At 37.8% G+C, this 144,179-nt stretch overlaps 9 protein-coding genes across 9 annotated transcripts in view; 2 read left to right on the forward strand and 7 right to left on the reverse strand.

The window, feature by feature from the left end:
- Positions 1-12,585: 12,585 nt before the first annotated feature.
- LOC131939434 (protein dachsous-like) lies at positions 12,586-35,587 on the reverse strand. Its single transcript, XM_059297723.1, has 17 exons — positions 35,466-35,587; positions 35,010-35,288; positions 33,889-34,066; positions 32,907-33,077; positions 32,283-32,423; positions 31,890-32,015; positions 31,114-31,281; positions 28,698-28,825; positions 27,066-27,134; positions 24,196-24,387; positions 22,975-23,101; positions 22,739-22,811; positions 22,002-22,167; positions 20,867-20,965; positions 17,791-17,942; positions 17,606-17,666; positions 12,586-12,591 (listed from the first exon to the last, which is right to left on the reverse strand). The coding sequence occupies exons 2-17, from the start codon at positions 35,070-35,072 to the stop codon at positions 12,586-12,588; spliced, it is 1,920 nt and encodes a 639-aa protein (XP_059153706.1). The 5' UTR covers positions 35,073-35,288; positions 35,466-35,587.
- A 1,838-nt stretch (positions 35,588-37,425) lies between these two features.
- On the reverse strand, positions 37,426-55,255 carry LOC131939431 (cadherin-23-like). The gene is made up of 18 exons (XM_059297720.1): positions 55,182-55,255; positions 54,664-54,811; positions 52,903-53,080; positions 51,780-51,971; positions 50,552-50,689; positions 49,644-49,769; positions 48,690-48,857; positions 48,014-48,141; positions 46,785-46,853; positions 45,994-46,185; positions 44,017-44,143; positions 43,553-43,625; positions 42,398-42,563; positions 41,898-41,999; positions 41,493-41,632; positions 40,754-40,810; positions 39,813-39,865; positions 37,426-38,475 (listed from the first exon to the last, which is right to left on the reverse strand). Exons 2-18 carry the CDS (start codon positions 54,724-54,726, stop codon positions 38,318-38,320), a joined length of 2,130 nt encoding a protein of 709 aa, XP_059153703.1. The 5' UTR covers positions 54,727-54,811; positions 55,182-55,255; the 3' UTR covers positions 37,426-38,317.
- Positions 55,256-58,937: 3,682 nt separating this feature from the next.
- On the reverse strand, positions 58,938-60,902 carry LOC131939438 (dermatopontin-like). The gene is made up of 2 exons (XM_059297728.1): positions 60,666-60,902; positions 58,938-59,381 (listed from the first exon to the last, which is right to left on the reverse strand). The coding sequence occupies exons 1-2, from the start codon at positions 60,868-60,870 to the stop codon at positions 59,089-59,091; spliced, it is 498 nt and encodes a 165-aa protein (XP_059153711.1). The 5' UTR covers positions 60,871-60,902; the 3' UTR covers positions 58,938-59,088.
- Positions 60,903-62,284: 1,382 nt separating this feature from the next.
- On the reverse strand, positions 62,285-64,521 carry LOC131939433 (dermatopontin-like). The gene is made up of 2 exons (XM_059297722.1): positions 64,180-64,521; positions 62,285-63,273 (listed from the first exon to the last, which is right to left on the reverse strand). Exons 1-2 carry the CDS (start codon positions 64,415-64,417, stop codon positions 62,969-62,971), a joined length of 543 nt encoding a protein of 180 aa, XP_059153705.1. The 5' UTR covers positions 64,418-64,521; the 3' UTR covers positions 62,285-62,968.
- A 1,553-nt stretch (positions 64,522-66,074) lies between these two features.
- LOC131939430 (dermatopontin-like) lies at positions 66,075-69,312 on the reverse strand. Its single transcript, XM_059297718.1, has 2 exons — positions 69,032-69,312; positions 66,075-66,580 (listed from the first exon to the last, which is right to left on the reverse strand). Exons 1-2 carry the CDS (start codon positions 69,246-69,248, stop codon positions 66,261-66,263), a joined length of 537 nt encoding a protein of 178 aa, XP_059153701.1. The 5' UTR covers positions 69,249-69,312; the 3' UTR covers positions 66,075-66,260.
- A 5,080-nt stretch (positions 69,313-74,392) lies between these two features.
- Positions 74,393-76,108, reverse strand: LOC131939432 (dermatopontin-like). Its single transcript, XM_059297721.1, has 2 exons — positions 75,837-76,108; positions 74,393-74,842 (listed from the first exon to the last, which is right to left on the reverse strand). Exons 1-2 carry the CDS (start codon positions 76,066-76,068, stop codon positions 74,523-74,525), a joined length of 552 nt encoding a protein of 183 aa, XP_059153704.1. The 5' UTR covers positions 76,069-76,108; the 3' UTR covers positions 74,393-74,522.
- Positions 76,109-79,816: 3,708 nt separating this feature from the next.
- On the forward strand, positions 79,817-99,098 carry LOC131939437 (uncharacterized). Its single transcript, XM_059297726.1, has 10 exons — positions 79,817-79,987; positions 83,620-83,646; positions 87,091-87,145; positions 89,134-89,252; positions 92,482-92,493; positions 93,748-93,780; positions 96,035-96,094; positions 96,734-96,766; positions 97,151-97,213; positions 98,708-99,098. Exons 1-10 carry the CDS (start codon positions 79,936-79,938, stop codon positions 98,761-98,763), a joined length of 510 nt encoding a protein of 169 aa, XP_059153709.1. The 5' UTR covers positions 79,817-79,935; the 3' UTR covers positions 98,764-99,098.
- A 16,540-nt stretch (positions 99,099-115,638) lies between these two features.
- LOC131939435 (uncharacterized) lies at positions 115,639-117,232 on the reverse strand. The gene is made up of 3 exons (XM_059297724.1): positions 117,028-117,232; positions 116,625-116,765; positions 115,639-115,772 (listed from the first exon to the last, which is right to left on the reverse strand). The coding sequence occupies exons 1-3, from the start codon at positions 117,230-117,232 to the stop codon at positions 115,639-115,641; spliced, it is 480 nt and encodes a 159-aa protein (XP_059153707.1).
- A 17,188-nt stretch (positions 117,233-134,420) lies between these two features.
- The window catches only part of LOC131939436 (cadherin EGF LAG seven-pass G-type receptor 2-like), a 20,954-nt gene continuing 11,195 nt past the window's right edge, over positions 134,421-144,179 (forward strand). Inside the window, exons 1-9 of the mRNA XM_059297725.1 lie at positions 134,421-134,442; positions 134,654-134,824; positions 136,185-136,325; positions 136,887-137,012; positions 139,419-139,589; positions 140,484-140,611; positions 141,248-141,316; positions 142,128-142,322; positions 143,100-143,349. Of these exons, the coding sequence (XP_059153708.1) occupies positions 134,421-134,442; positions 134,654-134,824; positions 136,185-136,325; positions 136,887-137,012; positions 139,419-139,589; positions 140,484-140,611; positions 141,248-141,316; positions 142,128-142,322; positions 143,100-143,349 (1,273 nt within the window). The remainder of the gene's footprint in view (positions 134,443-134,653; positions 134,825-136,184; positions 136,326-136,886; positions 137,013-139,418; positions 139,590-140,483; positions 140,612-141,247; positions 141,317-142,127; positions 142,323-143,099; positions 143,350-144,179) is intronic.

The following is a 144,179-nucleotide window of genomic DNA, read 5'->3' on the forward strand; positions in this document are numbered from 1 at the left end:
AACACTCCCATATTTTCTCTCACCCATTTACACTCTTTGCCTATCCGCCACACACCCATATAATTCCTTTGAAATCCCTTATTTCCTTTCCCTATTTTATGTACCTCTCTCTTTTTTTCATTCCCTCCACCGTCCCACTTTTATGTGCCAGATCCACTACTTTCTCCTAATGTACTAGCCTTCTCAGTTGCCGTCGATACACTTTGATTTATTCCCATCTCGATCCGTTCAAGTGTTATACACCGTTTAATAACATAGCCTCCCCCTCTCCATGTCCCGCCGCACGCCCCCCCCTACCCCGTGTGTCCCGCCTCAACCCCCACCCCGTGTCCCCGTCGCATCCCCACCCCCCCGCCCCCCCCCCTACCCCGTGTGTCCCGCCTCAACCCCCACCCCGTGTCCCCGTCGCAGCCCCCCCCCCCCCCGCCCCCCCCCCCCCGTGTCTCGCCACCCCCCATCTAGCCGTCTACGGTCTCGACGTTTTCGATTCAAGAACCCGGCATCGCTAACATGCCACGACAAGTTCTAGAATAGTGGAGACCATTTTTTTTTCAAGGGTTCAATAGGTCACGTCAAGAATTTTCCTGCAGCCTTGACCAAGTCAAGATTTTTCTTCGACCTTCACCTTAGAAAGTAACAAATTTTGGATTAATATTTATCCTTCCCCTTGAGCATAACTATTTTTTTTTTAAATGTACATTTTTACATCACCACAAATTGTTACAAATGTAGCAGAATAAACATTTACCCTTGACCTGTTATCGTAATGGTCAAATCGTTTACACGTGTTATCTAACCGAGACGTAACAGTGTTGTTATGGAGTTGTAGCCTCTAGTCCCGTCTAACTCTACTGTACAGTAAAGATTTAAACTCCAGGTTTGTCTTGTTTGAAGGAACTTTTTACAGATATTAAGGGTACAAGTAAATTAAATTTTCCTTTTCGAACCTGACGGTCCATGGGGCAAGTGAAGTAGAGTTCACCTGAGACCTCGGCATATGAATGGATAACGTGGTCAGCTTTATAACCCTTTTTTTTGCTTTCTCTAACCTGAGTTAATTACCCATCAGAGATGGGGTAGCTCATGGACGTTCTATTGATCTTAACCTAGAATCGAACTCGAGACCTTCGGGTTAGTAGTCTAAGGGTTCTACCGCTAGACCAGCCGTCTAACATAATGATGATAAACCTTTGGATTTTTCTCGCTCTGATTTCTGATACGAGAATAGAATTTTGTCTAGACAACCATCCTTGTACAAAGATAACTGATAACTTTGTTGACATGGTCAAACTGTAATTTAGACTCGGGCTTAGACTGGGACTTTGAGAACCACTGTCTAGGTAATTTAGACACGGGCTTAGACTGGGACTTTGAGAACCGCTGTCTAGGGCGAGTAATTGGACACACAAAGTTATTTTAAAATGGCGTGATTTGTCCGCGTTAAGGGAAAAATAACTCTAAATCGGGAAAACTCAAAGACGATAATCGGTGAAATGCCTAGACAGGGGCAGATAGTCAGTGATTTGTTAGGTCTCGACATGGGCAGATAATTCTGGCGTTGTAGAATCTGGACAGGGGCGAGAATAATTAGTACTGTGTATTATTTTGCCACGGGCAGATAACCGCGGCTGTTAAATTTGATCATGCACACGCAAGGGGGGAATAACTAGTGCTGGAAAATAACACAGCGAGTTAAATAATGATGTGCTTCGAGAAGGGCAGGCTACTGGTATTGTTTTAAACCACTGGCATGGGGAGTTAACTAGTGTTGTGTTACAGCGCAGGGAGGTAATTACCGTTGCTGTTAGATACTGGCAGATAACTCAGGAGACAACTTAAAAACTAAGCAACCAACACCGAGGAGGTTGGGGCAAAGGGGCGATAATTCATACTCCACCAATCGATGGAAACCGGAAGCGGTATTTCATTTGGTTGGTATGGAAAAAAACAAAACAAATGCTGTTTAAATTAAAAAGAGTCATTAAAAAATAATGGTTGACTTTTTATAGGGGAAAAGGTTAAGATATGTGTGGCTTCAACTTGAATGTTTTTGAACTTGTAAATAATTGATACTATCGATTGTGTTATTTAATTAAGTTTTTTTTTCTTCTTTCTTTTCTTTCACAGCCGATTGACAATAGAGAAAAGAGAATTTAAAAGCACTTTGCAGCATTTTAAAAGTTGCCTATGGGTAAAATCTGGAATTGTGAAATAACCAAGTGAATAATTAAATTACACTGGACTGGCCTTGGTGAAGGTTAATTTAAAGATGGAGACGTCTGATTCCGCTGTGGTGAACACAACACCTGCAGGTGTACTCAACACCACTTCCGGTTTGACGTTGTTGACGAACGAATCCTTGGCGGAGATGATGCAGACGATATACACATACGACAGAGCGACGGTGTGGTTCACGCTTTTTGCAGGCGTCCCCGGCAACATCCTCATCTTCATCACCATCCTGACCCTACACAGCTCCGTCTCCACCTTCCACTACTGCCTCCTGGCTTTCTTCGACTTTATGGCACTGTGTCTACAGCTGCTGTTCCGGCCGTTGGAGTGGTACCACATCGTCGACGTCAAAGCTTCCTTCGTGCCCATCTACGTCTTGGCTATTTACAACATCGTCTACTACACCAGCATCTACGCCAACTGGGTCTTGGTTTACGTCGCTGTCGAGAGGCTCATCGCTGTGCGGTATCCGTCGCAAGCGTCGATCTATCTCAACCAACCACGCGCTAAAGCCAACGCAGTGCTCACCATTGTTTTAATATACTGTTTTTCAGCCATTGTGACTATAAAAATGAACCTAGTTGGTGTGGCGTGGACTGTTGTATTTACTACATTTTACACTGCATTCCCGTTGATTATTATCATCGTTATCATCTTTATGTTGTTGAATACGTTCAGGGAAAACCACAAAAAGATGAAAGGGTTATTGAAACTTCAGAACCAACACGGGCATGGAGACGGGCATAAAGGTGGCATTCTGCCCAAATCAACAAGCGGGCTTTCAAGGCATAGCGCGCCTTGCGGACATACAAAATACGATCAGGTTTACTACTTAGGAGAAAGTCCTAAAGGGGGACAAACCATGTCTAAATCTATGGGCGAGTTATCCAAACACGGCAGCCCAAGAAAACAGGACCCTATGACGACTTCCGTACACAGTGCCACATACTCCCCGAGTTTTTTCAGCTCGGCTCGAAAAATCAACGGCAGTACTCAAATTCCGCCGGTGGAGGAAGAACCGCCAGAAGTCGTGGCGCAGAAAGCGAAAGAGAAAGCCGACCGCGAGAGGTGCTACACCAGCATGCTGCTAGCCTCGGCTACCGTATTCGTGCTGTTAACAGTCCCCTTCACGCTGATCAAGTTCGTGTACTTCACGTCAGAGCGTGATAAAGCCCAGAGAGAGCCAAGAACGGAGGAGAACGTCACGCTAGAGCTCTTAGAGAAGGTCACGGAGAGCATCATCTATTTCATCCACAGCCTCAAGTTCTACATCTACTTCGCCTCATCCTCCTACTTCCGGGCGCACGTGCTCAAACTGCTCACGCGACGGACTTTGAAACCCGTGGATCCTCCCAAGGTCACCATAGAATCCGACGACCCATCCAAATCATTTCTGTAATCGCTGTGGAAGTTTACACCCTTCATACGCGTCACGTACAAACCAAATTATGAAGTATACCATGAGTTATTTCCTTGTATGGCTTCACCGTGATTTGCTTTATATAATTTGATAACATCTTTGTCAAGCCGCAATATTTACAGATCACGTCAGATGTCCTTCTATCAGGCATATAATGTCTATGATCACGTCTATGATCACGCCATGACTGATGTTCACGTGTAATTTCTATCGCCTCTGGACTATGATGATGGGACTACTGATCAAAATCCTTGTGTATTTTCGGCTCTCTGCGATCACCGTATTATGGCTATCATTTCATAGATTATGGCTAGTGATCACGTTTCATTTGAGCCTATGATCACGTTATAGCTACTGATCACGGGGTTATAATCACGCTATGTCTTGTGATCACGTTCCATCGGGACCTATGATCACGTTATGGCTACTGATCACTTTTCATTCAGGTTAAAGCTAGTGATCATGTTTCATTGGACCTGTGCTTGAGATGAGACCAGCCATAGATTATAAAGTCTAAGACAACAACCCGAATCTGCCTAATGTCTTACCTGTTGTCAATAATTTTTGTGTGTGTACAACGTGTACATCAAAATATCGCTGAGTGTGTACAGCTTATCATACTTAAGCTCGCCGTGTTAAGTGTTAATCTATAGCTTTATATATATATATATATATATATATATATATATATATATATATATATATATATATTATATATATATATATATATATATATATATATATATATATATATATATAATATAATATATATATATATAAATATATATATATAAATATATATATATATATATATATATATATATATATATATATATATATATATATATATATATATATATATATATATATATATATATATATATATATATATATATATATATATATATATATATATATATATATATATATATATATATATATATATATATATATATATATATATATATATACATATACATGTGTGGTGGTTGTATTGTTATTGCTAGGTGTTACATGTTTTTTTACTCGGTGACGTCACAACAAGTGACAAATTCTCAACTGACGTGACACGTCACAAAATTGTGACATATCCTGTTACGTGAAATCTCTACCTTCTTGTCACGTTTGCTTTAGATCTAAAGCTGTAGCTACACACTTGACATAGGCACAACTCATCTAATCAAGCTGAGCTTATTGGAAATTTACAACTGCTGTTGGTGATAGGGAATAGGATGGAAAGGAATGTTGAGGATAATTAATGATAATAAATAGGATGTTATATGCGGTAAAGATGATAGTAACGACGAAGATGATGATGAATTTATTTCATCATAATGAAGGTGTAGCTACTGATCATACATAGAATTGTTGTAATTGTGATAACGGGAATTATGGTGATGTTGATGTGGATTGTGATGATGATCAAAGTGCTAATATTTATAATTCAAAAAGGATTAGATAATAATACAACATAGCTTCAGAATTCGGGATTCTAATTCAATGTTTGTATTATAAATCCATCTATATAATATGAGCCTTGTATTAAAAAATTCACCTATATAATACAAAGCTTGTATATGCTTCCAGTGCATATTGTCGCTGTCTTCTCAAAAAATATTTTACCTTTACTGAAATACCTGGCGCAGTAAACATTCAACACAATGTGGACACCTGGCCAGAGGCGTAGCTAGGGGAGGGCGGGGAGGGCGGCCGCCCCGGGCGCCGACCTCAGGGGGGCGCCAAAAGGGGTAGAACATTTTTTTACAAGCTCATTTTAAGCTGCAGTTTAGAATTATAAACAGTCAAAGTAAAGAAATTTAACCGCTGAGAGCGTTTGCATACTGATTTAACTGTTTTCTACCTTGATTGTGTAACTGTAAAAGGTATATCCTTAAGAAACAGTGACCGGAAAAACTGCTTTCCAGCTTTCCTAGATGGGGGGGGGGCGCTTTTTCGAAGACTAAAATCGGAAAAATTAAGGAATAAATAGCCCATATCACTCAGAAAAGAACCAATGGAACTAAAACGTATTTTACGATTGTGTAACATAAAAACAAAAATTATTGACGTTTAACATCCACTACCATTTTTGTCCAAGATGGTGGGAAGAGGGGGGGGGGGGCGCTTTTTCACCAACAAAAATCGCAGGATTTGTATTAGATCGGTTACTAGATAACTCTTTTAACATTTAGAAAATAAATGTGTTTCCTCTAGCTTGTTTCATTATACAATCAACCAGTCAACGAAATACACATATCGTATTCCAATGTGAACAATAATTTGCTATTGTATGTCAATTGTATGACCTTAATCTAACAAACTTATAATCCATATATATACTATATCATAACAGAGACTGTTCCAAAGATAAAACGTAAAAAGTATGTCCTAAACGATTTAGCACCGCTACAATTTTTTTTCTGACATTACTAATCATCATCTTTAAAGGATAATGCATCTCAGGGGGAATTTAATTGGTGTCGAGTAAAGTTTTAGGGAACGAAAATCAGCGTAATTGTTAATTTTTTTCAAGACTGTCGCACACGCATATATATATATATATATATATATATATATATATATATATATATATATATATATATATATATATATATATATGGGGGGGGGCGCCAAACTGAATGTTCGCCCCGGGCGCCGGGAGGGGTCGCTACGCCTCTGCACCTGGCCTTGTGTATGCATCACCCCGATGAATGCAACACACAAACACATGAATTCAAGTACTCGCTGCGACATTACGGTTTCTACAAAAAGTGCTCCCATATATGCTTTTTCAGAGTAGGCCTATATGTGTGTATGAAATTCGCCAAAGTATTACCAAAAAATTAATGTCGTAATACGCGGACACGCAAGAAAACCTACAGATTTGAGTCTCTCTAAAACATTTTGTTTAACATTTGAATTGTATTAGTTTGTGATTTACTTTACAAAGTCTATACAAGCTGTACATTATCCACTTGGCAGGTCTGGATTATGACAAACATTATGTCAGAGTGTCGAACATTATTTACTTTTTTTCATAATGTTAGCTTGGCTATGTTTAAGACAAAATTAAATTGTTAGTTCTTTTATAAAATATTTAGTTTGTCTAACGAATGGGGAAACTAAAATCTTTATTTGGTGAGATGTATAGACTTGCACACATTTTATAAAGTTCACCAGGTACTTGATATTTTAAAATATAAAATGTTGCCTTTGTAAGTTCAATCTTTACTAGCTCATATAAAAATGTTGAATTTTTTCACTCTTTACGACTAGTTTAAGGAAAAAATAACTCAATTCCCGAAGTTCACTTATTCACGAGTTAAAAAACTTCACGCCCTTGTCCCCTTGAATGGCGCACTTAGTCGAGTTGTCTCCCCTAGCAAGTCAGGCAACTCGATTATTCTGTGTGCCTGGGCTATGGACTAGAAAATCAATTCACCCTTCGAGAGCTGTTGCACGCTCCTGCAGCCCACCCTACAAGATCAGAACTCTCTTACCCCCGGGCAGAAGGAAAACTGGGGGCTAATTAAAAGACAGTTTTCATTCTCACGAAAAAAAAAATTGACAAGCTTTCAGGAAAAGACAATTATCGGCGAAATTCAAGGAAAGATAATTCAAAACAAATATGAAAAATAAAAAATATTTTAAAATATCAACATCAAATTTTCAATATTTTAAAGCAATAGAGATTATCTTGGTAGAGCTCATAGAAAGCAATAAAAAAAAGTATACTTTAAAATAAAACTATATTGTTTCGTTTTATTTATTACGTATACTTTATTCAAGCCTTAAATATGTTCCTATCTGCCTACTTACTTGTGTACATTAATCGGTGCACAAAGTGTATATATATGTACATGAATTGCTGCACACATTGAAGTGTATATGTATGGGTTTATGAGTTGGTGCACACACTGAATCAATATATGTGTACATGAATTTGTGCACATACTGAATAGTATATATGTGTACACGATAATGATAACAATAAATTTACTTCCGTATAACAGATTCAAGAAATTCGAGATTTTGTCTGATTACTTGTGTTCCGTGATAATTTATTTAAAGAGACTACAGTCCTGCTGTTTTATTTGTGTACATTTAATTTGTGAGGAATGATTTGTTACTGTTTTTAACATTTCCGGTTTTAAACTGCATCCTGACAGTTTATTTTCATAATATTTTTGTCAGTAAGAATCTTATAATTTATTTTTAGATATGTTTGTTTGATGCGGTATGTCCTGATTGTTTATTTTTTCACTATTTGTTTTTAAGGTTGCCGAAAATATTGTTTTAAAACATTTGTTTTGTGAGTTCTGCTTAATAATTATTTTTAGAGATTTGTTTTCTGAGATTTATCTAATGCTTTATTTAACAGGTCAGACTATTTAAAACATAGGCAATTGTACAATTGGAACATTTTCTTTCTTTAGAAGTAAACAGAAAAAAAAAGATTATTTAACCATTTTATATGTGCGTTTATGAGAATTTCCAGTTTGTCAGACCTATACATTCATACAATGTGTTAGTACTAAGACTTCTATTTAATTCACATAATTGTTGCCTGGATTATGATTATGGTTTATAGTTAGGCTTAGGGAAACTCCAGAACTAACACTAGAAAGAAGGATTAAATCGAGGGTTAGTTTCTAAATGTGGGTTAAAAATTATCGCTACTCATTAAATCGAGGGTTAGTTTCTAAATATGGGTTAACAATTATCGCTACTTATTAAATCGAGTGTTATTTTCTAAATATGGTTTAAACATTATCGCTACTTATTAAATCGAGGGCTAGTTTCTAAATGTGGGTTAAAAAATTATCGCTACTTATGCTAATATATGGGAACTGTGAATCGAAAATTAGTTTGTATTGATTGTATGTATGTATTTCTCCCTTACTACTATGTGTAAAGGCAATATTGATTGTATGTATGTAGTTCTATGTGTAAAGGCAATATTGATTGTATGTATGTATGTATGTAGTGTACATCGGTTCTATGTGTAAAGGCTTACTAATCCGCTGCAGGCAGTGTTTAAAAAATAAAATCAATGTTAAACTTCATCACGTTTAAAAATGTATATCACCATGGAAACGCTGAGACGCTAGTTTAGTTTATTAAACTGTGGCTTCTGCATATTTGAGACCAAGTTTTTAGTTTTATTTCAGCCGGGCCGTTTGTATGATTATGTTTGATACATAAAAATTAACATAAACATATGTCCGGGCCGTTTGTATGAGTATGTTTAATACATAAATAGGAACATAAACATATAAATAGTGTGTTAGTGTGGGCACATATTAATTTAACTCAACCAGGATGCATATGTATTATTTTAAAATTAAGTTTTTAATTAAGTTGGTGAATTTGAAATTGTGTAATAATTGAAGCTGGTGCATTATAAATAAGCACATGAATAATTCAATGTGAGTGAATAGGTTTTTTTTTTTTATTATGCTTTCGGTTAAGTGCAGTTGGAGAAATTAAAATTTAAAAATGTGGAACTAATATATATGTATGAACTCATTATTTATTGAACAGTTGTTTTTTTATTATACTAATTATCTAGTCACAGTTGGTAAATTTGTTAGTTATTATATTTTTTAAAAATTATATATGTTCCAATCATTGTGACTGTTTATTGAAAGACCAGATTTGAAATGCTTGCAAATTATGTACTGTAGACTCATGTTAAGCAGAGTTTCTTCCAGGCATCTCTTCGGGGATGGAGGGGGGGGGGTGTTCGGCCCACCCCCTCCCTCCCCCGGAGAAAGTCTACCGCCCCCGAACGAAATGTAATTTTTATAGAAAATACTTTTAACAGTGTCCGCCCCCCCCCCTCCCGGAAATTTTAGATTGCCCCGCCCCCGAAAATGTCAAATGCCCCCCCCCCCCCCCGCCCCGGAGAACCGAAGAAGAAAGTCTGGAAGAAACACTGATGTTAAGGTAGTCAGCAAAACTTCGATGGTATTGGGGTTATGATTTGTAGTGTAATCTACTTTCACTTACGAAAACTGAAAGAACAAAGGAAATATACAATTTACAGAATGATCGATGTACGTATTGGTTTTTTTTTTAAATGATTTGGTTTTAAAAAAGTGAAGTATTGTGTATTTAGTATTTGAACGTAAGGCAATACTACTTATTGGAATCTAATATACTGCTCAATATTTTGCTTGATTTTTATGAATAATTTTGTATTTGATGTACACTCTCACTCTCCCATAAGATAACTTGATATTTAAACCATGCTTGGAACTCAATGTCCTTGTATATCTTGTTACACGTAGCTTTAAGTGTACTCAATGTTATATAATTGTGTAATTAAAAATAAATAATTTTTGCTGAATTTATTTTGAATGATACTGGGTATTACCTATTAGCCTTATCTGTTTCATCGTATATGGACTGTAGATGTTAAATTTGTAATAATATTGCTGGAGTTTGTACTATGATATAAATTGTGCTGAAGTCATTTGATGGGTTAAATATGTATTTTGAGTAAAAAAAAAAAAAAAGATCATTGATTTGTATTACCTTTTGGTTTGAAGTATAGTTTAGGTTAAAAAAAATCATACACTTGTATGCATTTTTAAAAAAAGAATATTGTATCACATTTGTTTTAATGAATACTAAATATACACTGCCTAATAACTTTGACTTAAAACGTTTACATTTATTAGATTGTAGTTTTGACTAGGGTAGAGATTTATTCATGATAATTTTATGTTTAGAAGATAATTAATAATGAGATAATGAATAATTTGCTGACATATTATACTGAAAGTTTTTATAGCAAATAAGTTTTTTTAAAAACACGAGAATCGGGCTATGATTCTAAAGATGTGAGGTATGTTTACTGAATGTGAAGAAATAAACAAAAAAAAAATATTTTCAAAATTATTTCAATAAAATGTAATATAATGTATACTTAAATATATACCTGTGAATAATGATATACATATTTATGTGTTTGAGTGTTTATCCATATAAACAAATATATATGTATATGTTGCTTTATATGATGTATAGCTGTATACCTCAGCCTCCAAATCTATATTTGTATACTGTGTATATTATTTATTTTTTCCCGACAAGGACGATAACTCTGCTTAGAGAATTGGTCCAACATGTTTTCAGCAGAGTTTTATATTTTCTATGCTGCATTACAGCCTACACCTTTCTATTTGGAACAGGGGTCACTGTTTATTTATAGATGACCTTACACAGACGAATTTCTCATTTTTTTAACGCCATTTTACATCATTAAGAAGAACCTACTTTTTTATTGGTAGAAAAATAAAAAAATAAAACAATAATTATAACCGCAGTTAAATCATAAAAAAACGTCTCATTTAATACGGCTTTGTATGTCAAACTCAGTAGCGTAGGCACGGGGGGGGGGGGGGGGGGGGGTTGGGGGGGGGGCTGTAACCCCACCCCCCCATAGACCCCTCGGTATAGATATATAAAGTATTAGGGGGGTGTAAATCGAAAGTTTGTCCTCGGGTAAAATTTGGAACCCCCCCCCCCCTTGAGACGATCCTGGCTACGCCACTGGTCAAACTTAATAGGTGAGTTTAATATAAAACCTTTAACAACAGGCTCTTTTCAATAGGAAATACAGATACACTCAGAACATTCTTGTGAAAGAAAGTCATATTTATTAAGATTAAAAATAATGTAGTTTAGTTGATAGATAGAGCAAATAATCCATGCAAAAAGATGGGGGCTTTCTTGACCAAGGCTATTTTGAAGAGGGCAAGACTATTCCCTTTTTTAAAAAAAAATTTAAACAACAACCGTATTTCCTCAAAAATTTCAAGTAAACACATTTTGTGCGTCATGCAATTACATTTTGATGACCACTGGATAAAGTGTACAGTCTTGATCCTAACTAAGATTGCAGTTAAACAATTTCAGAGGCGTAGCGACCCTTTTAATTTGCACCCCCCTCAAACTTTCAATTTCTTTTTCCAACCCATTTTGGACATATGTCCCCCCCGCCCCCCCCCCCCCCCTCTCGCTACGCCTTTGAACAATTTATACTTTCTAAAGCACTAATAATCTGAAGTAACCCAGTACCTAAACTTAAGTCCAAATAATATATCACATGGTGTGTATTATTACCAGTATTGACTGAACTGTTTAACCTTTATATTAAAAGCCTAGGTTTACATAGAAAAACCCTAATTAAATCATTAGCTTCCTTGTTGCTTAGCCCTCCATGACCACTGTTGAAATGATTACTGACTGACACGTTAATAAGCAGCCAATTAACATGATTAAGATGATTAAGAGAACGTTAATTACCCCAGATATTACGCAGATTACTAACGTTATGACAACATCGCACGACTATGTGACATTTATTCGACACTTTGTTCGCAATACGTTAGTGTTAATTAAGTCGTTATACAGTTTGTGGTAATCAATATTTATGGGTAATTAATTATTTACATTTCTAATAAGATTGACTTTCTTACGGGCAAAACGTTTATTTTCTAAACATAAAACAATGTAGAAAGGGTTTTGACCTATCCTCTAATGTTTGAATGGTTTATGTAGAATTAGAAGCTAAAGGTTTGGATAAGGGTTTAATGAAGCTATAACGTTTGAAGGAAACAGACATATAGCCCCGAGTGGCAATATTTTAATTTCCTACTGACACCAGTAGGTTCAAGTTAGTAGACCGTCCCTGAGTCCACCCAGCTCTGATGGGTACCTAACTTACGTTAGGAAAAGTAAAGGCGGCTGGGCATAGCGCTAACAACACTATCTCTTCATATGCCGAGGACACAGAAACAACTCTAGTTCACTTGCCCAGTAGACCGTCAGGTTTGAAAGGGAACTTTACTTACTTACGGAGACCCGGAACTTATTAATTTTTAAGGTATTTCAGAAAAAGCATTTTTTTTTTTCATTAACTTCTACTCCTAAAAGCAGATATTATATTAATTAGTATTTCAATTTAATTAGATGGTCTTAGGTATTTGCATTAAAACTTCCGCGTGTGGCAATGAGCTATATTTTAAATTTAAAAAGAAAATATTCTAAAAAAGTTGTTATTCTTTTGTTTTGAAAACGTGTCTCCTGAACAAACTTTAAGAAAATACGTTCTGCCTTGAAGGGTTTCTGGTTTATAGAATTTGTACGTTAGTAACAGACAAATAGCATTCAATGTACCAGGCACTTCTAGTAGATTTGACAGGAAACCGTGGGTCTGGCTTTTATTTTAAAGTGTCTTGTATTGGGCTGAGGGGGGGGGGAGGAAATTGAATTTCTAGAACGTCTGACCGAAGATGATTTTTTTTTTACAATAAATTATTTTTTAGCTGATTTTTCGTTGAGAAGCTTTTATGTTCATGAAATAAGAGTGAACTTTTTTTGTAGCACGCTTGAAGATTTAGCTGGGTGATGTAATAAAAACAATTCGACTTGGGACATTAGTGTGAATTTTTTTTATGTCAGCGGTTAAATTGGAAAGTTGGGTGGCATTGCGTATAGTATCATTAGTTAAGTTAGGTTTTGGGGTACTGCAAAAGATTGTTTATTATTTAAGGTATAAATTTGGACGCTGATTAAAGGGTATAGTTGTAAACAATGTATGGAGCGGTAGGGTTCAGTGAAAGAACGTTAAGGGTTCGATGCTCAAGAACTAAACCATAGTATGTCCACGAGCCGACTGTTCCTTACGTCTATATCAGCTTTAGCGGTGTATGGGGTATGTAAGTATAGCAGGAGGGAAACCCAGGGGATACAGACCATGGAGACCCGGGTGGGTCGAACCCTAGGGGTCAGTAGCGCTTGGAATTATGGGTGGTGTTGATACCTCTGGGTCATAGCTCATCGTTGAAAAGGGTAATGGTAAGACTTAAGTCTACATCCTACCTTAATTTGCTAGGCTTAAGATCGCGGTAGAGTGCAGCAGTACAAGAGAATACGAGTTAGTGTAACGACATACGATTGTGAGGTTAATTTAATTTATAATACCGTCTTTAATTAAACCTATAATGTACTAGTTTTTATCTTGCGGAATAATTCGGCAAAACTAGAAGCCTGTACACTAGATAAAATAATTATAATAAAGCACATAATAGGCTAATCAAGATTTTTTTATACTTTAATAGATTGCGTGATTATGGTCAAATTAAATAATTCAATGGTCAAGAAAAAACAAAGGGACGCATGCCTTCATAAACAGGGAAGTGAGAAATAAAAATGATTTTTGTTTGTCAGTAGTTTTAACATAAAAATAGTTTTGGAATTTTGATTTAAAGCAGTATTATTCACAAAGCATTATCAGACATAATTTTTGTTTACAATTGTGATAAGGTGAGGAAGATTGGATGTTAAGAGATCACAGACAGAAGTTTAATCAGTGTAATTATCGTTCCAATTTTATGATTACATTAATTTGAAATCAAGTGATTCAAAAATTAGGAACACTAAGTAAAACACACCATCAATATCTTCTATTTCAGACATTATTCTTCATCTCTCTATCTTTCTCTGTGCCTGTCTCTCTATCTCTCTGCCTGTATCTCTAGCACTCTCTTCTATCAATACGCGATAGGCCCTACATGTATATAGTTATTAAATTAATCGATATGCTTATTAATAATTTAATTATGTGCGCTTGACATGTTCATTTTCAGGTTCAATATGAACCTGCTTCAATTTGATGTATAACTTTCTAACCGGTCAACATTCAACCGGTCTCAATGTGATGTATACCTGCCTAACCGGTTAAATTTGAACCGGTTCTCAATATCATGTCTAACTGTCTAACCGGTCAACATTCAACCGGTCTCAATGTGATGTATACCCGCCTAACCGGTTAAATTTGAACCGGTCTCAGTTTGCTGTGTGTCTGTTGGATTTGAACTCTCGCTCGACCTTTGTTTGCTCTGCCGTACCGACCACCACATTACGGGTTAGTGCGTTGTGTCCCCCAGCCAACTCCTGCCATTTTGAAATGTGATGTTTTTTTTTTGTTTTTTGTTTTTTTTTTTCTAGCCATCTTACGTTGGCTTCGTTATGAAATTATTTTTTTTTGAAATTATTATTTTGCTTGGATAATTGACATTTGTTTTTATTTTGGAGAAATAAAACATTTCTAAAAAAAAAATTGTCGTCCTTTAATTTTTTTTAATGTGCAGCTTGTCTTTTAAATATTTAATATTTTTAAAATCTGTGCTGAAATGGGAGGAGTGTGAATTAAGCTGACAAGTGACACCACCACCCTCCCCTTCCATTTCAATGACAACATAGAGCGTATTAAGTTTACTGTCAGTTTCAGAAGATGCGAATAAAACCCAGGGCTATGTATGATTCCCTCCCACCAACCAGTGTTTCTTCCAGACTCTTTTTTTTCCGGGAGGGCACTTGAAATTTTCGGGGGGGGGGGGGGGGGGGGCGAGGGCGGACACTGTTAAAAATATATTTTTCTTATATACATGTCATTTCGTTCGGAAGGGGGAGGGGTAGATTTTCTTCAAGCGGGGGGGGGGGGGGGGGGGGTTGGTTCCCAACCCTCTCTCCCTAAGAGATGGCTGGAAGAAACTCTGCCACCAACGTTAAATATATCACCCATCAACCAAACAGTAAAAATATAACGAAAAAACAAACAAACAAACAACGACACACTCCATACACACGCCTCTATTGTACATACACCAGATGTTCCATTTACCCACATAACCCTCATACACACCAACATACATTCACATAGCTAAATTAACACACACCCTCCCTATCCCCATATTATCCCATCATCAATGTTAGCATAAAATAAAAAAATAAATTTTTTTAGCGTAGCGAGATCGAATATTCAAAATCGATATTCTTGAAAGTGTGATTTTTTATGCACTTGAGAGATGGTTCGTGTTCTTTTCTGATTTTCTCACATTAGGACTGACTGTATATTTGCACCAGAAATTTATGTGCAACTAAACATTAAATATTTGCACAAGAAAGTAATGTGCAACTAAACATTAAATATTTGCACAAGAAAGTACTGTGCCACTAAAAATATTTGCACCAAAAAGGTGTGTCCTACTAAACCTAAAATATTTGCACCATAAACTGGTGTGCAACTAAACCTAAAATATTAGCACCAGAAACTGGTGTGCAACTAAACCTAAAACAAGGTGTAGGCCTATACTACTGCACATAAAATATTTGCACCAGAAGAAATGAAATTAAAATGTATATAAAAACGATTGATAATATTTCATATGTTTAATTCTGAAATACTAGTTTTCTCTTTAAAATGATTAGTGTAACTCTTTAATTTCGAAATTTAATCAGCAGTTGTTTCCCTTGACTGTTTAGTTATGTCCCTCTAATTTCTCTTCACTCCAGATTACGGCCAAGCAAATGAATGCTATTTTTAGAAACACGGCTAAGCGTCAGTCTGTGTCATTTCAAAGCATGACAACCGTTGTCGTCTGCAAGCACAGGTTTCATTAGGCGGGGATCGATACTAAATCAGATCGATCCGCTGGGTTTAGTTAACATGACCGCCCCCATTAAACCAAGCGTTAGATAAAATGGAGAGAGAAAGAAAATGGGGATAAGGCGGTTGGTGGTAGGGGGTGTAGTGAGGGTATGGATGGGGTGTGAGTGGTGTGTGTAGGGGAGTGGATTGTGTGGTTGGTGGGGTGTGTGGAGGTGGGTAAGTAGTGTGTTGTGTGTTGTGTGTGGCTGTGGTGTGGTGTGGTGTGTGGTGGGGGAGATACACGACTGATGAGTGTGTGAATGTTTATGTGGTGTGAGGGTGTGTTGAAGTGGGGTGTATGGGTGGCGGGGTGTTTATAAGTGGTATGAAGTGTAGGGGTGGTTGGGTGTATATAAGTGGAGTGTAAGGGGTGGTGAGTGTATATAAGTGGTGTGGAGTGTAGTGGTTATGGGGTGTCTGTCTATTGTGCAGGGCTCTCTGATATAATACTTTTAAACCAGAAATCAAAATACAACAATAACACAAGTAACAAACCAAAACCAAACCAATGACAAGGTAATTACAAATTGACTTAAGAAGCATTTTTTAGTTCCTAATAATCATGAATTGTGATGCTAATGGACACCAGCGAGTTGACGAGATTCCTTCCGTAATGTTGTTGACATGGAATAAAAATGTGCTTTTTTAGATTTAGGACCATAAAACTAATAAAAGATAAAATTTTATTAAAAACTTAAGCCTAAAATTAATTCAGAAATGTAATATTTTTAGAATCAATGCTATACAAGTTGCAGATCCAGAGAACTTGAAAATAATTTGTTGAGTTTAAGGCTACATTTCTATTTATTTTCATCAAGCCTAAGTTGTAACCCGATGTTTCACTTTCGTAAGACAAGCATTGATTGGCTGTAAAGGAACTCCGTGATCGATTTCTGACAGCCCCACTTTATAGTTATTTTGTTTACAAAACTTTGCAGATCAAGTTTTTAAATAACTATGCAAATTTAAACACCATGACCTATTTTTTCTATTTTTAGCTTACAATGTGTACAATAAAATGTATAGCGGCCATTGTTTATGTCGCCATTACACGTGAAAACCAAATTGTTTTTGCTTTTTTTTTTAATTTTTAGTTAGTTATCGAAAATATTAAAAACATCAAATACATCCAATCTTTAGTAAAGTCCGAAAAAAACCAGACAGACAGGATTTTATAACCATATTAATTGTAACTACGCCGTGCAAGATTTTTAAATGATTTTATACACCTCTCAAATACCTTTGAGACTTTTCTCGCTGGTGTCCATTACTGATATTTCAAATAATTAACGGTTTCGTACCCTTAAAGGAGTTGGCAAAATACACACATGTATCGATATTGTAAATGGATATGTAATGTAAACAAATACCGCATACATGACTTAGCATACAACACAAAGTTTATAAAGATGTTGTAATCTGTCATACGGGATCAATATTTAACTTACCTTGTCAGTTGAATTTTCAAACAACGCCTGCGCCATCAAATATACATACAAATACTTATTACTAAGCAAACACAAACATACAAATACACATACAAACACATACACACATGCATCAACATTACAAATATAATTTTCGTTACGAAATACCACCGACGAACATTGAAGGTCAAGGTCAACGTACTCACCTTTTGGGTCGAGTCTTGCAGCACTTCCGGCCACAGGTAGCGTTCCTACAGCTGCGAAGACACAGGTGTCCATAGCGCCACAGCATATATCCCAGCACGCCCATAAGGAACGTCCCCAGCAGGGCCGCTATGATGATCCAGGGGAGGTTATCCTAAAACAAGGGAGAAAACACACGATGAAAATAAATAGAACTCGCAAATGTCAATGGCCAACTTAAACATAAAAAAATTTATGGCCAAAAAATAAAAATAAAAATTTAATTAATTATTTAAAAAAAAATTAAAATCATCGCATAGGTCAGCAGAGCTGCGTTTTTATTTAACATGCTATTTTGTACAATATATCTGCCAAGACAAGTTTCGTTGGTCTTTCTTTACTTAAATAGATTTTATTCTTGTTCTTGTAATAATGACAAAGATTTAAAGGAATATTCTGGCGGACATTTCAAGGTAGCGTGACCTCATTGCCAAGGGTCAATTTTATGTCATGGAAAGTTTTGGAATGATAGATCAGACGTGATTACAGAGACCCTTCTCCTACAGTCGTTTCTATTTCTGTCCATGGGTGGATACAGTGTGAACTTTTGACTCCGCAGCACACTAAACTAAGCAGTGAAGAGATATCTAGTTTGCACACATTATTTTAATCTAGTTCTTATGCCATTTTATTTTTTCCCTTTGATTATTATATATGCAATTGATGTTCATTGTTCATGTCTTTGATGCTATGTAAAATCTATCAAATATATTATTATTACTGATTTAAATGTTTAAAACAATTGAATTAATAAAAATAAAAATAAAAAAAAAATCTACCCCCTCCTCTCTCCCCCTCTATCCACTTTACCCTCAGACATGATAACCCCACAATCCCTTTAACTGTTCCAACGACCCCACCACCCACCGCAACATCAATATCCAGAACTTATTTAAAGTTCTAAACCTTGTCTCTTTCCCCTCATCTTTCACACTGCAACCTTTTGAAAACTCAATGCGACCACTACAACACCCTTTCAACTAGTCAACTTAAGTTGTTTCCCTACATAGAAAATGCTTCACTGTCCCATTGACCCTCTCTGAAAAATTTCCTTTCCTCTCCCCACCCAGACTTCTGACACTTTCATTTGACCTTCACCCATTTTACTGTCATCCTTTACAATTTTTTATAATCGAATACATGACATCATGTAAATATTCATTATGTACATTTGCGAAACCTTTCGTTTTCATTTGGTGTTCAAAATTTATGTTAAAAAATTTGATGTTGATGTACTTGTTTTAATTGCAAATAAAAGTATTAAAAAAAATCTATACAAAACTGTTTAAACATTTAAAACTATCATGGTTAACTACGATTACTGTATTTCTTTATTTCTAATTACTTTCATTTGAATTGTTAATCGACAAATCATTTTTAGTAATGTTCACCATTTTGCTCATGCATTGTCATTTTTTTTGTAAATCCTTGAACTATGTTAAAGACTAACGCACACACACATTTGTATATGCTGATGTAATTATTTCTATTTGAAAATAAAAATATTAAAAAAAAAAAAAAAAAATCACAACAGCAAATGACTAGTTATTTTAAATTAAAATACCAATTAGATATTTAGTCATTTTAAATTAAAATATCAATTAGATATTTAGTCATTTTAAATTAAAATATCAATTAGATATTTCTAGCATTGAAATGTAGATAACCTCAATCTGCCCTTCTTCATAGTTGGCCAGAAAAAATTCAACTTCAGTTTCAGTTTGATGATATCAAACCTTAAAGTTCCTCCATTAAGTTATTCTTTCATTGTCATTGATGTACTATTATGATCCTGAACCTTAATGAATAACCTAATATATTATTTTTTGTTGTTCAATACATATGCTAAACCACAAATGTAAAAAAAAATAATTCCTCAACCAACACAACATCGTTAATATACAAGCAGTAAAAGACTAAAATAGCCTAGCGATTCAGCGCTCGACTTTTAACCAGAAAGTCTCGAGTTCGAATCCGGGTTCAAATCAGTGGAACAAAAGCGGATGGGTATAACGCTGACCACGCTATCCCTTCATACGCCAATGTCTATGAAGCAGATGAACTCTACTTTATCTGCCCCATTTGTCTTGGGCACGAACAGGAAATGATGATAAAACTAAAAACAAGTTAATAAAAGGTCTAGTGACAATTTAAGCGCAATGTCCTTATGTTATCTAAAAATAGATAGTGATCACAAAGACGTATAATGCTGGGGTGCGTTCAAGCTAGGAGAACGATCGGTTTGTAGGTGTTTATGTAATTTAAAAAAAAAAAATTTGTGACCGAACGAAAGGATATTTTTGAAAACTTTCTTCGGCAATATTGTTCTAAATTATGGCAGAAATCGATTGGTAAATGTTTCAAGTCGCTAAGTGGTCTGGTTGCCGAGATATGGGACAAAAACTGCATTTTTAAAGGTGTTTTGGCTTTTCCGGGAAATCCAGGAAGGAATTCCGGGAATTTTTTTGGCCCAACATCATCCTCGGAACTTGCTTAACATATTTGCTTTTGGAACTAGTCCTCGATACTGCTTCGTTGAGGAGGAGATACGACTTAAAGCTGCGGACACACATCGGACACACATCCATCCTTGACGAGTTAATAATCGCCATTGCCCGTATGGAAATTGCGCTAAAAATATATATGCTTAAGTTACGTTTTGAAAGAAATCATAAATATTCTAACGACAGTACTCGGGATGACAGAGTAAACTTCAATTAAAAGTGTAGTCATAGTTCTAAGACAATGAATAGCGTGTACATAATTGGAAGAAGAAAAGAAAAAACTAACGTAAAAAAATCATTTCAAAGCCTAACTTTAACCCTAGTCCTAACCCAGGCTATAAGTCAACTCTAAAACCGAAGCAAGGTAATGACAATACAAGTTTGAAGTCAAGCAAGTAGTTACATTTCCGTTATCCAGCTGGCAAACTATAGGGCTGGTAAGTAGGTCACCAACCAGTTCTACGGCTCAATAAAACCTGCATGAGCCATATAACTGGTTGGTGACCTACTTACCAGCCCTATAGCGTTTACTTACATCTCCCTTTTTGGAATATTTCTTGGTTGTTGTAGTTGGCGTGGTTGTGGTTGGTGGAGGCTTTGTTGTTGATCTAGGTGGTGGAGTTGTCGGACATGGCTGATTCAAAAAAAAATTCCAAAATAATTTTAAAAAAGAATTGGTATCCTATTATTTTATATGTATTACTATTATTAATTATTATAAAACAAGAAGACAATAAAAACTATTTAAAAAAGACACTAAGGTATATTAATTTAGAAATTTAAAAACAGAAACAAAATCATAAATAGTTTATAATCAGACCTGCCACTTGAATCAAAGTGTCTGGTCTAAGTAAAAAGATTTTAATTACACAGGTGACAAAGGTTAACGAGATAGTTATCTCATCAAAGATAGAACAGGCAGCTGACAGACATATACTATCGTGGTGTTATGGAAATAGTTCTGTGAGCGTGTAGACTTAAGGAGCTTTGGATGACAAAATCTGAGTCACGTGGAGTGATTTTATGAGGAACTAATCCTATGGGAATTCAACATATTAAGCTGAACCTACACAATAGAAGTCTGTGTAGCTCATACTATATTATGTGACTAAACTCTGTTGGGCTAGAGTTATGTGATGAACTAATGTCAATGGAACTAGACATTATGTGACTAAAGTCTATGGGACTAGACATATGTCACTAAAGTCTATGGGACTAGACATATGTGACTAGTCTATTTGACTAGACTTATGTGACTTAAGTTTATGGGACTAGTCTATTTGACTAGACTTATGTGACTAAAGTTTATGGGACTAGACATATGTGACTAAAGTCTATGGTACTTGACGTAAGTTACTAACTAATGTCAATGGGACTAAACATAATGTGACATTAGTCTAGGTAACTAAACTAATGTGATTAAGTTATGTGATTAAAGTGTATGAGAATAGTCATTTGGGACTAAATTAAAATGATTGTTTGCTTTTAATAATGATTGTTGGTTCTCATTATCATTATTATTTCCTCAAATAAACGTTAATCGGGGTTTATTATCCAGGGGATTTTTGGCGCGGAGGAGGGGGGGGGGGGTTCAGGGAGGGGTTTATGAAATGACACCAACATAGTAAGACCGATCCTGGTTCTGTAAATGCCGTATGTAAAATACTCACCGTGAACCGGACGGAAATGACAGCCGGGTTTTTACTCCTAAGCGGCCCGGGCGTCTGACCCCTGTCGTAGGCGTAAGCATTAAACGTGACAACCGTCCCAGCTTTCAAGGCCTGTGTGATGACGACCTCCCCTCCACTGCCGACACTGACACCCCCGCCCGATCCTCTGGGGGAGACATAGATGTCATTAATGTCATGTATGTCATACATATAATACATGCTATGCATGTGTCATGGCGTCATGTGTGCAAGTAATTATGTAAATGTCATATCAAATTCTTCATAAATGTCACACATGTCACACATACAATCGTACATAATATCCATTTCAATCCCCCCCCCCCCCCCGCATTTATTTATAAAGAAAATATTTACTTTTAACACTGTCCGCCTCTCTCCCCTTTCAGAAATTTAAGTCCGACCCCCCAAAAATTTCAAGTGCCCCCCCCCCCCACCTACTCGGAGAAAAATAGTCTGGAAGCAACACTGTTAACAATTATGGTAAATGCAGTGACATAGATGTCACTAGGCTTATAAAATCTCAAACAACATAATGCAATACAGGTTTCATAACTTGTGTTGCAAGTCAATCCTCATACAGTGCACAATGCATGTCATAAATGTCAAACATACACACACTAGTATAAAAATCACACAGTTCTAAATGTCATACATAGGAAAGTTGTCATGTACATCAACCAAAGTGCTACAGGTAAACAAACCACAATTTGACTTACTGGTAGTAGATGACGTTGTTCTGTTCACGTGAAGAATCTTTATCTGTGGCAGAGATTGTCCCAATTTTGGTGCCTGCAGATGGTGGATAGAACATGACAAAACTACTCTGAGCTATTGCATGCTGTGTTTTCACACAACTAACACCTCACTAAGACAATTTGTATGCTGTGTGTTCACCACCTAACTACTCACTTCGTCTAGTGCATGCTGTGTGTTCACACAACTTACTACTCACCTGCAGAGGTGCACTCCGTGGCAGCGAAGGTGTAATCAGGTATGTCAAAAATTGGTGCGTTGTCATTGCAGTCGACGAACGTCACCTCTACGGTAGCAGATGACGTCAAACCCCCCTTGTCTTCGACCTGCGAGACATAAGCAACATAGTTTCAGACTAAATAACTGACTGCATTGGTTGATACTGATTATGGAAGACACTATGGCGAAAACTTAAAACTTTACAAAACAAAAATGCATTATCATGTTTGACAAATTGATAAGAACTAAATACAACCATATGTAGAACGGTAGGAAGAGGATATTGAGGGTGACACTAAAACAAAACAAAGTCAAATTCAAAACTGTTTTTATAAAAAAAATAAAAATAAAAAAGAATGGTACACTGAAGAAAAGCTAGAGTTGATACTCTAAATAACAATCTGACGGTGAATAAATGTACTTCTCTATTGTACGACTCAAATGTATTATGACTTTAATTAGTTTATTGAAAAAAAATTTAATGCAAGATTATCAATCCCCTTTTCCTTCTGTAACACCAACTAGATGAAAATATTAATCAGTGGGTGCTTTGAAAAAAAAAAACGTCATTAAAATTATTTTAAAACCGTCTTGTTGCTATTGAGGTATCGCACGGTAAGCCTTCAAGACATAACATTTTATCTTTATTAAAAAAGTATTAAACAAACTATACTTAATCCAAAGTTATATAACAGCAACCCTAACCGCAACTCTAAAACGCTTTATAGAGAACCATAATCTGATTTCCCAGACTCGTGACGTATTCTATTATTTACTGAACATTTTTTTATAATCGAATACCTAAGTCGCCTAGGCTACTGTTAAAATCGATTACCTGCACGCACCATGACTTCTTGTAATCGATTACTATCAGGTAGCATTTCTTATAATCGATTACCTGCACGTACCATGACTTCTCGTAATCGATTACTATCAGTTAACATTTCTTACAATCGATTACCTGCACGTACCATGACTTCTTGTAATCGATTACTTTCAGTTTAAATTTCTTACAATCGATTACCTGCACGTATCATGACTTCTTGTAATCGATTAATATCATGTAACATTTCTTACAATCGATTACCTGCACGTATCATGACTTTTTGTAATCGATTACTATCAGTTAACATTTCTTACAATCGATTACCTGCACGTACCATGACTTCTTGTAGTCGATTACTATCTTACAATCGATTACCTGCACGTAAAATGTCTTCCTCCTTGGCGTGGTCACGACATCTACGTCATAGTCCATCAGAGTCTTCAGGAATCCTGTGGTGGGGTCGATGCCAAACTGACCCTCGGGGTTAGAGGTCATGGGCAGTAGGGTCCACCTCTGGGTGTCCGGTTGGTCTTCGTCTAAAACGTGAAGGTGTGAGTCGAACTCTCGCTGTGGGGAAAGTCATGAAGGAATGGACATGTAATGGGATGTATGGAAGGCTGGATATGTAATGGGATGTAAGGAACGTGAAGGTGTGAGTCGAACTCTCTCTGTGGGGGAAGTCATGAATGGACATGTAATGGACATGTAATGGGATGTAAGGAACGTGAAGGTGTGAGTCGAACTCTCGCTGTGGGCAAAGTAATGGAGGAATGGACATTAGACATGTAATGGAATGTAAGAAGGATTGGACATGTAATAGGATGTATGGAGGATATGACATGTAGTAGGATGTAAGGAGGATTGAAGATGTAATGGGATTAACGAAACATGGACATGTAATCGGGTGTATGGAAGATATTGGACATGTAATGGGATGTATGGAAAAATCGACATATAATGGGATGTATGGAAAAATGGACACGTAATGGAATGTATTGAAGATATTGGATATGTAAACGGGTGTATGGACGACTGAACATGTAATGGGGTGTAATGAAGAATGAATATATAATGGGATGTATGGATGAATTGACATGTAATGGGATATATAGGAAAATGGAAATGTAATGGGATGTTTGGATAAATGGACATGTAATGGGGTATAATGAAGACTGGACATGTAATGGGATGTAGGGAAGATATTGGACATGTAATGGGTTGTATGAAAGACTGAACATGTAATGGGGTGTAATGAAGACTGCATATGTAATGGGATGTATGGAACACTGACCATTAAGCGAAACGTACGAGAGGTAAGATGGAAGACTATATGACTGCTAAGATTTAAGTTCAAATCCTAGGCTCGAGTCCCTAGGACGTTGTGGAGCTTACCCAGCTCTTAGGGGTACCTGACTCAGGGAAAGGGAAGGCGATTGGATACTGACCACGCTACCCTTTATTTTCCTAAGTCACTGAAACACGTAAACTAACTTGACATACCCCATAGCTTACTGTAACCTTTTATTTTACAAATATTGGTATTCAGGAATGTTGAATCATTGTTAGAACTGTTTTGCACATGGATATTTTATTTTGTGTAAACAACTTACCACGTATTTTTAAACTAAGGGAAACAACTTACAATTATATTTTCAAAGTCATTAAAATTACGTAAATATTAAGAATCATTGAAAATTAAAATAAATCAAAGACTACTTTTTAAGAATACATTACAGAACTTTCATTTATCATCAATCTGATTTCAAAGTACATAAAGCCAATGAAGATTACTATATATTTTGTTATATTTAAAATTATAAAAATGTTTTCGATATCAAATGCATAAACAATATAAATAATAATTGAAATTGGATCAGGATTATTATTCTTGCAATTTTTAGGCTTTTTTACTTTCTCGTATATTTGAAGTCTTCAACCTTCCCCATCTGAACTAGGACTGACAAATATATTAAAATGACCTCAAATCATTTGCGCTTTATAGCAAGAACTGTTCTTGTAAAAAATAATGACATAGAACCAGCATACAGACTTTTGGATAACATTCTGAGAAAGGAACATTTTTTCTCTGATGTCAAAAGAAAAGAAAGATTTGAGAAACCATTTCTTAAAAGAAGTCGCCTGACCTATGAAAGATGTCGGAGAATTTATGATTCTGAAATGCGCAGAAAGATTGAATTTGTCATGAGAAAGAATCGACCAGATCCATTTTTGAGATAATATGTGAAATTTTCTATGCCATTAAATTTGTATGACTACCTGAAAAAAAAAAAAAAAAAAAAAAAAAAAAAAAAAGTATTTTTGAAGTATAGAACCACGCACGCCGAGAAAAAAAAAACCACTTGAATCATCATTTAATTATACATTTGCACTTTCAGTTTCAGGTTGGTTTTTAATTTTTATTTTTTCTTTATATTTAGACGTTTTGTATTAGATCTATGTATACGTAAACCATCTTAAATGAATGAAAGCAGGCTACAAGTAAGAAAGAAATATTACTATTGTAAATCTGTATCAGTCCTCACAAGCCGATGATGAAAACGAATACTAAAGCGAACACACAACTGACGATTTCTTTCGATTTCCACCCCCCGTAAAACTTTCGATTTGCACCCCCCCCCTTATACTTTATATATATATATATATATATATATATATATATATATATATATATATATATATATATATATATATATATATATATATACCTGGGGGTCTATGGGGGGCCCCCCTAACAACCCCCCTGCCTACGCCACTGCCCGAAGTCATTACCTCCTTGTCAATTACGCCCCCCCCCCCCCGCTCCGTCCCCACACACACACTTTGAAGAACCCTGACCCTAACCATAATCCCAAACCCCAACAACAAAGCTATATTTAAACCCTAGCCCCAACATCAATCCTAGCATCAATAGGGCTGGTAAGTAGGTCACCAACCGGTTATACGGCTCAATAAAACCTGCATGAGCCATAGAACTGATTGGTGACCTACTTACCAGCCCTATTGGTAGCTGGGGCGTTGTTTCCATTTACAGTTGTGGCTTCGGACCCCGTCTTACCTATACACTTCTGACATAACATTTATCTGGCAATCTGTACATTTCTCGTTAAAAAGCATTGAAATAAAACTACGTCTACTTGAACGATAGTTGCCACCCTGGACACCTATGTTAGCAAGTGAGGTGTGTATAGGTGTCTGTTGTGTTTTAACATAACCGGAAGCCTTACCTGCCCCTCGCAGACTTCAAATTCCGTCCTATCAGGGGTTATCTTGGGCGGCTCGTTGACGTCTGTCACCTGAAGAAGTGGGGATCGATTATATTTTTGTATTTTATTTTTGTATTTTATTTTATTTTTGTATTTTATTTTTGTATTTTATATTATTTTTTATTTTATTTTATTTATTTTATTTTTAAATTTTTAATTCTTTTTAAAAAAAAAATTAATTTTTAAAAATTTTTAAATTTAATTTTTTTTTTATTAATAAAATAATATTATCAAGCCATTGTCGGAAATTGTGTTTAATTGTATTAATTTCTAAAAAAAATGTAACCGCTGTGTTACGGTAGTGACATTTGATATAGAATCGTCCCACTGCAAAGTATCTTTCATGCATCTCTTCTAAGTCGAAAAAAGTCTCTAGCACCCCACCCACTCCACACGAACGAAATGAAAAAATATATCGGAAATATATTCTTTGACCAGTATCCGCCCACTGGAAATTTAAGTCACCAAAAGTTACAAGTGCCCCCCCCCCCCCGGATAAATAGTCTGAAAGAAAAAGAGCTAGTATGAGGGATGTGATTTGACTATTTTGACAAAGGGCAATGGATCAAAACATGAGATATCACACTCTGGCATTAAATGAGCAATTTTTTTTCTTTGTGTGAATGTTAACATTTCTTTTATAATTTGAATATACACAATTTTGATACAATTTTAGATAAACCTTCATACTGATGAACGAGCTCATTTTATTTTTCATAGAAAAATACGTTTCAAAAAATGAAAATGGCAATTTGAATGTGGCATAATGTGACGTTATTTTTAAAAGCGGTCTAACAATTTTGTGACGTATGACTATTTGGATGGGGTGCGAGATTAAAAAAAAAAATTCATAAAAAACGTTTTAATAACAAGCTTTTATGTAATGATGCACTAAAAAGTAGAAAATAAATTATAGACTACTATTTAAATAACTATAAAGAAAAGCGTGGGTCACTTTAGTATCTATTGGATACCTTTACTAATGTTAAGGAAGACACCCACGCTTTTCTTTATAGTTATTTAAATAGTAGTCTATAATTTATTTTCTACTTTTTAGTGCATCATTACATAAAAGCTTGTTATTAAAACGTTTTTTATGAATTTTTTTTTTCAGTACTTTACATGTTTTATCTACAATAGAGTTACATGACTAAAAACCATTGCGCGCCTACTGAATATCACGTTCAGTAGGCGCGCAATGGTTTTTGAACGCAGCCATTACGTGGTCGTGATGGCGCAGCTATTGATGACGGGTGTGGTGTGGTTGGCTAGACATGCCTACTAATTCGGTCCAAATTTTAATTAATTAATAAAAAATTAATTAGGCATCCGATTAAGTCAAATTTAGTTTCAGATTGCATTGTCTTCATGTCTTGACCCACGTGCCAACTGTGAATCGTATCTGTCAAGTAGAACTGTCCGAATTTTCACTCCTGCGTTTCCGTCTAGACTGACGACAGACAGAGGAAGTGAGTTAAATAAAAGCTTGTAAAAAATAGACAGTTCTAGATATATGTACGACTTCCTAATTGAAATAACATTAGTTTCGCTTCATTAAACCCCCAAAGATTTGAATGCAGATAGGTGACTTACCTTTAGACGTAGGTGGTAGGGGGATGAGGTGCAGAAGCCGTCAGTGGCCTGTATGGTAAGGTCTGTCTGTCTGGACGCCAGGTCTTCGTAGTTCAAAGCTCCGGCAATGTCGACGTTAGGGTTTTTGCCTGTAATGCAATCATATGGTATATTGATAAGTCTGTTGTAGGATCATTTTTAGTATTTTATACCTGCAATACATTCGCATTTTATGGGATCAGATTGTATGACTGTAATACAATTACATGTTACAGGACTATACCTTTTGCCTGTAATACAATCACATGTTATTGGATCATATCTTTTGCGTTTAATACAATCACATGTTATATGATCACATTTTGTACATGTAACATAATCATGTTATATTGATAAGGCTGTGATAGGATCATTTTTTCGTATTTTGTGCCCATAATACAATCACATTTTATATTCAGAAAAGCTGGAAAATGAAGAGGTATAATGACTAACATAACATTATTGAAATGTAGAGAATAATCGGCATATTGAAAGCGTAAAACTTGTTTTTATGTTAAAATATCTCAAATATGTCATTTAGGACATGTTGAGTACAATTATTTTGATTTAATTATTTATTTCAATTAAGGAGATTTTTTATATTATTGTGTACATGTATCCTTGGCTCAATGATATTCATAAATTAAGGCCTTATTGAAAACCTGTATTAATATTAGTGGCCACAACCAAGGTGTTTATTTACTGCTGCAAGTTTCCACAGAATGTGTTATGGTTGTGTTGGGGTGAGAAAAATGTTCATGTGGGGGAGTCAACTAATCATACACGCTGGTGACATCCGCAGTGGGGGCGGGGAGGTAAATTGGTTCTAGCCCAGTGGGACAGGGCGTGTCAAGAATACTGCTCTGGCCGTCAAGTGGGACACTGAGGAGTGAATATTTCACTGGCCGTCCATTGAGACAGGAGTGAATATTTCACTGGCCGTCCTATGACACACAGTGAATATTTCACTGGCCGTCCTATGACACACAGTGAATATTTCACTGGCCGTCCACTGTGACAGCGAGGAGTGAATATTTTACTGACCGTCCATTAAGACACCGAAAAGTGAATATTTCACTGAACGTCCAGTGAAACACCGAGTGAATATTTCACTGGCCGTCCACTGAGACAGAGAAGTGAATATTTCACTGGCCGTCATTGAGACACAGAGAAGTAAATATTTCGCCGACCGTCCACTGAGACACCTAGGAGTGAATATTTCACTGGCCGTCCAGTGAGACACCGAGGAGTGTATATTTCACTGGCCGTCAACTGAGACACTGAGGAGTGAATATTTCACTGGCCGTCAAGTGAGACACCTAGGAATGAATATTTCACTGGCCGTCCACTAAGACATCGAGGAGTGAGTATTTTACTGACCGTCCATTAAGACACCGAGTGAATATTTCACTGGCCGTCCAGTGAAACATTGAGTGAATATTTCACTGGCCGTCCAGTGAAGCAATTAAGCGACAGAATACCACTTGCCGTCCATTTTCACAATGCATGTATTGTGACAATATGCCCAAAATATTTCATTTGCCTTCTTTCGTAGCAATGTGTAAAGAATTTCAAACTAATTCACGGATTTTTAACCTTTTTGGAATTACCGAACCCCACTAGATCTAGTTTCAAATGCGCATTCACCGAACCCTTCTATTGTCCATGCTTACAAAATCCGAAAGTGAATTATATGAATTGGGTGTGTGTCTTGACCTCCGCTAAAACCCTGAGACTTACTTACCGAACCCCTAGGGTTCAATCGAACCCAGGTTAAAAACACTGAATTAACTGTGGGGACTAAGTTCTACTAAATTTAGACTGGTCGTCCATAGTTATACATTGCGAAGCATATCACAATTATCGTTCATTTATGCAAAGTGATACATTGTTAAATCACAATGGACCTTTCTTAAGGAAGAAGCAGTAAAAGTATAACATGACAACATGACGTAAACCATCTAAGGATATAGAAAACTATACTACATCCAGCTGTATTTATAACCGACTGTAGATGAGCATCGTTAGTATTATCTGTGCACAGTTTAAAGCTATCATCGGGTGGAGGGGATATTAAACCAACTAAACGTTGCAAAATTGGCCTGAAGAAAATGTATTTTTTTTAGAATTGTAATAACTGACGGGTGAATAAAAATATGTATATATATATATATATATATATATATATATATATATATATATATATATATATATATATATATATATATATATATATATATATATATATATATATATTTTTTTTTTTTTTTTTCGCGGGGAGGGGGTGTGACACCATTAATTCCGCAACGGGTTACACCCACCGTAGCGACGCCATTACTAAGAGCATCACATGCCCGGACCTTAAAAACTGAGAGCGTCAAGAATTATTGTCACTGACCGTCCAAGGTAAACTGCGCCACCCCAGGGGCGTTGTTAGAGGTCACCGTGTAGGTCACGGGGTCACCGTTGCCGTCAGAGAACAGCATCTTGTAGGCGGTGCCGGTAGCGTCTTCTGGAACTTGGACGGTGGTGTCCAGATTGGCGGCCACAGGAGGAACATTGGCGTCTGAATATATATATATATAACGAGCTTAGACATACATACATATGTGTGCACGTATATGTGCGTACGTGTGTGTGTGTGTTTCTGTATGGATAACGGTTACATGTATTAATTTTTGAATACGTGATGAAGCATTACCAAATGTATAGGTAAAATAAGTTACATAATTTTGAAACCGCTACGTCGTATAAATAGGCATTTCAAAAAAAAATTCAGCCGCCGTGCTACATGAATGGACATCTAAATAATAAATGGTACATATTACACAGGTATATGACGGCTTGGCCTAGTTGTATAGCGCTAGACTGCTAATCTAAAAGTTTAGTATTTGAATCCAGGTACAAAGCTGTGGACCTTATCTCAGTCCACTTAGCTCTGATGGGTACCCAACTGACATTATGGACAGTAAAGGCGGCCGGACATAGTGCTGAACAAATTATCACTTTATATGCCGAGGTCAAGAAACATGAACTCTGCTTCATCTTCACAATGGATCGCTAATTCTAAAGGAGAATGTTTACTTTTTTTTACTTTGATTACTCAGTTGGGAGGTCAACCTAAACAACTCACCAGGTGGGAGGTTAACCTAAACATGTGTGTAACCAACTCACCAGGTATGGAGCCGTCTATAACCAGAGGTCCCACGGTGTTGGTGCCGTCGCTGATGCCGACTTTGAAGGTGACGTCATTGCGACATTCTCTCTTTAAGTCAACCGTCGTCTTGATCTCTCCGGTAACTGTTACATGTATTAGTGGGGGTCATTAAGGTCATTATTTTCATTAGATAATGTGGTTTATTAAAACAAACAATCAAACACTCACACATTTACACACGATCGTATCAATCCAGACTATTTAAAAATCAACTTTAAAAAATATTTTAAAAATAAATAAAAAAATAAATTAAAATTTTCAAATTTTTAGCAATACTTAAAGAGAATATATCATAAAAATTAAAATTAACCAATACATTAAAATATTGAATCAGCGAATACATCGAGTACCTGGATCGATGACGTAGTTTCCGGCAGATGACGCTGGCAGTACCTGCAAGGAATATTTGATGTCGTCATGTTCTTCATCGTCTGCTTGAGCGTGGTACACAACCGTGCCAGAGGTCATTCCAGCACTCATGGTCGCGCTATCTGTGATTGGGATATATATATATATATATATATATATATATATATATATATATATATATATATATATATATATATATATATATATATGTATATATATATATATATATATATATATATATATATATATATATATATATATATATATATATATATATATATATATATGTCGGAGGCGTAGCAAGGGGGGTGTGGACCGCATCGGGTTACGGTTACACCATTTAGGAGGTGACTCCAAGGCAAATATAGCAAAATAGATAAAGAAAGAAATGATCATTCCAGTTAAATATATGATTAATTAGAGTCTAAAAGACCTTTAAGGGCAAAGTTAACAAGTCCCAAATAGAGCATATATTTAAGGAATTAGTTCATTTTTAAAATTTGATTTTTGTTTTCTCATTTTTAAAGTATTTTTTATAAAAAATTACGTCAACTGATGTTTTTTGTGTTGCGGGCACGTCATAACAGACAGTTGAAAGAACTTACCAAACAACTTATCTGGGTCAAAGTGGGGCGGGGTGTTGGGTAAGACCGTGACCTCTATGACCTCTGTGGTGGACTCGTGGTTCATGTCGCTACAGGTCAGGGTGAGAAGGTAGGATGGCGCCGAGCTGTGGTCTAGGGTTCCAACCCCGGCACGGTACTGGAGACTTTCATCTGACACGTAAAAGTTAAGTAAATGTTGACTATTCGTTAGAGCAAGTTATTTTTAAATAATAATATTTACGCGATGTAATTAATTAAATGATGATTTCATTAGTAAAATTAAGAGAAAAAAAATCATAATTTAGAGCACCTCACAACACAGACTACAATCTAACCCTCACCCTCCCCCTACCATATGTGATCTCACCTGCGCCAGTATAGAGCACCTCATACCACAAGATACAACCTCACCCCCGATCTCCCTCCCTACTATATGCTATCCCACTTGCGCGACTACAACCTAACCCCCACCCATCTCACCCACCCTTATTTCCTAACCCCACCCCTACCATTTTTATGTTATCTCACCTGCGCGATTATAGATCACCTCAAAACACAGACTTCAACCCATCCCCCATCTTCCCCACCCCCAACACCTCCATATTTGTCACCTCACCTGCGCCGGTATTGAGCACCTCAAAACACAGACTACAATCTACCCCCCCACCCCCCCCCCACCCCCCCATCTCCCCACCCCCCACCCACCAAACATCACCTCACCTGCACCATTATTGAGCACCTCAAAACACAGACCACAACCTACCCCCCATCTCCCCCATCTTCCCCCACCCCCACCAAAAACACCTCACCTGCGCCATTATTGAGCACCTTAAAACACAGATTACAACCTACACCCCATCTCCCCCTACCCCCAACACCCCCACTAAACATCACCTCACCTGCACCGTTATTTAGCACCTCAACACACAGACCTACCACCCCACATCTCCCCCCCCCATCCCCCCACTAAACATCACCTCACCTGCGCCATTATTAAGCACCTCAAAACACAGACTACACGGGTTGTTGGGCACCATCGACGTGATGCTGGTTGTTGTCTTGTCACCATCGGGATCATGACACGTGATCTTTGACAATTCTTCGTTCACGCTGGTTCCTTCTTTGATCTTCACGACTTTGGTGAACCCTGTAATCTCAGGCTGGTTGGAATAGTAATATATCATCAGTGGCGTAGCGAGGTCGGGTGTCACCCGGTGCGGCACTTAATGGTATCACCCCCCCCCCCCTCCCAGAGGCATAGAGACCCTTCCTAGGGTCAAACTTTCAAATTTTCGATTTGCACCCCCCCCTCAAGTTTTCGATTTGCACCCCCCCTCGAGTTTTTCTCTATATATTTAGCTATTTTTTGCCTTGGTGTCACCCCCCTAAATAGTGTCACCCGGTGCGGTCCGCACCCCCAACCCCCCCTTGCTACGCCCCTGTATATCATGTTAAGTAATAACTATTTCTAGTTGTACACCAATATGGATGTACGTAATTTAAAAACAGCTTAGTACTGGACTACAAGATGTAAATCTATACGTTTCATAGCAGCATTCGAAACTGAATGCAAATGTAATGGTAACAGCCTCCAATCCAGAGGCGTAGCGACGAGGGGGGGGGGGTTAAATGTGTCTTCGGGCGCCGACCCCAGGGGCGGCAAAATGGGTTAGAAAAAAAATAATAAAAAACTCAGTTTAGCTACAGTTTTGAATTATAAGTATAACAAATACAAAGGGGGGGGCAAATTGAAAGTTTGTTCTCGGCGGCCGGGAGGGGTCGCTACGCCTTTACTACAATCTACCCTCTTCCCAACACTAGGCACTTTATAATTATAATCTAAAGTTTACTCATTTAAATATAGCAACTCTTCACTCTTCTAACACACACACACGCACACACACACACATACACACACGCACATGCGCGCATATTATATATATATATATATATATATATATATATATATATATATATATATATATATATACATGTGTGTGTGTGTGTGTGTGAAATTTTCTTTAGGATCAACGTAAAACAAGGCCAGTCTCTACAATGTTAAATTGAATCAAACTCATAGCTCTCAATAAAGTAAAATTTTACCTTAGCAGCCACTAGCGTACACAACAGAATCAAATCAAATCCGAACAAGGCCCACAACTCCATCAATCCTCTGTCGGCAATAACACAACCAATAAATCAAATTGTACAAACAAAACCGAAAAGTCCCAAATGGGTTCTAACCACAGTTTCAAATATTTTCCAGAGAACTTTTCAGTAAGTTTTAAAGTACACGATTATATAAGTTTATAACATGTTCCTTAATTTCCTCCCTTTGCGTCTGAATTGGTCACTCATTGAACACACGATTGTCTGGTGTCTCTAACAAAATACATGTTGTTATATTTTATACTTTAAAAATACTTTGTTTTCAAATTAAAGTAGACTTAAGTGATTTTATAACAGTTTAACTAGTTTTTGTGTTTATTTATTTTAAATTGAATTACAATTTAAAATGTAATTATTATTTCTTTTAACGGTAAAAAAAATATAAATTACTATTCAAGAGAAATAAAAACACATAGTCCATATTTCGTGTTGTATTTTAAACCTTGAATCAAACTCTGCTTAAATTAAAGATCACTGACTACTACCAGTAGAAACCTATATTAGTACTGATATACAAGATATATAATGTAACAAAACTTAGCCAATATTTCAATGCGTCAATAGAGAATCTATACATGCATTAAAATAACTTGCTGGATTGTGTCTATTAACTTAGACATTGTTTACTCAAACACATCAATCACAGATATCGATTAGTAGCTGATAGCTAGTTCGATCTGTGTCATGATCAGTGCCATCATTACGTCAACATTAATCTCCAAGACATACAGATATCTTTAGGCTCTATAAATAGACCAACCCTCCCCAATTTTTTTCTCGCTTTTTATACTCGTGTGTTTACAGTAGAGATAAGAACATGGATACTTAAGTTAAAAATAGAACGAATCAGACTAAACAGTAGGGGTCGGCGTGGTCGAGTCGGTAAAGCTCATAGTTGCTAAACCGAAAAGTCAGATAAGGCTCGTTAGCTGGGGACAGCCACTCTTCTAGGAGAGACAACTCCAAAATCAAACAACTGCTGCCTTGTAGTTTGTTCTTGGTTGGACTAAGGCTATGGAAGCAAATCCAAAAAGAAAAAGCAGGCTGAAATCGGAGTCAATGGCCTCAATGGCGCATAACCAATGACACGTAACGCTTAATTGTGTTGGAGGCGTGGTCGAGTCGGCAAAAAGCTCATGGTTGATAAATTCGAACAAAGTCTCGAGTTCAAACCCACTGGCAGATAAATCTCGATCCCTTTCAACACTAATAATTAAGAACGAAGAAGAAGAAAAAGAAGACTGAATAGTGGGTTTTTATTCGCTGTGCAACCATTGACAAATGACTTGTACAAATAGTGGAAATGAGTTGCCCTAAACAAAAACAGAACTCTGAAACAGACATAGGGCGCGCTTACTTACAGATAAATGTTACTTAACCAGACTTATATGCCCCATCTAAAGGCTTCACTATTAATTGTAACACATGCGTCATGAGAAAATAATTTAGGTCTTTATGGATTTATCAAGTTCAATTTGTGATAAAATACAAATATAGTTTTGGCTACGTTTGATTTAATTAGTACTGCGTTTACTTCTAATTAGCGATTTGGTTTACACCTAATACAGTTATAATTAGTCACTTACGAAAGCACACCACTAACTATAACCAAAACACCATATTTGTTGTCAGTCAGCACTAACCACTGACTATGTGGAGCTCTATACTTACTTTAATAATACTTTCACAGATGTGCTACTTTGTAAATTAAAATATTAGCGTATTAGTTACTGAGACCACATTACAATTGCATAAGTCTCTGCAGAAATATAAGAGTACTTATTTTAACAAAGCTGAAGTAGTTGAACTTAATATTAACCACAAAGAGATTTTATAATTCACTTATTCTAAAATTCCATGTCACTGCCATACACAGACAATTTTTATGAAATAAAAATAATATGATTTACAACCGATTTACCACATAAAGGGGAATAATTAACCTTTGAAATTAATAAGGTAATATTTCATTTTTACCTCCCTTTAAAATGTAAAAGTATTATGGATTTATCAATGTGTAAAAGGGGTATAAATTTAACGCGTGGTAAAGTCTTTTTTTTTTTGAGTATATTATACTCTTATGCTTATGAATCACATTTTAGTTGTAGACTCAAACACACTAATTCGAAAATTGAAGGACCGTTAGAAAAGAACACATAAAATAGACATTGACGTGGAATATTTCTCTGAGCTGTCAGAGTCCTTTGAAGATAAGCAATATGTTACAACCACAAACAATTCTAAACATTTTAAATATTTGAACATAGGATACATTTTGTATTAATTGATACCAGTTTTATTTTCTCAATTAAAAAACAAACAAAAAAAAAACGTTTTTCTGTGTCTGTCTATTTTCACCAATAGGCGTACTATTATGTGCTATTTACAAAATAAGCTTGTTAAACCCAACTATAACATACAACGCATAAATAAATAAATAACGACATCATATAAAATTGCTTAGTTCTGTTATTTTTTCTTTACAAGGGAACTTACTCAGATTGATTTTACATTAAATACAACCAAAATCTTTGATCAATGTGTATTTAATTAGAACCGACAGAGCCAAACAGGCATCTATGTCCCATTTTAGCTAGGGTTTTTTTCCAGGCAATTGTATTTATTCCAAACATCATTGGGCATTTTTAATAGCTACGTTCTATAAAATTAACAAATTATTGTGCAAGTGTGATTTAATAGTTTGTTAATTACAACTAAACTATGCATCGAATGGCCTCAAGGAGCAGTTTCGTAGAAAACATAATAGATGCTGAGACAGAAATATAATTATGTTGTTCGTGTTTTTTTTTTGTAGTGGTTTGAGCTAAAATATTTACAGGCCTTTAAACTGATTTAAAAGTTTTCAAATATTATAGTTCATTACGATTTTTTTTTTACTATTTTTTAAAAAGTTACAAATTTCACATGCCTTTAGACAGATGCTTAATCTTTATAACAAGTTGTACATAACGTAAGATTTTTTTACAGATTTGTATTAAAATGTACATGACTTAAGGTTTTTGTACAGATTTTTATTAAAAATGTACATGACTTAATATTGTTTTATAGATTTGTATTAAAAATGTACATGACTTAATGTTGTTTTACAGATTTGTATTAAAAATGTACATGACTTGAAACAGTTTTACCATGCTTAGCATAAAATGTACATTATTTTAGACGCATTTAAAATCTACATTAGCTGAACAAATGGACGGAGTATTTGATCACATGACCTACATCTACAGAATAACACATTTCTTCTGGTTCATATCCTTGAGGTCATCCTGGATTGGGTCATCCACTGGATCCACCGTGTGTGGATAGTGGGGTTCCATATCAGCAGGGGTGGGTAGATTTCTGCGGTCGGGTGGGGTCTGGAAGTCATCGTTGGGGTACCCTGGGGCAAATAGAAGGGGGGAGGGGGGGAGAAAACATAAAATGACTGAAATACTTGGAATTTCACATTGAATGAAATAGGAAATACGATTTTGACTGAATATCGGTATAAAAGATATAGGTAGGAAAAGATGCAAGCATGATTGGGATTTAAATAGAACATTTTATTTCGTTCGGAAGGTCGGTAGATATTTTTTCAGAGGGGGGGGGGGGGGGTGGGGCTCCCCCCAAAAGAGTTGCCTGGAAGAAGCTCTGGCGCTATGTATTCTTAAAAATCATTGTTTGCAATAACATTTTTTTAATAGACGAAAACGAAAAAAAAAATAATCTGCTTTATGAGAAAATTATTGTAGTTGTTTTAAAAATTAATTACCTAATAATTGATTTTCTGTACAAAGACAAGATTCTGTGATGTATAATTTACAACAATTAACAACAATTAACAATATTCCTATATTGTGCTTATCCTATACTTACTTTTTAGAAAATCTAAATAACTTGGAAGTAAGAAATTTAATGTTAGAAAATTAGAAATAAAATTGTTTTCCAGGTAAACATGAATGATGTTATGAATGAAATAATTTAAAGCATTCGCACACATCCACAGAGACATATATGCACAGATACACCCGTTCACAACTGAGCATTTACATACGTACTCATACACGAGTACACATATACACTCATACACACACACTTATATACTCATTTGTACACATACATTTATATACACCTTCATCCGTATACACACATACCTACACACAAACATGCATACTCATACACACGTAAATATATACACACATGCACACCCACACACATTTACAAGTACACATACAATAGTGTACACGCGTACATATATAACCACAAACACATGCACACAGATGCACTCATACATACATTTACCTAAGTATACATATACATATATACACATATACATACATATACATATATACACATATACACAGATGCACTCATATACATATATGTATATATATGTATATGTGTATATGTATACTTAGGTAAATGTGTGTATACATATACACACACATATATATATATATATATATATATATATATATATATATATATATATATATATATATATATATGTATATATATATATATATATATATATATATATATATATATATATATATATATATATATATGTATATATATGTATATATATGTATATGTGTATATGTATACTTAGGTATATGTGTGTATGAGTGCATCTGTGTACATGTGTATATATGTATATATATATGTATGTGTGTATATATGTAGGCTATATGTATATATTTATATATATATATATGTACACATGTACACACTTACTTTCCTTCCAGAACCCAAACAGAAACCCTGGACCAGGTGGTTCAGGCTCCTCCCTGCAACAACAAACATTAGAACAACAAATAGTTAACAATTTTGTTACGGTCATAACATTCAATCTATAACCACTTCCTCCTTTATCACCAACGTTTCCCGTTCGTGGCTTAAATGAAGTAGGTGAAGTAGAGCTAATCGATTTCTATAAAGTCTGGGATAATGTGGTGAGTAATATTTCCACCAGACTGTTACCCACACGTGAGTTAGTTACCAATGGGTGGACTTAAAGAGGTCTGAAGTTCTTGAGTCCGAGATCCGAACTCGGGCTTTTCGTGTTAGCAGTCGTAAGCTCTACTGTCAGACCACGCTGTCTCTTCTTGTTTGGTTTCTATCTATCTTCAGAAAAGTGAATATTATGCGTACTCTCATTGTTTTTTACAAAGAAAACATTTCTAACGAGTACCTAATTTTGCTGTTTAAGCTAGATTTTAGAAGAATGTGTGAACGAAACAGTTGAGATACTAACAATCCTTATATCCCTCTATATAAAAATGTTATAGTAAGGGTTAAGTATATGTGATTACATTTTTTTCGTAACTTCGTTTAATTCTCATATTTTGTCTTATAGTGGACATCGGCTATTCAGAAGTGGATTATGCTTAAGCAAAGAAGTTTTATTGAGCTCTAATTAAAACTTGATTTTTACCAATATAGTCTACTGTTTTTTTAAATCGAAATATTTCGGTATTTTTTTTAAGTTTTAACCATTTATAATTTTAAAAAACCCATTCGGGGTAAATAGTTGTACTTAAAAACAGCAAAAAAAAAAAAAACCATAACAGGCCATCAAACACGTACATGAAACAGCTACCCTGACCACAAAAGCATGCGATATAAACACTGACAGCTATACAGGCACCTGACAACACTGTACCCAAGATACTTACAGAGGCTCATTGTAAATGTTTTCTTCTTTTGCTGGTGCCACACGTCTAACTCTGCGTCTGGAAATAATTGGACAGGCAAGATATCAACAGATGTGTATAGTACTAGATATAATCTCTGTCTATAGATATTTGTGTTTAAAAAGTAGTGATTTCTTTCAAAAGATATGTGTCATGAAACATAGCATCTGCGTCTAAAGATATTTTACTTATAAAATAAGTAATTTGTTTCAAAAGATGTGTCATAAAGGATATAATCTGTGTGTAAAGATATAATGTTATATAGTTGGAAAATGGTTTCTAAAAATATTGATTTTATCTGCCCGATCTAAGGATATTTGTGAGGAGGGCGTGGCCGAGCGCGCATGAAATGTTCATGCAATGTGTTTTTGTGTGTCATGTATTGAAAAGGAGAAAATCATGTATATATATATATATATATATATATATATATATATATATATATATATATATATATATATATAAAATTATATATATATAAAGTTTTTATGTATTTGTATACATTTATTATATTCTTTAGCAATTATGCAAAAAGTTTTAAAGTTATGTATGACACATGTAGCTTAGCAATTTGTAAAAATATATATACATCATGTATCCATGTGTCTATTATAACCCCTGAAGCGTGTCTCTGACACCTACTTGTGTTTACTACACTCACAGTTGAACTTCTGACAGGCCCTAACACACCTGGGTCCATATCGCCAAGCCATACACGTACCTGGGTTTACTACACTCACAGTTGAACTTCTGACAGGCCCTAACACACCTGGGTCCATATCGCCAGGCCATGAAGCCCTGTAGACCTAACATAGCAGTACCCAGAAGCGCTGCTATAAGTATCCAGGCTAGGTTGTCGTCCTTTACATTACATTATGGAATGTTATATATTAGATATGTATTATATGTATTTTTTTTCTAATTAGGTATACTATCTATTTTAAGGATATATAATTATAAAATTTGATGTATATTATAATGGGATGTAATTTTTTGAAAAAAAAGATAAAACATTATAATTGGATATATTATGGAATGTGCGTCTCGTATATTAAAAGGAACTCGAAATAAAATACCTATGTTGTTGATAAAAAATAATATTTAATTTTTAAAAAAATTCACATACTTTCTTTTGAGTGAGTACCGTGGTAGTTTCTGTTGTGATCACTAGAGCTGTTGTTTGTGGAACTGGGACGATAGGTGGTGGTGTTCTTGTCGGAGGGCATCTCTACATATACGTTAATATATATATATATATATATATATATATATATATATATATATATATATATATATATATATATATATATATATATATATATATATATCGGCATCACTTAAGACTTTCACCGTAACATATAGGCTACAATTTTTAGGCATCTATGTATTTAAATCAATATTTAACAATACCAATAATACTTAACCAAAGCTGCAATATTGTATTCAAGCAATTGGTAAATTACCTGTTACCCTTTGATTATTCTAGGTCCAAACGACACACATTGATTATATACCCCATTTTCCCTAATCCCCCAAAAAGCGGGCAAATTACACACAACAAAAATCTAGTCCCCTGCCCACCTTACCAACCCCACCCCTAACCTACACTATACTTTCCCCACTTACCGTAAACCTTACACTAACCACGGTCGGGTTAACACTCATCAAAGGTCCCGGCGTTTGGCCCATATCCCAGGCGTACACAAGGAAGGTCACAACTGATCCAGCTGGCATTGCGTGGAGTACGATGATCTCACCACTTGAGCCCGCGACAACAGCACCCCCAGAACCTCTAGGAGTAAAAATAGTTTTAAAGAAAGGTAACTCGAGTCAGCCAAATAACAACATATTGATTAGCTTCCCTTTGAAAATAAAGTACTGTATTGTTTGGGTTGTGTTCATGGTTACTATTTACGATCGCCCAAGTGATACTTATCTGTAGACTTAATTCACTTTTTAGCATTATAAAAATATGAGTCTCTACAAAAGATAGGCAACCCAGATAGACAACTCTGATCTTTCGTTACCGACTCACAATGCAGTAAATCCTTCTACCAACTAATATTGTTTTGAATTGAACCCCGCTAACCACTAAACTTAGATAACTTAGAACCTTTCTACCCACTTATAATATTCATCGTTAAACCGCCTCTACCCACTAAAATTAAATAACCTAGAGCACTTGTACCAACTTAAAATATACAGAAATAAACCCTTCTACACGCTAACCGCTAACATTATATAATTTGGAACTCTTATACACATTTAAAATATATTTCTTAGAACCCACTACCCACTAAAATTAGATAACTTAGAACACCTCTACCTACCACCCACTAAAAAATACATCAATGAACCCCACTGCCCACTAAAAAATACATCAATGAACCCCACCACCCACTAAAAATACATCAATGAACCCCACTGCCCACTAAAAAATACATCAATGAACCCCACTGCCCACTAAAAATACATCAATGAACCCCACTACCCACTAAAATAGACATTAATGAACCCCACTACCCACTAAAATGGACATCAATGAACCCCACCACCCACTAAAAATAGACATCAATGAACCCCACCACCCACTAAAAATAGACATCAATGAACCCCACTACCCACTAAAAATAGATAACTCAGAACCCTTGTACCAACTTAAAATAGATAACTCAGAGCCCTTGTACCAACTTAAAATAGAAACTCAGAAACCTTGTACCAACTTAAAATAAACATCAAACAACCCCACCAGTCTATGTTTACACCCGCCCCTTCACTTGCCTGTAATGGATGACATTATTCTGCTGTCGACTGGAATCCTTATCTGTAGCAGACAGCTGGAGAACTTTGGTACCTGAAATAGTCATAGGTTAGAAATACAGGTGAGAGACACACGATACCAGTTTTACTGTCTACTGAACCTGTCTTCAGTGTATTAAGACACACGGCGAGTTTCACCATAGTACCTACCCGAAGACCTGCACTCACTACCCACCTGAAGACCTGCACTCAGTACCTACCCTGCATACAAAGTAGTACAGTCAGTACCTGCTCTTCCTGTCTACCTGAAGACATGCACTCAGTACCTGCACTACTTGCCCACCTGTGAAATACACAACACCTACACTACCTACCTGAAGAGCTGCACTACGTACCTGCTGACGTACACTCAGTACCTGCACTACTTGCCTGCCTGTGAAGTACACAACGCCTACACTACCTACCTGGAGACCTGCACTACGTACCTGCTGACGTGCACTCAGTAGCAGACGTTGTGTAGTTCGCGAACTGAAACACAGGGGCGTTGTCGTTACAGTCGAGAAAACTCACAGTGACCGTAGCTGTGGCTGTCAATCCACCTTTATCCTCCACCTATGGAATAAAAAGTGCATACAGATTACCCTTCTTCTTTATTGGATAATCAAAAGTATTGTCTTTGTTTCCATTTAGCTGTGCTTAATTTAGAGGCGTAGCTAGGGGATGGCGGGGGGTGCGGACCGCACCGGGTGACACCATTTAGTGGGGGGGTGACACCAAGGCAAAAAGTAGCGAAATATATAGGGAAAAACTTGATGGGTGGGGGGTGCAAATCGAAAGTTTGAGGGGGGGGGGTGCAAATAAAAAATGTGAAAGATTGTCCCCGGGAAGGGTCGCTACGCCTCTGGGGGGTGACACCATTGAGTGCCGCACCGGGTGGCACCCGACCTCGCTACGCCACTGGCTTGATTTGAAAATTGTGGCTATATGGGGTAAACAAATGGGAACCACTGGCCTACATGTATTGAACTGTATTAGGAAACAAAAACAACAAACGCAAATCACTTCTAAATACTGTATCATAATTTGCAACGTAATTTTTTTTTTAATAAGTGTACAATGACTTCCTATTTTATTAAGGCTGGAAATACTCAAACAAATAATTATTAAGAACAAAATAATAGTAATAGCAAAGACTTTTATTTTTAACGAGCCGACCCGCGGCGTATCATACGCCGCTATTTAGTTGTATTATTTTCTACTTTTCAGTAATTCGAAAGCAGCCTCCTCTTAGTTACCTCCCCTAAGTTTAAAATCGTTTCAAACTAAATTATCTGCCCCTAATAGCGGTCACTAAACCCGGCTCTACGATTATAAACATTTAGCGTGAACCACAGCCCACCAGACCATGTTGGGGTGGGGGTGGTTGCGATATGCCTGGAGAGGAAGAGAGGGGACTTCAAGGCGCGCTTACAGCTTGTTTTCCAACGTCTCCAAGAAGAGAAATATATATATACGAGCCGGCCCGCGGCATAACATACGCCGCTATTTAGTTGTTTCTAATTTTCAATAATTCATAATTTGTGAATTCGACAGTACCAACGCTGACACTGAAAATATTTCTTTAAAACACTATAAGTAGCTCGTTAAGGACCATAACCCCCCCCCCTTTCCTTCCCTCCCCCCCCCTCCTCTCCCCCCCCCCCCCCCTACGTTTAAAATCGTTGGCTCTGCTTGTAAACATTTAGAGTGAACACAGCTCACTAAAACCATGTAGGGGTGGGGAGGTAGGGAGCGCGTTTGCAGCTTGTTTTCTAACGGCTCGAAGAAGAGAATTATATATATAGATAGATATATAGATTTGGATTAGTAAGCAAGGGTGTTGTGGTGATAGGGGATATTATATTATTTAATATAAATACAATACCATGCTATACACCATAGAATACTATTGTGTATTTTTATCATGGAAAAAATAGTTCTAACTTTCCTTTTTTAACTCTCTCTAGCCATTCCGGTTGACTTCAAGGAGAGGTTGAGGGCAGTTTTAAAAATATTTGATTAGATAGAATAATTCTAAGCTGCTTTTCAATGGCTTATATTCAATTCAAAACTATGAAAATGAGTGTAAACTGTAAACGATGGTTCCCAAACAACTTTAAGTTTCTAAATTACAACAACTTTAACACTTGTCATTATTCTTTATTATTTGCAATATAAATCATTAGATAGTGCTAGGAAAGGCTAATAAGCATTGATATAATGTCGTGAACATTTTTAATAATAAAAATTGTTGTATATTTTTATTGTGCCTTAGGTATAATTATTTGTAATTTAAATAAAAATTTCTATTAATATTTGCTATTGTTTAAAAATGTTCCAAACAAAATTATAATTCCTACAACCAACATAAATAATGGTTGCAGAAGTTAAAAGATTTGTCAAGAGCCGATTTGCGTTTGTACCTGAACAATTACAGTTCTTTGAGTTACCGCCCCTGTCTTGTCGATGTCATAGTCCGCCAGTGTGCGGATAAATCCAGTAGACGGGTCAATGGCGAACAGGCCATCCCTGTTGTACGTTGTATTGTTGATCCGCCAGGTGTGAAGGTCAAGTATATCCTGGTCAGTGACCTTCAACTTCGGGTTGAACTCGATCTGTTCTATGTATAGTTATATTAGCCACAGTTCTAATGCATTTAAATCGTATCAAACCAACATACGCAATTTACTTTGTATGAACCGTACATTTAGAAAAGCCATGTTAAGCTAATACTAATTCGAGCATTATATGCTATGAAACCAGTGGCGTAGGCAGGGGGGGAGGGTTAGGGGGGTTATAACCCCTCCCCTAAATATATATATATATATATATATATATATATATATATATATATATATATATATATATATACATATATATGTAGGATTGTATATGTATGGACAAATGTTTGAACCCCTAACATGACCAATTCCTGGCTACGCCACTGTATGAAACCGTACATTTAGACAGGCCATCTTAAGCTAGATCTAGAAGCAATTTTTTTACGTTTTATGTGATAAGAGATGAAGCCTAAACATGTCCTGAGTATGAGTAATACAATTTGCAAACAATTTAAACAATGTAGTTAAATAGAAATGTGTTCACATAGTAATGTGTTCACATAGAAATGTGTTCACATACAAATGTGTTCACATACAAATGTATTCACATATATGTGGGATTTATTATGCGAGGAAATCTGAAGTAGACTGACCTTTCCTTCACATACGTCTAGTCTAGTGTTAGTTGGTGAGATAGATGGAGGTTCGTTTACATCGGTTATCTGCTCATGGACATTGTTAAAGAGATGATATAAAAATACAGCGTACATTTTAAGATATACAAAATATAAAGTAACAATTGAAATTTTAAGACAGGCCTACAAGGTATAAACTAAAGCGTAAATATTATTGAAAGATATACAATATATAAATAACAATGTAAATTTTAAATTTTTAAGACATGCCTACAAAATATGAACTATAACGTAAATATTATTGAAAGATATACAATGTATAAATAACAATGTAGATTTTAACTTTTTAAGACAGTCCTATAAGATATAAACTACAACGTAAATTGTAAGAGATATAAAATATAAACTAAAATATTCCTATAGCTAATTATTTTATTCACAGCTTATCTAAAAAATGGTTGTTTATTTCATATCATTAAGTTCTGTTTTTGAATCTAGGGTTTTATTGTTTACTTACCTAATTAGCAGCCGATGATTGACATGGTATTTATTTGAAAGATTAGGGCTTTACCATGATACTATGTACCTTATGTGCATGTCTATCAGCGTGCTATCAATTATTCGAATAGTATGTACTCGTTGTTTAAAAATAGGGCCTTACTCTTAGGTTTTCGGGGAGAGTCCTAACCAGATACAAAAACAGGCAATTTCCTTATGTATCCACCAAATTAAGTTAAGACTTTACCTATAAATGTATGTGATGTACAGGTAAAAACATACCAGTGTAAGTATGTATTGTTCGTGTAGAGATATTACCTTCGTATGCAGTGTTTATGAAATGTACCTGTATACACAGTAAGTAGTCATTTTAAGAAATTATTGTATACGGAAGTAGTGTCATAACAGACTTTACCTGTGTACGAGGGTGGTGATGTCATAATAAGACCTTACCTGTATACGGAGATAATGTCAAAATAGACTTTACTTATATACGGGAGGAGTGTCATAATAGACCTTACAATATACGGGGGGTGGGGGATGTCATAACAAAACTTTACATGTATAATGGGGCATAAGTGATAATTAGACATTACCTGTATATAGGGGAGAGGGTTGGTGTCATAAAAATACTCAACATGTATACGGGGAGGGGGTAGAGTCATACATAGACCTTACATGTATAGTGTCATAAAAATACTTTACATGTATACGGGGGGGGGGGGGGTAGAGTTAAATAAAGCCCTTACCACTAATCGCAGATGATACAAGGGAGACAAGCAGAAGCCATCAGACAGTTGTATCCTGAGGTCTATCATTCTGTGGTCGAGGTTCTCGTAGTCCAGACTTCCGGTCACATCAATGTTTGGATTCTTTCCTGTGGAGCATAGGAATTTCAAGCTTTAATCAATGTTCGGATTATTTCTTGGGGAGCATCGGAATTTTAAGTGTTAATGTTCAGATTCTTTCATAGGGAGCATCGGAATTTCAAGTGTTTATCAATGTTCGGATTCTTTCCTGGGGAGCATCGGAATTTCAAGTGTTAATGTTCAGATTCTTTTCTGGGGAGCATCGGAATTTCAAGTTTTAAAACTCATCGTAAAAACACACGGAATAGATCTAGTTTTATCATATTAGCTAAGTTAGGGTAGAATTACAAGTATTAAACAAAACATTGATATTGCCCAGCCGAAAAAAACAACCTGCAGAACTCTGAACCAATGTAGTATATTTTCTACTGAATGCTACTGCAATACTTGAATACTACTATCTACATGAAAGTACATATAATACGTGACTTTATAAGGGAGCGAGTTCACACATGTGTTCTGGTTACTGAAGCGAAAAGACGGGACTGATGATTTGTTCACAATATAGTTCCGGTCAGGGAGTTTTACCTGTAGTCTGACAATGACAGTCACTTACCGTCAACACGTAACTGAGCTAGGCCTATGGGTGTTGTTGTGGCAACGGTGTAGGTGATGACGTCAAGATCCGGGTCTTTAAAGATCATTTCGTAGATGGTGTTCGTGGAACCTTCTGGAACGTACACTGTGGTTTCGAGGTTGGAGGCAGAAGGTGGAAAGTTGGCACCTGTTAATTTGAGTATTTAATTTTTTAAATCTCAGCTAAACCCACAATTGGTATTAAATGCGTCATTTAAAAGACAATAGGATCGTTATTTTAAAACGGGTGTGTTAATCTTATGGCTCTACTTAATTTTTTAGCATCTTATGTTAACTAGGGTTATAATTTAAATTGGGTATGTAAAGGCTTGTGAGACAGCGTTGCCTAGTCGTAGAGCGCTAGACAGCTAATCCGAACGTGTATAGTTCGAATCCGTTTTTATGTCAGAACAACGTCCTTGAGTGTACCCAGCTCTGATTGGTAACTAACTTAAGTTAGGGAATGGAATAGGTGATCAGAGGCGTAGCGAGGGAGGGGGGCGGGGGGACGTATGTCCCTGGGCGCCGACCTTACGGGGGGGGGGGGGGCGCCAAATTGAAAGTTTGAGGGGGTGGTGCAAATCGAAAGTTTGTCCCCGGGCGCCGGGAAGGGTCGCTACGCCTCTGTAGGTGATTAACTCTACTTCACTTGCTCCATGAACTTCAGGTCCGAAAAGGAATCTTTACATTATTTTAAGTATTTTTTTTTTAATGTATAGCAAATATTAGTATCATTGATACAAAGCAACAATATGTACATGTTTGTAGAGCCCAGAGCGTGCTACGTAACGAGGTAGCAATCTACATTTGACTCTAATTTCTGTTTGGGTTTCGATGTTGGGAGCCTTGAAAGCATAACTGCTTTAACTAATACACACGTTTTAGTTAATTAAATCATTAATGAACATATGTCTAACAGCTTATAATAACATACCAATGATTTTCACATCAATGACCAGTGGTCCAACAGAATTCTTGCCGTCTGTCATGAAGACCAAAAGTGTATCCGTCATCCGGCATCCAGTACGAAGATTCTTAACGACTCTGATTTCTCCTGTAGCTAACAAGATACATGTAACAAGTTTGTTTTTAATAAATATTTCAGCGTTGGGGTCAAAGGTTAGCACCCACCAGTGGCGTAGCGAGGTCGGGTGTCACCCGGTGCGGCACTTAATGGTATCCCCCCGCCCAGAGGCGTAACGACCCTTCCCGGGGACAAACTTTCAAGTTTTCGATTTGCACCCCCTCTCAAGTTTTCGATTTGCAACCCACCCCCTCAAGTTTTCGATTTGCATCCCCCCCCCTCAAGTTTTCGATTTGCACCCCCCTCAAGTTTTCGATTTGCACCCCCCCCTCAAGTTTTTCTCTTTATATTTTGCTATTTTTTGCCTTGGTGTCACCCCCCTAAATGGTGTCACCCGATACGGTCCGCACCCCCCGCCCCCCCCCCCCCCTCCCTCGCTACGCCCCTGGCACCCACCAAAGACTCTCAACACCAACATCAGTAATGTTTATTCTAGCTTTTACAGATATATATGGAAGTTTGTGGTCGGACGGAAGAGCAACCTAGCTCAGTTTCAAGTCAAAACTTGGGATTTAATCGCTGAATTCCCCAAAATTAAACGAATATTTTACTTTAATGATATGCTTACTGACAATTATATCACCAAGATGTGTGTATATATATATATATATATATATATATATTTATATAGCTGAAAGCTTATATTGGTGTAATTTATTTCATTAATGTAAAATTTATAATGAAATGCCTATGCATCTACTTCCAACATAAAAAACGAAACACGTAATCTAAATTAAAAAAGCGTGTAATACACTCACACGAATTTATCTGGTAATACATTAAAGACGACGTAGGCCTTGTCTGCAGAGAGTAGGTGATGTCGTCGTTTTCATCGTCATCACCATCGACGTTATAGATGACGTCATTGACGAAGTCAGCAAGGACAGAGATGGAAACTGTAAGCAAAGATGGCGGCCTTAATACTCAAGGAATTTCTCATAACAAGTTAGATGCCATGTTTGAAACTTAGTATGGACACGTCAAACTTGTCAATATTTACACCATGAGGAAAGCTACATAGTACTGTGTAAAAATGTGTAACGAATCCAAGTTATCGTCTATTGAGCTTGAACCTGTGCCGCCCCCTAGCCTACAAACCCCTCCGCCTATTACAACACACTGAATATTCATTTTTTTAAAATAAAGTAGCAACCGTTACGGATATTGCAATCCGTATACAAGGTGAAGTTGTCCCCCTGTTTTAGTGACCTCGGCGTAGGGAGGGTAGTGTGGTCAGTAGCGTAGCGAGGGGGGGGGGGGGGGGCGGGGGGGGGGACATATGTCCCCGGGCGCCGAGCTTAGGGGGCGCCAAAATGGGTTGGAAAAATAAATTGAAAGGTTGAGGGGGGTGCAAATTGAAAGTTTGAGGGGGGTTGCAAATCGAAAGTTTGAGGGGAGGTGTGCAAATCAAAAAGTTTATCCCCGGGCGCCGGGAAGGGTCGCTACGCCTCTGAGTGTGGTCAGTACTACGCCCTGCCGTCTCTACTTTCCCCTACGTGAGTCAGGTACAAATTTGACCTAGTTAGATAGTCATTTGATGCTTTCTTATTTTAAAAAAAAAAGGTCTATCAAGGCAAAGACGATTATAAATAAAAGAAATAGAGAAAAAATAAAAGTAACAGTATTACAAAATAAATGTAGGTAAATAAAAGTATGTTTTAAAGTTTTAAAAAAGAAATAGAAGTAAATTTAAGTAAAAGTGGGGTTTAAAGGAATGATAATCTAGATTTAACCCCCCCCCCCCCCCTTTCACCACTCGCCCATGGTAAAGTTCTCTATGGGACCTGACGGTCGACGTGGCAGGTTAAGTAGAGGTAGTCTGTTTATGAGACCTCGGCCTTTTGTCTTGTCGGCCTTTTGTCCATGTCGGCCTTTTGTCTGAGACCCCATTTGACGGAATAGTGCGGTCACCATTATGCCGACTCCCCCGCCCCCACCCCACCCCCACCACCACTCTAGAAAATAAACAAGTAAATCATAACTTACGGTTCAAAACATCCGGGTCAAAATATGGCGGCGAGTTGGCCTGTATGATGACCTGTATGACCTCCCGTGCCGGCTGTTTACCAATCTCGTCGGTGCAGACGATCTCCAGCAGGTAGGACGGTGCCAGGGTGTGGCTCAGTGTCCCCACCCCGTGCCTGTACTGCAGGCAGTGCTGCTGTGTGGGTGGGCTCGCTGGTAGGTTAGGGGCGGGGAGGGGGTGGGGCATTAGTAGATTTCTTTTGGTTTTATGGTATTGTAATACAATAATTCGATACAATGATAAGATTAACAAAATATTTGTGTGTGTAATTAGATTTGGGATAAGGTTATGATAAGTGTCAGACTGTGGCGTGGGGGTGGGTTGGGGGGGGGGGGGGTGGCAGGAGATGGAGGGACGGGGTTGTGGGTGCTGTAAGCAAAGTCGGGTGACACCTTTTTTAGTGGTTGCTACCACATCGCAAAATCTTAAAAGGTGCGGTCAAAACTAAATAGCAGGGGAGGGGGTGTGAAAATGCAACATTGTTGTAGGGGTGGAGTGATATCCTCTTTTACGCCAGAGGGCGCCACCCGTCCTGGTGACGTCACGGGTGTCAGGGACGTTTCAGCAGAAGATTGAAGGTTAAGGGTAGGCATAGTGCTAATGTTAACGTTTTGTTAACGTTTTGTTAACGTTTTGTTAACGTTTTGTTAACGTTTTGTTAAGATTACAGACAGCGTTATATTTAAGATTTAAGGTATGGTTAGATTAAGAGAATCTAAGGGACATATTTAGTGCTGGTTAATGTCGTCTGTTAGGTTACTGTTACTTTAAACATTCGGCATCGAAACTATTCTAGTTATGGTGCTATTAGTACTTACACTGTACCCGGAACCACTACCTGGTCTAATAAGGTATCACTTTCTAATCCAAAAGTGATACTTTCAAGGAAATACAAAATGTCAATCGACTACCTCTTTAAACTATTACCTAACACTGACTAAAATGTATTTATTATGGTCGAGATTATGGCTTTGACCATTCGTCCATTTTGTCCGGTTGTACATTTATCTATACAATTACTAAACTGTTTTTAAGTTATAAAAACAAACAGCTTTAAAAACACACAAGTAGCCAGAGACTTACGCGACGAACAGTCAAAGACAGCGAAACAGCCGCTGCAGGGAAAGGACGGCGTCATCGATTTGACGAAACAGCTGGTCGGGTCACCGTCGGGGTCAGTACAGCTGATGTAAGAGAGAAGCTCATTGGTTGACGTAGACTCACGGAGAATCACGACTTTAGTGAAATCGGTAATCTCAGGCTGAAGCATGGAGAGAACATTTGAAAGCTTTATCAATGAACTTATTTGGCTGTGTTACACTCAAGGCAGGGGCGGAACTACAGTGCCGCGAGACCCTGCAACGCGGGGGGGGGGGGGGCACGCCATTTAGGGGCCATAGCCAACCATAATAATTGTTTCATAGTTTAAAAAATATTTTTTTTTGCATTTTTTACTTGACGGTATAAGCTTCTGTAAATAACAAACAGATCTACTACAGTAATGATGTTATACAGTAGCTAACACAAGCTGTTGTGTAAAAAAAAATATATGCCTGAGCTGTAGTGTGAAAGATAGGCAAACGTTCAAAACACTTCCATGACTTATATCCCTTTTTTAAATAGTTAAATAGGGGCGCTCTTAAGCTCCTTTTAATATATTTGTACTAAACAAATTAAAAAGCAATAACTTCTCTAAATTATTAGTTTAAAAAAAAATGCATACTAAAGAATGACTTAGCATAAAAAGGAAATATATTTGAAACAAATAATATAAATACAAAAAAACATAAAAATAAACATAACACGAGAAACCATTACACATAAAAAGCTTTCACGTTTTAGATTCTTTTGACCGGCTCTACACTAGCGGGTAGGCAGTATCACAGCAAACATATTGAATAGCCTAACTCTAAATCTTTTCACCTGTTCAACCTGTTCAAAATTATGTTAAAAGATTTTATGTTGATGTACTTGTTTTAATTGCAAATAAAAGTATTAAAAAAAAAAAAAATAAAAAAAAAAAAACAAAAAAAAAAAAAAAAAGGATAAAAAAAAAAAAACTAATTCTAAATCTTAGGGCAGGTTTATTATTCATTGAAATCTATTTTATTTGTCAATTCTGTTTGCGTATTCAAATTAAAATATTCATACTCTAAAAAAAAAAAAAAAAAAAAAAATTCTAAATCTTAACAATCTGAAGAAAAAAAAAATTAAAAAATTCTAAATCTTAAAAAAAATAAATCAATACAGACTAATGCACCCACACACATGTTGTCATTTGTTTATATTGAAAAAAAATATTTCAAAACCCGATCAGGCTAGAAATGAGTATCCTATGTTTGTATTATGTGTTTATATATATATATATATATATATATATATATATATATATATATATATATATATATATATATATATATATATATATATATATATATATATTTATTTATTTATTTATTTATTTATTTATTTATTTATTTATTTATTTATTTATTTATTTATTTATTTATTTATTTATTTATTTATTTATTTATTTATTTATTTATTTATTTATTTTTTTTTTTTTCTAGTTCCGCCACTAACTCAAGGTAATATAGAAGGTAACTCAATTTACATGTAGTAACAGAAACGATATTCGTTAAGTAGAATTATAACAATAATTTTAACGTATAACAAGAACGATAACTAACAATGCAATTAAAAAAAAAAATGTTACATAACAGAGCATTTTAAAGTCAGAATGATAACTCTCAGAGAAAATAAAAATAATGACAACAATTCACAGAGCAATTTAAAATAAGAACGATAACTCACACACGATTTAAACCAAGGAAGATAACTCACCACGCCAGCTACTGCTCTTCCAATACACACGGTGAGCAACACATAGAATACTGTCCACGTCATTATTCTGTTCACTCTAGCTCACTCCAGAAAGTTTTGTTCTGTTCCCACTGATGTGTTTACGATTTAGCTACAGCTACTTCTCATTCTAGTGTACAATGTGTTTAGGATCTTTGTTAACTTGTAGCTACTTAAAACACCAATTAGGAGTTTGGTGTCTTTTATAGCTAGATCAACTTAGACGTCCCTAAACCCACGTTAAATGTGTGGGGAACACATGACTCGACTCGGAAAAAGTTAAGTCGAATGGGCATAGTCGACAAACTCACTTATTATGCCCGTTGTCGTAAACACAGTTACTTATTTGTCTGCCGTATATAGCCTACTCTTATAAACACAATCTAGTATTGAATTAATCTATATCATTTATTTTTAATTTAGATAAAAGCACAGCTTTATGAGCATGTAGTATACTAAGCAAAAGAAAGTTAAAAGTATAAAAATTAACTGAAACGAACAAAATCCAAGTGATTTCGACCGGATTTAGATTCCAAATAGCAGCGCGCTATCTTATGCGTTTTTTTAGGCTACCTGCTTGTTTGCGTTGGTAAAAAATCAGCCAGGAACATTTTATGACTTTACTTACCGCAAACATATGGGTATGACGTTGGCTATATGTCATAAATTTTTAAATAGAGCTGACACAAAGGCGGGGAGATAACCCGAGGCACTCAGCGTTGATTTGTCTGATTTATCTCGCTTTGATAGATACCGATCGTGTAAAAGACAGTTACAAAACTGAACACATACATTTGAATCTACGCCTGCTTTAACGATACAGTAACAAGTAAGTAAAGCTCCACTTGCAGGTTTTATTAAGATCCTTAGGACAGGTGAAGTAGAGTTAATATATTTTTGACATTTGGCGTGTGACTGGAAATTGTGGTCAGCAGTGGCGTGGATAGGTCGAGTGTCACCCGGTGCGGCACTTCGTGGTGACACCCCCTGCCCCGCCCTCACTATGCCTCTGGTGGTCAGCCCTATGCACAGCCACATTTACTTTCAACACAATTAGCCAGGAACCCATTAGAGCTGGGTGGACTCTGTGACGTCATACAATCCGGACCGAGATCTGAACTCGAGATCTACGGACATAGCGTCCGAACGCCATCCCTCAACTACGCATCAGCTGGTCAGTAAGCATAAGGTATCTAAATTAAACAAATATGAACACATCTTTGAACTTGGTTAAACCATCTCGTGCGGACCAGTGCTTCTTTAAGACCTTTTTCTCCGGGGGGGGGGGGGGGAAACTTGATATTGGGGGGGGGGGGGGCGGACACTGGTAAAAGTATATTTTTCTATTTAAATTCCATTTCGTTCGGGGGTGGGGGGGGGGGGGGGGGCGGAGCGAAGAGGTGCCTGGAATAAAAACTGGTGTGGACTGTCTTGTCCAGATACCAAAAAAAAAATCCCGTTGGGTCCCAAGAAAAAAATAAACCCAGTGGGTCCAACCCACGTGAAAACGTCTCAGTGGCTCTCCCATAAACGGTGCAGTAATGGTCCGTTGAGTGTTTTGATTGTTAAAAATCAATGGGTTGTTATTTCTGCAGTTTCTCGTATCACTTTTTTTCTTACCAAAGCGTATAATTCAGGACTTGTTTGAAAAAAAAAATACACCAGAAAAATAAATGTTAATCTGGGGCTGGGGTTTATGTCGCATGTTTTTTTTGTCCAGGAGGTTTTTGTCGGGGGGGGGGAGGGAAGGATTGTCCAGGGGGTTTATGACGGGGGGTTACGTCCAGGAGTTATCTCGCAGGGATTATGTTCATCTCGAGGGGTTTATGGTGGGGGGGGGGGTGTTAAGTTGGGGGTTATGTCGCGGGGTTTATGTCCTGTGAGCTTATGTCCTGGGGGGGGGGGGAGGTTCACCGGGAGCCCCACATTACACCTAGAAACCTGTTTTTTTTTTTAAACACCACAACATATACGTATTTGGCCGTTGACATGTTTAATGTATTATTTCAGCTATCATTGTTAACAGAACATGTTTTGACTATCTATACCCTTACGTCATTATAACATATTCTAAAACAACTTCCGGTTCTAGCCTCCCACATTCTGAGAACCCTTGCTTTATGATATTCCTCAATAGCATTAAGACAAAAACCTGAGATAAGATATTCTGTTGACAAATGTAGATCTACACCGTCATAAAAACGTCACTCTATCCATACGTTTATTTTCTTGTAATTGTGCACTGTATTTGCCCGTTTTTATGAATGTAACAAATATAAACCAACATAAATATGTTTAAGTTAGATATGTATTTTTTGTATGATATGTAAGGATTGTATTATTGACACTTGTATATGTCGCAGTATGATATATAGTTTTTGGTGTATTGATATATTGAAGTCCGTGAAGTACAACTGGTCGAATCAGAAGCTAGAATGTATAGGTGCAAACATATAGATTGAAGGCACCAACACGCACCATAAAGAAACACAATGTGAGACGTGTTTTAAATTGACGCATAGTGTGGCTATCGTGAAGGTCCTTGTACATAACCGGGTTAATTTTTTAGTGTACTGTTGTCGAATAGCGAGTTAGTGGTCAGTGGCGAAAGGGTCAAAGAGTGGCTTGAATATTGTGAAGGTGGGAGTGAGAAGAGAAGACCACCCAGTTGTGAGGGTTAGGGTGAAGAAGATGAAACCCGGCTTAGTATAGTTTTGTGAAATCACCACACACAAGTCCAATTTAAGATATGATATTCTTTATTTACACAAATCAAATTCTACTTCTATCTAACTAGTCTATACTATATACTGTCTATTAATACTATTAACTACGCACTCCCATGACCAATCTACCTCTAACTCCACCTAACTCTACATTTCTCTGGCCGTTCTCTATCGCTACCTATCACCGTCTGCTTTCACTTGCTCCAGTGGTCAGCTGACCGTCCCACGTGACAGATCAGCTCCTGTATTTCCATTGGTCTGTTTAACTAACTAAGCCATAGTCTGTTTCTACCTTCTACTTGACTTCTACCTTTAACTAGCGTCATCACAGTTATCAATAATTGGTTTAGTGAAGGGGTCAAACATTGAGCTAGTGGCCATTGGTTTAGTGATCGAAGAGTGGCCTAGTGATCATTAAATGATTTGTTTGAGTGGTCAGTGGCTTAAGGGCAAAATAGTGCCTTAGTGATCATTAAATGGTTTAGTGGAGTGGTCAAACATTGAGTTAGTAGTCAGTGGCTTAGTTATCATTAGTGTGTTAATGTTCGAAAAAAACGGGTTTGTGGTCAAACATTGGTTTAGTGGTCAGTGGCGTAGGGGTCATTTGCTCAGATGCTAAAGAATTATTTAGTTGCCAAATACTGGCCAAACACAATCGCCTAGTCGTCAAAATGGCCCAGTTCACCATCAGGTGAAGTAAAGTTCCATTTTCGAACCTGGCGGTCCATACTGGAAATGAAGTAGAGTTCACCTGTTTATGTGACCTCAGAGTGTGAAGGGATAGAGTGGTCAGCACTATGTCCAACTGCTGTGCTTGAAAGAGGGTCCAAGTTATTCCCTGTACTGAAGGCTATCAGATGGTTAACGCTAGTACTAGGTACAGAATCGAGTAACTGCATTTAATGGCTACATTTTCTTCCATGTGGACAGTATTGTGTTAAACTCTAACATGTTATGTTGATAAAAGTATACTGACTTAAACTTACAAAAGCCGAATTTTGTGGTTAGAGAAACAAAACAAAACAAAACTATATTGTGACTTTAGACAAGGTAACAATAGTTTGGGGGACGGAGTGGCTTAGAGGTAGAGCGCTTGACTATTCAAACAAAGTTGTAGAATTGGGGGGGGGGGGGTGTCGGCGTGGTCGAGTTGGCAAAAGCTCATGGTTGATAAATTCGAAAAAGTCTCGAGTTCAAACAGATAAGACTCGATCCCTTCCAACACTAAAAATTAAGAACGAAGAAGAAGAAGTAGAGTTGAAATTTGAGTTCAAGTCAGTAGAACGTCCCTGAATACACCCAGCTCTGATAGGTACCTGACCCAATTTAGGGAAAGTAAAGACGATTGGGCATAGTGCTGACCATTCTATCCATTTATATGACAAGGTCATTGAAAAAGATAAACTTAACTTCATCTGCCCTATGGGAATAGAACGAGATAATGTACCATAGTGTGTCTTATTGTGTTTTATTGATGTACATACTATAAGAACAAGGTAAGTAGAATAAAAAATATAATAAACCCATAAATGTTGATAAATGAATAATTTAATTTAATTGCAAGTTTATAGAAAGTTAAGGCGAAATTGTACAAAGTTATTTTTTTCTTTAATTTGATAAATTTTAAAATATTGTAAATAGCAGTCATGTTTGAAATGTTATGTTGTCTATAAAATCTCCTTCAGGCAAGATAACATATCTCTATCCTCCAACTTCGACCCCCACCCCTCCCCACGTACTGGCTATTAAGTTCACTAACGGCCCACCCGGGTGGTACCTGCAGCCTGATGTCGTCACTGGCACCGTACCAGCCGGACTTCCTGCAAGTAGACGTCCTTGACCTCCTGACCTTGCAGCACCGGAAGCTGAACTGGCGATCCCTGGCTAGCCGGTCGAACCGGCTGCTCACTCCGGCTAGAACTGTGTCAGCCGGACACCGGAAGTCGAAAGATTCTTTGAGTTTGGTGACGTAACCTAAATGAGAAATACAACCCGTTTAATCTCAGCGAAATTTTTTTGTATACACATGCACACACACACAGACACACGCACACTATCTTCTGCACCATTTTCCGGTGTGGTCTATATCTAATTATCTTTCCACTAGACTTCTAATTCTACCTCCATGACACATAAATAGACGGTCGATGGTATTGTGAAATACGCGATAGGTCTTGTTAGCCGGGTTAGCAAGCGAGAGTATACTTCTTGTCTATACATTTCGGAATGTACTTACTACTATTGTTTTATATCAAATGTATACAAAAGGCAGTTAACCATTTCTCGAATTTGTTATACATATTTGAATTTGATTAAAACTATTTTCTTGAAACTTAAATCGTAGGCCTATGTTGTAAAAAACAAATCGAGAACTTGATAACGTATCAATTTATTCTAAATAAATACTTTTAAGAATAAGTGTATGCCATAGGCTATTAACTTCATTCTTGATGTGAATTATATTAGAAATCTTTTTGTTTCTATTTAATCTTGCTTTAAACTAAAAACAAATAAACCGGGAGTGATCTCCCCTAAACTTTCTCGAATATTCTTATATAAAACAACAGGGGATGGGAACTCGGGATATAGTTATGATTTTAAATCCATTTTAAATACTTAACCTTTTTAAAATAGAATATCATCTCATAGAAAAAAGAAATGCGCACCAAGCGAACGTCAAATAAAGATGTTCATAATAGTGCGCAATATTATTAGTACTTTATAAATTTACATGCGTTTTTTGAGAAATCGGAAATAGCGTAAATTAGTACTTTCGGTCAACGGAAATTACTCAAAATTTGACAGAAGGTTGATAATTAGATCTTTTACTTACATGTGAAATTTCATTTATCTATCTGAAGTAATACTCAAGTTAAAGGCTTTTGAAAAATTCAAAGTAGAAAAAGTACCACTTCCGGTTATCAGTAATCGCTCAAAAGTTGAACAGTATCTACGATTTTGATAAAATACTTATATATGAAATTTCTTCAACCTAGCTGTAACGGTACTCAAGTTATCGTGTTTACACAGACACAGACACACACACACACACAAATACCCACAGACATACGGAAAATATTGCAAAATTATGTTTTTCCGTATCAGTGAGGTGTAAAACGTCGAGATTTGCAAAAGTCTCGATTTTTTTTTTTTTTTTGCGCGATTACAAGACTTTCTCTTTACTTCGTATATACGAGAAAGTAAAAATTGAGAACTAGATAACGTATCAATTAAACTAAATAAGAGCCTTAGCCTTACCGCTGTTTTCACATTGGAAGGTCAACAGCCCCTTACGGCAAACAAATCTCATGGCACGGTCATATCTGATCCCACTTCGTTCGCTCACGATCCCATTGATGATCCCATCCTTGGGACACCTGTGATGGTAGTCCCTGCGTGCAGACAACGTCTTGAGAGGCAGCACCACAGCAAGACACGCAGACACTACAACTCCAGCTAACATCTTTCTGTGCTTGTTTACCTTAGCTTAGCCAGTGTTGATACTTAAAACTGAGGGGAAACTTGTGATGTAGCTTTGTTTATAATTAGTCATTGATTGGGTGATGTATTAGATGTACACGGTTTTGGATGCTGAGGCCTTTAGGAAGCTAATTACAACGTTTATGGTTTCATGTGTATTAAGTCGTACACCCACCCTACCACCCCCCTTTCCGCCCCCCCCCCCCCTTTCCGCGTGGACGTCATAAATGGATGACCCCTTACCTGATGGTGCGTGGGAGTGCGTATTTCAATTTGAACAACAAGTACCATCTATTTCTACATAGTTGTATCCCTTGGTTTTGTGTTGTGTTTTGGGAGGGCAGAAGTTCACATACAATTTGATAGTTTATGAGTGGCAGAGCTTGTGTTGGTGTGTAGCAGTTGATGTGTAGCAGTTGGTGTGTAGCAGTTGGTATGTAGCTGTTGGTGTGTAGCAGTTGGCGTGTAGCAGTTAGTGTGTAGCACCTGAACTGGGAATGCATGAACTGAGAATACAGTCTGTAGCGTAATGTAAGGGACCTAAAGTGCTGAGCATAACGAGTGTCGTAACACTGTCAAAGATAAAAATTATCGTGACGTGTGACAACTCCACTCCTGGCCAAGCGGAGACTGGACACATGAGTGAACGGATATATCCCTTTACATGGTTACACCCGTTACGTTCCCTTCCACACACTCCTGTTGAAGACTTCTCTAATTGCACACACATTCTAGAAAGTACCAGACTTAAGAGGGTTTCTTCTGGCTACCCGATCATTTGAAACCTTGACTTCAATATCGTGTCAATTCTACTTCATCTACAATACGACTTTTATTCTTCGGAAGATCTTTGTCATTTTAAATGTCGATATAACCCCTGCGACAAAACTGAAGGAAAATAAAACCAGACGGAATTAAAAGACAACACTATGGACCAAAACAAATACAATTATTTTTTTTTCAATTAAAATTTGTAATTTTTTCTGAAATGCTTCTTGAGAGAAATGAAGTACACGACAGCTTAATTCAGTTTATGTTACCCGTACACACATAGATATTAGGAAAAAATACAACAATCAGATATACACATAAATAAACCGGGAGTGATCTCCCCTAAACTTTCTCGAATATTCTTATATAAAATAACAGGGGATGGGAACTCGGGCTATAGACATGATTTTTAATCCATTTTAAATACTTAAAGTTTTAAAAATAGAATAAAATCTCGTAGACAAATTAATTGCACACCAAGTGAACGCGAATAAAAAAGCGCATAATAGTGCGCAATATTATTAGTACTTTTAAAATTTACATTCGTTTTTTGAGAAATCGGAAGTAGCGTAAATAAGTACTTCCGGTCAACGAAAAATTCTCAAAATTTGACAGAAGGTAGAGAATTAGATCTTTTACTTACATATCAAATTTTATTTATCTATCTGAAATAGTACTCAAGTTATAGGCTTTTGAAAAATTCAAAGTAGAAAAAGTACCACTTCCGGTTATCCGAAATCGCTCAAAAGTTGATACGGATCTACGATTTTGATAAAATACTTATATATGAAATTTCATCAACCTAGCTGTAACGGTACTCAAGTTATCGTGTTTACACACGGACACACACACACACAGACACACAGACATACGGACAGAATTGCAAAGCCCAGTTTTTCAGACTGGAATACGCATAAAACCTTTTAATTTTGATAAATCTGGATTGATAATTTTTGCCCGATTAAAATAAGTCCTCTATACTTCGGATGTGATGAAGGACTGAGGTGTAATACGGTAAAAATAGTTAAAATTTCAAGTGATTTTTGTGCACGATTACAATACTTTCTCTATACTTCGTATATACGAGAAAGTAAAAAGACTCATTACAATAGTTTCTTTTTAATGACCCGCTAAATTTAAAATACTAGCAATTCCGTAGGGTAAAAATAAATTATATTCAAATTTTGAACAAACCACATCGAACTAACTAAAGAAAATGTATTTATTTTTGTAGGATTCCTATATTTCTGAGATTAGTCTCCAGTAGTTCACAATACTACAGTGACTTGCCCACAAGAACTTCTCAGTTGTTATCGTGAGGGCTTTAGTGTCTCGCAGATCTCAAACCGCCACTTGCGGCCCTCGGCCCGCCTCTTGTAGAAACTGTGAACCTCCGTGACGGCCCAACCGCGGGGGACGCGGAGACGGACGTCCTCGCTCAGGTCGTACATCTCTGACCTCCGGCAGTTGGTCGGCCTTGACCTCCTGACCTTGCAGCACTGGAAGCTGAACCTGTGGTCGTTGGCGTGGGGGTTGTACAGGCTTTTAATGCCGGTCAGGACTTTGTCAGAAGGACATTTGTAGTGGAAGGAGTCGGTCAGCTTGTTGACGTAACCTGGGATAGAACATTGAATTGTTATCTTAAATTGGGGTACAAAACGCCAATTGACAATGAGATATGCGTTTGCTGTTGTATGGTGGTAGTTGTGTGTGTGTGTGTGTCTGTGTGACAAAGACAGAGAGATAGAGAGAGAGAGAAAGAGAGAGAGAGAGAGAGAAAAATAGTAAAGGCTAAAAGAGGGGGGGGGGTTGATTAAATGAAACAGAAAAAAGAAATATACTTTATATGAAGCACTGAGTCTTTTAAAACGCCTAAAGCTTTTACTAAAGAAATAGCAGTTCTTTTATTTTCTTGTTTTCATAGCATATACATTCCCTTTCATATAACACTTGTCAGCTAGGGATACAAACTTTATCCTGGATATACATATCTGCAGTTAAACAATCACTGCCTTGCAAATCATTTTGAGTAGACACAGGCTATGTAAGCAAATCTAGAAAGAAAAGCAAGCTAGAAAGTAAGCCGGCTTTAAGACGTAAAATGTGTTGACACAAATTGCTCAATTGTAATGGAGTGAATTAGCTTAAATATTACAACTAAGAACGGATAAGAAACATGATGATTTATGTTCAGCAGATGCAATGTAGCCCAGGAGAACTGAGTAAAGTGAGTAAAGTTTCCTTAAACACCTTATGTTCTACGGGGCAAGTGAAGTAGAGTTCACCTGTTTCTGCGACCTCAGTAAGCGAAGGGATAATTTGGTGAGCACTATGCCAAGCCGCTTTTATCTCCCTTAACGTGAGTTAGGTACAAGTCAGAGCTGGAAGGACGCAAGCACGTTCTACAGATTTGAACATGGATTCGATCTCGAGACTTTTGTGTTAGCATTCTAGCGCGCTACCGCTAGGCCACGTCGTCCCACAGAACAACTAAGTTTAAAATGTTATCTTCATCACTCACCGCTGTTTTCACACCTGTAGACATCCATCGCTTCTGAACAGGTAAATCTCAGGGGTCGGTCAGATCCGATCTCACCACGATCCAAGTAGATCTCTTTGATGACCCCGTCCCCGGGGCACTCATGCTCCCATGTCTTGAGACGGTCCCCGACCTCTCGTCTCTCGCGGAACGGCGCCGTCTTTGGTCTTTGAGCTGCGACAAGACTCAGCCAAAACAGAACCCCAGCAACGTACAGCATGGTGTAGAACTACTGTTATTGTCTACTGTAATTGGTGTAGAACTACTGTTATTGTCTACTGTAATTGGTTACAATGATATTCAACACTGTTTTACCCTACGCCGTATCTGTGCACTATTAAACCGAACAAGCGGTCGTTAAATAGTTTAAAAAATTGCGCAGTAAGCAGGTGTTAATTAAAATAGATTTTTCTCGAACAGTTGTTTACCTTATGTTAATGGTAGGGGTGAGGGGGACTGCATGATTGGGGGGGGGGGTTGTTGGGCTAAAGACTGTAGTTTGGTGTTTGCGAATTAGGGAAATTTGGCTGCTAGGCTAAGGGTCTCGAGTTCGGATCTCGGTTCGGACTTGTGACTGTAGGATGTCTCCAATTATTCACAGCTTTGATAGGTACCTGACTTACGTTAAGGAAACATGGTCGGCCCTGTATACGGCTGACCAATATATACGCTTATATGTCGAAGTCATAGAAACAGATGAACTCTACTTCATCTGCCCCATGTGTCTTGGGCCCGAACAGGGAAAAGAGGATTGTGATATGGTGTGAACAGAGTTCAAATGGTGTGGCCATATATGCTTTGGACTAACAAGCTATACACACCATTAGATTAGTTACCATTATCATATCTGATGGTAAAATTAGATCAGTTACCATCATCATACGTGATGGTGAAATGTACCAAGACCCAACAACATTTTTCAATCATACTTCTACAGTATATATACAAAAACCGCTCCTGAGATTGAATGAATCTGCTGTGTTAGAACAAATCTAACTTAACTCTAACCTAAAACTTAACCAAATATTGTGAAAAACACATACCTACTTATCTATACGCTTACGTTTCGTTAACGAATTCTAAATTACACAGCGTGTTTGACCTTTGACATATATGTGTACTAAATATGCTGGAATATGTGAAACATAAGTAAAATAATATGCCTACTGTTTATCGACTCTTTCTAAATGTATCTCCCTCATATAATTAGTGTATGGTTTTTATGAAGGTTTTGCTTTGACAATGTACACACTATATTTAGACTATTTAAAAAAAAAACTTACGATTTTTAAAAAAATGATTTTTCACTCATTTAACTAAATATCTTAAACCTTGTCAATTAGTTTAACTCTTCTTCAGTTAATTTGATCCAATTAAAGCCTTGGTATTTTGCCTTCGTCATACACATAGGTTTAGAGACCATCATATTTTCCCGTTTGTACCCAAGACAAATGAGGCAGAAGAAGTAGAGTTCATTCTGTTAAAATCAGTGACCCCGGCATATGAAGGGATAATGTGGTCAGCATTATGCCCAGCTGCCTTAACTTTGGCTAACGTGGGTTAGGTACTTATATGTGCTGAGTGTACTCAGGGTCGTTTTATTGACTTGAACCTGGATTCGAACTCGCAACGTTCGGGTTATAAGTCTAGCTCTCTACCGCTAGGCCAAGCCGTCTAATAGGTTTACAGATGGTAACGTATTTTAATGGTAGTACAGTTGACTGATTCTGTGTGTCTTTTAGTGTGTCTGTTTATAGTGTTTGACTTTATGTTAGGGTGTCTAAAAATAAATTGCTTAAACAACACATTTAGTTTTTTCTCAATTTACAAAACGTAGACAAATAATAAATAAATATGAGATATACACATAAAAAGACTAATTTCTAATATTTCATTTTAATACTCATCTACATTTAAAATACCAGTAATTCCAGATATTTAAATTTTGAACAAAACACATCGACCTATACAAGCAAATGTATTTATTTTCGAAACATTTTTATATTTCAGCGATAAGTCTCCAGTATTTCAAACGACCATTGTGAGTGTCCCAGAAGAACTTCTCAGTTGTCGTCGTGATGACGGTGGTGTCTATCCAGCTCGCAGATCTCAAACCGCCACTTGCGGCCCTCGGCCCGCCTCTTGTAGAAACTGTGAACCTCCGTGACGGCCCAACCGCGGGGGACGCGGAGACGGACGTCCTCGCTCAGGTCGTACATCTCTGACCTCCGGCAGTTGGTTGGCCTTGACCTCCTGACCTTGCAGCACTGGAAGCTGAACCTGTGGTCGTTGGCGTGGGGGTTGTACAGGCTTTTAATGCCGGTCAGGACTTTGTCAGAAGGACATTTGTAGTGGAAGGAATCTTCGAATTTGTTGACATAACCTGGGATAAAAAAAGTAAAACGATCAGCTTCTCGTTATAGGAAAATTAAAAACATATTTTACACCCAAGTTTAAATTTTGCTCGAGAAAGGTCTAGTTGGATGTCATCCGTATGAAGCCTTGTAGACTCCAATTTAACAATAGCTTATGTGATTATTATGGTTCCCAGAAAAAGGCGCAATTGGAAAACTGCGCAATGGAAAACTGCGCAAATAGATAAATAAACAAATACAATCTAATTATTTTAATAAACTTCAAATTTGTCTTATTTTGAGGGAATATGCTCTATTATGAAACAATATACATGTGGTCATTTTTCTAATGTCTATAAATGCCCGAATGAAGAAAACAAATAATGTCCCCTCGCATTTTTTATGTGCGCAGTTTTCCGTGGATCAGTTTTCCGTTGCGGGTCTTTCCGGTCACCGAATATTCTATCAGCCAGTTAATGTTTATATTAAGGATCTGAAAATAAGTCAGCATTATGCATCGGAGCATTCCTTAGACTTCAAGAAGAGAAATTATGTCGGCCCAAAAAAGATTTAATCAGCTGTTTCTTTGAAAAAAAAAAACAGAATCATAACAGTTTTTGACCAACTACAAACAGCACTGTCAAACCATACACTAAGTTTTACGACTAAACGTTTATTTAAGATTGTTTTTTAACACGTTTTTCTTAACTCAGCTTCGCGTTTGTTTGTTTGTTTGGATGTTTGTTGTTAAAATTGACATCGAAAATTAGCCCACTTCTGATTGCTCTATAGACCTGAAATTTGGCATGCATGCTACTTTCGCCTAACAATTTCAGATGCAATCATAAAAACTAGCAATTAGTGACCGTAATTAGCTTAATTTAATTACGCCCCAAGGACCATAAAATTGAGGACATGATTTCTAAAGATACCGACAAGACTGGAGGCCTATTGACCCAGTTACTTCGGCCCCACTCGATGTGAGCGCGCTGGCCGTGATCGTATAGTGGTTAGTACTTCGCGTTGTGGCCGCGACAACCCAGGTTCGAATCCTGGTCGCTCAAGTTTTTAGTCCGTGTATTTATAAACACTTTTTTAAAAACCACGTTTTTCATGTGTAGCAACGGACTAAAAAGTAGAAAATAAAATTTTCTTTTGTGCTTCCTCGAGCTGTGCAGGTTCTTGTGATGACTGACAAAAAACGTGGGTCGGGCAGATGGGTCGGGAAATTTGATGGTGAACGTACCCACGTTTTTTGTCAGTCATCTCAAGAACCTGCACAGCTCGAGGAAGCACAAAAGAAAATTTTATTTTCTACTTTTTAGTCCACAAGAAAAACGTGGTTTTTTTAAAAGTTTTTTTTAAGTATTTTATTGTGAGTTGTGTTTCATTGGGGCTTTAAAGCTAAGTGCTCATGCGCCCAAACAAACAATGCCAGTTTCCGTCAATCGAAGTAAACAATATCCATTGATTGCGAATTCTATAAATTGCCATACTGAGCGACCAAGTGGTTGGGTGGTATAACTCATGGCCGCTAACCCGAACATCTTATGTTCGAATCCCGAGCTCTAGTCTATTTGACGTCCTGGAGTCCACCCAGCTCTTTTGTGTACCTGGCTTTCTTTAGTCAAACAAAGGCGGCTGGTAATAGTGCTGACTACACGGTCTCTCATACGCCGAGGTCAATGAAACCAGATTAACTCTACTTCATCTGCCTCACTTGTTTCGAGCATGAGTGGGAAAAGATGATAATGATGAAAGAGGAGTATTTTATTTTGATATCAGGTGCTCACAAACTACGTTTCGTGTCTAGGACATTTTCCATACCAGGAAACTGAAGGATGACTTTCATCCAGGGGATTGTACAATAGTTTATAGTTAATACAACAAAACATTGAGTGTTCTATACTAACGTGTCTGTATATACTATGTCAGGAACCTATTGAGTACGATTCAAAAGATAGATGGTTTCATGGTGGTATAGGGTCGCAATTTACGCTTTTAATATAGGTGAATGTTACCTAATTAACAAGAACAAACTACAAGGCAGCAGTTGTTTGATTTTAGAGTTATCTCTGCTAGAAGAGTTGCTGTCGCCAGCTATACAGTTTCATATGCCCTGTGGTTCGAACTCGGGACTTTCAGTTTAGAAATAATGAGCTTTACCGACTCGACCACGACTCTTATTTAGCATAAAAAATCCACTATATCACATAAAAAAGTACTGCTTTATATCTACCACTGTTTTCACATAAAAAAGTAGTGCTATATATCTACTACTGTTTTCACATAAAAAAGTAGTGCTATGTACCTACCACTTTTCAAATAATCTAAACGTAATGCTATATACTTACCACTGTGTTTGCATGAATAAAAACCTACTCCTCTATACCTACCGCCGTTTTTACATGAATAAAAACCTACTCCTATATACCTACCACCGTTTTTACATGAATAAAAACCTACTCCGAGATACCTACCACTTTTGTCACATTTCCACGTATTTTTGGCATTAGAGCAGGTAATCTTGAGAGGTCTCCTGGAATTACTCCTGTCCCTGTCACTATAAATCCCCGTGACGATCTCGTCGTTCGGGCACTCGCGCTCCCTCTCTAGCCTGTCGCTGTCGTCATGGCGACCGTCCCTGTCAGCCAGACCCCCAGCCAAACACAGAACAAGCACTACCGCAGCCAGCATCTTTAGGGTGTTGTTGTAGTGTATGTGGACACGATGTTGTCTGGTCTATGTGGACAAGTTACGTTGCTGTTATAAGATGGTGGATTGTCGATAATCCCGTCGTAAGCAAATTTTTAATTAGAATAGATTTTCTTCGTTCAACGGGTGATTTATACGACACACGACAGAGGGAGAGAGAGGGAGGGAGAGAAGGGGAGAGAGAGGGAGGGAGAGATAGTCAGAGTGTGAGAGTGTTTACTTGAGTATGTTAATGTTTTATTGGAGAGTGTATCAGAATGTGAGAGTGTTTACTTGAGTATGTTAATGTTTTATTGGAGAGTGTATCAGAGTGTGGGAGTGTTTACTTGAGTATGTTAATGTTTTATTGGAGAGTGTATCAGAATGTGAGAGTGTTTACTTGAGTATGTTAATGTTTTATTGGAGAGTGTATCACGGGAGAATAATTTTTTAAATACTAAAAGTTCCACAATCGTGTAATGTATACAATGTACTATTTATTATATTAAGAGAAGTAGTCGCCCCTCTTTAAATTAAAGTTTGTTTTAGAATTGCAATTCATAACACAATTATACGAAGGGTTAACTTTTTTTTTACCGATGTTCGTATACAAATATAATACCAGAAAGCATTTAAACACGCGTTTCCTTTGTTGCACCCCACCCCCCTCCGCCAAAAAAAAATTATATCTCCAATAATCAATTGATTTCTTGATAAGACAAACATAAAAACCACACAACTATCATAATGACAATTGCAATACCTCCCACTTCTCGCAATGACAAATACAAAACCATCCACCTCCTATATTGGCAAATTCAACACCACCCACCTTTTATATTGACAAATACACCACCATTTACCTCCTCTATTGGCAAATTCAACAACATCCACTTTTTATATTGAAAAATACAACACCACCCACCTCTTATATTGACAAATACACCATCCACCTCTTATATTGACAAATACAACACCACCCACCTCTTATATTGAAAAATACAACACCACCCACCTCTTATATTGACAAATACACCATCCACCTCTTATTTTGACAAATACAACACCACCCACCTCTTATATTGACAGATACAACACCACCCACCTCTTATATTGACAAATACAACACCACCCACCTCTCATTATGACAAACATATCCCATCTCTTATGATAACAAACGTTAACCCCCCCCCCCCCTAGCCCCCACCCCCAGGTCTTACAAAAACACACATACGTTTCTTTGAAGTCGATACTAGATAACTCCCCAGCTAAATCCGGAGAGCCATTCAATCGATCTGACACAACCAAACTCCCATAATGACAAAAATAACACCGATGATCAAATGCTACCCCCACCCCCAACCCCCGAGTTACAAAAAACACACCAACGTATCTAGGAGGTAGATACTAGATAACTCCGTAGCTAAATCCGGAGAGCCATTCAATCGATCTGACACAACCAAACTCCCATAATGACAAAAATAACACCGATGATCAAATGCTACCCCCACCCCCAACCCCCGAGTTACAAAAAACACACCAACGTATCTAGGAGGTAGATACTAGATAACTCCCCAGCTAAAACCGGAGAGCCATTCAATCGATCTGACACAACCAACCCCTGTCAGCATGTGTGGGGGTCGAAGCCCAACCCTCTCCCATGATGCACCCCAATCACCTACAACAACGTAGGCCAAACACACACACACACACACGCACGCACATACACACACATACACATACACACAATCACCTACAACAACCGAGGCCAAACACACACACATACGCACGCACACACATACACACACATACAATACACATACACACAATCACCTACAACAACCTAGGCCAATCCTAACGTTTCCTTTAAAGTTAAGCGTTCTTTTGAAACAACAACACTCAGTTTCAGAAACAAAGTGTTAATTTGCAACCTATGCATGAAGCCAACAAACGTGTGGAGGTTGTACAGAGATAATTTTCTGTTGTTAAACCATTCGCTTCGCACACACAAACACAAACACACACATGCACGCACACATAAAAGTACACAGACACACACACGCACGGACGCTCATACACATACACACACATACACATACACACACGCACACACTCACACACACACTCACACACACGCGTACACGAACACGTGCGCACGCACGCGCACGCACATACACATGTATATATAGGCCTACACACACACGCGCACACACAGACTCATATACACACGCACGCACACACACACACACACACACACACATACACACACTCTAGGTTACATTGTCTCCTGACATCAACGAAACATGATATTAAACTGCGTTCATGCACCCTAACCTCAACGACGTGTGTTGGTGTGTAACCTACCTACGTGTGTCGTTACAAAGTCCCCCCCCCCACCACCAAACAATCATACTCTGTAACAATACACATTTAAACACTTAATTAAATATTGTGTTTTAGCCTGCAGCTGTATTTAGTATTATTGGTACTCGGTTCATACTCTCTAGCGATTTGAATCAGAGGCGCCGCGAGGCGTGGGGCGGGGGTGCCGACGCAGCGGATGACGCCATTTAGGGGGTGACACCATGGCGAAAACGTGCAAAATATATAAAAGAAATATGCTATATATATGGTATACATATTGTCAGTTCAATTAGGGTTAATTAAAGTTAATCCATCTGGATTAATAACGGAATATAGATAAACATCTTTACTACTAACTGTGCACCCTTTAAAATTTAAAACTATCACCCGGTGTGTATTTTGTTTTCGGGGAGGGGGGGGGTGACACCATGAGTTGCCGCACCAGGTGACACCCGACCTAGCGACGCCACTGATTTGAATACAAACACTGATAGTATCTCTCTCTCTCTCTCTCTCTCTCTCTCTCTCTCTCTCAGTCTCTGTATCTCTCTCTTGCTATCCTACTACTCTTTAAACATTGACGACGCTTTATGTTAATTTATTTGTATTTAATTTTTATTACTTATTAGCAGTTTAGCAATTCCGAAAAATAGTGTAATGGACAGAATTTGTATTTTTTTTTAATTATTTTAGCATTTCTAACAAATTATGTAATGGGCAGTATATCCGCATCGCACATGCATCTAATTTATACCGCTTGACCATCATCACTCTAATCCGTGAACTCCCTTTTTACGATCATGTGTCTCAAAAACAAGATGACCATCCACCCGAAATGTATCTTCAAGATGGTGCATTGCCGATAACGTCAATACAAAATGGGACGGTGTGGTTAACCAATGGCGCACACCGTTGCTTACTAGAAATTCTCGGGTTCGGATCCAGGATTTAGCCAGTAGGTCGTCCCCTGAGCCTTCTCAGCTCTGATGGGTACCTGACTCACGTTTGGCAGAGTCATGGTGTTAAAGTAAAGTATCTCAAGTAAGGACGTGAGAATGCCAACACAAATAGTGACTGCGGCATTATTTTTAGATATTAAATTAATTTGAATGTAATTTTGACTTGTGTACTTTTCTACACATAAGCCAAATCAACCTGTTTTTTTTTTATCGATGCACTCATGCTTAATTAAAATGGCAGTTTCTTTCTGGCATTTCTTTGGGATGCGTTCCCTCCTCCCAAGCTCGTCTTATCCCCCCCCCCCCCCCCAACGAAACAGAAATTTTATTATACACAATTTATATAGGCCTACTTCAACCACAGTCTACAACCCCCACTCCCCGGGAAAGTTTCGAGATCCCCCCCACCCTTACTGAGTTAAATGACAAAAAGTGAACACTCAAATCCTGTACAACTATTGAGGTCTACATTTTTTTCTGCGTTAAAAAATAAACCGGGAGTGATCTCCCCTAAACTTTCTCGAATATTCTTATATAAAATAACAGGGGATGGGAACTCGGGCTATAGACATGATTTTTAATCCATTTTAAATACTTAAAGTTTTAAAAATAGAATAAAATCTCGTAGACAAATTAATTGAACACCAAGTGAACGCCAAATAAAAAAGCGCATAATAGTGCGCAATATTATTATTACTTTTAAAATTTACATTAGTTTTATAAGAAATCGGAAGTAGCGTAAAGTACTACTTCCAGTCAACGAAAATGACTCAAAATTTTATAGAAGGTAGAGAATTAGATCTTTTACTTACGTATGAAATTTCATTTATCTATCTGAAATAGTACTCAAGTTATAGGCTTTTGAAAAATTCAAAGTAGGAAAAGTACCACTTCCGGTTATCGGAAATCGCTCAAAAGTTGATACGGATCTACGATTTTGATTAAATACTTATATATGAAATTTCATCAACCTAGCTGTAACGGTACTCAAGTTATCGTGTTTACACACGGACAGACAGACAGACACACAGACAGACACACAGACATAAAGAAAAGATTGCAAAATTATGTTTTTCCGTATCAGTGAGGTGTGAAACGTCGAGATTTGTAAAAATCTCGATTTTTTTTTTTTTTTTTGCACGATTACAAGACTTTCTCTATACTTCGTATATACGAGAAAGTAAAAAGTGTATATTTATTAAGGGAAGCTACTCCGTTAAACTTTTTTGTTCTCTCTAGTCCAATAGGTATGTGGTTACGTCCCATTAATAACACAACCGACTTTATATTTCCAAAACCATTGCATGAATTCTGGAGGTGTGTGTGTAGGGGGGGGGGGGGGGGGGGCGTGATCATACTGCATCCGTGTGGTATTCATCATATGTTGCAGTGTGCATTATGGCGGGGTGGTCAAGAGGTCAAGCGAGATGTCCAAGCCAGTGGCGTAGCGAGGTCGGGTGTCACCCGGTGCGGCACTTAATGATGTCACCCCCCAGAGGCGTAGCGACCTTTCTGGGGTCAAACTTTCGATTTTCACCCCCCCCCAAGTTTTCGATTTGCACCCCCCTCAAGTTTTCGATTTGCACCCCCACCTCAGACTTTCGATTTCCACCCCCCCCCCCCCCTCAAGTTTTTCTCTATATATTTTGCTATGTTTTGCCTTGGTGTCATCCCCCCTAAATGGTGTCACCCGGTGCGGTTCGCACCCCCAGCCCCCCCCCCCCCCCTCTCTACGAATCTGGTCCAACCCAAATCTTGTGAGATCGATTCACGTCGAGATTTGTTAAAATGTTAAAAAACAACAATGATATTAAGCAAAACAAATTAATAATTAAATCTTTAATCTTTATTTTTGCTTTAACAGTCAATTTTGTAAGTTTTTATTCGAGATTATTAAGTTTTTTTCTCTCTCAATCCTACTAAGAAAATTGCACACCAATGCGCACCGCACTGTTTAGGAATCATCCCTCATACATTTGCTGTCCAAATCACAAGCCTCGAAGCGCCACCTCCTGTCCTCCTCCTTGTTCTTGTGGAAGCTGTAGACGCCCCTGATACCCCACCCGTCTGGTACCATGTACCTCAGTTTCTCGCCGAAGTTGTTCTGCCAGTCGGAAAGTTTGCAGTCGCTGGGGTTTGATCTCCTGACCTTGCAGCATTGGAAGCTGTAGCGCCTGTCTTTACTTCTGGAATCGTAGTCGCTCTTAATGCCGGTCAAGACTTTGCCAGATGGACATTTGTACAGGAGGGGTTCATCGAAGTCGTTGGCGTACTCTGTGGAACAAGAATATAGATGTACTGAATAGGTCACTGAATTAATACTAATACCGTGTCGTCATAGTAATGACATCCTGTCAACATCATACTGACATCACGTCGTTATCATAATGACATAACACTGTCATCATATTGACATAACACTGTCATTATACTGACATAACACTCATTATACTGATAACTTAATCGCTTTACAACTATTAATACAATCAAACCGCCTCATCAACTGAAGATGGTACAACAATGACTTAGTGCCACCAATAAATAAAAGTACTTCATAATAACCAATTCATCAACCAATGATGCAACTACAATCATCCAACAGTTATGGTATAACACTCTAACCACCTATTCATCAAAGGTCGTACTACAATCAATATACGTTTTCATACAATGATATTACTACATTTAATCCATTTCATCAATAAATGATGCTACTACACAGAGGCGAAGCGAGGGGGGGGGGGGGTGCGCAGCGGGAGTCACCATTTAGGGGGGTGACAAGAAAGGCAAAAAATAAAAAAAATTGCAAAATATATAGAGAAAAACTTGACGGGGGGGGGTGCGAATCGAAAGTTTGAGGGGGTGGTGCAAATCGAAAATTTGAAAGTTTGCCCCCGGGGAAGGGTAGCTATGCCTCTGGGGGGTCACACCATTAAGTGCCGCACCGGGGGACACCCGACCTCGCTACGCCACTGCTACTACACTCTATCCGATTCATCAACCGATGTTGGTACTACAATCACTCCGCGGTATCGTACAAGGATAATACTACAAACATTCTGCGTTATCATGGTAATGATGGTAGTACAATCAATACATTTCATCAATAAATGAAAGTACTACATTCTATCCGATTCATACACCAATGATGGTACTACAATCATTCGGTCGCACCAAACAATATACAACCACACTCAGTGACCAGACAATAATATAAGCCGATGACGTCATCACACAACCCCCGTGACGTAATCACCCCCTCTCTTACCGCTCATCTCACAGTTCCTGGTGCCACTAGACACGCTCTTGCACAAGATCCTCCAGCGTCGGTCATTCTTCTCACTGCTGTGGACACTGACCAGTCGGTTGATGATCTGGTCGGACGGGCACCTGAAGTTGAAATCCTCTCTCCATTCGTGGACAAAACCTCGATCCGGATCCGAGTCATCCCGCTCGGCTAGGGCACCCACCAGGCACAAGGCAAACACAACAGCGTACATCGTCAAAGTCTGACCACTCGACTAACCACGTCAAGCAAACCGGCCGGGTTTCATCAGCTTAAATTGAACTTTTTAATTAAATATTGATTGGTGTTTTGCCCAACGCAGCTGAAAACTTAACGAGACGCAATTAGTTTTAAGTTGTGACTAATTAGGTGCTGTAAGCTTGCTATTTGTTTCATAATACAATTAAATTGTTTATAAAATTAACCGGAAAACAAACCACATAACAGGTTTAAAGAACTAAACATTCTCACCAATGGTCTTTAGTGTAAGTAATCCCTTTACGATCAGCCTTCTTTCCACCGTTTATTATTGCTACTATAGTACTTAGTTAAATTTAAATTTAAAAAAAAAAAACCTTATCAATTTGCAAAAAAAGCTCTTACAAAGTTCTAATGTTAGTATATTTACAGTATCTGAATACCCTCCTGTGCAAATCTTTAATGTTAGCATATTTACAGTATCTGAACACTCCCCGTTACAAAATTCAACCTTTAGTATGTTTACAGTATCTGAATACCCTCCTGTACAAATCTTTAATGTTAGTATCTTTAAAGATTCTGAACATCCCTTTACAAAGTTCTAATGTTAGTATCTTTACAGTATCTGAGCACCCCTTTACAAAGTTCTAATGTTAGTATATTTACAGTATCTGAATACTCCCTGTACAAATCTTTAATGTTAGTATCTTTAAAGATTCTGAACATCCCTTTACAAAGTTCTAATGTTAGTATTTTTACAGTATCTGAGCACCCCTTTACAAAGTTCTAATGTTAGTATATTTACAGTATCTGAATACTCCCTGTACAAATCTTTAATGTTAGTATCTTTAAAGATTCTGAACATCCCTTTACAAAGTTCTAATGTTAGTATTTTTACAGTATCTGAGCACCCCTTTACAAAGTTCTAATGTTAGTATATTTACAGTATCTGAATACTCCCTGTACAAATCTTTAATGTTAGTATCTTTACAGTATCTGAGCACCCCTTTACAAAGTTCTGTTAGCATCTTTACAGTATCTGAACATTCATCAGTTACAACATTAACACTTTAGTATGTTTACAGTATCTGAAAACTCCCAATTTACAAAGTTCTAATGTTAGTATCATTACAGCATCTGAACACTCCCCCTTTACAAAATTCAAACTTTAGTATGTTTACAGTGTCTGATAACTTCCAATTTCATCATCATCAGCTTTTCTAGTTCATGCCCTAGACACATATGGCAGATGAAGTAGGGTTCGTCTGTGTCAGGTACTTTTCGACATATGAAAAAAAAAATGTGTGTTGATGGGAAAGTGTGGTCAGCATTATGCCCAACTACTTTTGTTTCAGATTCGAACTCAAGACTTTCGGGCTTGTAGTCTAGCTCTCCACCGCTAGACCACGTACAAAGTACAAAACTTTAGTATCTCTACAATCGCTGAACAGTCTCCTTTTACAAGGTTTGTTGTTTAGTAGCTTTACAGTTTCTTTACAACCTCCCGCCCTATTACAACATTTAAACGTTAGTATATTTACAGTACCTAAACACTCCCCCTCTACGAAGTTCAAACGTCAGCATCATAACAATATCTGAATACTCCCAAAATACACAGTTCAGACTTTAGTATCTATACTGTCTGTGTATACTCCTCCCCTTTTATAAATTTTAATTTTAGTATATTTACAGTATCTGAACACTACTCGCTTACAAAGTTCAAACTTTGGTATCTTTACCGTAAATGAAATCTCTCCTTTTGAAAGGTTCAAACTTTAGTATCTTTACAGTTTCTGTAGGCCTATACTCCCCTTTAAGAAATTTTAATTTTTAGTATATATTTACAGTCTCAGAACTCTCCTCGCTTACAAAGTTCAAACGTTAGTATCTTTACAGTTTCTGTATACTCCCCTTTAGGAGATTTTATTTTTAGTATATTTACTGTATCTGAACACTCCTCCTTTACACTGTTCAAAATTAGAATCTTAAATTTAAGTCTTTGAACACTTCTATTTTACAAGGTTCAAACGTAAGCATGTTTACAATGATTTACACAGTTTAGCATCTTTACAGTATCTGAACATTCCCCCTTTAAACTGTTCAATCTTTAGCGTCTTTACAATCCGTGTGTACAGTTCAAACTTTAGCATATTTACAATCCTTGTACACAGTTCAAAACTTAGCATCTTTACAATCCTTGTACACATTTCAAACTTTAGAATCATTACAATCCCCTTACACTCCTCTGGGTCGTGTCAAAGGTTACCCTGACATAACATACAGCGCGAGCTATGTTCAGTTGACGGGTTAATTAAGTACTCACCTCGTAAATCGCGTACCTGTAGCTAGATCGAGGCAACGTTGTTACCAAATACACCTTTCATTACATCAATACATCAATACATGAGCACTGTAAGTAACGGATTCGTAAACATGTTCATGTATAAAATAATGTTTACATTATATATGTGTGATACCAGTGATTGATAATGCCACAGTAACAAAATCTTTTTAAAAGTGGTGTCGGATTATAGAAAATTAACTGAACACAAATAGGAAACGCAAATATCAACGCTTAACCTTTACCTAACTCAACACATAAACCAAATACTACCTCTGCCCTACCACTAATCTCTATCCATTAATCTAAACCAAGGAATACCACGCCACTAATAACCTAATACCTCTATTTTGAAAAGATTATATCGTCGGAAATTGTAAAACAACATCCATTTTGTTCCGTTTGAAGTAGATTTAGAGTCGTTTTGACCAACGTTAGAACTGAAGCATAAAAGCTGCCGTAAAATTATATTTAAAAAAAAATAACAATAAGTTTTCAAGGCAAAGGAAGAAGGGCCAGACTTAGAATTATCTAGAATCTTTCCCGCAAGACGACAAAACGGAAGGTGGATTAGCAGTGGATTAGCAGTGGATTAGCAGTGGATTAGCAGTGGATTAGCAGTGGATTGACTATCCCTGGACCATTATCCTAGTAGGCTCTGGACAACGACCTTTATCCAGAATGACGGCCGTCTAACTATACTCGGTTACATTAGGTAGGCCTAAGTTGAATTAATTTAAACGATTACACATTTCCCTTAAAACAACACTAAACTGCTCTATTGGATTACATACGGTAGGCCTACATGTTGCAGCAAAATTGCAATCTCTCATTTCTATCTAGTTAGCAATGTGATGCAATACTTATATAGATACGTTCAAGCATTATAAAAAGACGACATAGCAAACGCCGTCTTCTTCTTCTTCGTTCTTAATAGTAATTTCATCCCACACAATTAAGGATTAAATTTCAACTAGATATGCAACATGCAAGCCGTTGAATTAAATTTCAGCATGCTTTACTTTCTGGATTCGCTAAATTGCTCTAACTCAATAATACACAAGTTTTTATATGGTGGGAAAAACATAGAAGGTAACAGCAACATAATTATTTTTATAGACACTGAAATATCGTTTGACAAGTCCTTTAGCGGAAATCACGCATCACAAGAGACATTTCCTTTTATGATTTTCATTCCAAAAACATTTACACAATAACATAAATTTAACCATAACTAAACAAAACAATGACTTTAAAAAATATGTTTAGAAAATATATTTCTGAAAATATTTTCCAACAGTGTAATCGTGTACTAAAGGGTCGCACGCAGAAGTAGAAATCTAGAGTATTTTTAGCTATGAAAATGCGCACTGGATTAAAAAGCTGCACCATTTAGCGCCATCTTTCTGAACGAAACGTCTTTTCAAACTGCGCAGCCCTAACAACGCATGCGTATTTGGAAAAATAAACATCGACGTGTTTCGTCCATTTTATCTAACATCTGCGATTGATGAGTTAAAAACATCTGCCAAGCCTACAAAAATGGTTGTTTACTCGTATTTCATCGCTTTGATCCTAATCGTCATGGTCACAGGTATTGTCCAAAATATAACTCATGTTTAAACTTTGTCTAAGAGTATTCTAGCGTCTAGATCTAGAATCTAGGTCTAGATCTAGAATTTCTACGTTATAAAACTAGAGTTTAGTCTATAAACTAATCTTTTGTCGTTGAAGACGTTTCTGCGCATCGATTAGTTAGCCGTACCCACTTAAAATTCTAGATTTAATATACAAGGAGAAAAGCGAATATTTTCGATAAATATGCTTGGTTTGTTTTGAGCTTAGGATCAAGGTTAAGTTTGTAATTTGTTGTATTAGGTTTATGTATAGTAGAAAGAATAACAGCTGGTGTATGAGCAAGACTAGGATAGTGAAAATGACCAATCGACAAGCAAGAAGAGGTAAGATTCCTTTCAGAACCGGCAGACCATAAAGCAAAGGACGTTCGCATTTTTATGGAGTTGGATTCGATTAATGTACCCATAAGAGCTGAGCCTGCTCAGGGTATTGCTAAGCTATTGTCTCGTAGCCCAGAAGTTAACTCCATACTTTTATTGTTGTACGAACACAAACCTCGACGTTGTATGCTGATAAATGCCAAATATGTGATGATGTATTTTGATTGTGGGACGGCGTGGCCTAGCGGTAGAGCGCTAGACTTCTAACCTGCAAGTCTCGAGTTCGAATCCGGGTTCAAGTAAATAAGGCGGCTGGGCATAGTTACGACAGCACTACACCTTCATGTGCCAAAGTCGTGAAACATATAAACTCTACTCCATCTGCCCAATGGATTGCTAAAGATGAATCTTCATTTTTTTTTATTTTTATTTTGATGCTTTTGCAACACTAACCATGTCCAAATCATAGCCCTAAAACATCAAACGAAACACACTGATTCTACTGTAAAAAAGGTAATACTGCATTGCTTGTTAGGAATTGGTAAATAACCGCATATAGATTCATCACATCAACCTATCCAGGTTATAAATCGAATACGTGGGTACGGCTAATCAATAAGACGCGAGCGAAGTGAACTTACTGACCTACGAGGGAGTGGTATCATCTGTGTGATCTGCTGTTATGTAGACTCACCTTAATGATATACGTTGGTATGGTTTCACCTTTATGATATACGTTGGTATGGTTTCACCTTAATGATATACGTTGATATGGTTTCACCTTAATGATATACGTTGGTATGGTTTCACGTTAATGATATACGTAGTTATGGTTTCACCTTAATGATATACGTTGGTATGGCGTCACCTTAATGATATACGTTGGTATAGTTTCACCTTAATAATATACGTTGGTATGGTTTCACCTTTATGATATACGTTGGTATGGTTTCACCTTAATGATATACGTTGGTATAGCGTCACATTAATGATATACGTTGGAATGGTGTCACCTTAATGATATACGTTGGTATGGCGTCACCTTAATGATATACGTTGGTATAGTTTCACCTTAATAATATACGTTGGTATGGTTTCACCTTTATGATATACGTTGGTATGGTTTCACCTTAATGATATACGTTGGTATAGCGTCACATTAATGATATACGTTGGAATGGTGTCACCTTAATGGTATACGTTGGTATGGTGTCACCTTAATGATATACGTTGGTATGGTGTCACCTTAATGATATACGTTGTTATGGTTTCACCTTAATGATATACGTTGGTATGGTGTCACCTCAATGATATACGTTGTTATGGTTTCACCTAAATGATATACTTTGGTATGGTGTCACCTCAATGATATAGGATTGTATGGTGTCACATTAATGATATACGTTGGTATGGTATCATATTAATGATATACTTTGGTGTGGCGTCACATTAATGATATAGGTTGGTATGGTGTTACCTTAATGATAAACATTGGTATGGTTTCACCTTAATAACATACATTGATGTGGCGTCACATTAATGATAAACTTGGTGTGGCGTCACATTAATGATAAACTTGGTGTGTTGTCACCTAAATGCGATACTTAGTGGGTCGTCACTATAAAGGCTTGCTTTGGTATGGTGGTAACCAAGCTGTTTGTTCTTGTTGTAATGTTTACCATAATCAGCTGTCATAGATGACATTTAGTCGGTGGTGTCACCATACTGACAACCTTTATGTGGTGTCACCATACTGACCTCCCCTTGTGTGGTGTCACCATACTGACCTCCCATTGTGTGGTGTCACCATGCCATCTCCCCGTGTGTGGTGTCACCATATAGACCCTAGATTGTGTGGTGTTACTATATTTACCAGCTCTCATGTCACCATACTCAGCTGACAGTTGACGTTGTTACAACAGGTCACTGACTATTTATGATGTGGTGTCATATTACGATATAGAATGGTGTGGAATCATTTTAGTGGTCTACTATTGTATGGTGTCCCCATCATGAACTCTGTATGGTTTAACCAAGCTGACCACACCTTATGTGGTGTCACCATATTGACCTTAGTTTGTGTGGTTTAACCAAACTAACCTCACCTTATGTGGAGTCACCATAATGACCTTATTTTGTATGGTGTAACCAAACTGACCTCACCTTATGTGGAGTCACCATAATGACCTTACTTTGTATAGTGTAACCTAGCTGACCTCACCTTATGTGGTGTCACCATAATGACCTTTGTATGGTGTAACCTAGCTGACCTCACCTTATGTTGAGTCACCATAATGACCTTAGTTTGTATAGTGTAAACTAGCTGACCTCACCTTATGTGGTGTTACCATAATGACCTTCGTATGGTGTAACCTAGCTGACCTCACCTTATGTGGTGTCACCATAATGACCTTTGTATGGTGTAACCATGCTGACCTCACCTTATGTGGTGTCACCATAATGACCTTAGTGTGTATGGTTTAACCATGCTGACCTCACCTTATGTGGTGTCACCATATTGACCATTGTATGGTGTAACCATGCTGACCTCACCTTATGTGGTGTCACCATAATGACCTTAGTTTGTATGGTGTAACCATGCTGACCTCACCTTATGTGGTGTCACCATACTATTTGGGCAGGATTAGATATAAACCACAATAAACCAATATACAGTGGTACCTCGACATACGAGTTAAACTGGATCCGTGACATTTCTCATATGTCAAATTGCTCGTATCTCAAAGCACTTTTCACTATATAATGTATTTATGTTATTAATCCGTTCCAATCCTAAAATATCACACAATTTTTTTATTAGAGATTTTTATCCTAATAAGAAAAGTAGATTTATACTTGACACATATTAGTCAGTAACATACTGAAGGATAATGCTAAGAATACATTGATGTTATTAAGTGTAGTTACTTTGAACATCATACGACTTGAGATTAACATGAAACATGACGGAGGAGGGTTCCTTTACGTTTAGTGATCAATTGTAAGGTTAAGAGCATGAAGCTTAATTTACTTAAAGGGGTCAAAAGAGCATACTCCATAAGGATTAACCCGTTAGCCCGTTAATCCGGCTATCACATTTTTGATCGAGTAAATTATAACTCGCTCGACAGTACCTATCTAAAGAATCGTGTAGGTAGGGCACTCGTATGTCGAGGTACCAATATATATATATATATATATATATATATATATATATATATATACAATGTACAATGTATTTTTTCCATATCCGATTTCACTTTTAAAGACCCTGGACTGGTTGATGCCCAAGATGGTGGGTATTGTTTTATTTTTTAATTTTTTTTTTACATAAAGTACTTTTTACTTTACTATAAAAAAGATAATTCTGATTTTCAAATCATTCTAACTTGCGAATGTTTCATCATTACGTTGTTGTACTCACTGTAGCACTGTTTCAGTTGTACATACTGTAGCATAGCCTCAGTTGTCAGTTGTACACACTGTAGCATATCCTCATTTGTACACACTGTAGCATAGCCTCAGTTGTACACACTGTAGCATAGTCTCAGTTGTCAGTTGTACACACTGTAGCATATCCTAAGTTGTCAGTTGTACACACTGTAGCATAGCCTCAGTTGTACACACTGTAGCATAGCCTCAGTTGTACACACTGTAACATAGCCTCAGTTGTACACACTGTAGCATATCCTCAGTTGTCAGTTGTACACACTGTAGCATAGCCTCAGTTGTACACACTGTAGCATAGCCTCAGTTGTACATACTGTAGCATAGCCTCAGTTGTACACACTGTAGCATAGCCTCAGTTGTCAGTTGTACACACTGTAGCATATCCTCATTTGTACACACTGTAGCATAGCCTCAGTTGTACACACTGTAGCATAGCCTCAGTTGTCAGTTGTACACACTGTAGCATATCCTCAGTTGTCAGTTGTACACACTGTAGCATATCCTCAGTTGTCAGTTGTACACACTGTAGCATAGCCTCAGTTGTACACACTGTAGTATAGCCTCAGTTGTCACTTGTACAAACTGTAGCATATCCTAAGTTGTCAGTTGTACACACTGTAGCATATCCTCATTTGTACACACTGTAGCATAGCCTCATTTGTACACACTGTAACATAGCCTCAGTTGTACACATTGTAGTATAGCCTCAGTTGTCAGTTGTACACACTGTAGCATAGCCTAAGTTTTCAGTTGTACACACTGTAGCATAGCCTCAGTTGTACACACTGTAGCATAGCCTCAGTTGTACACTTTAGCATAGCCTCAGTTGTACACACTGTAGCATAGCCTCAGTTGTACACACTGTAGCATAGCCTCAGTTGTACACACTATAGCATAGCCTCAGTTGTACACACTGTAGCATAGCCTCAGTTGTACACACTGTAGCATAGCCACCTTTGTTATTTTTACTCACCGTAGAATAGCCTCAGTTACATTAACGGTACAACCAGCTAGAGTTGGTTTAGCGTTAGTGTTTGAGTTAGGGTTAGAGTTAGAGTTAGAATTAGGATGTAATTAGGGTTAGAGCTAGACTTTGATTTTAGGACAAAACATACAGCTAGTAAGATATATAGTTATTGCTAGGTTCAGTAGAATTAATGCTAGTTATGTCTTAAGTCAGGTTAGAATGTTTATTATTTATTGCTACAGTTAGGTAGAACTAGGGTTAGAGTTTTGTTTATTCGTCAGGTTGGAGTTTGCGCTGTATAATCTAGAATTACTGCTGAATTATGGCTTAAATTAAGTTAGATTGTGTTATATTTATGGCTAGTGTTAGAACTTAATTATGTCTTACCTTAGGTTGGAGTTTGTTCTTTATTTATCGATAGAATTAGAAGATGACTTAGTTTCATTTGAGCTGAAAGTTAGAGCCAGTGCTAGGGCTATAATGAGTTCTTGATATTCGTGTTAGACATTCGGCTCTGGCTCAAGTAAAGCCTCGCCTGGTACGGCAGGTTGTGCACCAAGTATCAAAAGCTGTTAGCGACAACACAAACTGACATCGACATATTACAAACTGACATCGACATATTACAAACTGACATCGACATATTACAAACTGACATCGACATACTGACATCTACATATTACAAACTGAAATCGACAAAACAAACTGACATCGAAATATTACAAACTGACATCGACATATTACAAACTGAAATCGACATATTACAAACTGAAATCGACAAAACAAACTGACATCGAAATATTACAAACTGACATCGACATATTACAAACTGAAATCGACATATTACAAACTGACATCGACATATTATAAACTGAAATGGACATATTACAAACTGGCTTCGACATATTACAAACTGACATCGACATATTACAAACTGAAATCGACATATTACAAACTGACATCGACATAATATAAACTGAAATCGACATATAATACAAACTGAAATCGACATAAAACAAACTGAAATCGACATATTACAAACTGACATTGACATATAACAAACTGAAATCGACATACTTCAAGCTGAAATCGACATATAACAAACTGACATCGACATATAACAAACTGAAATCGACATATTACAAACTGAAATCGACATATTACAAACTGACATCGACATATTACAAACTGACATTGACATATTACAAACTGACATCGACATATAACAAACTGAAATGGACATATTACAAACTGAAATCGACATATAACAAACTAAAATCGACATATTACACACTGAAATCGACATATAACAAACTGACATCGACATATTATAAACTGAAATCGACATATAATACAAACTGAAATCGACATATAACAAACTGAAATCGACATATTGCCACCTGAAATCGACATATAACAAACTGAAATCGACATATTACAAACTGACATTGACATATAACAAACTGAAATCGACATATTACAAACTGACATCGACATATTACAAACTGAAATCGACAAAACAAACTGACATCGAAATATTACAAACTGAAATCGACATATAACAAACTGAAATCGACATATAACAAACTGAAATCGGCATATAACAAACTGAAATCGACATATTACAAACTGAAATCGACATATTACAAACTGCCAAACCAACCCTGTATTTAACTTTAATGCTACCTTAACACAACCCTTACTCTAGAATAGTTACTGTTCTCATTCCAAAACTATAAAAGGTTTACCAAGTAAAAAATACAGCATAACCCTAATCCTAATTAGAACTGTTTGGATTAAATAAATCCTCTTCGTGATCATGATGTGAAATCAGGGTATTTATTAAAACACGGATTCGGGGGATTATGGTAGAGTATTTTTTTTAAACCTTAGCTCTGAAAAGAGCTCAAATCTTGACCCATTTCATATGAGGACAGAAAACTTGCGCTAAACTATAGTGTTAGCTTTACAGTATTAAAAAAACACGCCTAGGCTGTGGGTAAGTACCCTTACGGTCCGCGGGGCAAGTGAAGTAGAGTTCACCTGTTTCCGTAAGCTCTGCATATGATGGTATAATGTTCTGCACTATGCTGTGACACCTTTACCTACCCTAACGTAAGTTAGGTACCCATCAGAGCTGTGTAGACTCAAAGACGTTCTACAAATTTGAACCCAGATTCGAACTTGAGCCTTTCGGAAATGAGTCTAGCGCTCTACCTCTAAACCACGACGTTATATCCGAGTATGCTTAATACATACTTTAGGTAAACCTTCCGTTGCTATGGTAACGGATTAGTTTAACGGCTGGCATCTCTTTCACAGCCGAACCCAAGTGCCCCAAACTTGGAGATTGTGGCGTCAGGATAATGACTTGCATGTGAGAATCAACCATGGCAGAGACTTGCCTGACATGACATAAGTATCGTGTGTCACACGTGTCCTGTTATACGTGTCATTGTAGGTGTCATACGTGTCATTGTATGTGTCATACGTGTCATTGTAGGTGTCATATGTGTCATTGTAGGTGTCATATGTGTCATTGTAGATGTCATATGTGTCATTGTAGGTGTCATATGTGTCATTGTAGGTGTCACACGTGTCATTGTAGGTGTCATACGTGTCATTGTAGGTGTCATACGTGTCATTGTAGGTGTCATATGTGTCAATGTAGGTGTCATATGTGTCATTGTAGGTGTCACACGTGTCATTGTAGGTGTCATACGTGTCATTGTTGGTGTCATACGTGTCATTGTAGGTGTCATACGTGTCAGGTTAAATGGCATAGTTGATGTGTATAATGTCATACCTGTGTAGTCTCATGCCACAATGTCATGAGTACAATTAAATGTCATTAGTGTCCTGTCAAAAGTCATACGTGTCATTTTAGATGTCAATTGTCATGTTAAATGTCACACACATTGTGTCTAATGTCATTTGTGTATTGTTGTGCGTGTCATGATAAATGGCACAATTGTCATTGTAAATGTCATACGTATCATGCCGAATGGCTTACGTGTGATTTTAAATGTCATAAGTGTCATGTTAAATGTCAACGGCATTGCATCTAATGTCATACGTGTATTGTCTAATGACATAGTATCATACGGGTCTTATTAAATGCCATACGTATCTTTGTAAATGTCATACGTGTCCGGTTAAATAACATAGTCACTATGTTTAATGTCATACGTGTATTTTCTAATGTCATAAGAATCTTGTCTTTCGCCATAAGTTTCGTGTCTAATGTCACATGTCATGACATGTCATTCATGTCTGGTTAAATGTCCATAATTTTCTTTTACTCCATAGCTATTGGAATAAACGTCTTAAATGTCATGTCATACGGTAACTGTGTCGTTTTACTTTAATGTCACATACACCTTGTCAATTGTCATACGTAGCTAGTGTAAATGTATACGTGTCTTTTAGAATGTCATCCGTGTCTTGTCTAATGTCATATTCGTCTTATGTCATATGTCACGCATGTAATGTCATGACTAATATTTCTATTGACGTGTCAAGTTTAATGTCATAATTATCTTTTCCACCTATTGCAGTAAATGTTGAGCCATATGTTATTTGTATGTTGCCGAATGTCGTATTGTCTTCTTTACGTATCGTATCTTATGTTATATGTGCCGGATTTAAAATCACACACATATTTTCTAAACATAATTATGTTTGATAACCGAATGAAAATGTGTTAAGTACGTGATGTCGTTTATGTCAATAGTAATCGTTTCAATGACATACTAAACTTTTCACATGTCACATACATTAAGCTAATAATTTGGTGTAACATTTGTTGGGGTCTATAGTCATTACATTCCTGTCACTAACCTCTCATTAATATAATCAGTTCAAATGGCTAAACTAATTTAGTCGAAACGCATGTGCCCCTGTGTGTGCGCGTGTGTGTTAGTGAGTGACGTTTGTGCTGTCATATTTCATTGAAAAAAAAGACAAAGTTTGATTAGTCTAAGGTTCATGTTTCACTACTTAATTTATTCATATATTTTACCTTTGTCTCTGTGTGTGACGTCATCGTTTTCATATTCCAGAGAGAAAGATAAAGTTTGAGTAGTCTGAGCTTTACGGTTCAACGATTTTTTTATTCGCCTGTTGTACCTATGAATGTGACGTCATGATTTTCATATTCCAGAGAGAAAGATAAAGCTTGAGTAGTCTGAGCTTTACGGTTCAACGATTTTTTTTATTCGACTGTTGTACCTATGAATGTGACGTAATGATTTTCATATTCCAGAGAGAAAGATAAAGCTTGAGTAGTCTGAGCTTTACGGTTCAACGATTTTTTTATTCGCCTGTTGTACCTATGAATGTGACGTCATGATTTTCATATTCCAGAGAGAAAGATAAGCACATGAAGTGTCTACGGGCCATCATTGAAAACCAAAATTGTGATGATGACACAATCGATGATGCCACTAGCATGCTCGTTCAGATGAAGGACGCCCCATGTGAAGGTAAAACATTTCCAGCAATACAATAAGTCCATATATGACTAGATATGTGTGCTTACATTTGTAGCGATACAATAAGTCCATATGTGACTAGATATGTGTGCTTACATTTGTAGCGATACAATAAGTCCATATGTGACTAGATATGTGTGCTTACATTTGTAGCGATACAATAAGTCCATATGTGACTAGATATCTGTGTGCTTACATTTGAAGCGATACAATAAGTCCGTATGTGACTAGAAATCTGTGTGCTTACATTTCCAGCGATACAATAAGTCCATATGTGACTAGATATGTGTGCTTACATTTCCAGCGATAAAATAAGTCCATATGCGACTAGAAATCTGTGTGCTTACATTTGTAGCGATACAATAAGTCCATATGTGACTAGAAATCTGTGTGCTTACATTTGTAGCGATACAATAAGTCCATATGTGACTGGATATGTGTACTTACATTTGTAGCGATACAATAAGTCCATATGTGACTAGAAATCTGTGTGCTTACATTTGTAGCGATACAATAAGTCCATATGTGACTGGATATGTGTACTTACATTTGTAGCGATACAATAAGTCCATATGTGACTAGAAATCTGTGTGCTTACATTTGTAGCGATACAATAAGTCCATATGTGACTAGAAATCTTTGTGCTTACATTTGTAGCGATACAATAAGTCCATATGTGACTAGAAATACGTGTGCTTACATTTGTAGCGATACAATAAGTCCATATGTGACTAGATATGTGTGCTTACATTTCTAGCGATACAATAAGTCCATATGTGACTAGATATGGGTGCTTACATTTGTAGCGATACAATAAGTCCATATGTGACTGGATATGTGTACTTACATTTGTAGCGATACAATAAGTCCATATGTGACTAGAAATATGTGAGCTTACAATTGTAGCGATACAATAAGTACATATCTAACTAGAAATATGTGTGCTTACATTTGTAGCGATACAATAAGTCCATATGTGACTAGAAATCTTTGTGCTTACATTTCTAGCGATACAATAAGTCCATATGTAACTAGAAATCTTTGTGCTTACATTTGTAGCGATACAATAAGTCCATATGTGACTGGATATGTGTACTTACATTTGAAGCGATACAATAAGTCCATGTGTGACTAGATATGTGTACTTACATTTGTAGCGATACAATAAGTTCATATGTGACTAGAAATCTGTGTGCTTACATTTGTAGCGATACAATAAGTCCAAGTGTGACTAGATATGTGTGCTTACATTTGAAGCGATACAATAAGTCCATATGTGACTAGAAATATGTGTACTTACATTTCTAGCGATACAATAAGTCCATATCTAACTAGAAATATGTGTGCTTACATTTGTAGCGATACAATAAGTCCATATGTGACTAGAAATATTTGTGCTTACATTTGTAGCGATACAATAAGTCCATATCTAACTAGAAATCTGTGTGCTTACATTTGTAGCGATACAATAAGTCCATATGTGACTAGATATGTGTGCTTACATTTGAAGCGATAAAATAAGTCCATATAAGACTAGAAATATGTGTGCTTACATTTCTAGGGAATAAGTTCATATGTGACTAGAAATATGTGAGCTTACATTTGAAGCGATACAATAAGTCCATATGTGACTAGATATGTGTGCTTACATTTGAAGCGATACAATAAGTCCATATGTGACTAGAAATCTGTGTGCTTACATTTGTAGCAATACAATAAGTCCATATGTGACTAGAAATCTGTGTGCTTACATTTGTAGCGATACAATAAGTCCATATCTAACTAGAAATCTGTGTGCTTACATTTGTAGCGATACAATAAGTCCATATGTGACTAGAAATCTGTGTGCTTACATTTGTAGCGATACAATAAGTCCATATGTGACTAGAAATCTGTGTGCTTACATTTGTAGCGATACAATAAGTCCATATCTAACTAGAAATATTTGTGCTTACATTTGTAGCGATACAAAAAGTCCATATCTAACTAGAAATCTGTGTGCTTACATTTGTAGCGATACAATAAGTCCATATGTGACTAGATATGTGTGCTTACATTTGAAGCGATAAAATAAGTCCATATAAGACTAGAAATATGTGTGCTTACATTTCTAGGGAATAAGTTCATATGTGACTAGAAATATGTGAGCTTACATTTGAAGCGATACAATAAGTCCATATGTGACTAGATATGTGTGCTTACATTTGAAGCGATACAATAAGTCCATATGTGACTAGAAATCTGTGTGCTTACATTTGTAGCAATACAATAAGTCCATATGTGACTAGAAATCTGTGTGCTTACATTTGTAGCGATACAATAAGTCCATATCTAACTAGAAATCTGTGTGCTTACATTTGTAGCGATACAATAAGTCCATATGTGACTAGAAATCTGTGTGCTTACATTTGTAGCGATACAATAAGTCCATATGTGACTAGAAATCTGTGTGCTTACATTTGTAGCGATACAATAAGTCCATATGTGACTGGATATGTGTACTTACATTTGTAGCGATACAATAAGTCCATATGTGACTAGAAATCTGTGTGCTTACATTTGTAGCGATACAATAAGTCCATATGTGACTGGATATGTGTACTTACATTTGTAGCGATACAATAAGTCCATATGTGACTAGAAATCTGTGTGCTTACATTTGTAGCGATACAATAAGTCCATATGTGACTGGATATGTGTACTTACATTTGTAGCGATACAATAAGTCCATATGTGACTAGAAATCTGTGTGCTTACATTTGTAGCGATACAATAAGTCCATATGTGACTAGAAATCTGTGTGCTTACATTTGTAGCGATACAATAAGTCCATTAGTGTCTTGAAACCTTCGAGTTTACGGTTGAAGCAATACAAGATGTCCTTATACACGCACACTAACACACACACACACACATACAACACACACACACACATATATTGGAATATTGCTATACAATCAAAAAAGAAAAGCAGGCTGAAATCGGAGTCAATGGCCTCAATGGCGCATAACCAGTTGACACGTAACGCTTAATTGTGTTGGAGGCGTGGTCGAGTCGGCAAAAAGCTCATGATTGATAAATTCGAACATAGTCTCGAGTTCAAACCCACTGGCAGATAAATCTCGACCCCCTTCAACACTAATAATTAAGAACGAAGAAGAAGAAGAAGAAGCTATTCAATCTTATATGTTAATTAAAATGCTTTTTTTTCCCTCAATAGGTTCACTTGACGGTAAATACCATTATTTTAAACTTCGCGTAAAGTGTGATATTTACATTTATTTATTGCTTTTAATTCGGTAATTTTTCTGTTTAATGAACGCACATTCTAATCAAAATGTTGTCTATACTTAATTGCAGTCATATCAATTATCGCTAATTATTTCAGTCTATTTTATTGCAAAAATGTTTCATTTACTAAATTAGCGTGTATGACTGCAAAGGTTGGATTTACTTTGTATCTGTCATTTGATCTTTAAAAACCCTTTTTTATATTTTATGACTATAGATGTCATACAATTTGTAATGTTTTGTTTAAGCCAAACACTTCAACTATATTCATTGTGTTAAATGTGATGTTGACATATGCATACATTTTAAACATTATACATTGTTTGTATATATTGATTTACATTATTGTGTCTAATGTAATACTGGCATCTAGATTTCTACATACATTTCATACATAGTTATATAACCATTTCCATCACTTGTGTTAAATGTGAAGAATTATAATTTATATAGTTTTGTAATTTTCATTAATCGTGCTAAAGTGTGGCATATACTTCATATACATCTGTAAGTAATGAGTCGTGTTTGTTTATGTGTGTTGAGTTTGACCATAACTTTGTGTGTTAATTGTGGTGTTTATTTCTTCTTGTGTTAAGTGTGGTTTTATGTGTTTTACATGTGGTGAATATATGTCTGTGTATTAAGTGTTGTGCTTTTATGTGTTGTGGGTGTTGGTTATGTATGAGTGTTAAGTAATACGTGTGGTGTTTGGGTGTAAAGTGGGGTGTTTATGTCTGTGTGTTAAGTGTAATGTTTATGTCTGTGTGTTAATTGTGGTGTCTATGTATGTGTGTTAAGTGTTACGTGTGGTGTTTGGATGCTAAATATGTTGTTTCTAAGTGTTAAGTTTGATGTTATTATTGTTTTAAGGTTGGTGTTATTGTGCTAAGTGTGGTGTTTACGTGTGTTCAGTGTGGTGTTTCTGTGAGTCAAGTGTGGTGTATATGTCTGTATATTGAGTGTGGTGTGTATTAAGGATGGTGTGTATTAAGTGTGGTGTGTATTCAGTGTGGTGTTTACGTGTGTTAAGTGTTGTGTTTACGTGTATTAAGTGTGGTGTTTACATGTGTTGCTGGTTATGTGTGTTAAGTGTGGTGTTTCTGTGTGTTAAGTGTGGTGTTTACCTGTGTTATGTGTGTTGTTTGTCTGTGTCAGTATCGCCAAAAGGTCACGTGTTTACACATCTGCTCCACAGCTAACGCACCCACCACAAACCGGGATGCTACCAGTAAGTTGTCTTAGCTCCCCTCTACGAGGGTGTGTGTCCATGTATAACTCGGGGGGGATGTCAACGTTTTACTCGGGGGGGGGGGAGGTGTCTTTATTTAAATCGTTTGGGTGGGGGGGGGGTTGTCCATGTTTAACTCGTGGGGGTGGGGGGTTGTCAACGTTTTACTCGGGGGGTGTCTTTATTTAAATCGTTTGGGTGGGGGGGGGGGGGTTGTCCATGTTTAACTCGTGGGGGGGGAGGTGTCCTTATTTAAATCGTTTGGGGGGGGGTTGTCCATGTTTAACTCGTGGTTTTTTGTTTTGGTCAACGTTTTACTCGGGGGGGGGGGTGTCTATATTTAAATCGTCGGAGGTTTCCATGTTTAACTCGGGGGTGAAGGTGTATCCATGTTCTTTTACTTCCTTACATTGGGTGCATGCATATTGTTTAACTTCCTTACATTGGGGTGCATGCATATTGTTTAACTTCCTTACATTGGGGTGCATGTATAGTGTTTTTCTTCCTTACATTGGGGTGCATGTATAGTGTTTTACTTCCTTACATTGGGTGCATGTATATTGTTTAACTTCCTTACGTTGGGGTGCATGTATAGTGTTTTTCTTCCTTACATTGGGGTGCATGTATAGTGTTTTACTTCCTTACATTGGGGTGCATGTATAGTGTTTTTCTTCCTTACATTGGGGTGCATGTATAGTGTTTTACTTCCTTACATTGGGTGCATGTATATTGTTTAACTTCCTTACGTTGGGGTGCATGTATAGTGTTTTTCTTCCTTACATTGGGGTGCATGTATAGTGTTTTACTTCCTTACATTGGGTGCATGTATATTGTTTTTCTTCCTTACATTGGGTGCATGTATATTGTTTTACTTTCTTACATTGGGTGCATGTATATTGTTTTACTTCCTTACATTGGGTGCATGTATGTTGTTTATACCTCCTTACATTGGGTGCATGTATATTGTTTTACTTCCTTACATTGGGTGCATGTATATTGTTTTACTTCCTTACATTGGGGTGCATGTATAGTGTTTTACTTCCTTACATTGGGTGCATGTATATTGTTTAACTTCCTTACGTTGGGGTGCATGTATAGTGTTTTTCTTCCTTACATTGGGGTGCATGTATAGTGTTTTACTTCCTTACATTGGGTGCATGTATATTGTTTTTCTTCCTTACATTGGGTGCATGTATATTGTTTTACTTTCTTACATTGGGTGCATGTATATTGTTTTACTTCCTTACATTGGGTGCATGTATGTTGTTTATACCTCCTTACATTGGGTGCATGTATATTGTTTTACTTCCTTACATTGGGTGCATGTATATTGTTTATACCTCCTTACATTGGGTGCATGTATGTTGTTTATACCTCCTTACATTGGGTGCATGTATATTGTTTTACTTCCTTACATTGGGTGCATGTATATTGTTTTACTTCCTTACATTGGGTGCATGTATATTGTTTTACTTCCTTACATTGGGTGCATGTATGTTGTTTATACCTCCTTACATTGGGTGCATGTATATTGTTTTACTTCCTTACATTGGGTGCATGTATATTGTTTTACTTCCTTACATTGGGTGCATGTATATTGTTTTACTTCCTTACATTGGGTGCATGTATGTTGTTTATACCTCCTTACATTGGGTGCATGTATGTTGTTTATACCTCCTTACATTGGGTGCATGTATATTGTTTTACTTCCTTACATTGGGGGTGTGTTTATGTTGTTTTATATCCTTACCTTGGGTTGTGACTATGTTGTTCTACTTCCTCACATTTAGCATGTATCCTTGCTGTTTCACTTCCTGTCCATTACTGGTATTCGTGTATTTCCACCCTAACATCATCTACACAATTGGGGTGCATCCTGAGCCTTGTTCGATTTTAACTTTCTTTGAATTGATTGTTTTTACAATTTGTAACTTTAAAAAATTAAATTGTGGTTAGAAATATTATTTTAAGTATAATTCGTCTGTGGATTTTTGTTGTTGTTGTGATGAACAGTTAGTGTGTGTAAGAGAAAGAGAGAGATTGTGTGTTTGTGTGTGTTAGTGTGTGTCTGTGACTGTGTGTATGAGTATTTGTGTATGTGTCTATATGTTTTTTATGTGTTTGTGTGTGTCTGCGTGTGTTTTGCCTGTGATTGCGCGTGTGTGAGTGTGTGTGTGTGTGTATGTTTTCTGTGTGTATTTATATTTCTGGTGCGTTGATTAACAACGAATTTCAATCGATTTTTTTTTCCCAGCGGATGTTGGTGGACCGGTGGTGGAGGAGGAAACGACGCCAATCCCTCCCACCCAACCGCGTGAGTAGTAAAGTCTTCGCTCCAGTTGACCGAGCACACATGCACACGCAGATTGAAAAACAGGTTGACCTTGAAGGGTCAGGGTGACAGAGAAACTGGCGTCACAAGGCGCATGCTGGTGGGGGGGGGGGGGCAGAGTGTGACGCCATTTAGGGGGTTGACACATTGAAGGAAAAGTGTAAATTTCCTGTTAGGGTTAAGTCAGGGGTGCGGATGAAGGTAAGGTCAGGTAGGGTGAGTTCAAAGGTGGTGTGGGATCTGGTAAGGTCAGGGGTGGGGGTGGGGGTGAAACCTATTTATTAAAAGTACAGAAATAATTATGCATAATCGATAAAGATAACTAATGTATTAAGACACGATTCATAAAGCAAATATTAGTACATAATAATAAATTGCATTAGTAAGAAATACAACGTAAAACATCTATCTGTTTCAAAGCATAATTTAAGTGAATGACGTATGTTAAAAAATGGCGTAGCTGTCGCTTGTTGAAAATTATATCTTCTGACATATGCAATCACTGTTTACACCGACATAATTATGACTTTCAATCCTAAATCCTTTTTAATAAAGCTACATATATATATATATATATATATATATATATATATATATATATATATCCCTTTTTACATATAGGCACGCAAACTGTCAGGGAGTTCACATTCCCACGTAAGTGTCCACATTTATTTTAGTCAATGATCTAATTGTAAATCTTTCCAACACTCTCTAAAGACACATGTAAATACTTATATATTTTTCTGTATATATTAATAAACAAAGACTAGCGATGTTTTCATCAAATTATATATATATATATATATATATATATATATATATATGTATATATATATATATATATTTATGTATATATATATATATATGTATATATATATATATATATATATATATACATATATATATATATATATATATATATATATATATATATATATATATATATATATATATATATATATATATATATATATACATAATGTATATATGTGTGTTTATGTGTGTGTAATGTATGAATTCAAATTACCATATTTTCAGCCACCGAAAGATTTTCGAAAGAAATGGAGCGGTCAGAAAACAGTGCAAAAGCGATGTTTCCAGGTATGGGAAGTTTACCTACTGACTGTATTTGCTAATCTTGATCATGTTTTCTATCAAGATATATGCAGATTTTTCGCAATTTGTCTTGACTGGTGTTTGTAAATCTTTGCCATTTGTCTAGACTGGTGTTTGTAAATCTTTGCCATTTGTCTCAGATGATAATTACAATTCTTGGTCATTTGAATAAGCTGATATTTTATAACTCTATCCTTAGTCGTGGCTGATATTTTATAACTCTGTCATTAGTCGTGGCTGATATTTTATAACTCTATCCTTAGTCGTGGCTGATATTTTATAACGCTGTCATTAGTCGTGGCTGATATTTTATAACTCTGTCATTAGTCGTGGCTGATATTTTATAACTCTGTCATTAGTCGTGGCTGATATTTTATAACTCTGTCATTAGTCGTGGCTGATATTTTATAACTCTGTCATTAGTCGTGGCTGATATTTTATAACTCTGTCATAAGTCGTGGCTGATATTTTATAACTCTGTCATAAGTCGTGGCTGATATTTTATAACTCTGTCATAAGTCGTGGCTGATATTTTATAACTCTGTCATAAGTCGTAGCTGATATTTTATAACTCTGTCATAAGTCGTGGTTGATATTTTTAACTCTTGATAATTTACCAAAGCTGATATGTATTACTCTTTATCATTTGTCGGGCTGATATTAATAACTCTTTGTCATTTGTCGGGCTGATATTAATAACTCTTTGTCATTTGTGATTGCTGATATTTATAACTCTTGGTAATTTATCTAAGCTGATATTTATTACTCTTTGTCATTTGTCATTGCTGATATTTATAACTCTTGGTAATTTATCCAAGCTGATATTTATTACTCTTTGTCCGTTGTCTTGCCGGTTGGTTTAAAAACTTAGTCCATTGTTTAACCTGTGTTGAAAATATTTGTCATTTGTTTAGTTTAATGCCTGTAAATCTTGTTGATTTATAATTATGGGAGTGGCTTATTTTGTTTCGCGTTTCTGGTATTATTTTTTTTATTTCTTTGTATACTGTTTGTGTATATATAACGTTCATTTATCAACAATTCTTAATTTGCTGTTTATATTGGTGCTTTAATGTAGCGTGTTTATTATCTATGACTTTGTATTATGAGTGTTTTGGCAAAGTGGTTTAAGAATTTTAGACTTAACATTATATGGCAATTAGTAATGGGACATCGCAGGATGACGCCTGTGATTTGAAACTTCATGTTTATTTAAGATGATTTTAAGATGATTAAAAAAACACAGAACTAATCAGTATTGATATAGTGTTTGATTGACAAATGTATACTCTTGCCATTTCCCATCCCCTCCCTCCCCCTCTCCCTCCCCCCGGAAAATTTAGTCCGCTCCCCCGGAAAATTTCAAGTGTCACCCCCTCCCCTTCCCTCCCCCGGAGAAACAATTAAAAAATTACTCTGAATGTGGAGAATTGTTAGGTTTTATTGAGTTTAAAATGTAATTTTTTTGTTTGTTTTAAGGTATGCTACCAATCTTCTTGGCCGTCGCCTCCGTGCTCTTGCTTTGGTTGGCCTGAGTTTCAGGGAAGGAAGGATAACTCTTTGATAAGGAAGGATAACTCTTTGATAAGGAAGGATAACTCTTTGAACGATTGCCAAGCCCGGATCACCAGGAAAGGATACTTTTTGATCGCTGGCAAATATCCATCCCAGCGTATCTTTTAGTTGCAGTCTGATGATGCCTTTACACATTTTTTTTCCTCAAATGTTATTTTTAAATGTAACTACATCTTAAATTTTTATAATATTGGCATCTAAGTTGTGTTTTACAACATATGAACACACGAAACAAAATAAATAAAAACATGTCGTTCATACATCTTATCTATTTTTAGAAAAATTTTACGCAAATAAAACACCAATATGCTTAATGTTGAGTTGGGTTTTTTATATTCGATGTTGGTTATAATCTTTGTTTTTTGTTTTATCTGTTTGTCTTTGGTATATCTGTATAACGTATGTCTATTTGTTAACTTTATGGTGTCGTGTATTAGTTTCGGTACATGTGTTCATTTATCGCAGCATGGAATGCATTTTGTGTGTAGTTTTGTTAACTAATGAAGTACACACCTTGCTTAGTGTGTAGGCCCTACTTGTGTTAGCAACTAATTGATTACTTTAAGTATACACGGTGTACTTGTGGTAACGATTGAGTACATTAAGTATACACTATGTACTTGTGGTAACGATTGAGTACATTAAGTATACACTATGTACTTGTGGTAACGATTGAGTACTTTAAGTATACACTATGTACTTGTGGTAACGATTGAGTACTTTAAGTATACACTATGTACTTGTGGTAACGATTGAGTACATTAAGTATACACTATGTACTTGTGGTAACGATTGAGTACTTTAAGTATACACGGTGTACTTGTGGTAACGATTGAGTACATTAAGTATACACTATGTACTTGTGGTAACGATTGAGTACATTAAGTATACACTATGTACTTGTGGTAACGATTGAGTACATTAAGTATACACTATGTACTTGTGGTAACGATTGAGTACTTTAAGTATACACTATGTACTTGTGGTAACGATTGAGTACTTTAAGTATACACTATGTACTTGTGGTAACGATTGAGTACATTAAGTATACACTATGTACTTGTGGTAACGATTGAGTACTTTAAGTATACACGGTGTACTTGTGGTAACGATTGAGTACATTAAGTATACACTATGTACTTGTGGTAACGATTGAGTACATTAAGTATACACTATGTACTTGTGGTAACAATTGAGTACATTAAGTATACACTATGTACTTGTGGTAACGATTGAGTACTTTAAGTATACACTATGTACTTGTGGTAACGATTGAGTACTTTAAGTATACACTATGTACTTGTGGTAACGATTGAGTACTTTAAGTATACACTATGTACTTGTGGTAACGATTGAGTACTTTAAGTATACACTATGTACTTGTGGTAACGATTGAGTACTTTAAGTATACACTATGTACTTGTGGTAACGATTGAGTACTTTAAGTATACACTATGTACTTGTGGTAACGATTGAGTACTTTAAGTATACACTATGTACTTGTGGTAACGATTGAGTACTTTAAGTATACACTATGTACTTGTGGTAACGATTGAGTACTTTAAGTATACACTATGTACTTGTGGTAACGATTGAGTACTTTAAGTATACACTATGTACTTGTGGTAACGATTGAGTACTTTAAGTATACACTATGTACTTGTGGTAACGATTGAGTACTTTAAGTATACACTATGTACTTGTGGTAACGATTGAGTACTTTAAGTATACACTATGTACTTGTGGTAACGATTGAGTACTTTAAGTATACACTATGTACTTGTGGTAACGATTGAGTACTTTAAGTATACACTATGTACTTGTGGTAACGATTGAGTACTTTAAGTATACACTATGTACTTGTGGTAACGATTGAGTACTTTAAGTATACACTATGTACTTGTGGTAATGATTGAGTACGTTAAGTATACATAGTGTACTTGTGGTAACGATTGAGTACTTTAAGTATACACTATGTACTTGTGGTAACGATTGAGTACTTTAAGTATACACTATGTACTTGTGGTAACGATAGAGTACGTTAAGTATACATAGTGTACTTGTGGTAACGATTGAGTACTTTAAGTATACACTATGTACTTGTGGTAACGATTGAGTATACATGTTGTATTTGTGGTAACGATTGAGTACGTTAAGTATACATAGTGTACTTGTGGTAACGATGAAGTATATTATATATGCATAGTGTTCTTGTGGTAACGATTGAGTACTTTAAGTATACACTATGTACTTGTGGTAACGATTGAGTATACATGTTGTATTTGTGGTAACGATTGAGTACGTTAAGTATACATAGTGTACTTGTGGTAACGATGAAGTATATTATATATGCATAGTGTTCTTGTGGTAACGATTGAGTACACTAAGTGTACTTGTGGTAACGATTAAGTACATTAAGTATAAATAGTGTACTTGTGACGATTGAGTACATTAAGTGTACATATTGTACTTGTGGTAACAAATAATGAAGTTCACAGTTGCCTCTGTGCGATTCATTCAAACAGACACTAAAATCAGTTTTTTGCTTAACATAAGCCCTGTCAAGAATAAGCTATTGTTGAAATTCTTCCAGTCAAAGGTAACTTCTGGTTTACCACTCTCCCTGTCAAAGGTAAGTTCTGGTATAACATTCTTCGTCCCTAACTTTACTAGTGGTGTAAAATTACCTTTACAAAGATAACATCTGGTTTAACATTAACCCTGCCAAAGATAAACTATGGTTTAACACTCTTCACCTCAAAGGTTAGTTCTGGTATAAGATTCTCCCTGCCAAAGGTAACCTATGGTTTAACATTCTCTGTGCCCAAGGTTACTTCCGGTTTAACATTATCCCTGCGAATGGTAATTTATAGTTTAACACTCTCTCCGTCAAAGGTAACTTCTGGTTTAACATTCTCCCTGCCTAACTTAACTTGTGGTTTAACATTCTCCCTGCCTAACTTAACTTGTGGTTTAACATTCTCCCTGCCTAACTTAACTTCTGGTTTAACATTCTCCCTGCCTAACTTAACTTCTGGTTTAACATTCTCCCTGCCTAACTTAACTTCTGGTTTAACATTCTCCCTGCCTAACTTAACTTCTGGTTTAACATTCTCCCTGCCTAACTTAACTTGTGGTTTAACATTCTCCCTGCCTAACTTAACTTGTGGTTTAGTCTTCTCTCTGCCAAATATTACTTCTTCAATCTTGTTTTTTATCATTCTCCATGTGTGTAAAATACCCCCCAACAGTTTAACAAACACATCCATAGCCCATACTTCCAGTTTCAAAACAATTTTTCCATCACCTGCATGGTGTATAATATTCTCTTAGTATTTGACAACTTTTCTGTTTGAAATACATAGACATGTTGTAAACTAAGTGTCAACAGGGGTCACGGGGTCAACTGTGTGAGGGTAGTGGGGCTCCATGTCCCCGGGGGTGGGTCGACCCCTGCGTTGTGGGAACTGTTTGAAATCGTCATCCGTATAACCTGTTTGGGAAAACAAAAACATATAACAGTATAAGAGACTTGAGGAACTTTTTTTTTCAATTGGCCTTTATTGTACGAACCCACCAGTCCATAGTTCGAACTCTCAGATTAAGGAATACATCTTATTTTTATAATGTGTATCCCATCTGTTTTCTGTAGTGTGTTTTGTATTGTATTTTTTTGTGGTGTATACTTACTCTTGATGAAGTCTTATTTGTACCTCCCCAAGAAGTTTTACAATAGAGCGTATATCAGTGGCGTAGCCAGGATCGTCTCAAGTGGGGGGGGGGGGGGGGTCCAATTTTTACCCGGGGACAAACTTTCGATTTGCACCCCCCCCCCCCCCTCAAACTTTCGATATGCACCCCCTCATACTTTATATATATATATATATATATATATATATATATATATATATATATATATATATACCAAGGGGTCTATTGGGGGGGGGTTATCACCCCTTAGGCCCCCCCCCCCTGCCTTCTAATATTTGTAATTAGTATATTAAATTAATAATAATAAAAAAAATAGAAATTACGTTCTTTCCAGAATCCGAACAAAAATCCTGGACCTTTAGGCGCTGGTTCTTCCTTTCTAAAATACAAAAAATACATCAGTTTTAAGATAAGGTTTACTCAGGTCATTGATTGTTGATAATCTTTAGTTGCTTATTTGAGGCAGAGATAGGGGCATGGCATGGTTAAGCCGGGCTTGTTTGTTTGATACGAACAACAGTAGGGCAGTGATAAGTATGTAGATACACACAGAGTTTCTTTCAGGCCTCTCTACCCCACCCCTCGAAGAAAGTCTACCCCCCCGCCCGAAAGAGAAGGATTTTATATAGTAAACATACACTTTTACTAGTGTCCGCTCCCCCGAAAAATGTTGACCCCCCCCCCCTGAAAATATCAAATGCCCCCCCCCCCCGGAGAAAAAGGTATTAAAAACACTGCCCCCCTCCCCAAATCCACTAGATTTAAGCAGCCATACTTAGCCCACCCTGCCCCAACCCCCACCCTTTCACCCCTTGGGTGCCATAGCTCTCCCTATTCCCATTTCTCACAGAACCAATAGGATTTGCCCGTTTTAGTGACGTCACTTCCACTAAACATTACCAAAAAAACCAAACCCTAACCCAATAAACAGATGACGTAACCTTGACTTACTCGACGTCCGCTTGAATAGGGTAGCCAATGGGCAGTCTGCGTTCAATCTTTGGCCTAGAACATACGTTCAGAAACGTTAACATTGATCAGACCAGTGGCGTAGGCAGGGGGGTTAGGGGAGATCATAACCCCCACATAGACCCCTCGGGGGGTGCAAATCGAAATTTTGAGGGGGGGGGGGTGCAAATCGAAAGTTTGTCCCCGGGTAAAAATTGGAACCCCCCCCCCCCCCTTGAGCCTGGCTACGCCACTGGATTAGACTCACAAGGTTTCATAGTCGTTTATGAGATGACCGAACGTTTGATTTCAAGATGGGGGGATGTTTGTGAGAGAAAGTCCAGATATCGTTGAAGAGGCGCCAAAAACAGTTTTAATTTACAACAGGAGGGGGTCCATATCAGTTCATAAGTTAAAGGGGGCAACGTATGTTTTAATTTTGGTGACTCAGGGTATAACTAAAAAATGGGGCTATTATCATTTGTTTAGGTGAGGTTCTCATATTTATTCACACGATAAGTGGCTCATAACAATTCACAAGGTAGAGGCTGACATTAATTTCCAATAAAAGGGGCTTGCATAGATTCACAAGATAGGGGCTGATATTAATTCCCAAGAAAAGGGGCTGCATAGATTCACAAGATAGGTGACATCAATTCCCAAAAAGGGCTTGCATAGATTCACAAGATAGGTGACATCAATTCCCAATAAAAAAAGGCTTGCATATATTCACAAGATAGAAGACATTAATTCCCAAAAAGGGGCTTGCATAAATTCACAAGATAGAAGACATTAATTCCCAAAAAGGGGCTTGCATAAATTCACAAGATAGAGAGTAACATCAGTTTATAAGATTGTTGAAATAAAATCAATAAATAAGATTATAGGCCAAAGTCAGTTCATAAAATACTGTGACTTAATCATTAAAAGTAGATTTTAAAAAAAATTTCATAACTGATTTTACCACACAGATCAAATTTCCGATACTATCATTTATTCTCATAGTTGTCAGAACTAAATTATACCACGCGATAACCGTGTGCACTCACCTCCCAGGTTTAGCTCTGCTGCACTTTAAGTCGCAGGTGAGTCTCCGACAGGTGTGTAGACATAGTGGTGAGTACCGCCACAGCATCAAGGCGAGCAGAGACAGAAAGACGGCAAACAACAAGACTGCGATGACGATCCAGGGCAGGTTCGAAACCTGGCATAGACACAACAAAGTGTGGCATTAACATTCTTAATTAAGGTACTCCTTATTAAAGTGTTGTTATGCAAAACATATAATTTCTTCTAATTTGGGTTGTAACTTTGGGTCTGCATATATTATATTCTGTTTTGGTTATATTGCCATATATTATATTCTGTTCTGGTTATATTGCCATATATTATATTCTGTTCTGGATATATTGTCATATATTATATTCTATTCTTGTTTTATTGTCACGATTTGTTCTGTTATGTGACAATAAGAATCATCACCATAGTGGTATGTCCTAATATGGTACCTACTTACCTTTGTGGTCTCAATCCTTGTGGTTATTGCGGTTGTGGTGTCAGGGTTTGGAGCTGGTGCAGGGGCAGGGGCGGCTAGAGCTGGGGGTTGGGTGGTGGGGCATGGCTGGGGAACAGAGATGGTACTGTTGTTTCTAGAAGCTAAATGATTTAAAGGTCGGATGTTATGTTAAATGATCTCAACTTTTTGCAACTCGAGACATCATATGTTATATGAAATACACTAACTTTAAACAATGTGGTTGATGAATATTTACACAGTTAAATTGCATTGGTTTTCACGAAATAAAGTTATAATGAGAACATTTGGGTTGCAATGTATTGTATTAATTAAAATAAATTAAAACCACTATTTTGTTAGGTTTAATATGATTAGTGAGGTTATAAAACAGTTTAACGTAAACCTAAAAAAAACCCAGTAATTTATGTCATTTATTTTTAAAAGGTATATAAATAATAATGTACCGTAAACCTGATGCTGAATACCTTGAGTGATACAACAAAGTTTACCGTAAACCGGATACTAAATACAGTGAGTGATACAACATAAGTTTTACCGTAAACCGGATATTAAATACAGTGAGTGATACAACATAAGTTTTACCGTAAACCGGATACTAAATACAGTGAGTGATACAACATAAGTTTTACCGTAAACCGGATACTAAATACAGTGAGTGATACAACATAAGTTTTACCGTAAACCGGATACTAAATACAGTGAGTTATACAACATAAGTTTTACCGTAAACCTGATACTAAATACAGTGAGTGATACAACATAAGTTTTACCGTAAACCGGATACTAAATACAGTGAGTGATACAACATAAGTTTTACCGTAAACCGGATACTGATCACTGCCGGGTTGATACTTCTCAGCGGCCCTGGCGTCTGACCTTTGTCTTGCGCATGCGCGCTGAACGTGACGACACTTCCGGCTGGTAGAGGCTGGTTAACGATTACTTCACCCCCAGTCCCTACACTGACGGCACCCCCCGAGCCACTGAAAGCATTTGATGGTATGCGGTTACATGGGGTTTACGCATATGTGTATGTGTGAGGCTGATGTATTGTGTGCTTATGTGTGCAGAGTTTCTTCCAGGCATCTCTTCGGGGAAGCACCGCCAACCCCCGCCCCTCCAGAACGAAATGTAATTTATAGAGAAAATGTAGACTTTTAACAGTGACCGCCCCCCCCCCCCCCCCTCGGTAAATATTGTCCGCCCCCCCCCCCCCCCCGAAAAAACACTGTATTTCAGGCTGATGTATATGTTTGTATGTGTGACTTTTGTATGTGTGTATGTGTGAGGCTGATGTATTATGTGTTTATATGTGGCTGATGTATATGTATATGTGTGAGACTGATGAATTATGTGTTTATGTGAGGTTGGTGTATGCTGTTGATATATACCTATCACATGTCGAAGTCAGAAAAAAATAAACAGGCAGACTCTACTTCATCTGCCTATAGACCCCCAGGATTTTAAAATATTTTATTACGTCTCCTTCGTTGTAAAACAGAGATCAGCATAACTGATTTATATGCAATTCCTTTTGTATCTCTGCGTTTTATATTTTACTAAATCAGCTGTTCTGACTGTATCAAGTTCATTCTTATCTCAAACTGTTACATGTTCATATGTCACCTATTGTATGTGGTGGTACTCATATGTTCTCATACTCATATGTGGACATACACGTACAGATAGTAGATGATGTTGTTTTGTTCACGTGACGAGTCGTTGTCTGTGGCGGCGATGGTGATAAGTCTGGTACCTGCCAACATGGGAATGAGGGTGTGAGCATACAGAACTAAAAGACACGAGCGAATGAGCACTGTAACAGACCGACAACTGACAAACAACAGAACAACACTTGACTAACTTCTGTTTAGCAACTGACCAGCCAACTAATGACCAATGTAAAACCGTCATACAACGAGCCAACCACTGACCAACAGTTCTTAAACAACTAACCAATAGCTGTTTAACTATTGACCAAAATACTGACCAACAACTGAACAACAACTGACTAAGAAACAACTGACCAACAACTAACCAACAAAACAAACCAACAACAAATCAACAGAAAACCAACAGCAAACTAACAATGATTAGCAACTAACAAACAACTGAGCAACAACTAACCAACAACTGACCAACAACTGAACAACAATTGACCAACAACTGACCAACAACTGACCAACAACTGACCAACAACTGACCAACAACTAACCAACAACTAACCAACAACTAACCAACAACTGACCAACAACTGACCAACAACTGACCAACAACTGAACAACAATTGACCAACAATTGACCAACAACTGACCAACAACTGACCAACAACTGACCAACAACTGACCAACAACTAACCAACAACTAACCAACAACTAACCAACAACTGACCAACAACTGAACAACAATTGACCAACAACTAACCAACAACTAACCAACAACTAACCAACAACTGACCAACAACTAACCAACAACTAACCAACAACTAACCAACAACTGACCAACAACTGAACAACAATTGACCAACAACTGACCAACAACTGACCAACAACTGACCAACAACTAACCAACAACTGACCAACAACTGAACAATAATTGACCAACAACTGACCAACAACTGACCAACAACTGACCAACAACTAACCAACAACTAACAAACAACTGACCAACAACTGACCAACAACTAACCAACAACTAACCAACAACTAACCAACAACTGACCAACAGCTGAACAACAATTGACCAACAACTGACCAACAACTGACCAACAACTAACCAACAACTAACAAACAACTGACCAACAACTGACCAACAACTAACCAACAACTAACCAACAACTAACCAACAACTGACCAACAGCTGACCAGCAACTGACCAACAACTAACCAACAACTGACCAACTGACCAACAACTAACCAACAACTAACCAACAACTAACCAACAACTGACCAACAGCTGACCAGCAACTGACCAACAACTAACCAACAACTGACCAACTGACCAACAACTAACCAACAACTGACCAACAACTAACCAACAACTGACAAACAACTAACCAACAACTGACCAACAACTGACCAACAACTAACCAACAACTGACCAACAACTGACCAACAACTGACCAACAACTGACCAACAACTGACAAACAACTGACCAACAACTGACCAACAACTAACCAACAACTGACCAACAACTGACCAACAACTGACCAACAACTGACCAACAACTGACCATCAACTGACCATCAACTGACCAACAACTGACCAACAACTGACCAATAACTGACCAACAACTAACCAACAACTGACCAACAACTGACCAACAACTGACCTGCAGGAATACACTCACTGGTACTGGCACCGTATGCCGGCTGAACAAACACAGGTGGATTATCGTTACAGTCCACGAACGTGATAATCACAGTGGCCGTGGCAGTTAATCCGCCTTTATCCTCCACCTACAGAAACACAAAGAAACCCTTGAGCCTTCTCCTTAGATAATAAAACCTAGTTCGATTGTTGTAACTAATCAAACCTCACCACAACAATCAGCTGTTTAGGGTTCAACATGGGAGCCGGGGCGTCGATATCGTAGTCCAACAGCGTCTTGATGTTCCCAGTGGTTCTCACAATGCTGAAGTAGCCCCTGAGGTTGGCGTTGGTCTTGTCGAAGTACCAACTGTGGGTGTCTCCTAAGTCGGGGTCAATGACCTTATAACCAGGAACATATGTGTCCTAGATACAAGAGTTAGCACGTAAAAGATTGGGAACATGAGATTATAAAACATAATTTTCATGAATAGGTTATATAAATTAACACGGACATTCCTAGTAATACTTGCTAATTTTTTAAGGGATTTCAAAACTCATGACTTTTACTTTAAATAATACTAAACATACATGACATCAAAATAATAGAACTGGGGGGGAGTTGTTTCGCATAGGAGAACATCTATCTATATATATAATTCTCTTCTGGGAGCCGCTAGAAAACAAGCTGCAAACGCGCCTAGAAAACAAGCTGTAAACGCGCTCCCTACCTCCCCACCCCTACATGGTTTTAGTGAGCTGTGTTCACTCTAAATGTTTACAAGCTGAGCCAACGATTTTAAACGTAGGGGGGGGGGAGGAAGGGGGGGTTATGGTCCTTAACGAGCTACTTATAGTTTATATAGTGTTTTAAAGAAATATTTTCAGTGGCAGAGGTGATACTGTCGAATTCACAAATTATGAATTACTGAAAAGTAGAAAAAACAACAACTAAATAGCGGCGTATGATATGCCGCGGGCCGGCTCGTATATATAATTCTCTTCTGGGATCAGTTAGAAAACAAGCTGCAAGCGCCTCCTTGCAGTCCCCTCTCTTTCTCTCTATCACTATCACTACCACCCACACCCCACCCCCACATGATCTGGTGAGCGGTGTTCACTCTGTTTACATTTTACAATCATAGAGACGGGTTTGGTGACGGCTATTAGGGGCAGATAATTTAGTTTGAAACGATTTTAAACTTAGAGGAGGTAACTAAGAGGAGGCTGCTTTCACGTGGGGGGGGGGGGGGGGGGGGGGGGTTAGTGTTTTTAAGCAAATATTTTCAATGGCGGCATTGGTACTGTCGAATTTACAAATTATAAATTACTGAAAAGTAGAAAAAAAAACAACTAAATAGCGGCGTATGATACGCAGCGGGTCGGCTCGTGAAATATATTTCAGTTATACGATGTCGTCAATTAACTGCCATTTTTAAAAGCAGCAACATCTATAGAATGGCTGACTGAAGTTGGACAGAAGATCATTCCTACTTTAACCTCACCTGTGGCCGCACGTGACAGATGTACTCACCTTATCTGTGGCCGCACGTGACAGATGTACTCACCTTACCTGTGGCCGCAAGTGACAGATGTACTCACCTTACCTGTGGCCGCACGTGACAGATGTACTCACCTTACCTGTGGCCGCACGTGACAGATGTACTCACCTTACCTGTGGCCGCACGTGACAGATGTACTCACCTTACCTGTGGCCGCTCGTGACAGATGTACTCACCTTACCTGTGGCCGCACGTGACAGATGTACTCACCTTACCTGTGGCCGCACGTGACAGATGTACTCACCTTACCTGTGGCCGCACGTGACAGATCTACTCACCTTACCTGTGGCCGCACGTGACAGATGTACTCACCTTACCTGTGGCCGCACGTGACAGATCTACTCACCTTACCTGTGGCCGCACGTGACAGATCTACTCACCTTACCTGTGGCCGCACGTGACAGATGTACTCACCTTACCTGTGGCCGCACGTGACAGATGTACTCACCTTACCTGTGGCCGCACGTGACAGATCTACTCACCTTACCCTCGCATACCTGCATGCTTGTCGTCACAGGTGAGATGGTAGGTGGTTCGTTGACGTCAGTGACCTGTGACATCAAGGCAAGGTCATCAAAGTTAGGTCAGATAGACACGCCATCATGAGGGCGGCATGGCCTAGCTGTAGAGAATTAGATTGCTAACCCGAGAGTCTCGAGTTCGAATCCGGGTTCAAATCAGTGGAACGCTCCTGAGTCCACCCAGCTCTAATGGGTACCTAACTTACGTTAGGGAAACACAATATCCTTTCATATGCCGAGGTCAATGAATTAGATGAACTATACTTCATCTGCCCCATGTGTCTTGGGCACGAACGGGCCTCAGAAGAAGAAGACACGGTCATCCAAATAAGGTCAGCTAGACAAGGCTATCTTTTGAAAGCAAAGTTATAGAGGTCTGTGAAGGTGTTCGTTTTCACACCTTTTCGTGGTTTCCATAGTAACCAGAACTGCTATAGGCAGCTATATACTAATTTTGTCTATACGTTAACAACCATTAACATAAATTATGACTTTATGAAACACCCAGAAACATGTTGAACATTGTTGTATCCGTAAGTGAGAAACTCGGGTAAATATACTACATACACACACGACAAATTGCAGGTGTACAAGGAATGTGTACTTACATGTTATTTACACAGTAATTGCATTTATTGTAATGTTACCTGCAGCCGCAGTGAGTACTTGGGTGACGTGCAGTACCCGTCCGTGGCCTGGATTTGGAGGTCAGTGACCCTCAGTGCCAGATTCTCGAAATCCAGGGGTTTCTGAATATCGATGTTTCCGTTGGAAGCTGGTGACGTAAGAGAACAGAGTAAATGTCATTGTCTTCTTGCTTCGTTGTAAGAGTTTGTTTATAAATTAATATTATTTTGCTGTGCGCTGCTCTAAATATATAGAACCTTTCTCAGAGGCGAAGCGAGGTCGGCTGTTACCCGGTGCGGCATTTAATGGTGTCACCCCCCCCCAGAGGCGTAACGACCCTTCCCGGGGACAAACTTTCAATTTTCGATTTGCACCCCTCCCCTCAAACTTTCGATTTGCAGCTTTTAAAAAAGACTATTTAAAACTCGAATTAATCACTTAATAAAGTGGAATTATCATTTTTCTCTATATATTTTGCTATTTTTGCCTTGGTGTCACCCCCCTAAATCGTGTCACCCGGTGCGGTCCGCACCCCCTGCACCCCCAAGCTACGCCACTGACCCTTCTAATCCTAGTGGTCCATATAGCAGATGAAGTTGTTATTTTTCTGATATCGGCGTATGAAGAAATATAATAGCCAGCACTACGCCTAACCGACTTTACGTCCCCTTTCGTGTGTTAGGTACATTATAGGTGTAATACGGACTCGAACCCAGGATCTGGTCTGCTCTACCATCCAACCACTCCGCTCCAGTCAGTTATATGTAAATAATGTGTGTATGTGTGTGTTCAATCAGAGACGTTCTACTAAACAGAACTCTAATACAGATCATATAGCTGATATAGTTATCGCACTCTAACTCTAAAACAAACCGTTCAAATTCACTTAGCAGGCTACTTGAAAGTCACGGACATTTCCGCGTCATGATACAACGATGTTGAAAGTCATGGACATTACCGCGTCATGATACAACGATGTTGAAAGTCATGGACATTACCGCGTCATGATACAACAATGACCCATTCAAGGCGCCATAGGACAAAGTCCAACTAACTGGTTTATGAAGACACTAAAGTTCATCACTCGATATTTGTCGGTAAGCTAGAACTAAATACTAGCATCTCACTCAACGGTCTTTGTAACAAAATATATTTCAATTCAATCTCAACCGCCATTTCGTCAAATACTCTCCAAAGACTTTGGAAACAACATGGGGTCAGCTAAACTCGAGTTCAAACCCCTGGCAGATGAGGCTCTATAGCTGGGGACAGCAACTCTTCTAGTAGAGACAACTGCAAAATCAAACAAAGGCTACCTTGTAGTTTGTTCTTGGTAAGACAAAGGCTATGGAAGCAAATCCAAAAAGAAAAGCAGGCTGAAATCAGAGTCAACGGCCTATACGGAACATTACAAGTAGACACATAATACGTAATTGAGTTGTAGGAAATCCCGTTCAAGATTACAATTAAGAACGAAAAAGAGGAGAAGAAAGATGTAACAAGAAGTGCCAAAGATCCAGACTTCCAACATCTATGTCCTAGGAACAAAAACTTACAGATAAAGTTGTACTGGGCCAAACCAGCGGCGTTTGATGACGTCACAGTGTACGTCAGTGGATCCCCGTTGCTGTCAATCATCCGGATAGTGTAGGCGGTGCCGGTGGAATCTTCTGGAATTTTAACGGTGGTATCCAGGTTGGCAGCCATTGGTGCTATGTTAGGGTCTTGTTTAGAGGAAGAGAAAACAAAATTTGACGTACGTTACTGATAGGATATTTTACTACCGGTATATGAGGCGATGGTGTGATCATTTTAAAGTTGTTTTACTGTGTTGAACGTGGTGACCAAGTACTGAATGAGTGAATGAGTGAATGAGTGAATGAGTGAATGAGTGAATGAGTGAATGAGTGAATGAGTGAATGAGTGAATGAGTGAATGAGTGAATGAGTGAATGAGTGAATGAGTGAATGGGTGAATGGGCGAATGAGCGAATGAGTGAATGACTGAATGACTGAATGGCTGAATGGCTGAATGGCTGAATGGCTGAATGGCTGAATGACTGAATGGCTGAATAACTGAATGACTGAATGACTGAATGACTGAATAACTGAATGACTGAATGACTGAATGGCTGAATGGCTGAATGGCTGCATGGCTGAATGGCTGAATGACTGAATGACTGAATGACTGAATGACTGAATGACTGAATGACTGACTGACTGAATGACTGAATGACTGAATGACTGAATGACTGAATGACTGAATGACTGAATGGCTGAATGACTGAATGGCTGAATGACTGAATGACCGAATGACCGAATGACCGAATGACCGAATGACCGAATGACTGAATGACTGAAAGTGGGAAGAACTGTATGGGGTAGCCCTATTGTTACGTTCTGGGTTCGTTTCAAATCATCAACAACACTTCGTGTATAACTTCACTCCTTTTATTTTCTCAATGCATTCAAGCGTACCATAACAGCCCTCGTCCTAACCGCTACTAACCCGCTGACTGCCCCCCACAATCGTTCACTCGCCCTTTTATACCCGCATTCGACCTTGGGACCACAAAACATAAACACACAAGGGTAACTACACAGTAGGGTGAACTCCACTCACACACGCTCTCTCCCCTAGTTCTAGACTATTCTGACCTATTCTAATCTAACCTACAACTGACCCGTAACACTACCCCCCACCTAAGTATTTGTAGTAATAACTACAAATACTGGCTACCAAAACCTAGCTAAATAAAAAACACAAAGCCTTTCATACACATACACTAGTTAAAAAATATACATACACAAAAAACATACACAAGTTAAAAATATACATTCCGAAGAATGTATATGACAGATTGTATATACAATGAAATACATAATGACAATATACAGAACTGCTACAATTTCTAGCTAGCACAAATCATTCGTGTAACTAACAAAAAAAAAAAATCATACACACCCAGTTGCATCGTACCGAATCTAAGAACTTTCCAGACCAAAATTTTTTTGAGTCTACCCTGTGCGCTCTCTGGCTACACTGGTTTATGACTCCTACCCATATCTCAACCATTCTACATCACAAAAAATTTGAGTCAACCTGCGCTCTATGGCTACACTGGTTTACGACTCCTACCCATATCTCAACCATTCTACATCACACAAAAAATTTGAGTCAACCTGCGCTCTATGGCTACACTGGTTTACGACTCCTACTCATATCTCAACCATTCTACATCACAAAAAATTTGAGTCAACCTGCGCTCTATGGCTACACTGGTTTACGACTCCTACCTATATCTCAACCACTCTACATCACAAAAAATTTGAGTCAACCTGCGCTCTATGGCTACACTGGTTTACGACTCCTACCTATATCTCAACCCTTCTACATCACTAAAAATTTGAGTCAACCTGCGCTCTATGGCTACACTGGTTTACGACTCCTACCTATATCTCAACCATTCTACATCACTAAAAATTTGAGTCTACCCTGTGCGCTCTATGGCTACACTGGTTTACGACTCCTACCTATATCTCAACCATTCTACATCACAAAAAATTTGAGTCAACCTGCGCTCTATGGCTACACTGGTTTACGACTCCTACCCATATCTCAACCATTCTACATCACAAAAAAAATTTGAGTCAACCTGCGCTCTATGGCTACACTGGTTTACGACTCCTACTCATATCTCAACCATTCTACATCACAAAAAATTTGCAACTCACAGTCGATGTTGTTACATACTCTGTCAAACAGCTATAGCGTCGGGCTAACGGCATCCCCACAGCATCCAACAAACGTCAGGACAGCAACCGGCAAACACCAGGACAGCAACCGGCAAACACCAGGACAGCAACCGGCAAACATCAGGACAGCAACCGGCAAACATCAGGACAGCAACCGTCAGACATCAGGACAGCAACCGGCAAACATCAGGACAGCAACCAACAAACATCAGGACAGCAACCGGCAAACATCAGGACAGCAACCGGAAAACATCAGGACAGCAACCGGCAAACATCAGGACAGCAACCGGCAAACATCAGGACAGCAACCGGCAAACATCAGGACAGCAACCGGCAAACATCAGGACAGCAACCGGCAAACATCAGGACAGCATCAGGCAAACGACAGGACAGCATCAGGCAAACGACAGGACAGCATCAGGCAAACATCAGGACAGCATCAGGCAAACGACAGGACAGCATCAAGTTTATGCTTCTACTTGATTTATACTGGCCACCAGTTGTTACGTTCTGGGTTCGTTTCAAATCATCAACAACACTTCGTGTATAACTTCACTCCTTTTATTTTCTCAATGCATTCAAGCGTACCATAACAGCCCTCGTCCTAACCGCTACTAACCCGCTGACTGCCCCCCACAATCGTTCACTCGCCCTTTTATACCCGCATTCGACCTTGGGACCACAAAACATAAACACACAAGGGTAACTACACAGTAGGGTGAACTCCACTCACACACGCTCTCTCCCCTAGTTCTAGACTATTCTGACCTATTCTAATCTAACCTACAACTGACCCGTAACACCTATGTGTCTGGGGTACTACAGGGAAAAAAAGATGATGACGATGTCAATAGGTAGTAATTAATTAATTACTTTTGATTGCCATGACAATCACCATCGGCGCTGCTGTGATGTTGCCGTCGCTAATGGTGACGCGGAATGTGACGTCACCGTTACATTCAGCCTTGAGGGGAACTGTGGTTGATATCTTGCCAGTGGCTGAGAGGGAAAGGTAATGTGGAAGTGTAAGCGTTGTGTAAGATACATTATGAAAGTAAATGCGTCTACCCCCCTTCTAGATTTGACGCTCTATATATAGCAGATGAAGTAGAGTTCATCTATTTCTCTGGCCAGGGTACATGATGTGGTTGCGTGGGTCGCGGTATGCCAAACCGACTTTAGTCTCCCCAGACTAAGATCAGGTAACCCTTATCAGTTGTGTGGATTCAGGCACCTAATAAGGAACCAAGGAGTCGGCGTGGTCGAGTCGGGGTGAGAACCCAGACTTTTCTATTTTCTTGCCCACTGTTTACTTTGGGTGGGGGGGGGGGGTGAGGCAGTGAACCAAACGGAACTATTTTAAAAAGATATAACAACTAAATAGGAACTATAAATTTTTAAAAGTAAAAGTTTCCCTTTCAAACTTGACGGCCTATGGGGCAAGTGAAGTAGAGTTCACTTGTTTCTGTGGCCTCGGCATATGAAGAGATAGTGTGGTCAGCACTATGCCCAGCCGCCTTTACTTTCCCAAACGTGAGTTAGCTACCCATCAGTTGGGAGGACTCAGGGACATTCTACTGACTTGAACCGGATTCGAACTCGAGACTTACGGGTTAGCAGTCCAGCTCTCTACCGCTAGACCACTCCGTCTTTTAACCTGTCTTATTATTATTAATCGCCCCCCCCCCCCTCCCCTCCCCGTAGGCGTTTTCAAACTGCCTCAGAAAAAGTCAGAGAAAAACTCTGTTCTAACCTATTATATCCTCAATTCTGCGCAAAATCACTTGGATTCGCATCAAAGTAAGTTTATCGATTTTCAATTAATAAAACAATATTATATAGTTTTTAAACCTCTGTCTATTTTATAATGACTTGCAGACGATTGTGGCAGGACCTCAAGGCTGTATATGACGTCATCGCCGTCGTCATCTTTAGCGTCGACGTCATAGACCACCTGACCAGCCGGCGCGCCAGAATCCATGAGGTCATAAACTATAAATAGAAACTTAATGTCTTAATCTAAAATTAGAAACATGAGGTCATAAACTATAAAAAGAATGATGATGACTTAATTAAAAATAGAAACAGGAATTCATCAACTAAAAATAAACAAGAGGTCATAAGCAAAAAATAGAAACAGGAGTTTGTAAACTTAAAAAAAAAAACGTTTTTCCCGTGAAAAGAATCAAAGGCTTGCCATCATGATTGCGATATTATGCATCTCATTATTTAATTAAAATAAATGAACACGTACCGTATTGATAGTCTTCTGGGATGAAGTACGGGGGTGAGTTGGGTATGACCTTGACCTCGATGACCTCTGTGACCGGCGTCTCCTTGTTGTCCGTGCACGAGACGGTGACCAGGTAATATTGTGCCGAGGTGTAGTCCAGGGTTCCAACCCCAGCTCGGTACTGTAGACATGAGGCTGGTGGGGGTAGGGGTGGAGGAGATTGCATAGGTTTAGCAAGTAAATATTGTTTACTATGTGGTATAGACACAAATATTATCACTAAAGAAATGTAAATTTAGCAATTCTGAACTTTTGTTAACATTCAATAAATAGATGAAACGTAACATTATATGTATTTTCAGCATTCAGATTTAATCTGATATTTTTATTGATTTAATTTTTAGAACAAAACATAATTAAATATACTCAGGTAAAAAGCAAATACAAATTTATATTATCTGGATAACGTCCATTGAATCATTGTGTTCAGTTGTAGAAATATTTTAGGGGTTTTTTATTTTAATTTTTTGTGATAAGTTATTTTAGGTAACTATAATAAACTAGAATAAACCAATATTAAACTCTTAAATTGACGTAACTAGAAATGAAACCAGTTTTTACATACCACATATTACCAGACTTACCTTCTGCACAGTAAAACTTACATTCAGTGGCGTAGCGAGGTCGGGTGTCACTCGGTGCGGCACTTAATGGTGTCACCCCCCCCCCCCCCCCACCCCAGAGGCATAGCGACTCTTCCAGGGGACAAACTTTAAATTTTGGATTTGCAACCCCCCATCGAACTTTCGATTTGCACCCCTCCCCTCAAACTTTCGATTTGCACCCCCCCCCCCCCTCGCTCATTTTTTTTCTACATATTTGTACTATTTTTCGCCTTCGTGTCACCCCATTAAAATGGTGTCACCCCGTGCGGTCCGCACCCCTTGCACCCCCCCCCTCGCTACGCCTCTTCTTATATTTATTACATACCAACACTCATATTCCCCCTCCCCCAAAAACACACATAAACAAAACATTTCATCTCCACCCCTTATACACATTGAGACACTTCCAAAGCAATTATGTGATACCGGTGATATATTTTGTAAGAGGAGTAATAAAGCATCTACACACTAAGACTCAGTGCCCCACCACCCCACTCTACGCTAACTCACACAGACACACACAGACAGTGGCGTAGGCAGAAGGGGTTAGGGGGTCATAACCCCCCCATAGACCCCTCGGTATATATATATATATATATAAAGTGAGGGGGGGGTGCAAATCGAAAGTTTGAGGGGGGGGGGGGGGAAGGTGCAAATCGAAAGTTTGTCTCCGGGTAAAAAATGGGACCCCCCCCCCCCCCCTTGAGACGATCCTGGCTACGCCACTGCACAGAGACACACACATACGCTAACACACCCACACACCCACACACACACTCCCAAACACAACACTCACCAGCCCCACAGGACAAGACCTCGAAACACTTAGAACATGGACTTGACGGCGTCATTGACTTGACAGACATTGTCGTCAGGTCTCCGTCGCTGTCGGTGCACGTCAAGCTAGAGAGAATTTCATTGGTTTTCGTTCCTTCATTCACCATGGCAACCTTGGTAAACTTCCGGTCAATGACAAGCTGAAAGAAGCAATGTGCTACAACACGAAAAGTTTGACTACTTTATAACTTACAAAATTCCGTGAGACGGACTGGCCGAGGGATAGTGATCGCTACTGCGATAACCAAAGGGGCTGAGTACGGATCCAAAATTGTTACGAGTTGTAACCTCAATTTACAGTACACCAGTACACAGAATCTACTGAATGTTATCATGTCTATTTTTTTCACAAGGTTGTACATGCACAGAAGATGGGAAATAAACCTGACATTGTTTTCTTTAAAAAAAAAGTAGTTTAGTAAAAACGTTGGTCATATAATAAGTCAAACATAACGTGAACAGTGTTTCTTCCAGACTTTTTTCTCCGGGGGGGCACTTGAAATTTTCGGGGGGGTGGCGGTAGACTTTCTTCGGGGGGGGGGGGGGGGGGCGGACACTGTTAAAAGTATATATTTTCTATATAAATTATATAAATTTCATTTCGTTCGGGGGGGCGGTAAAAATTTTTCGGGGGGCCGAAGAGATGCCTGGAAGAAACTCTGAACGTGAAGGACTGAGTTATTCGATGATGATCTAACAATCTTTTAGTGAAACATTCTGGTAGAAGGCGTATAACCAGAGTTTCTTCCAGGCATCTCTCCACCCCGAAAAGTTTTTACCGCCCCCCCCCCCCCCGAATGAAATGAAATTTATATAATTTATATAGAAAATATATACTTTTAACAGTGTCCGCCTCCCCCCCCCGAAGAAAGTCTACAAAGTCTACCGCCCCCCCCCCCCCCCCCCCCGAAAATTTCCAGTGCCCCCCCCCCCCCCCCCCCGGAGAAAAAAGTCTGGAAGAAACACTGCGTATAATGTTGTCAGCGGATGCCCACTTTTGAATAGTTTAAACGCATATATATATATACATATATATATATATATATATATATATATATATATATATATATATATATATATATATATATTGACAGCAAACCCCATACACACATTCATACAAACAGAAAATGTAGCTTTTAAAAAAGTTGTATTTAAATTAACTAACATACTGTACTATTCATTCTAACGTAGTAAAACTTTAAGAATATGGTTTTTCTTGCCAGAATCATCAACTACAATATGTGTATCTTAAAATAAATATATAATATTCTTAAGTGCGCTGTGCTTTGACAACAGGGGCTTTAGCCTATAGTCGAAACATATGTGGTAAAGACACACAGTTAAATTATATTGAATAATACAATATTTAAACAAAAATTAAAATAATAACATGAACTATTATTAATAAAAAAATAATTTTGAAATGATGATTAGTGTATATATAAAGAATATTAATTTTTTCAGGAAATTTACATTTAGATGTACGCAATTACGTAACAAATCCCCTTAGATACATTAACACGTGTTTAGTTAGAATAACGCAACAACAGGCCAAGAACGACAACCTACTGTAGCCAGACATAACTCCGTGAAAGCCAAGACGAAGCACACAATCAGCCGATGTTCAATCACCATTGTGATATGCAGAATCCTATATGGTTGCGATTTCATACCACAACTACCACATAAAACACCACTCGCGTCATATCTGTAAGGTATCATTCCATATCAACTTAAATTTATCTAGGAAGTTCTATTTTATCTTCGAATATCACATGCTAAATAACTACAATCTGAAGTTTGAAACAATTACGATGAATACAGGATGAAAAATAATACTTTGGAACATGATATTTTCAAAATCGATTATTGAAAGTTTCATTCAAATGCATGTGTACTAGTTCAGTCAGTTTAAAACAAAGCTAACACTGAAGCTTATGCGGATGATTGTAACTATCTTAAGTAATAAACTCTAAAAAGAGTGAGATTCACGCTAGAGTGAAATGGTATTTATTTTATTACAATTATTGCCTTTATAATATGCCTGCTGTCATACCGCCAATGGTTGTAATACCCAGCACTGAAATTTGAGATCATTTCACTTGACTCTTGTTTTCTTGAATAGTGAGGAGAGACCTCGAGAGTGTAATCTAACACCACTTGTGTTTTGTTGCTCTTAGACGCTGTGTATGTTTTCGCTTACACACCTGAAATACACACCCACGCCTTATACACGTCGAATTTATTCCGTTATATATACATATATACATATATCATATATAAATATATACATATATATATATATATATATATATATATATATATATATATATATATATAGGCCTGTATATATATATATATATATATATATATATATATATATATATATATATATATATATATATATATATATATATATATATATATATATACATGTGAATAGTGTAATTTTTCAACAAAATTATTAACCGTAATGTAAGAAGGTTAATTATTCCTATAGCTTACAAAACTTGACTTTAGACTAATTTCTTTTTTAAAATATCATCTATTTGGGGTTTTTATTTCAGTTCAATTCGTGATTAAATGTAGTTGATGTCGAATAAATACCACAAGCTAACTTGAACCGTATTGATAACCAAAGGGCACGTAACTCGTCTTGGGTTACTTTTATCTGTTGACCTGCCCTTGATTGATTACCCAAATATTTATCGCCTAGAATTACTGAGGCTGCGGTACTCCATGACTAAGGGGACATAACGTTAACAGTCAGTGAACTGACTTCATGCTTTTTATACTGTTTTCATGCTATGAGTATCAGTCTTTAAACAAATTTTAGAATTTTACAAAAAACACAATAAAGACAAAATATTTTGTTTTAAAATAATGATTTTTAAAAAATCAAATGTTCGCATACTAGGTAATATGGGATTGTTTAGACCTCGTAAAACTCCAACCAGTAGCTCTATCCAAAATTTAACTTTTTAATTTTTTTTTCTGAAAAAAAAAGCCAAACTGAACATGCAGATTTGGCTTGTCAGGGGCTATGGATTATTGATCTGGCTCAACCAATGTGGATGTCAAATACATCAGTTGTGCACACAGAGCTAATGGGCTGGCTATCATATTACATGCAAACCTGGAAGGCTATAGGGGTCTAATCCTATAAATTAGCATCATTAACTCCAGAAAGTTTAATTAGTACGGTCATAATCAGCCGAGATCCTGATTGTGTTAAGTGTATATATTTTTCTAGCTTGAAGGACACCACATGTCAAATGATTCCGTCTTTTATATAGCTAGATTCAATCGTTTTATTATTTTAATTTTATTCATGTTCATTTATTGTGGAACTGTTATATAGACTTTAAATTCTCAATGAGCTATATACCGTGCAATACATTAAAAATAAAAGAATTGAATTTTAAATGACACGTGAGAATAATCTCAAAAATTCTTATCGTTCAGACCTGGATTTCTATTTTTAGACGCTAGATTTTAATTGTATTAGACTCTTCAAGTGATTTATCGTGCAAATGTAACATTAAAATATTTCTCACTTTTTAAATTTGTATAAAATGAATATTTAATTCTCAAGGGGGATAATCGTGAAAAAGCGAGTCCTTCCTACTAAGTAGGTTTGTTTTCGGTAGGTTTGTTTTCGGACGAAAAAAAAATATACCACCGGTTTTTTTTTCAATATTTATAAGTGTGTTTGAAGTAATTATCCCAAACTCTACAATACCAACGTTGTTTATGTTCTAGAGTAGAACTAACTAACACAATGATATTGACAAGTTTCTTGTGTGTAGCCTGTGTCCTCTCGTACTTCCGCACTCAGGCAACTATGCGGTCCAGTTACTTCACGACCGAGGTCGTTTCCCAAGTCCGGGAAAGACTGACCAGAGGCTGTTCTAGCCGGGAGCAGACCGAGTCGTCTGCGTACTGCGCCTCTCTGTGTCTGATGTCTGACACGTGTGCAGGATTCAGCCTTGACCTTGGTAGCGGTGAGTGCTTTCTTCATGAGTACTGCGGATCATGGATGGAGAATTTATGTTTACCTGAAGACGAGTATTTCAAAAGTTTTATAAGACTTCCGGCAAAAGACGGATGCTTGAACGGAGGGGTGTGGAGTGAAGCGACCGGAAGTTGCCGGTGTTTCCGGTCGTTTGTGGGTGTCCGATGTGAAAGACGACCGGAGAGTTGTCCGGAATATTTTTTTAGCAGCACTTTCTCAGACCAACTCGTCAAGACCAAGTTGAAGAACTACTACACCGGGAAAGTGTTTTCATCGTACTGTTTCAAGAGTTCGCAGAAACTGATGACGTATGTCGCCTACTACAGCGGCGACGTCAACTTCAACCGCAGCTGGGGTGAGTACGTCTCCGGTTTCGCAGACAACAGCACCAACCTCCACAACTTCTGGTTGGGTCTGGAACACCTGCGGTACCTCAACGACAACTCCCCCGGACAAGACTTAATCATCAACGTCACCATGACGTCACCGAACTTCAACACTTCGAGTTTTATCACCTTTTACTTCAATTTTCATATCGGGGATTCCCAAACCTATTTTAACTACAGCTACTCGGCAATGAATACGGTAAAGCTGGGCCCGCTGGGTGTGATGAATGACGTAGGCAACTGCTTGGGGCCGCCGCAGGGCGCCGCTTTCTCAACGCCCGACGCCGACCACGACCAAGACCTACGCTACAACGTCAACTGTGCGGGGATGACTCAGTCGGGATGGTGGTTCCAGCAGTGCAACCCTGTCCACGACTGCAACCTGTTCGGGTTGCCGCCCTCCGCTCCTCCCGGCGCCCCGCCCCCTATGTACATGAAGTTGAACAACTTTGACATGCGTCTGCTCAGGGATCACGGGGTCACGGTGGAGGTCATCCTACAGGAGTCATTGGTCGGGTGAACATTTGTGTAGGTCATGTGAACATTTGTGTAGGTCATGTGAACATTTGTGTAGGTCATGTAAACATTTGTGTAGGTCATGTGAACATTTGTGTAGGTCATGTGAATATTTGTGTAGGTCATGTGAACATTTGTGTAGGTCATGTGAACATTTGTGTAGGTCATGTGAATATTTGTGTAGGTCATGTGAACATTTGTGTAGGTCATGTGAACATGTGTGTAGGTCATGTGAACATTTGTGTAGGTCATGTGAACATTTGAGTAGGTAATGTGAACATTTGTGTAGGTCATGTGAACATTTGTGTAGGTCATGTGAATATTTGTGTAGGTCATGTGAACATTTGTGTAGGTCATGTGAACATTTGTGTAGGTCATGTGAATATTTGTGTAGGTCATGTGAACATTTGTGTAGGTCATGTGAACATCTGTGTAGGTCATGTGAACATCTGTGTAGGTCATGTGAACATTTGTGTAGGTCATGTGAACATCTGTTTAGGTCATGTGAACATTTGTGTAGGTCATGTGAACATTTGTGTAGGTCATGTGAACATCTGTGTAGGTCATGTGAACATTTGTGTAGGTCATGTGAATATTTGTGTAGGTCATGTGAACATCTGTGTAGGTCATGTGAACATTTGTGTAGGTCATGTGAACATCTGTGTAGGTCATGTGAACATTTGTGTAGGTCATGTGAACATTTCTGTAGGTCATGTGAACATCTGTGTAGGTCATGTGAACATTTGTGTAGGTCATGTGAACATTTGTGTAGGTCATGTGAACATTTGTGTAGGTCATGTGAACATTTGTGTAGGTCATGTGAACATTTGTGTAGATCAAGTGAACATTTGTGTAGGTCATGTGAACATTTGTGTAGGTCATGTGAACATTTGTGTAGGTCATGTGAACATTTGTGTAGGTAATGTGAACATTTGTGTAGGTAATGTGGACATTTGTGTAGGTAATGTGAACAATTGTGTAGGTCATGTGAACATTTGTGTAGGTCATGTGAACATTTGTGTAGGTCATGTGAACATTTTTGTAGGTCATGTGAACATTTGTGTAGGTCATGTGAACAGTTGTGTAGGTCCTGTGAATATTTGTGTAGGTAATGTGAACAGTTGTGTAGGTCATGTGAACATTTGTGTAGGTCATGTGAACATTTGTGTAGGTCATGTGAACATTTGTGTAGGTCATGTGAACATTTGTGTAGGTCATGTGAACATATGTGTAGGTCATGTGGACATTTGTGTAGGTCATGTGAACATATGTGTAGGTCATGTGGACATTTGTGTAGGTCATGTGAACATTTGTAGGTCATGTGAACATAAGCGTAGGTCATGTGAACATTTGTGTAGATCATGTGAACATTTGTGTAGGTCATGTGAACATTTTTGTAGGTCATCTGAACATTTGTGTAGGTCATGTGAACAGTTGTGTAGGTCATGTGAATATGTGTGTAGGTAATGTGAACAGTTGTGTAGGTCCTGTGAACATTTGTGTAGGTCATGTGAACATTTGTGTAGGTCATGTGAACATTTGTGTAGGTCATGTGAACATTTCTGTAGGTCATGTGAACATTTGTGTAGGTCATGTGAACATTTGTGTAGGTCATGGGAACATTTGTGTAGGTCATGTGAACATTTGTGTAGGTCATGTGAACATTTGTGTAGGTAATGTGAACATTTGTGTAGGTAATGTGGACATTTGTGTAGGTAATGTGAACATTTGTGTAGGTCATGTGAACATTTGTGTAGGTCATGTTAGACCAACATATTTTTTTGTATTTTATTTTCCCAAACAAAACTTCGCTTTGTTGTTATTTTTAGATACAGTAATAATCAGCTAGAAATTGATAAATTGTAAACAAGTAATAAAATCAAGCTGTTAAGAACATTTTTAAGCTTTCATTTAACTTGCTTTCTCGTGCTTTTCTCTGTCTGTCTTATGTATCGGCAATGGCTAGCGAAATTTCGACCTTTTCTTACCAATTTCTCTTAAATTTGTGGTGTTTATGTGTATGAGTGTGGCAGTGTATGTATAGGCCTAATTGTCTTCATTTTTTTTAGCTATTATCTCGATAAATCGGCGTATAGCGCTCGGAAATGAGAAATTTTGTATCCACTGACAAATAGGGCATGCAAGTACCTCACCACCATGCCGTTTTCAAATTTGCCAGCTAGTATTTTTTCAAATTAAATGTGAATATTTTTATTAAATCGGTGAATAAATAAATAAACAAAACTGTCAAATGACTTCCGCTTTTTCTAAGTTATTTAAAATCTCTAACAATGCTAGTGACAGTCTAGACGACGTAGTCTAGTTTAAGAACAATATAACCTGCGCTAAACTGTTTTTTTTTTAATTAGTACATATTACGATTTATTATTATTTATTTGAATATCTAACAATTTATCATAAACGTAGTTACAATATTAATATACAATTATTAATAGTCTAGACTCTAGATCCAGCGGTACTTCATTGATTCTATTATTAGTAAAGTAAACATTATAATTGTTGCATTTGGGGACTCTTTGTATTTATAACAAGGAAGCGAGACCTAGAAACTAACAGCCGCCATCTTAGTTTTTTTTTTGTTTGTTTGTTATCAATGGAATCATGTTGACAACAATTAGTCTAGTCCAAAAATGTAAATCTCCCCCTGGCTAACGAGACTTAGAATTTTAAGTGTGTGAGTCCGAGACTTACAAGCCCTATTGATCGAGTCAAAGTCACACCGTAAGGGGGAATAACCTAATAGGTGTTCGAGTAAGCTGCGTTCGCTTGCACTGTCTTGTGTGGGTTTTATAAATAGAATTTTAATGTGTACTAAAGGCTTATGACGTCAGTTGTGTCTTATACCTGAGGCCCTCTGTTGTCGTTCATTTACGCCGTTGTGTAGTATAAATTTATATCACCATCTCGTTTGATTCAACTCAATTTTAATTGTAAAATAATACTACAGGTACACATTATATTTGGTGGTAATATTAAAATCTACTATAGAAGTCATTCTTATTGTACAATAATACTACAGGTACACATTATATTTGGTGGTAATATTAAAATCTACTATAGAAGTCATTCTTATTGTACAATAATACTACAGGTACACATTATATTTGGTGGTAATATTAAAATCTACTATAGAAGTCTTTCTTAATGTACAATAATACTACAGGTAGACATTATATTTGGCGGTAATATTAAAATCTACTATAGAAGTCTTTCTTATTGTACAATAATACTAGAGATACATATTATATTTTGTGGTAATATTAAAATCTACTATACAAGTATTTTTTTATTGTACAATAATACTACCGATACATAGTATATATAGTGGTAATACTATCGAAGACCTTTTATATTGTTTGGCAATATTAAAGAATGTAATTCACACTTTAAAAAAAAATTAAAAAACTTTAATCGTACTTAAACAATTTTTAAAAGCGATATATACAAATATTTAGCTTCTAAGACTCATGTATATATATATGAAAATGTCACATTATTTACTGGCAAATGATGGAAAGATAAAGCGCATCAATTATGTGAAGATAAGATTTTAAAAGATTATTACACAATAGAGCAGGTGGGTGGTATTTTGATTCCACTCTAACTGACGTGATGTCTGTACATTTTCAACAACAAAATCAACAAAAAATCTACATTGAATTTTACCCTTACGTTTCTCGGTCATATTTGATTGTCTGATTGGCCTTTTATTAATGTTATACAACGTTATCTGGGGAAGGTTTTTGAAAAATAGTGCAACTGAATACCATTCCTGATATATATATATATATATATATATATATATATATATATATATATATATATATATATATATATATATATTCCTGATATATATATATATATATATTTATATATATATATATATATATATATATATATATATATATATATATATATATATAGCTTAATGGGTGTGTCTGTGTTGTTTGTAAGAATGTCTGTTTGTGTCACTTACAAACAAGGTTAAGCGCGTTAAAAGCGTCATATTATTCTACATTACCAAAGAAAACTCCCCATTCTCTTCACTCAAACGTTTAACGAACACTTCATTCAAAGTGCCTCATGCGTCATCACTGACTTCAAATATCGATCAACTTAAATCCCGACCTATTGAATCAATTTCAGAACACCCCTTCCCATTCACAGATCAACTAAATGTGTATTTGATTTTTGTGTGATACTCGGTCGAACCCATTTCAATCGTGTCAGTTCAACGAGGTACAAATTTAAGAACTGTCATTGCTCACAGGAGCGTGAAGTACATAGCCATTACTATTTTTATCTGTTGGGAGCGTATTTGTTTACTTTAGATGAAAGCATACAGCTGTAATTTATCTCATGAAAAGAAGTAATAGCGCAATTATGATTTTGTCTAGCTGAATGATCCGCGTCGCTGTACGTAAAGGTTTTATCAAGGCGATGTTAGCGATAGGTTTGTTCTGGTGTTAGAATGTATTAGATCATGGCTGATACTTTTCATTACAGGTGTTGTAAGGTAACTGCTCCGATATATACCTGTGTGACGTTATGAGACGAACGTAAAACACGAAGTCTAAGCTTACTTTTAATGTTATCAATTTAGCTTAGACTTTTTACAAAGACGATGACTTACTTTTTAGAATACGGTATACAAGAAAGAAATGTTTTATTTTAAATCATCTGTAATTTTAAATCTTCTGTTGTCGTTGGCATATGATGTCACGGCTTTATTAGATGTCACACCCACCCCTAACCCACCTCCTATATAATTATATGCCGTCAGGAAGTCTCCGTGGTCGAGTCGGTAAAGCTCATGGTTGCTAAACCGAAAAGTCTCGATTTCGAACCCACGGGGTTTGTTCTGGTGTATTAGATCATGACTGATAGCTTTTATTATAGGTATTGTAAGGTAACTGCTCCTATAGATACCTGTGTGACGTTATGAGTGTAAGGTAAATGGTACGCTTAAACAGTATGGTATACAAGGCCGAGATGATTTATTTTAAATCATCTGTAATTTTAAATCTTCAGGTGTCGTTGGTATAATGTGTCACGCTTTTAGTAGATGCCACACCCACCCCTAACCCACCTCCTGTATAATCATATGGTGTCAGGAAGTCTCCATGGTCGAGTCGGTAAAGCTCATTGTTGCTAAACCGAAAAGTCTCGAGTTCAAACCCTCGGGCGGATGAGGTTCGTTAGCTGGGACGGCCACTAACAACTGTAGTATGTTCTTGGTTGGACAAAGCTATGAAAGTAAAGTAAGGCTGAAATCGGAGTCAATGGCCTCAACTGCGCATAACAAGTTGACACGTAAACTTAATTGTGTTGGAGGGGATACCTTCCAATACTAAAATTAAGAACGAAGAAGTAGAGAATAAGGCGTCACAAAACCAGACCCCGCCTAACATGACGCTAGGTCCCAAACGCTCCTCCCTCGCCTACAATTATAAAATTAAAACTAACGAAATACACCGTGTCTTTTTTTGTCTCATGTAAACATATTATATTTTAGTTAAACATGTCTCATGATCACCCTCCCCCTCCCCACCTCAGTTATCGCACAACGAAGCATATCGTCACTAAAGCAGTAACCCCCACTATCCAGAGTTTCTTCCAGGCATCTCTTCCGAAGAAAGTCAACCCCCCCCTCCACCCTCCCAAACGAAATGGAATTTATATAGAAAATATATACTTTTAAAAGTGACCATCTCCCCCCCCCCCCACTGCCTCTCTCTTAGCCCAGTTTCGTCACTTAAGGATGGTCATTATAGGAATATTGTTGCCCGAAATTATTATTTTTTTCAAATGACAATTTAGCCTTAAAATTTGGATAGGCCAAAGAACTCGAATAACAAAAGACATCAAGAGAACCAGTTATACTGCAGCAGTGGCGTAGCCAGGATCGTCTCAAGGGGGGGGGGGGTCCAATTTTTACCCGGGGACAAACTTTCGATTTGCCCTCCCCCCCCTTAAACTTTCGATTTGCACCCTCCCCCCTCAAACTTTCGATTTGCACCCCCCCTCAAACTTTCGATTTGCACCCCCACTCAAACTTTCGATTTGCACTCCCTTCAAACTTTCGATTTGCACCCCCCCCTCATACTTTTTCTATATACCGAGGGGTCTATGGGGGGGGGGGGGGGTTATGACCCCCTAACCCCTCCTGCCTACGCCACTGTACTGCAGTGACAGATTTGGTGGACAGGTATGTTACACCAGCATACAGAACCCAAACCAACACTACACTGCTTCATACATCCTACCCAATCCAGTGGCGTAACACGGGGGGGGGGGAGGTGGGGTGGTCTACACCGAGTGACACCATTTAGTGCGTGACACATCGAGGATAAATTAAAAAAACTTCCTGTTTTAAACAATATCTATTTTTTTTAAATAAAAAATATTAGGGGTTGGGGGGGGGGGGGGTGACACCAAAAGAAAAAAAAAGCTATTTTTAGAAGGGTAGGCCGACACCCTCAGTAAAAGCAGCGGGTGACGTCAGTGCCAACCTCTCTGCACAACCACAACAAGAGGAAATGTTTTATTTTTAACATCTGTCAGTGTCAGGTGATTGGATTCGATGGATGCTCTGTCACGTGATTGTAGCGACCAGAATGTTTTGATTGGCTGGCTGATCTTTCACATTACTGTAGCAACCTAAATTTGTTAAAACAAATTGTATTGGCTAATCATTGACGAAACACCGTCACGAACCAATCAATAAACTCAAACAAAAATAAACAACAATTGAATTAACTCTATAATACCGATAGTATGTGTACCCTCTCTTCATGGCTATTATTTCACGTGCACCCGGACAAAACAAAAATCACACGTCACATTACTATACTTCTTCTTCTTCGTTCGTAATTTTTATTGTTGGGAGGGATCGAGCCTTATCTGCCATAGGGTTTGAACTCGAGACTTTTTTCGAATTTATCAACCATGAGCTTTGCCGACTCGACCATGCTTCCAACACAATTACAGATTACGTGTCAACTGGTTTTGCGCCATTGAGTCCATTGACTCCGATTACAGCCTGCTTTTCTTTTTGGATTTGCTTCCACAACCAAGAACAAACTACAAGGCAGCAGTTGTTTGATTTTGGAGTTGTCTCTCCTAGAAGAGTGGTTGTCCCTAGCTAACGAGCCTCATCTGCCCGAGGGTTCGAACTCGAGACTTTCGGTTTAGCAACCATGAGCTTTACCGAATCGACCAAGCCGACCCCTTACATTACTATACAACACAACACACAAACACAGCACACCATAAAAACATAACGCGATCATCAGTACTACAAATTTCCTTTCTTACACAATCCCACAGACCTGCGACATGCCTATAAAACACAAAAACAACACAAATCAAAAACAAATCATATCGCGATAAGTAACCCGGCTCATTTTATCCCAACAGACCCTTAAATCTACGATAACCCACCCTAGTACCTCCCCTCTACGCAGTAGATCCCGTAGATAACAAAACAAATAGTATAATTCACTCCACAAAAAACCTCCCCAACCCTTAAACAACACACACTGAATCTATTCATAACAACAGGACCGAAATTTAACCCCATAAAGCTTACTTGATCCAGCTGTCATGCGGTAAAGATTACTCGGGTACTACAAAAGGTAAGCACAAATTTTGTTGACACGCTTATCATTTTAAATTCAATAGTCTATATCGATTTTTTTGAAAATATCCAATACCTTATTGATCTGGGTATGATATCTTGGAGAATTCGTCACGCTTGACTGCGTTTGAAACCCGTAACGAAAGATCACCCGTGTGAAATGACTTTTGATTGTGAATGTTTGTCTCTGTTAAGTGTTGCCTTTTAGAGAGTAGGACGTAGAGTTTAGAGAATTACATTACACAAGAAACTAAACCTTCAAACCTTGGGAGTGTTTATAGTGTTACTATTTTTTTACACTTTCAAATATATTATTAGACAGAAAGTACCAAACCGTGTATGTGTTAGTCGCTTTTTGAAATTAATTGAAATTAATATTTAACTTACAATCCATATTTTAAAAAAATTAAAAAGTAGAAACACATAGATATTTAAAGTTCAATGTTTGTATTTAAAATAAACTCAGCTGATTTTGGCTTTTGACAAAATGGAGGATGTGACTTAGTTGAAATCGACAGTGTACATTGATTATATTTTTTTTAAAGACGCGATTGTGTTCTACATAATAGTTCATCTGCTAAAATTCTAAAAGGATTTATAATGTATGTTTGGACCTTAGCTTTGGTCTCAGTACTGCTGTGGTGTGTGGCGGAATGCGCGGTAAGTTGAACTAATAAATATCTCTAGCGTTGTGATTAAATTAGTCGAAAGTTATAAAGTTGCAGGCATAACGATTTATATTAATGAGTGCAAAGATTAAGTTAGGGGTCATCCATAAATGACGTCACGCTTTATTTGATGATTTTTACCTCCCCCACTCCCCTCCGTCACACGTCGTCACAAAAAGCCAGACCCCCATCCTAAAATGACGTCACACCTCAGCCTACAACCCCCCCCCCCCTCAAAATTGCAGTTGAATTTTTTTTTAAACATCGATTTTCTAAAATCTTGTCTGAACTCTATCAAAATAGAGTATTTTAATCAATTCCTATTACATTCCTATTACAGTTTTGTAAAACGCGAATTAACGTCTAAAATTCGTTTTCTAACATTGCTTTTTATAATGCAAAACTGTGACGTCGCACCATCTGAACCCCCCGTCCCCCTAATCACACACCTTCACAAAATTACGGACCCCCCCCTCCCCCCTACAAGTGTGACGTCATTTATGGACGACCCCTGAGCAGAATACATGAGACATTTAAAGCACTGATTTAAGAGTATAATGGCTACATAATATAGAGTCTTGTGTGATATTAGCGATATGGCAAACTGCAAATGTGTTAAACATATAACTCTTCATAATGGTGACTAGACTTTTACTAACATATTTACATTCACTGTTAAAAGTGTACAAATTATATCGTAAAATCAGTCGCTTTTATAAATCTTCCTCTAATCTATCGTGAAATCTGTTTCAAATCTGCCTCTAAAGAAAAGTCTGCTGTTAAAGTTAAATTAAATTTCCAACACCGAGAAACACTGTGTTTTTTAGTCCTTTATTTTTTGTTATTGCCTCACACACTTCCCAGTCGTCAACCACATACACTGTATCATCACAGTCGTACACACAGCTTTTATACACACATTCGGGCTAATCTATATATATAATTCTCTTCTTCGAGCCGTTAGAAAACAAGCTGCAAACGCTCTCCCTACCTCCCCACCCCTACATGGTTTTAGTGAGCTGTGTTCACTCTAAATGTTTACAAGCAGAGCCAACGATTTTAAACGTAGGGGGGGGGGGGGGGAGGGAAGGAAGGGGGGGTTATGGTCCTTAACGAGCTACTTATAGTGTTTTAAAGAAATATTTTCAGTGTCAGCGTTGGTGCTGTCGAATTCACAAATTATGAATTATTGAAAATTAGAAACAACTAAATAGCGGCGTATGTTATGCCGCGGGCCGGCTCGTACTACATAACACACAAGAATAACTCAACTCACAGACGCACTGGGCACGATTTCAGGGGTTTTCTTGCCTGACTAACAAATGACCCGTACATCTGCCTCTAATAATAATGTCAATTACATCTCAAATGTCAGCTATGTTTCAAATGTCAAATCTGTCTCTACAATACCCAGAGGCGTAGCGAGAGGGGGTATACATGTCCCCGGGCGCCGACCTTCGGGGGTGCCAAAATGGGTTGGAAAAACAAATTAAAACCTTAATATGAAGGGGGTGGTGCAAATTGAAAGTTTGAGGGGGGTGCAAATTGAAAAATGAAAGGTTGTTCCCGAAGGAGGCGCCAAATAGAAAGTTTGACCCCGGGCGCCGGGAAGGGTCGCTACGCCTCTGACAATACCGTCCAATCTTCCCCTGTAATGACGTCAAATACCCCCCCCCCCCCCACTTCTCAGCCCACCATCAGCATCTTCGACAAGGTGAGCACCGTGAAGGAGGGCACCGACGTCAACGTCATCCTCTCAGAGATCACGTGCAGCGACCCGGACGGGGACCAGACGACAACGGCCGTCAAGTCTATGGTGCCGTCCACACCCTGCAGCAAGTGCTTTGAGGTCTTAGACTGTCTTCCTAGTGAGTTGTCTGTTTCATCAAATTATTTATGTTAACCGTATCGTTTATCCAGTTTGTTTCATCAAATCATGTATGTTAACCGTAACGTTTACCCAGCTTGTTTCAATATACAATACATCACATCATGTTTTTTATTGATCTTAATGATTTTTTTTATTGCATTCATAATTGCTTAACGAAAAGTAAGTGTTTATTTTATTTATGCGTGTATTGTGTTTTACGGATAATAATAGGATGTGATATCTTTAGTGGAGTTGGCAATCGTCGCTTACTCATGATAAAAAACATTTCTTTAACCGTTTTCTTATGTTGTTAGTGTTTAATTTGAAATTATTGAAGCCTGTTCGAAAGAAAAGAAAAACAACACAACTATAAAAAGAAATAGTATGTTGATCTTCGATATTGCTAGTCATTTTGTTTCTAGACTTGAACACAAGTAATATCAACTTAATGAGTTAAAAATCCTATCAACGTAATTAGTTATAAATTGCGAATTGTCATTGACACATTAACAATCGTTGCATTAATTAAACCCACATTAATATCATCTTAATTAACAACAAATACTATCAACGTAGTTAATTAAAACTGAATTATCACTGACACCTGTAATTAGCAGTATGTAATTAATTAACTTCCAGACGAATGCCTGCAGTATCGTGCAGGTGTTGGTACACTGGCCATTAATGTAATTAACGTAATTAATTAACTTCTAGACGAATGTCTGCAGTACCGTGCAGGTGTCGGTAAACTGGCCATTAATGTAATTAATTAACTGAATTAATTAACTTGCAGACGAATGCCTGCAGTACCGTGCATGTGTCGGTAAACTGGCCATTAATGTAATTAATTAACTGAATTAATTAACTTGCAGACGAATGCCTGCAGTACCGTGCAGGTGTCGGTAAACTGGCCATTAATGTAATTAATTTAATTAATTAATTAACTTCCAGACGAATGCCTGCAGTACCGTGCATGTGTTGATACACTGGTCATAAATGTAATTAATTAACTTAATTAATTAACTTCCAGACGAATGCCTGCAGTACCGTGCAGGTGTTGGTACCCTAGACGCCACAGTGGCCCAGTCCTACCTGCTCAACGTCACGTGCTCCGACAACAAAGAGGCCCCAGCCTATGAGATCATCGAAATCAAGGTCATACCCAACGAGCCGCCATACTTTGACCCAGACTTTCTGTTCGGTAAAATGTTTGATCATATTTAAAAAAAAAATTACATTGTAATAATTGTATTGCTCAGAAACTACCATTATAGTTAAAAGCAGTAGCGTAGGCGGGGGGGGGGGGGGGGGTTAGGGGGGTCATAACCCCCCCATAGACCCCTCGGTATATATATAAGGTATGATGGGTGGGGTGCAAATCAAAAGTTTGATGGGGGGGGGGGGAGAAAATCGAAAGTTTGATGGGGGGGGAGCAAATCGAAAGTTTGAGGGGGGGGGGGGGTGCTAATCGAAAGTTTGGGGGGGGGGGGGGGTGCAAATCGAAAGTTTGTCCCCGGGTAAAAAAATGTAACCCCCCCCCCCCGATCCTGGCTACGCCACTGGTTAAAAGGAATCTATTTAATTAATATCCCTGTTATCAAATTATAGTATGCTTTTTAAAGATGCTCCACAACAAAAGTTATTTTTAGCTTATTGATTTTCATCAATATTTGGACCATGTACACAATTTGTTAATTGTATAAATACTTATATTTAACCACGGCTTAGTTTATCTTGATACATCAATCCTATTCGTTTTAAATTTATTTTCCGTTTTTTTTTCAAAATACTAATATCCTCGTATCGGTGCTTCTTTCAGACATCTCTTCGGACACTGCCACGCCCCATATGCAGTGTTTTTTCCAGACTTTTTTTCTCCGGAGGGGCACTTGAAATTTTTGAGTAGGGGGGGGGGGACACTGTTAAAAGTATATATTTTCTATATAAACTCCATTTCGTTCGGAGGGGGGAGGGCGGAAGACTCTCTTATGGGGGGTAGGGGGTGGGGGCGCTTATCCACTGCCTCCTGGGACGAAATAGAAACAATGTATATTTAATATAGAAAAATACTTTTAATAGTCCCGCCACCCCTACCCCCTCCCCCTACAGACAGAGGCGTAGCGACCCTTCCCGACGCCCGGGGACATACTTTCAATTTGGCGCCCCCGTCGGGAGCAAATTTTCGATTTGCACCCCCCCCCCCCCCTCGAACTTTTCATTTGCACCCCCCCCCCCCTCAAACTTTCGATTTGCACCCCCCCTCGAACTTTCAATTTGGCGCCCCCCCCTAAGGTCGGCGCCCGGGGACATATGCCCCCCGCCCCCCCCCCCCCCCCCTCGCTACGCCTCTGCCTACAGAAGCTTCAACAGCAGCTCCGGAGAAGAATGTCTGAAAAAAAACCCTGCCTGTTTTTACCAAAACATTGAGCTAAATCTTCTAACTCTAGTCTTTACACTTCCTGTTCAGTGGCCAACATTATAGACATTCATCTCCATCATCTAACTCTAGTCCTTACATTCATCTCCATCATCTAACTCTAGTCCTTACACTTCTTGTTCAGTTGCCAACACCATCGATGCGTCAGTGACGTCAGGCAGTGTGCTCTATGACGTCGACGTCAAGGACGCAGAAAATGACGACATCAAGTACACACTCAAAGTCAAACCCACGTCATCGTCAAGTAATTATGCAATCAACCAATGTAAGCAGCTTGTTATTTTATTTGTTTTCGTAAAGGTATGCATGTATTTATATAATACTGTATCAGCTGTTGATGTATTGTAAATGAACGTTGATGCAAATTTCATTTACCATGTATATTGTAACGAGGCTTAGTATGCTATAACCAACACACAGAATATTTTTAAAAATTGTATACGTAACTTTGCTTGCTTTATAACTTAATACATATTAAATAAACTTGGTATAATGTTTTAAAAAAACACAAATATATTGTAAAAGTCATGATAAAATATAACAACCCTAAATATGATGAAACAAAACCTGATATATTGCAACAAAACTTCAGATATATTAACACGTGATTTACAGTAAGAATGCTAAACTGTGCATCAAACAAATAAATCTTTACAGTAAAAAAAACAATCCATCACAGTGACTATATATTAAATCAGGTGCCAGAATTTCATACATATAACTATACTATAAGTAGGCCTATAACATAAACATAATAACAAAACTTGATAAAGTCTTTATCAAGTTTAACGATGTAGTAAAACATCAAGTTTTTTTTTTCCGGCAGTTACCGGAGAGATCCGAGCACTGATCGACATGAAGCAGGAGTGTCGGAATGACGTCACGTTTGAGGTGACCATCAACGACGGCAAAAACACGGTGGGGCCACTGGTCATTGACAACGTCATCACCAGTAAGTGGGTCAGTGGGTCGTTATGTGTTGTGGGTGTGTCGGGTAACATTTTTGTCGGTGAGTCGGGTAAGGTTTTGTTGGTGTGTCCGGGTAAGGTTTTGTTGGTGTGTCGGGTAAGGTTTGGTTGGTGTGTCGGGTAAGGTTTGGTTGGTGTGTCGGGTAACTTTTTTGTCGGTGTGTCGGGTAAAGTTTTGTTGGTGTGTCGGGTAACATTTTTGTCGGTGTGTCGGGAAAAGTTTTGTCGGTGTGTCGGGTAACTTTTTTGTCGGTGTGTCGGGAAAAGTTTTGTCGGTGTGTCGGGTAAAGTTTTGTTGGTGTGTCGGGTAACATTTTTGTCGGTGTGTCGGGAAAAGTTTTGTCGGTGTGTCGGGTAAAGTTTTGTTGGTGTGTCGGGTAACATTTTTGTCGGTGTGTCGGGAAAAGTTTTGTCGGTGTGTCGGGTAACTTTTTTGTCGGTGTGTCGGGTAAAGTTTTGTTGGTGTGTCGGGTAACATTTTTGTCGGTGTGTCGGGAAAAGTTTTGTCGGTGTGTCGGGTAACTTTTTTGTCGGTGTGTCGGGTAAAGTTTTGTCAGTATGTAGGTAAAGTTTTGTCGGTGTGTCGGGTAACTTTTTTGTCGGTGTGTCGGGTAAAGTTTTGTCGGTGTGTAGGGTAAAGTTTTGTCGGTGTGTAGGATAAAGTTTTGTCAGTGTGTAGGATAAAGTTTTGTCAGTGTGTAGGATAAAGTTTTGTCAGTGTGTAGGATAAAGTTTTGTCAGTGTGTAGGATAAAGTTTTGTCAATGTGTAGGATAAAGTTTTGTCAGTGTGTAGGATAAAGTTTTGTCAGTGTGTAGGATAAAGTTTTGTCAGTGTGTAGGTTAAAGTTTAGTCAGTGTGTAGGATAAAGTTTTGTCAGTGTGTATGATAAAGTTTTGTCAGTGTGTAGGATAAAGTTTTGTCAGTGTGTATGATAAAGTTTTGTCAGTGTGTAGGATAAAGTTTTGTCAGTGTGTAGGATAAAGTTTTGTCAGTGTGTAGGATAAAGTTTTGTCAGTGTGTAGGATAAAGTTTTGTCAGTGTGTAGGATAAAGTTTTGTCAGTGTGTAGGATAAAGTTTTGTCAGTGTGTAGGATAAAGTTTTGTCAGTGTGTAGGATAAAGTTTTGTCAGTGTGTAGGATAAAGTTTTGTCAGTGTGTAGGATAAAGTTTTGTCAGTGTGTAGGATAAAGATTTGTCAGTGTGTAGGATAAAGTTTTGTCAGTGTGTAGGATAAAGTTTTGTCAGTGTGTAGGGTAAAGTTTTGTCAGTGTGTAGGATAAAGTTTTGTCAGTGTGTAGGATAAAGTTTTGTCAGTGTGTAGGATAAAGTTTTGTCAGTGTGTAGGATAAAGTTTTGTCAGTGTGTAGGATAAAGTTTTGTCGGGTAACATTTTGTCGGGTAACGTTTTGTCGGGTAACGTTTTGTCGGGTAACGTTTTGTCGGGTAACGTTTTGTCGGGTAACATTTTGTCGGTGTGTCGGGGTAACGTTTTGTCGGGTAACATTTTGTCGGGTAACGTTTTGTCGGGTAACGTTTTGTCGGGTAACGTTTTGTCGGTGTGTCGGGGTAACGTTTTGTCGGGTAACGTTTTGTCGGGTAACGTTTTGTCGGTGTGTCGGGTAACGTTTTGTCGGGTAACGTTTTGTCGGGTAACGTTTTGTCGGTGTGTCGCGTAACGTTTTGTCGGGTAACGTTTTGTCGGGTAACGTTTTGTCGGTGTGTCGGGTAACGTTTTGTCGGGTAACGTTTTGTCGGGTAACGTTTTGTCGGTGTGTCGCGTAACGTTTTGTCCATGTGTCGGGTAACGATTAGTCAGTGTGTCGGGTAACCTTCCAACACGTCATATAAAAAAAAAATATTACTTACAGACTTAAGCAATTATGTTCACTTTTTTCTACGACGTCGCAGCGATATCCGTCACCAAATATTATTCTTTACACCCTGTAATGTGTGTATTGACATTTCAGATGCCAACACGCCCCTCCCCCCTCCCACTGTAACCGAATATATTACCTACAGGCTCAAATATGAGTGTGTACTGAAATTTTAGAAGCCAACACGCCTCCCTCCTGTAACCAAACATACGCTCTAATGTCATTATGTACTGACATTTCAGATGCCAACACGCCCCCCCCCCCCCCTTGTAACCAAACACACGCTCTAATGTCATTGTGTACTGACATTTCAGATGCCAACACCCCCCTGTAACCAAACACACGCTCTAATGTCATTGTGTACTGACATTTCAGATGCCAACACCCCCCCCCCCCTGTAACCAAACACACACTCTAATGTCATTGTGCACTGACATTTCAGATGCCAACACGCCCCCCCCCCCCCCTTGTAACCAAACATACACTCTAATGTCAGTATGTATTGACATTTCAGATGCCAACACCGCCCCTGTGGCCACCAACCTTGACAGAACCATCCAGATCCCAGAAGACGCCACTGGCACCGCATACCGGATGTTTATCCAGGACGGCAACGCCGCCGACAAGGTCACGTACACCTACATAGCCAGTAATGCGGCGGGTGTCAAGCAGTTTAATCTGGATGGTGAGTGTATAGCTAGTGGATGGATAGTGGATATTTTCCAATTTAAAACAATAACCAACTGTTTTAAATTGGAAAATAAAAGTATTTTAAAACATTCTAATAAGAAAAAAAATAAATTAAAAAAAACGGATAGTGGATAGCTAATGGGTAGTTAGTGGATGAATAGTGGGTGGTTAGTAGATAGTTAGTGCAGGGTTGGTGGGTGGTTAGTGGATAGTGGATAGTTAGTGGACGGTTGGTGGATACTTAGTGGATGGTTGGTGGATAGGTAGTGGATGGTTGGTGGGTGGTCAGTGGACGGTTGGTGGATAGGTAGTGGATGGTTGGTGGGGGGTAAGTGGATAGATAGTGGATGGTTGGTGGGGGGTAAGTGGATAGATAGTGGATGGTTGGTGGGGGGTTTATGGGTGGTTGATGGGTGGTTAGTGGATGATTAATGGATGGCAGAAGATCAGTTAGAGGTTATTGAATGGATGATAAGTGGATGTTTAGTTAAAGGTTGGTGGATAGTTAGTGGATTTTTAGTGGATTGTTAATTCTACTAGACGGATATCGATAATGGATAAAAAAATATTCAGTTGATGGTTAGTGGATAACTATTAGATAATTATTGGATGTATAGTGGATAGTTAGATAATAAAAAGTAGAAAGTTAGTGGATAGGTAGTTGATTGCTAGTGGAAATCTAGTGGATGGCTAGTGAATGGCTAGCATAGTATCAGTCTTTAGTGATTAGCCAAGGGCTAGTTAGTAGATGTTCTTTTGATTTATTCGTTTTTAGTTTTTTAAATGCTAGTCATTAGTTAATAGACGTTCAGTACTTAGTTAACGAATGGCCATAAGATAGTTTGTTGATACCCAGTAACTAGTTACACAATGTTGATTCACCTTGCAGGAACAAACCCTAACATCGACATCAAAACGGCCTTGGACTACGAAGCAGTCAGTCTACGACAGACAGATCTTGTGATTCAGGCAACGGATGGGTACTGCACGTCACCTCAGTACAACCTCCGTCTAAAGGTACCTTTTGTTATTCACACCTGGTCTGATACAGGTAGTGGCATCCAGGTGTCCTTGTGTCTTTATCTGCAGTCAGGGGGTGCTGTTATATGCATGGGTTTCTTCGGACATTATTCTCAGGGAAAAAGGGGGGAGGTGGGGGTGTTGGGGGGGGGGGGGGGGCACTTGTAACTTCCGAGCTTGGAGACACCATTTAAAGTATATATATATATATATATATATATATATATATATATATATATATATATATATATATATATATATATATATATATATATATATATATATATATATATATATATATATATATATATTTTTTTTTAAATTTATTTATTTATTTATTTTAAATGGTGTCTCCATATATATATATATATATATATATATATATATATATATATATATATATATATATATATATATATATATATATATATATATACATATGTGTGTGTGTATATGTGTGTGTATGTGTGTGTATGTATGTATATTCTCTTTGGACTAGCCCAAGAGAAGGGATGGGTGCACGGCATAAGCGTTAGTGAGATCAGTACTATCCATAGCTGAAGGTTTGAATTGTAATAAATCTGAGTATGAAAGTGCAAGTTTACAATGGTGGATCTCTGCTTTAACACCCAGGTAACTGATGTCAACGAGAAGCCCACAATCTCACCTGTGATTTCTAGGATCCAGCTGTGTGAAGGGCAGGTAAGTTACCTGCGGTGTATGTGTGTCCTTGACATTTGAATAGCAGCTGATGTCATCTGATACAACTGTGACTTGTAGCAAACGACAAATGTTACTAATGACCTAAAGATTAATTATATTATTTGTGACTAATGAATTAATTGACCAATAACACGTGCGACTAATTAAATATCTAATCAAAGATATATGTGACGAATGACATTTGAGACTAAAGTTTTAATTAAAATTTTACCAATGACCCTTGTGACTAATGTTATATATGACAGCTAATATCTCTTACTACTAACATCTAGCTATTCAAGGCACCTTACTTTAATTCGGTGTCAGTATTACCCTTCGGATGAATCACTTTCCCATATAGACTCTTATTAAATTTACATTATGCGAATGCTAATACCCATAGTAGTCAGAGATAAATCCACTTGGTTAAAATATTGTACATACATCAGTAAATAGTAATTGACCAAACCCGCACCCCCGCCCCTCCACACACACACACATATACACACACACACATCCCACGTGTCAATATTATTTTTCTGACTCAGTGGCCTAATGTCCAATTGTTACAAACAAAAATAATATATTATATTTGAATAAAGATTATTCTATTTTCAATTGAAAAAAAAACAACTGTATGCCACGTTCTTTGATTGCCATAATATTCTTTTATATAGAAATACATTTTTAAATCTATTTTTATAATGTATCCGGTACTTTTCGGTTTACAGTTAACTTGCTAAATACATTTTCATTTTAACTTTTATGTTCGATACATTTTATTTTTAAAACAACGATTACGTTACTTCAGCAAGAGTTCGATCCCGGCTACGTGTTGAGCGATCCCGACACTATCGATACCCACCGCTGGACCCTGAGCTCTAAGATGGCCAACCCCAACGGCCGGTTTGGTATCGATCCTAACACGGGAACCCTCAAAACTTTGATGGACTACGATGTTGATAAAGTGGGGAAGATGACTGCTACAGTCACATACATTGTACAGGTAGGTTGATAAAGTGGACAGTCACATTGTACAGGTAGGTTGATAGATTGGACAGTCACATATATTGTACAGGTAGATAGACACATACATATGCAGGTAAGATGATATAATACACAATCCCATACTTAGTGCATGTAGGTAGATAAAGTTGACACTCACATTGTGCAGGTAGGTTGATAGATATGACAATCAAATTCATTGTGTAGGTAGTTGATAAGGTGGACATTCACATACATTGTGCAGGTAGGTTGATAAAGTGGACAGTCACATACATTGTACAAATAAGGTGATAGAATACACAATCAGTACTTAGTGTAAGTAGGTTGATATATTAGACAGTTACATACATTATGTAGGTTGTTGATAAGGTCGGCAGCTACGTTGACATAGATCGGTCTGGTCGTTGAGTTTTACACAATGACCAGAAAACCATGAGCAGATATTGTGCGAGAGTGATAGAGATGCATCTACGTAAACTATAATATAGCTTTTTATAAAAAGGCGGCCGATTTGAGGTAGAATGGTATACGTAGATGATAAGCGTAAGCTCCATTAATTAATATTTAAACTCATCGTACATACAGGGTTCTGTATTTTAACGCTAATACATAGCAACGTACTTTAAGTAATCTGGCTGTTACGTTTCTCTTGTTGAAAGCATTGGATGAAGGGCGATTGTGTTGAACATTATTGACCCAGAATTTCTAGTTTCCTTACATATATAATGTAAATAAAATATAGTTGTAAAGTATTTTTCATGTTATATTTTATATGTAGCAAAACAAATTTCCTGTAACCCACATATACCATGTTATGACCATAGCATCATACTTAGACATTCCGTATGGTCTTTTTTATACCTGTAACATCCGGTCAGGAGGTCACACTGTATTCTCACAGGTTGAAGACAAAGGTGGACTCACAGCCACAGCATCAGTTGTGGTGACCTTCCTAGACTGTAACGACAACGCCCCTGTGTTTGTTCAGCCCGCCTACGGTCGCTCGGCCACGGACTGCACACCCGCAGGTAACCGGAGTACGGGAGGGAGGGACGGGTGTGGCTGGGGTGTAAATGGAAGTAGGGACGGGGTGGGGCTGGGGGAGAGGTTAGAGAGTGAGGGACGGGGTGGGGCTGGGGTGTATAGGGAGGGAGGGGCGGGGTGTGGCTGGGGGAGAGGTTAGAGAGTGAGGGTATGTATGTGGCTGGGGTGTATAGGGAGGGAGGGAGGGACGGGATGTGGATGGGGTGTAAATGGAAGGAGGGACGGGATGTGGCTGGGGTGTATAGGGAGGGAGGGAGGGACGGGATGTGGATGGGGTGTAAATGGAAGGAGGGACGGGATGTGGATGGGGTGTAAATGGAGGGAGGGGCGGGTGGGGCTGGGATATATAGGGTGGGAGGAGCGGGTTGTGGCAGGGGTGTATTGGGAGGGAGGGAGGGGCGGGTTGTGGCAGGGGTGTATAGGGAGGGAGGGAGGGGCGGGGTGCGCAAGGGGTGTATAGGGAGAGATAACGAGGTGGGGCTGGGATGCATAGGGAGAGAGGGATGGGGTGGGGCTGGGATATATAGGGAGGGAGGGACGGGGTGGGGCTGGGATATATAGGGTTGGAGGGGCGGGTTGTGGCAGGGGTGTATAGGGAGGGAGGGAGGGCCGGCGTGTGGATGGGGTGTATAGGGAGAAAGGGACGGGGTGGGGCTGGGATATATAGGGAGGGACGGGGTGCGTCAGGGGTGTATAGGGAGAGATAACGGGGTGGAGCTGGGATGTATAGGGAGGGAGGGACGGGGTCGGGCTTGGATGTATAGGGAGGAAGGGAGGGGTGGGGCTGGGATGTATAGGGAGGGAGGGACGGAGT

Source organism: Physella acuta, unplaced genomic scaffold, assembly GCF_028476545.2.
Source record: "Physella acuta isolate Inbredline_101_S28 unplaced genomic scaffold, ASM2847654v3 ptg000279l, whole genome shotgun sequence".
Classification (NCBI taxonomy): domain Eukaryota; kingdom Metazoa; phylum Mollusca; class Gastropoda; family Physidae; genus Physella; species Physella acuta.

Coding starts and splice junctions, on each gene's coding strand:
- LOC131939434 (XM_059297723.1), bottom strand. CDS start 35,072: ATGGAGTTGTGGGCCTTGTTCGGATTTGATTTGATTCTGTTGTGTACG. Junction 32,424..32,906: donor TGACCCAGATAAGTTGTTTG/GTAAGTTCTTTC, acceptor TCCCAATCACAG/ATAGCGCGACCATGAGTGCT. Junction 28,826..31,113: donor GGCGCAGTTTACCTTGGACG/GTCAGTGACAAT, acceptor ATTGCATTACAG/GCAAAAACCCTAACGTCGAC.
- LOC131939431 (XM_059297720.1), bottom strand. CDS start 54,726: ATGACGTGGACAGTATTCTATGTGTTGCTCACCGTGTGTATTGGAAGA. Junction 51,972..52,902: donor TGTCTTTGACTGTTCGTCGC/GTAAGTCTCTGG, acceptor CTAACCTACCAG/CGAGCCCACCCACACAGCAG. Junction 41,633..41,897: donor CGGTACTCACTCAAAAGAAA/GTATGTGAATTT, acceptor TGTAATGTAAAG/GACGACAACCTAGCCTGGAT.
- LOC131939438 (XM_059297728.1), bottom strand. CDS start 60,870: ATGTTAGCTGGAGTTGTAGTGTCTGCGTGTCTTGCTGTGGTGCTGCCT. Junction 59,382..60,665: donor CTTCCAATGTGAAAACAGCG/GTAAGGCTAAGG, acceptor TTTCTCATTTAG/GTTACGTCACCAAACTCAAA.
- LOC131939433 (XM_059297722.1), bottom strand. CDS start 64,417: ATGCTGTACGTTGCTGGGGTTCTGTTTTGGCTGAGTCTTGTCGCAGCT. Junction 63,274..64,179: donor CTACAGGTGTGAAAACAGCG/GTGAGTGATGAA, acceptor GTTCTATCCCAG/GTTACGTCAACAAGCTGACC.
- LOC131939430 (XM_059297718.1), bottom strand. CDS start 69,248: ATGCTGGCTGCGGTAGTGCTTGTTCTGTGTTTGGCTGGGGGTCTGGCT. Junction 66,581..69,031: donor GTGGAAATGTGACAAAAGTG/GTAGGTATCTCG, acceptor TTTTTATCCCAG/GTTATGTCAACAAATTCGAA.
- LOC131939432 (XM_059297721.1), bottom strand. CDS start 76,068: ATGTACGCTGTTGTGTTTGCCTTGTGCCTGGTGGGTGCCCTAGCCGAG. Junction 74,843..75,836: donor CAGGAACTGTGAGATGAGCG/GTAAGAGAGGGG, acceptor CTTGTTCCACAG/AGTACGCCAACGACTTCGAT.
- LOC131939437 (XM_059297726.1), top strand. CDS start 79,936: ATGGTTGTTTACTCGTATTTCATCGCTTTGATCCTAATCGTCATGGTC. Junction 79,988..83,619: donor CCTAATCGTCATGGTCACAG/GTATTGTCCAAA, acceptor TCACTTTTAAAG/ACCCTGGACTGGTTGATGCC. Junction 87,146..89,133: donor GTCAGGATAATGACTTGCAT/GTGAGAATCAAC, acceptor TTCATATTCCAG/AGAGAAAGATAAGCACATGA.
- LOC131939435 (XM_059297724.1), bottom strand. CDS start 117,232: ATGCAATCTCCTCCACCCCTACCCCCACCAGCCTCATGTCTACAGTAC. Junction 116,766..117,027: donor CCCAGAAGACTATCAATACG/GTACGTGTTCAT, acceptor TTCTATTTATAG/TTTATGACCTCATGGATTCT. Junction 115,773..116,624: donor TCATTATAAAATAGACAGAG/GTTTAAAAACTA, acceptor TTTCCCTCTCAG/CCACTGGCAAGATATCAACC.